Here is a 144179-nt window from a genome sequence, read left to right on the forward strand (position 1 = left end):
AAATAGTTTTAGACTGTGAAGATACAGACTATGACCAATTCTTTGAGAGTGTTACAATAACCTTCAGTAATTAGAAAATGTTGTGTCTTTCGGCTTTTCCCGGTTAGGGGTTGCCACAGCGGAACTCCGGTCCGCTAATTATTGGCAGTTGATTTTTACATGCTGAGTTGCCAGCCCTAACGCACAACCTTCAATGAAGGTACGCCCATTCACGCATGTCTCCACACAGAAGACGCTCTAGCTGAGAGTCGAACCGGACAGCGTCTTACTGTGAGGCGACAGCGCTACCAGAAAATAAATATCATTAATAAAAGTGTGAGTTAAAATTATAGTTAAAGGAAGCTGATCTGTTGGTACAAGTGATAGAACCCAGTGACTCTGATGCTGTAGGATTGTGTAGTGACCTGTGCACAAGAGGAGTCAGTAAAGAAAGGTCAGAATGAGTGACAATTGCTAGATATTCACTCACTGTGAAGAAGGGGATGCCCCTCTCCAGTTTTAATGAATGGATAATGCCCACTTGCCAATCTTAGTGGAATTTTTTGTCTAATATAATTGTGGCAGTTTATGAGTCCTGACTTCACTCTTCAGTTTGACTGCTTTGAATGGAAGTCATCCCTTTCTGTCTGAAAAATTGCTTCTGCCTATGTTATCCTTGCATTTTTATATTAGATTGCTCTTTCTGGTAAGGACTAATCTCCTTAAGCCATTAACTACAGTAACATCAATATTCAGTCTAAGACCACGCAAATTACCTCCTTTATTTATTTGTGAACTTTCTGCTTGTAACTTATTTGAAAGTTATTCAACGGTTCATAGGTAGTTGGTAGGCTAATAATCCCATGGGGTCTTTTTAAGCCTAAAAGAGGTGAGAATCAAATCTTATACTCTGGGTCTGTAAGGTAAACATTTTGACCATTATGCCAACCCGCACCCCCTTCATATTTAATTTACTCTGTTGTAAATCTACAACTGTGGATTCAGTACTGTATTATTTTTGATATTAAAAGGCTTGATGACAGTAACTTGTACATTTTCTTTTCCACATGCTTCACCTCAATATTTGCTCACCTTGGTGTTATTGTCCATTTATTTATTACTACCAAAAATTCACAAAACAGAAAAAAAAACAAGTGTCATGGCTGGTTTTATGTGCCAGTATAAAAACTATAATATTTGGTGACTTTAATCTGTCCTGACCAACCCCCCCCCCCCATGAAAACATCAATGATTACATTATGGTATGTTCTCAAGAGCTAATAATGCCTACTAGATATGACAAATCAAGAGGACCTGACAATATTTTATGCCAGATCCTTTAAGGTACCCATACCACTTCACAGGAACAAAAGATGTCCTTCCATATCACTGTAGCAGTATTCTGTGCATAAGGGATCTCCTTTCAAGGATAGCCCAAGGATAGCCCATTGTCTGGCCAGTATGCCAAAGCCTTTACATTTTAAAGGTGCTGGATGGTACACTTTTGTTCCTCATGTAAGGCATAGGACACAAAGGTGATGCACAGATGCAAACACTCAGAACTTCTTTGCCACTAGTCTGAATTCCATTGTTGAACATCAGTCTGAACACTTATCTGCTGTGCTGGTTACCAAGCTGTTTTCAGATAAGTCCCTCATTGGGGTTTCTTTTCTACCTTTTTTCTTTTGTGTATTTGTGTTCATGTCATCCAAGAAGGGAAAATGTCAGAGTGGGAGGCAGATTCCCCATAAAGACTGTCATGACCAGTGTCTTTTTTGCTTAGGCACTTCCCACAATCCTACGCAGTGCTTCACCTGGCAAGTGTTTGTCCCTGTAAAGGATCCCCAACATGAATGTCAGGATTTTACTCAGGGTCTGCTCAGTGCATTAATGGCCTTGAAACCTCCTCAAGAGGTGTAAATCCCTGCTTTCCACTGGTCTTCCACCCCTGTTAAGAGGCCTAGGGAACTGGATTCTTCAGATGAGGACTTGGACTCTGGGGAGGAATTCCTAGCTTACTTCTCTCAAATTCCTTCCCCTCAAGACTATGGTTCTGAGAAGAGGACTCTGAGTAGAAATTCCATTTTGGAAGAGTTATCATTTGGGGATACTAGTGCTCATATGATGGAGTACTTCAAATGGGATTGTTCCCAGGTCTCTGATATTCAAAAAAGGTATTATGAGCTTTTACAAATGGAGTCTGCTAAGCCATCTGCTGTTCTTCCTGACTTGGCAGCTCTTTTGGACACCTTTTCAGCTGCCACTGTGGCTCCTAAGTTCCTTCCCTCAGATAAGGAAAGTCAAACTATGGAATGGTTAGGCAAAAAGGTATATGCTGCTGATGCCTTATCTTTTAGTGCTATTAATTGCCAAACCCACATGACCAGGTATATGTTGGTCCTTCTCTCTCAGGAAGCTTTGGTGGTCTCTGACCATCCTGATTCTGGTGGGAAAGATTCAGCTCCTTCCCTTCTTGAATTCACTTCCCAGGTTGACTGACACTTCATAAAAGGAAGCTATGATGCAGCTGATACCTCTTCCAGGCTGCTGTTTTGGATCTGTAATGAGGAGTTATTCTTGGTTATGTCTGCAGGCTTTACCAGATGATATTAAAACCAAGCTTTTGGATGCCCATCTGAATAATGAAAATCTTTTTAGGACAGCTCCTGCTGATCTGTTTAAGTCCTATTTGAAACCTTGCAGGAACTCAAACCTATTTTTGTTTCAACTATCGCCAAATTCCAGAGGAATTGCCCTTCTAAGTCCACGTTTGTCTGCAGGCAGACTTGCCCATCTCCCAAGAGTAAGGAGTCTAAGCATATTCTCCCTGCTAAATCCACTCAGACTTCTTAATCTCAGAAGCCTTCTTTTCAGGACAAGTCTGTCTCCATTTGACCTTTGGCTTCCTTTTTTCTCTCAGCCAGGTCCCCCTGTCTCTCTGCCTTTCCCTATCTCTTCCAAATTGATATTAGATCATCTTGGACTCCTGGGTACTGTCTATCACTCATCAGTAGTATTTCATAGCTTGAAAATTCCTCCCCTCCCTTTTTACACATTCCACAACCTCCTCATGAACAGCTTCCCAATTTTCCACAGATTTGCCATCCTTTTTGGATCAGGGCACAATTCAGCCTGTTCCATCCTTCCAAGTGGGAATGGTGTTTTACTCCAGAATGCTTTTGGTTCCTCAGAAGGAGGGCACTTGGAAACCAATTCTGGATTTTTCTCTGTTCAACATCTATCTCAAGATTCCCTTTTCTGTATGCTGTCTCTTCAGACCTTGTTTCCTATTCTTCCTCTCCAGGCCTTCTTGGTTTCTCTAGATCTTAAGAATGTATAACTTTACATCCCTATTAACCCTCTGTTCAGGGCATTTTTATAGTTCTCTGTTTCTTCCTTTCATTTTCAGTTCTCTGGTTTGCCCTTTGGCCTGTTGACTTCTCACTCCTGTCACTGCCTTCTGCAGAATTTGAGGGATACAGATTTCCCTACCTGGATGACCTGCTTATTGCGACTCCTTCTCCCAGCAGTCTGTTGTGGAATCTCTGCTTTACCACTTGCAAAGTCTTGGGTTCACCATACATCTCAAGAAATCTGTTCTGATGCCCTCCTTGGATCATTTTTTCTAGAGTGCAGGCTTTAGACTCTTTCCATGAGGGCTTCTCTTCCTGTTCCAAAGGTTTTGACCCTAATAAGCTTTTTCCCATCTCTCCTTCCTCTGTCCTCTCTTTCAGCCAGGGGCTTTCTCAGGTTTCTGGGGTTTATTATTCTCATGCCCCGCTCACAAGGATCAATATGAGGAAGCTACAATGGTACCTCAGATCAGTGTGGCTTCAGCATTGCCTCCAGCTGGAGTCACTTGTTCCTTTTCTTCCTCGTCTCAAACTCGAGCTTCATTAGTGGATTCAACAACTAGCTCTCAGTCTGTGGCTTCTCTTTCAGGCTCCAGTTGCATCACAGATATTGTTAATGGATACCTCAAACTTGGTGTGGGGTGGCCTGTCATGGCCCTCTAAATGTCCAGGGTCTTTGGCCTCTTTATCAGAAATAAGATCAGATCAACATAAAAGATTAGAGCTCTGCTTTCAGCTCTGAAGATTTTCATTTCCTTTTTTACCCTGTTGCTCTTTATTTTGGTACATCACCAAGTGGGGGGGGGGTGCACGAGGTCCTACTTCCTTTGCATAGGATGGTATCTAGCTATTAAGTATCAAATGACTCTTCAGGAAGTTCACATTCCTTCAGAGTAGAATCTAGTGGTAGACTAATTGAGCAGGTCCACAGCACAAAGTCACAAATGGATTCTTCACAAAGACATATTTCTAGACACAAATCATTGGTAGAATATTCCACAGGTAGATCTTTTTGCTTCCCCTCTGAACAGACAACTTCCTCTATTCTGTTCCAGAGTACCCTGTCATCTGACTTGGAAAGTGGAAGCCCTGTATTTACCTTGGAAGGGAATGTTTCTTTATGCCTTCCTTCCTTTATCTGTTGCCACAACTTCTGCACAAAATCAAGCAGGACTCTCCCAGAAGTTTGATGGTTACTCCCTTTTGGCCAAGGCAGCATTGGTTCCCCCTTCTTTATCATTTGACCAGGGGCATTCACCACAACTAACCTTACCAGGTGGATCTTCTCACACAAGACAAGGGATATCTTATTCATCCTCACCTATCAACTCTTCAGATGACACCATGGGTGATAGGGTTTTGATTCCTTTTAGGCACCTCTTTTCTGAGGATGTGCTTTTGGTTTTGAAGGTCAAATAATCCACTACCAGAAAATCATACATATCCAAATGGAAGAGATTTTCTGTCTGGTGCCACCCTTGCCATCAGGATCTCCTATTGGTGGGTGTTTCTCTGATTCTCTCTTATTTGTGTGATTTGCTCCATGCTTTGTTGGTATAGTCATCAATTAAAACTCACCTTTCAGCAATTTCTGCTTATCTGGCCTTTGGCATCTCGGGTTAAGGTCAAGCAATTGCTTAAAGGATTCCTTCATATCAGGTCTCCCAGAAACATTTTCCCACCTTCTTAGGACCTCAATTTTGTGCTTTAAAAATTGACTGAGGCTGTTTTTGAACCTATTAACCTACTAGTTCAGCTGCCTTGCAGTATTGTACTTGGAAGACTGTTCTTCTCTTGGCTCTTACTTCAGCCAAAGAGAGTGCCTGAACTTCAGGCTCCCATAAATATTCCTCTTTTTTTAGTTTTTCACAGAGACAGGCTGTCTCTTCAAACCCATCCCTCTTCTATACTCAAAGTGGTTAATGCAGTGTCTCTTGATCAGTTTATTCACCTTTCTTCCTTTTGTCTTCTCCACAGTCTGATAATGAGGTTCTTCACACATTGGATCTGAATAGACAGCTCTGGTATTATTTGGTTAAAACTAAGGCAATACACACATCTGATCAACTTTTTGTTTCTTTTCATCTAATGACCTTGGGTTTGGCTGTTTCCAAACAAACCATCTCATGCTGTATTTCTAAAATCATTTCTTTTGTTACTGTTTCCATGGCAAATGTCTTTCTCCATTTGTAAAGACACTTTCTACTAGGGAGGTTGTTTCCTCAGGTGCCTTTTTCAAGGGTATGGACACCAATTCCATCCTTGATGCTGGTACTTGGTCCTCTGTTCACTGAATGCTGTTTCTAGGGCCAGGGAAGATTTTGGCAGAGCCATTCTGCATGGGTTTGTAAAGGGCTCTTTAGTGCCTTCATCTTCCCAACCTTCTTCTTAGCTCTTGTACTATCCCTTATGTGCAGAATACTGCAACAGTGATATGGGAGAACATATTACCATTGTGTAAAATTGTTCCATAACAGCAGATGACCTTCTTTTCACTGTTGCGGTTTTTGGTCCCTCCCTACCTCTATCCCCCTCTTTCCTAACTCTTGTTCCTTTGTCTTTTTTGCCCTCCTGGAAGAGAGGACCATTTTCCCTCTTTCTTTTGTCTTTTTTCTTTCTGGATAGACATGTTCTCTTTTCTCCCTGAAAGTATTCTTTTTCTGCTGGGACAAATCAGTTCTGAGTGTTTGCATCTGTATGTCACCTTTATGCCCTACAACTTATGCAGGGATCATATGTGAGACATACAGCTGCTATAAAATCTAAAGGCATTGGCATCGTGGCTGGACTATGAGCTATCCTTGACAAGAGATCCCTTATGCACAGAATACTGCAAAAGTGAAGAGATGGACATCTATTTTTATGGTAAGATTTTACACAACTGTACTTTTTATTTCCTTTTAAGTGGCCATATTTGCATGTATTGTATATAGATCCATACCACTGTTATGTCTCTTGTAAGTTCATAGGTAAGTAATAGGCTAGCTGCTGTTGCAGGTCATTTTAAGCCTAACAAATGTCTCTTTCAATGCTTGAATTAAACTATTCCATATGGTTAGAGATTGACTTTACCTATCCCATGTAGTTAATTACATGTCACCCCTAATGATAATAACTGGGTTCATACCACAGGTAATTTGAGAAGGCCCATGCATTGGATAAAACATTTAGGAGCTGCCTCTGTCCATTAATAGGATAGAGGTAGTCCTGGGATAAATTTTCTGCTTTTCATACATATATCTAAGTTGCACTTGAATTTGGACAGGGATGAGCTTTGTTTTATAAGGATGGGGAGTCTGTTCCAGAGCACTGGTATCCTCTGTGAGCTATCCCTTTTTTTAATTTCTCCAAATGTTTTGGGTTTCTAATACCATGATGGAAATGGACCCCATTCTTAAGTCAAAGTATGATTAAAGTTCATGAAATTAGTATTGTTTCAGTCTTTGATGTCAGCCAGAAGTGCTCTTCGCAGCACCAACAATTTGCCCAGTAATGACTCCTTCTGCAGTTCGTATGGAGTTACATGTATTGGTAGCATATCTAAATAAGGTTTTAGACTCTTTTTTATAAAACCCATTGCTGCTACTACTATTGGAACTATTTGGTTATCTTTCTTCCACATTACTCTCATTTCTGCTTGCAGATCCTGATATTTTATAACTTTATTTCTCTCTGTGCGCAGGACACTGTAGTCACTGGATGTGGCAATTTCAATGATCAATGCTACTCTTGTCTCCTTTTCCTGGACCGCTATATCCATTTTTCTAGCATCTGTCTTTTGAATTGCTGGTAATGGATGATCCCATGTGATGTAGATTTCATTTTCTATGATGCTTGCGGATCATGTTTCCAGTGCTTTTCAGCCACTTCAAAACCATAATGTTTGCACATTCCCCACTGCAATAGTCTTGCCACATTATTGTGCCTTTCAGTATACAGTCCTTCCACCATTAGTATGTCACAACCAGAAACAAGGTGTGCAACTTTCCAGTTTGGGTTTACAAAAACCTACATTTGTCTGTTTCTCTCACATGTTCAATGGACTTTGTAAACCAATGCATATGTAGCCCACTATCTTGAGCCGCCAATATTAACCTTTCATCTCTTGGTTTGAATTCACCTGTCCTTAACCATTCCTGCATTCATTCCTGATCAACATGAAGTTCTTCATCTTATATTTTTTTTTTTTTGCTTTTTGGCACACTGAGTTGCTGCCTGATTTTTATCTACCACTGGCTTGATTTCCATTCCTGCTTGACACTGATATGCTTCTGCTACATTAAGCAGGGAAATCATCTTAGATTTATTCTCCTCATATTTCAAAATTTTAACTATGTTTGGGTCTCATGAGGTCAACAGCTATGTGGGGAGTCCCATGATTGCAGATCTGTATATGTAATCACTTTCAAGGATGCCCATCCTTCCTTCATAACAGGGAATATATCATTTTGGTATGCACTGATTTTTATAGATCATTTGGTGAGCATGAAACATCCTTCTTGTTTTAATATCTAATCTATCCAAAACGTTTTGGAGCCAATCAATCACTCCCAAACTATAAGTTAGAACAGGAAGAGCAAATCGTTTTTTAAGCACTCTTTTGTCCATGAATGTGGGATGCTATCAAATGCTTTTTTGTAGTCAATCCATGCCATACTTCAATTATTTCCCTTTTTACATTTCTCCACTATGACTTTATTTAACAACAAATGATCCTTTGTTCCATATGACTTTCTTTTATTGCCCTTCTGTTCTACTGCCATAATTGAGTTTTCTTCTAAATGACTATAAACTCTGTCAGCATCAATTCCCATGTATATTTTATACATTGTCAGATGGCAGGTTATTGGTATATAATTTTTGGGGTAGCTTGCAGGTTCAATCTTAAGTAGGAGCATTGTTTCACCTGTTGTTAGCCAGATTGGTGTCTGTTTGGGGTGTGCATATAAATAGTTCTTACTCATGGCTAGGTCTTCATGCAAAAATGTTAATACTTTTAACCAAAAGTTAGGCACTGCATCTGGGCCTGGGGTGTTCCAGTCAGAGACTTTTCGTAACTTTGTTTCAATCTCTCTGGCTGCTACTTCATCCCATTTCATATCCTGTACATTTAAACTTCTTATTCTTTCTTTTACTTTTTTATCAATTTAGCATCTTTTTTGTGTTCCACAGGATCTTCATAGATAATTCTCCAAAATGCATCTATTTCTTCTTTTTTTTTGGTGGTCTTTTAATTCCTTTTACTTTGTTTCCCAATTTTCTATAAAACTTTTTTGGGTCATCACTAAATTGCCTATTTTGTACTTTTCCTTTATATTTATCTGTGTATTTTTTAAGTTTTTCCGCCTGTGCTGAAATTTTTAATTTATTATTTACGATAGTGCATGATAGATCCTAGTCTGTTCTAATACCATGCACTGCTTTTATGACATCTATCTTTCTTATTATATTTGTTGATCTATCCCTCTTCTATAGTCTTCTAACAGTGACACTTCTTGTCTTAATTACTTTATATTTTTCTCTGTTCGATATTTCCATGATGGTATTCGATTTCTCCCCTTCCTTTGCCTCACTACCCTGTGCTCTTGTGGTCAGTTGTTAATTTAGCTGCACACTAACATATCCTGTTTACTTCTGTTATATTGCATGGATCTCTATGGACAGTCCTAATTACTGTGTTCATTTGTTTTATCAGGCTTCTTACTTTTGGGGTTTTATTGACCTTCTGCAGTCTATTTCTTTCATTGATTTTAATCTATCTATGTCCATTATATCAAGCAACTCTTATATTGCTTGGATCTCTATGGACAGTCCTAATTACTGTGTTCATTTGTTTTATCAGGCTTCTTGCTTTTGGGGTTTTATTGACCTTCTGCAGTCTATTTCTTTCATTGATTTTAATCTATCTATGTCCATTATATCAAGCAACTCTTCCCTTAGTTCATTTTCCTTCCAGACTGAGGGCACATTCTTTGTTTTCCACTTCTGGTGGGCATTCTATAGAAAGTTCTATAGCATCTTCCTGTGGCACCTTGTCTTCAATTTCATCCTGTGCCATCCGTTGCTTTGTCATATTGGACTTCACTGGCCTATAACTCCTCAACATTGACTGCATCAGTGTTTCTGCAGTCTTCTGTTCCTTCCCTTGCTCTCTAGCTTCAAGTGAACATTTACAGTGGTTTCCTGTGGGAGGCTCCAAAATATCTTGATATGGCACCTGACCAATTGATTCCTGTTCCACTGGTTTCCCCTTAATTTGGATATCCATTGCTCTATCCTGTTGCAGTGCTTTCTGCATTAGATTTTTTACACTGAATCTTTCACTTTCCAGGTGCTCCATTACCTCAATTTCTATTTCTTTAACTTCTCCATTAGTGATCTCCTTTTCAACTTTTTCTCTTTGTCTTCTTATTTTTTTATATAGTAAGGTTTTCCATATCTGGATTACTTTGCCTGTATTTCTCTTCAAATATCTTTGATGCTGCTCTTTCTTTATTGGTTAGCTTTGCTTTCTCTTTGGTATAAATATTCTTCTTCTTTTTTCGGCTTTTCCTGGTTAGGGGTCACCACAGCGGATCACCTGTCCGCTCATGGTTGGCAGTGGAGTTTTACAGTGTCGAGTTGCCAGCCTGGCACCCAACCTTCCAGAGAAGGCACACACATGCACATACATACACCTAGGGCCAATTTAGAGTGTCCAATCCACCTACTGCATGTCTTTGGGATGTGGGAGGAAACTGGAGCACCCGGAGGAAACCCACGCGACCACAGGGAGGACATGCAGACTCCGCACAGAAGGCACCCCAGCAGAGAATCGAACCGGAGAACCTCTTGCTTTGAAGCAGCAACACTAACCACTGTACCACTGTGGCCGCCCCCTTTGGTATAAATATTACACCATATTAAATCTCTTTTTATTTCCCATGTCCATATTTCTTCTTCAGATGTATCCTGATCTTCCTGCTTCTCCTTACTTTGGGGACTCACTCCATCATGCTTTGATGCAGTCTGTGTTAGACTTTCTACATTAAATCCTTCACTCCACAGCCACACCATAACTTCAACTTCCATTTATTTATCTTCTGTTTTACTAATCTTCTTTTCCACATTCTATCTCTGTGATATTAATTTTTTATTATAACATTTTCCATATCTGGATGTCTTTGCATGTATTTCTCTTCGAATATCTTTGTGACTGCTTTCTCTATATTAGTTAACTTGGTTTCTCCTTTGCATAAATATTGCACCATATCAAATCTCTCTTTCTTTTCCATGTCAATATTTCTTTTTTATACTTTTCAAAACTGTCTAGGTTTTGTTGTTTACATTTTCAAACTTCCTCAGATGCTTCTTTTTCCAAACAGATCAAAGTTTCTTTATCTATATACTGTTTTTCAAAAATGTGTTATATTAATGAATGCAAATTTTTATTTGAAGCTTCTGACAGTTTTTCTTGGGAAAGTATTTTTCTTTCCTCTAATTTATCTCTTAATCTCTTTGTATATCCTCTGTCTGGTAATTCTGGGATTTTGGCATAATAGTAACAATACATAATTTATTTCTTATCGTCAATAGTCTGCTATATCATCTGTATGGCTCTTATTTGGCCTATCAGTTTTAGTGATTTTTGTGGACTGCTACTTCTTTCTACAATGGGGGGAGGGAGGCATCCTCCCCTTGGGTCTGGCTTAGCCCCATTCTAGGAATATTTCTGGATTTTGAGGATTCTACACTGTCATTTTTTTCCAGTCCTGGCACCAGTGTGCCTGCCAGGATTGGGTAGTTTTTATCCTGGGACTTGTGCACCCAGCTATCTTTTTTTGTTTTTTGATATCCCTCCAAGCAGTTGCATTGATGTAGTAGAAGAGGTTTAAATTGCTAGAACAAATACAAGTTGGTATTGGCTTTTACTTCAGAGAAGTGCAAGAACATAAATGCAATCAATCATAGCCAAGTAAGTCATTTTCATTAATTGGACATAATTAAAGCCATTACTCATGACATGATATTGCAATGTTTTTTAGTAATAATCTATTTCATATTCTGAAAGAACATTCTTTTTGAATGGAACTATACATCAATGTAAAAGCTCTGCCTTACAATACTATGATCACCTGGTAGACAGTTTTCTACCAGAAAGAATCAAAATCAGAACCAGAATCACATTTATTGGCCAAGTATGTGCACATACAAGGAGTTGGTTTCAATGACTCTCCAAGTATATATTATATAAACGACATAAGACAAGACAAAAAACGTGAACATACATATACATATTTGTACAAATTGCAAAGTACGACTCAGTGCAAGAAATACTGAAATACTGAATAATGAAGAGACAAATTGTTGGAAATAAATAAAAAAAGATGTTGATAAAATATATCTATATCTATAGCTACATTTATATATATATATATATATATATATATATGTCTATATCTGTATGTCTATCTATTTATGTACAGATAGAGTAAAAAACAGATTATAGTGATCTATAAAATAGGAATCCAAAGTATGTTGTCACATTGTGGTAAAGCATAAGTGACTTTTTACTCAAACAAAATCAATGCATTACCATTCATTATTCTCTAGCCTTGCAGAAAAGCTCACAAAATATCTACAAATTCTGGTTGTCTCTCCCATAAAGGTAACAGATTTACCACTTTTTAACTTTACAACTCCAGTAGCAAATGTAAAATAAATGTTGCTACAGATTAAAGGATATGCACAAAAACATATAAGCATGCAGCAAACTGAAAAATGAAACTCAAACCGAAGGCTGTAGATTGAATGAAGGAGCAAACATAATTCTTTAGTACTTTCGTTCAAATTTATTCTTCATGCACTTCTTCACAAACAAAAAAAGATTACAGTTTTCTATTCCTGGGGATATAATAAAATCTGTGTAGGAATAGTGGAAGGTCTACATGGAAGGTATCGTGGCTGTGTATGTGGATCCCCCACAGTAGCACATCTCGCATATTAATGAAGGCGCATTACTGAGGGAGAGCCATGTAACACGGTTAGTGAATCAGTGTAGGGAGTGTGTTACTGTGCCCAGAGATGAGTAACACACCCACCTGCACTATCAAAGGGCCAGAAGCAATGCATGTATATGTAATAAAAAAGTTAATTTTTTGTGTGTGTTTGCAAAGCACGGCATGTGCTTAGCAAAGGACATGTGCCATACATCTAAAAATAGAAATTGGTTACATTTAATTATTTAGGAAACTTCAAGTTTAAGCATAGCTGAGCAGGTTTGCATGTTGTGCCACGGTGCTTTGCGTTGCTTAAACATAGTGGAGAGATATATGTAAAAGTATAACAGCATTCCACATGGCCATGTAGCTGAATGGTTAGAGTGACAGCCTTATGTGCAGTAGGTGCAGGGTTATAACACACACACACACACACACACACACACACACACACACACACACACACACACACACACACACACACACACACACACACACACACACACACACACACACACACACACACACACACACACACACACAGAGGTTATTTTGTAAATACACAGCATGACAGATCTTTTAAATCCTAATTAAATTTGTTTGATTACAAAGACAGGTTATTAAGTTTAGTTTGCAAATACATGTTTATGAGAAGTACTATTAAACCTTGACTGAATTTTGTATGAATACACAGATAGGGTGTGAAGCATTTATGTTTCATTACACAATTACGAGAAGTATATGTAAACCCTTGATGAAATAATGTATGTATGCACAGACATGTTATTAAACATTTTAGTTTGCAATTACAGAATTATAAAATGTATTAGTAAATCCTGCATTGCTGCACTTAGCTAAGCTCCACTAAGTAAAACCACACCTAGCCAAGCACTGCTTAAACAATGAATGTTTTAGCAGTGCTTAACTGGTTTGCACATTGCTAAGTGGTGCGAATCACCACTAAGGAATGCCCATTTAAGCATTGGTCAGCTCAGCTAAGCTGGTCTGCACACTGCTAAGCATTGCCAGTTTAAGCATTGCTCAGCTGGGCTCAGCATTTTTGCATGGTGCTAAGCAAAATTCCACATTTTTAGAAATGGCCCAGTGGTGGTAAAGGTGGGAAAACAGGCTTATTTAAGTGCAACAGGAGGGAATACAGCCATAACCTGTTGCAGTTTGATCTTGGCAAGATTAGCAGGAGTTGGAGAGGTTGCATACTTCCTGGGCACAGCAATGGGGCATTCTGCAGTCCAGGGTCATGTTTGGACTCCTTGTAAAATGCCATGACATCCATCTGCTGTAGGGCCAGTACCAGGGGTCAGTGTACAAATCAGAGGCCTGGGACTGGTTGGCACATGATCTCACTAGTGCAACTAGTATCCCCCGCATAGGTGAGCAGGTGCATCATCATTATGATGACCTGAAATGTCATAAGGGGGATCTCTTGTCCACCTGGTTCCAAGATGCTAGGAACAAGAATGTTCCACCAGTTTGTAAGTATTGTAATCATTGCTTTACCAAACTCTACTCTGAATGTGTGATAGACAGGTACTCATAATGGTGTGTTCCTTCATACCTCTGAACTGTACAGATTTTAGCAGAATGTCCAGATTTTTTGCCTCATATTTTTGGTGTGTTCTTCCAAAAATCTGTACCTTTCTGGCAAATAGCTGAGGATTGAAGTCATTAAATAATGACAAACATTTAAGTTTAAGACTCCACATCCTTCAGAAAAGTCATGATAATGCAAAACCTATTATTCTATCAATTTTCTAAGTTTGTAAGAACAATATTTAAAATCTGTCCCTATTTGTCCCCCATCATTTTAGGCTTTGTCCAGATTGTTTGCTCTGTGAGGTTGACAGGTACTTTCTCTCCCCACAGCTGCAGAGGAGAGAGCTCCTAATCTGGAGGCCAGTACAGGGTGCCTGGCCAGGTTGTGCCGTGAGTGTGGTGAGTACAGATGTATCTTGCTGTCTATAGTCATAGAAACAAGAAAGAGTAAATTAGTAACTGCCAGTATGTATATTCAGTTCTGATTGTACTGCAAAGAATGTGGTCATAGACCTGGACTGATATAAGTGAGTAATGCCAGGTACAGTTCAGTAAAGATGAAAGCATGAAACCTGATAATGTTAAGGAAATAAAGTTTCTACTGAACTGATAATGTTAACAAATAAAGTTTCTCTGCATTAATTGTAGAATTACAGCTTTATTGCAACACCTGCATTATTTGAACTGTTCATCAATAAAGGCTGTAGACATATACCAATCACTGCATGAAGTCACCCCTGTCTTGTGTGTGGATGTTGTAGTCTGCATGTGTGTTGTGCATAGGATCAGAAATAAGATGTGGTATATGTACTGCAGTTGTAGCACCTCACCTATGTGTGTGTGTGTGTGTGTGTGTGTGTGTGTGTGTGTGTGTGTGTGTGTGTGTGTGTGTATGTGTATCACCATACATAATAGTGCAGGTAGCAATGTACGTATTTTGTCTTCCTCCACACAGGTGACCATGGGGGTTGGGGTTTGTCCCCCTCACAACCTGATGTAAATGTCTCATCAGACTCTGATGATGATGGTAGCCATAGTGAGGCAGAGGTGGGTTTGTTGAGGACTGAATCTGTCCCATGGGTTGACATCCCACTTCCTCCCCCTTTGTCCCCACACATAGTCAGTATGTCCACAAATACCCAGTCCCCTGCACCCACAGATATTGGACAGTCAGAGTGTGGCAGCATCGAACAGGAAAGTGCGATGACAATGGCATCAGTGAGTGGAGACCCTGGCTAACCCCAGAGAGCTGGTAAAGTCCCACACATGCAGATTGACAGGGGTGCGTGAAGGAGGACAGTTGCCCATCCACCACCTGTCACAAGTGTCACATCACGAGTCACCCAACGCATGTTTTTGTCCATCATGGAGGCACAGATATATTATGAATGCAACACGAGACAGATGCTCAGACTCACGGATGCATGACTGTCTGACATCTGTAACTCCCTCCATCACATTGGTGATGTCATGCACCATTACAGTGATGTAGTGGACAGACAGTGTGCTGAGATGTGGTCAGTCCTTGACAGCACATTGTGCTAGAACATGTGGTGAAAATAGGGTGTTGGACACATGACTGTACATCAGCAACAACATCCGCTGAGAGTCCATGTGGCCATGGACACTCATGCTTCTGTAGTGGCAGTACCTCCAGCAGTGCAGAAAGTAGGGTGCTGTCCTGACCACAACACTGCAGGCCATGGGCATGTGGTCATGGGCTGTCCCATGAGGGACATGGGCCCAGCACACACCAGTCACCATCAGTGACTAGTACTGCATCTGACCCTGGGCATGGTGGTGCCAGTGTCACTACTGGCAGAGCCAGTTTTTCTGTTTGTGGATGGAGATGGTAAACTGTCCATTCTGCCATGTATGATCCACAGCTGTCCAACATACTCACTTATAAGGCTAGTACATGGCTTGACTGTGTATGCACATGCAGTCATATATCACTGTCACCTGCAGGTCACCAACAGACACACCAATGGCACCTCTCCATGGCCCAGCTGACCAGCACTGCTTTCTGACTCACACACACAATGTCAACAGTTTGGCACAGCCTAGGCCTATGACAGCCCCACAGCACACCCTGTGGATGTAATGATACCTGTGCCACATCCCTGCCATCCATACCATCAATGCAGTGACATGCAAATATGTGTCTGATGCACAGGGTGTCTATAGTACAGTACATGAACATGTGCGGTTGTGTTATGCCATGACAGGTGCTGTATGCTGGGGTGCATCATGAGTACATGTCAAAGTGTTTGCATCATTGTTGCATGATGTTAGGTTGGCAGTGTTGTTGCAGACTGACAGGTATCTCTCAGGAAATTGTATGTTTCTGTGTCTATGCTGTGGAGACTTGCTGGTCAGAATGGCATAGTTGCAAAGCAGAAATATGACATCAGCAAGGAACGGTTGTATATGTGCATGGTTACCTAGGTGCGTATGTGTAGAACAGCATGTCAGGGGCAATGGAGGCAACAGCGTAATCCTGCATGCATACCCTGTGATTATGCATCCTTCCTTTGCTATGTGTCACCTGGGTATGCCATACTTACAAATTTACAGGAGGTGATGGCAGATAGCATTTCTGCATACTTAGATGTGGACTATTTATGACCAGCAGCTACACACAGGGCCTTAAAATGTATAACCAATACACACACACATAGAAAAGACAGATACATTGTTGCACAGGGGTATATTTACACACACACACACATGCACACACACACACACACACACACACACACACACACACACACACACAGGTGCCCTTTATGTTATTAGAACCCCTATCTACCTAGTTGTATATACTATAGTACTACATACTTATTGCATGTGCCACGGAGCTTATGTATTCTTAGAGCATCCACCAGTGCTGTTAAGGTGGATGACGTCAGCAGGCCCTATAAGGGAGGGCAATGGGGGTTGACAACGCCTGAAAATGTAAAACCATTGCACACTGCTGCAAGGGAGTATATTTACACACACTCACACACACACTCACACACACACGCACACACACGCACACACACGCATACACATGCACACACACACACACACACACACACACACACACACACACACACACACACACACACACATGGTTGCCTTTATGGGAGTAATACCCCTACCTATCAAGTAGTATATATAGCACTACGTATTTATTGCACGGTCCATGAAGCTTATGTGTTCTGAGAGTCTCTGCCAGTGTTGTTAAGGTGGATGACATCAGCAGGCCTGTAAAGGAGGGCAATGGGGGAGTTGACAAGGCCTGAAAATCTGAAAATGTATAACCATTGCACACAGATAGTTGAGACAGACACACGGCTTTAAGGGGTATATTTACACACACACACACACACATATACACACACACACACACACACACACACACACACACACACACACACACACACACACACACACACACACACACACACACACACACACACACACACACACACACACACACACACACACACACACACACACACACACACACACACACAGTTGCCCTTTTTGAAGATTAGAACCCCTAACTATCTAGTAGTACATACTATTGTACTACATACTTAGCACATGCACCATGGAGCTTATGTTTCTTGGCAGTGTCTGCCACTACTGTTAAGGTGGATGACATCAGCAGCTGTTGATAGGGAGGCCACTGTTGTGGTGGACACTAGTCTGAGGCCCATAAAATGATTGACCACTGCACAGACATATAGGGATGTCTGTACTGCTGTATGGGAAATATGTACATATATACATATATATATATATATATATATATATATATATATATATATATATATATATGCATACATACACACAAGGTAGGTGATGTGAAATTAGAACCCCTGTCTACCTACTAGTACACCCTACAGGTCATAGTACTACTTGCACATGCCACTGGTTATATTTGGTGCACAAGTGGCTGTAGCACTACATCATTGTACACCTTCATGTGGCTATATATGCATGTTACCTCTATATATATATATATATATATATATATATATATATATATATATATATATATATATATATGTGTGTGTGTATATATATATATATATATATACATATATATATATATATATACATATATATATATATATATATATATATATATATATATATATATATATATATATATGTGCCACATACTGATAGATAAGGGTAATCATGTCTGAGTGGGATAGGGAGAGACAGATACATATACATACCTGTCTGTATGCACAGTGATATATTCACATCTTAGTTCTTTAGGCATATGAGCCATCAGGCATGGACCAAAATTAGCTAAGTGCAGGAGCATGCCCAGTGTGACTGTTAGTCCTTACAAGGTGACTCCAGGGCAGACCTACCTGTACTTCAGTCCAGGATTTTGTGTGTTACAGCCAGTTGGCTGCTGCACCAGATTCAACAGTCCAGCACCTCCCTGATATTATGTCCAAGGGATTCCCAGGCTGTGTGCTGCACACAATATCTGAGTTATAGCTAGGGTGTGTACAGATTGTAATAGACTGTACAGGGTTTCACATCATATGTCTAGAACATTTTGCATAGCATTGTGATTTTCTGGTACATCAGTGGCAAATCATTATAGATTGATGTTAGGAACCGATGACAGACAGTTGATTTACTGACTCCATCCACAGCAGGTAAGCCATGCTACTGGATGACCTGTTATTCTCTTCACTGTATAAATTTGTGTGGCCACTAGCCATTCCTTTATTTTATATGTGGGCCTTTGCCCCACTTCTGTTCATGGTTTTGTCCATATTTCCTGCTCTAAGTAGTTGTAGGTATGCTGTGACTGGGCTACATGCTGTAACACCTCACACAGGGTTACAGACTTCTCACATCTGACTGTACGTGTTTCGCAAGATGTCCAGCATTCTGCCCTATATATCTGCTGTTCTCCTCAGACAGTTGTGTTGTTTTGGTAATATGCAACTACATGGTGCCCACTGACTGGTTGTAGGTACTAACAAAGTTACATACTGGCCTGTACATCCTGCTGCTACTCTAACTTGTTACAACCTGCTGTTATACTAGCCACCTTCTAGGTTGCTCAGTGCATGTGTAATGTCCATAGCTGTGACCCCTGTCCCTCCATTCTCTCTGGTGTTATCCAGCTTTCTTGCAGTAACAAATAGTGACATATTTTATAAGTCTGTGGGACTCCTACCATAGGACTACCTTGCATGCAAACATGTAAGTGCAGCCAGCTTAGAACCATGAATACCATCTACCATGCTAATGTACTTAGCCCACTAAGCCACACCAGCTACCAGAAAGTTAAGTTAAATTCCTCACACTATCAACAGCAGACAGATATAAATTTGACCACTGCATTTTGACGGAATAGGACAAGTCACCAGGTTGTTTGGGACAGCCCTGGGACTATGTAGTCTGCTGCTATGACCTTGCTAACATATTGCTACTGCAGCTGTATGGGAACATGGCTGTGTTGGGGATAGGGGACTTCAGGGTCTATGTCAGATAAATGAAAATGCAATCTGTCAAACACTCATATGAGCGAATAATTATACCATCAAAATGTTATTACACCCCCCACTAAATTTATATTTCCACTCCAAGGTCACACTACAGTTAGGAAAGGGCAAATATCCCACTCTTCACTGTACTGCATTCCCAAAATACCATGTCCAATGTTATGATTATTTGCTCATATGAGCATTCGAGAGATTGCGTTTTCATTTATCTAAAGTAGACCCGGACTCTAGCGTTGACAGTCATGCATCTGTCCTATGGCCCCACTGTTTGGCATTTCCCTCACACAGTGCAGTGGGTTTTGCTGCCTTGTGGCCTACTGCATATTATGGGACAGCCAGTATTGGGCAGAGAGTACTTGTTGTCCCACATAGCAGTAGCACACTCTATTCCCTTGTATACATCCACCAGGTCCATAATGCACAATTTTTCCCAAACATAACATGCAAAATGGAGGACATACCATATAAATCCCAACAGTGAACAGTATTTGCACCTACCATCTGTGATGCTGTAGTCTCCACAGCTCAGTGATGTCCTTCTCAAAGCCTAGGAAAGGGACCAAGGCCAACACGAAGACCTTAAATATTGCACTGTTGTGCCATGTCATTGGCTAAAGAAATTGTAACCCAGCTTTTCTGGATGCAATTAACAAGTCTGAGCCACTGATTATTTCACAGACAATCACCTGTTTTTGAGCAATACATACAAAAGTCAAGCAGCTGCCTATGGTAAATAGGTCTGTACCTTGCTTTACCAAGCCAGACTGAATTTTCAGATTAATTGTTTTCAGGATTTCTGTGTACAGCACTCTACCAGGTATGTAATGCAAGTCCCCATCTAATGGAATGCAGATGGGAGAATGCAGTTATGGGGAATAGGGATTCCAGCAGTAGGCCTGCAGTATATCTCTGGGAATGGCATGCTGCTGATAGTCTGCTGTCCAAAAGCTATAGCCACGCCTTACAACTCTGCCTGGTGTGACTTAGATAACAGCTGTGGCCCTCTCATTTCCTCCTACAATGGTAGGCTCCTTTACAAATGCCACCAGATTGTGTATTAGATATAATGACAGTGAGTAATGGTGGACACAGATGGCATATCACATGATGTATTGTCATTTAGCTCCTCTCAGTCTGTGAATGTCAAACAAGACTAGCCCAGGCATTGTACTGGTGTCCCTGACTGTCCCTGATGTACTAAGGCTGGGTCTCTGTGTTGTCGACATTTGTATCTCATCGTTTGATAGCTATGGCTATGATACCTGGCAACCCTGTACATCAGGACTGCAGGTCATTGTCATTAGTAGTGGGGGGAAACAGTCCCAACCTCAGCAACAGAGTGTACATAATGATCATGCAACATACAGGTGTAAATACAGGAACAGATATTAATGTAGGATAAATTGTTTTTTGAGGGTTCTGGTGTGTGACAGCCAGATTCTCCATAGTCTAAGAACAACCAACAATTATTGCCCATCTGTTTGCTAGACATCCACATGTTTCTGGCAAAGGGACCACATATATCAGACACACATACACATTCTGCATACATCTGTGTACTGGAGAAGTAGGATATCTACAGGAGAGATACCCTACAGCACATTTGCATTGCTGTCTGTCATTGTAGAACACGACTGTTTTTGGACTATCCCTATATACTTGTAATAACACACACCTATTTGCCAAACAGTGGCTGTCTGACATGGTACTGGGATGTTCGCCATAGGAGACACAACACAGTAGATGCCATTGATGGGACTGTAGACATTCAGCACACTCCATCATGGCACACATGGACATAACTGGTATTGCTACTATACTGCTGGTGCTAATAGCCACACACAGACTGTGTTGATAGATGGTGGGGTATGATGTGGGAGGCAGCTGTACATAGTGTAGGCCAATGTGGATGTGCAGGGTGTGTACATAGTGGAGAGCAATGTATATGGTCCTGTGATGTGTTCCCCTATTGTTGTCTTTCAGACAGCATGTATAGATGGAAGCAGCTGCCATTTACAGCTGCAGAAAATTATGTGATCTTGGATGACCTAAGACTGCATCATGCCATTCTGCTCTCCAGGACTCACCACAATTGTGAGCAATGATCTGCAATGTGGGCTGACCTTGTCACAGCAGTGAATCATGTAGGGCTACAGGACAAGCTATGAGCAGGTCAATCACAGGGCGAAGGACATGGTAAATGCTTCATGGCAAAGGGCCGCTGCTGTGGCCAGGGACTGTGCTGCCACTTGTGGGGGGCCTGCATCACTAGAACCACTCTTGTCCACAGAGGAATTCCTGGTGAACCTGGGGTTAACCATCAGCACCCAAGCATCCATCACCCCATAAATTGTAGAGGTAGGTGCTACAGCCTCCACAGCAGAGGACTATCTGGGTAAGCCTCCTGTGTGCATCACTGTAATACTGTATCAATCACTGTGGCAGTCTCTGCATTCCAATACATGGATGCCAGGTCAATCTTCATGGGAAGGATTGTTTGTAATGCACACCTGTGCACACATACTCAGAATGTCAGCAATGTAGGCAGTATCACAGTACCTACTGTACATGTAGCTATACACACATATTATCCTGTAACAATGCCACACTTGCTATTGCAGGAAATACCTCTCTCTCACCTTTCCATAGGTCTGTCAGTTGTGGCCAAAGACCAATACCCTGTACCCAGCGAGTGTGATAATGATTTTGTATGGCTCATATATACCCAAACAATGTTAAGGGCTGCCATGTAGCTGTATACACAACTGATATGCTTAGCCAGAGTGCACTACTTGTATGTTTAGTCTCAGAGAGGTTAACTGTAGTGCATTGTATCAGTAATCACAGTAGTGTATGGGTAGGATCTGTAACATATTTGCACTTATTTATGTGAAGGTCCATGCAGTCTGCTATGAGGGCAATAGTATGCTGAAGACAGGTGCACTGTGTTTTAGGTGTAGATCTATCACATACGTTGACAAATTGATCAGAAATAAGATGGGGTATGTGTAATGCAGTTGTAGCACCTCACTTATGTGTGTGTGTGTGTGTGTGTCTGTGTGTGTGTGTGTGTGTGTGTGTGTGTGTGTGTGTGTGTGTGTGTGTGTGTGTGTGTGTGTGTGTGTGTGTATGTAGTGCAGGTAGTAATGTATGTATTTTGACTTCCTCCACACAGGTGACCATGGGGGTTGGGGTTTGTCCCCCTCACAGCCTGATGTCAGTGTTTCATCAGACTCTGATGATGATGGTGGCCATAGTGAGGCAGAGGTATGCTAAAGTCAGGTGCACTGTGTTTTAGGTGTAGAGTCTATCACATACGCTGACATATTGCTAATCTCACAGGTGTAATGTAGTGGCAACATTAACCGGATGTAGCTGCCGTGCATGTGGTTTACTTGGCCTGTCTTGTGTGTGGATGTTGTAGTCTGCATGTGTGTTGTGCATAGGATCAGAAATAAGATGTGGTATGTGTACTGCAGTTGTAGCACCTCACCTATGTGTGTGTGTGTGTGTGTGTGTGTGTGTGTGTGTGTGTGTGTGTGTGTGTGTGTGTATCACCATTCATACTAATGCAGGTAGTAATGTACGTATTTTGTCTTCCTCCACACAGGTGACCATGGGGGTTGGGGTTTGTCCCCCTCACAACCTGATGTAAATGTCTCATCAGACTCTGATGATGATGGTAGCCATAGTGAGGCAGAGGTGGGTTTGTTGGGGGCTGAATCTGTCCCATGGGTTGACATCCCACTTCCTCCCCCTTTGTCCCCAAACATAGTCAGTATGTCCACAAATACCCAGTCCCCTGCACCCACAGATATTTGGACAGTCAGAGTGTGGAAGCATTGAACAGGAGAGTGCGATGACAATGGCATCAGTGGCTAACCCCAGAGAGCTGGTAAAGTCCCACACATGCAGGTTGACAGGGGTGCGTGAAGGAGGATGGTTGCCCATCCACCACCTGTCACAAGTGTCACATCACGAGTCACCCAACGCATGTTTTGGTCCATCATGGAGGCACAGATATATTATGAATGCAACACGAGACAGATGCTCAGACTCATGGATGCATGACTGTCTGACATCCGTGACTCCCTCCATTACATTGGTGATGTCATGCATCATTACACTGATGTAGTGGATAGACAGTGTGCTGAGATATTGTCAGTCCTTGACAGCACATTGTGCTAGAACATGTGGTGAAAATAGGGTGTTGGACACATGACTGTACATCAGCAACAACATCAGCTGAGAGTCCATGTGGCCATGGGCACTCATGCTTCTGTAGTGGCAGTACCTCCAGCAGTACAGAAAGGAGGGTGCTGTCCTGACCACAACATGGCAGGCCATGGGCATGTGGTCATGGGCTGTCCCGTGAGGGACATGGGCCCAGCACACACCAGTCAACATCAGTGACTAGTACTGCATCTGACCCTGGGCATGGTGGTGCCAGTGTCACTCCTGGCAGAACCAGCTCCTCTGTTTGTGGATGAAGATGGTAAACTGCCCATTCTGCCATGTATGATCCACAGCTGTCCAAAATACCCACTTATAGGGCTAGTACATGGCTTGACTGTGTATGCGCATGCACTCATATATCACTGTCACCTGTATGTCACCAACAGACACACCAATGGCACCTCTCCATGGCCCAGCTGACCAGCACTGCTTTCTGACTCACACACACAGTGTCAACAGTTTGGCACAGCCTAGGCCTATGACACCCCCACAGCACACAATGTGGATGTAATGATACCTGTGCCACATCCCTGCCATCCGTACCATCAATGCAGTGACATGCAAATATGTGTCTGATGAACAGGGTGTCTATAGTACAGTACATGAACATGACATGTTGTAGTGTGGTTGTGTTATGCCATGACAGGTGCTGTATGCTGGGGTGCATCATGAGTACATGTCAAAGTGTTTGCACCATTGTTGCATGATGTTAGGTTGGCAGTGTTGTTACAGATTGACAGGTGTCTCTCAGAAAATTGTATGTTTCTGTGGCTATGCTGTGGAGACTTGCTGGTCAGAATGGCATAGTTGCAAAGCAGAAATATGACGTCAGCAAGGAACGGTTGTATATGTGCATGGTTACCTAGGTGGGTATGTGTAGAACAGCATGTCAGAGGCAATGGAGGCAAACAGCATAATCCTGCATGCATACCCTGTGATTATGCATCCTTCCTTTGCTATGTGTCACCTGGGTATGCCATACTTATAAATTTACAGGAGGTGGTGGCAGATAGCATTTCTGCATACTTAGATGTGGGCTATTTATGACTAGCAGCTACACACAGGGCCTTAAAATGTATAACCATTACACACACATAGAAAAGACAGATACATTGTTGCATGGGGGTATATTTACACATACACACACACACACACACACACACACACACACACACACACACACACACACACACACACACACACACACACACAGAGGTGCCCTTTATGTTATTAGAACCCCTATCTACCTAGTTGTATATACTATAGTACTACATACTTATTGCATGTGCCACGGAGCTTATGTATTCTTAGAGCATCCACCAGTGCTGTTAAGGTGGATGACATCAGCAGGCCCTATAAGGGAGGGCAATGGGGGCTGACAAGGCCTGAAAATGTAAAACCATTGCACACTGCTGCAAGGGAGTATATTTACACACACTCACACTCACACACACACACACACACACACACACACACACACACACACACACGCACTCACACGCACACACATGCACACACACACACACATGGTTGCCTTTATGGGAGTAATACCCCTACCTATCAAGTAGTATATATAGCACTATGTATTTATTGCATGGTCCATGAAGCTTATGTGTTCTGAGAGTCTCTGCCAGTGTTGTTAAGGTGGATGACATCAGCAGGCCTGTAAAGGAGGGCAATGGGGGAGTTGACAAGGCCTGAAAATGTATAACCATTGCACACAGATAGGTGAGACAGACACACGGCTTTAAGGGGGTATATTTACACACACACACACACACACACACACACACACACACACACACACACACACACACACACACACACACACACACACACACACACACACACACACACACACACACACACACACACACACACACACACACACACACACAGACACACACACACACACACACACAGTTGCCCTTTTTGAAGATTAGAACCCCTAACTATCTAGTAGTACATACTATTGTACTACATACTTAGCACATGCACCATGGAGCTTATGTGTCTTGGCAGTGTCTGCCACTACTGTTAAGGTGGATGACATCAGCAGCTGTTGATAGGGAGGCCACTGTTGTGGTGGACTCTAGTCTGAGGCCCACAAAATGATTGACCACTGCACAGACATATACAGATGTCTGTACTGCTGTATGGGAAATATGTATATATATATATATATATATATATATATATATATATATATATATATATATATATATATACATACACAAGGTAGGTGATGTGAAATTAGAACCCCTGTCTACCTACTAGTACACCCTACAGGTCATAGTACTACTTGCACATGCCACTGGTTACATTTGGTGCACAAGTGGCTGTAGCACTACATCACTGTACACCTTCATGTATATATATATATATGTTATATATATATATATATATATATATATATATATATATATATATATATATATATATATATGCCACATACTGATAGATAAGGGTAATCATGTCTGAGTGGGATAGGGAGAGACAGATACATATACATACCTGTCTATATGCACAGTGATATATTCACATCTCAGTTCTTTAGGCATATGAGCCATCAGGCATGGGCCAAAATTAGCTAAGTGCAGGAGCATGCCCAGTGTGACTGTTAGTCCTTACAAGGTGACTCCAGGCCAGACCTACCTGTACTTCAGTCCAGGATTTTGTGTGTTACAGCCAATTGGCTGCTGCACCAGATTCAATAGTACAGTACCTCCCTGATATTATGTCCAAGGGATTCCCAGGCTGTCTGCTGCACACAATATCTGAGTTATAGCTAGGGTGTGTACAGATTGTAATAGACTGTACAGGGTTTCGCATCATATGTCTAGAACATTTTGCATAGCATTGTGATTTTCTGGTACATCAGTGGCAAATCATTATAGATTGATGTTAGGAACCGATGACAGACAGTTGATTTACTGACTCCATCCACAGCAGGTAAGCCATGCTACTGGATGACCTGTTATTCTCTTCACTGTATATATTTTTGTGGCCACTAGCCATTCCTTTATTGTATATGTGGACCTTTGCCCCACTTCTGTTCATGGTTTTGTCCATATTTCCTGCTCTAAGTAGTTGTAGGTATGCTGTGACTGGTCTACATGCTGTAACACCTCACACAGGGTTACAGACTTCTCACCTCTGACTGTACATGTTTCGCAAGATGTCCAGCATTCTGCCCTATATATCTGCTGTTCTCCTCAGACAGTTGTGTTGTTTTGGTAATATGCAACTACATGGTGCCCACTGACTGGTTGTAGGTACTAACAAAGTTACATACTGGCCTGTACATCCTGCTGCTACTCTAACTTGTTACAACCTGCTGTTATACTAGCCACCTTCTAGGTTGCTCAGTGCATGTGTAATGTCCATAGCTGTGACCCCTGTCCCTCCATTCTCTCTGGTGTTATCCAGCTTTCTTGCAGTAACAAATAGTGACATATTTTATAAGTCTGTGGGACTCCTACCATAGGACTACCTTGCATGCAAATATGTAAGTGCAGCCAGCTTAGAACCATGAATACCATCTACCATGCTAATGTACTTAGCCCACTAAGCCACACCAGCTACCAGAAAGTTAAGTTAAATTCCTCACACTATCAACAGCAGACAGATATAAATTTGACCACTGCATTTTGACGGAATAGGACAAGTCACCAGGTTGTTTGGGACAGCCCTGGGAATATGTGGTCTGCTGCTATGACCTTGCTAACATATTGCTACTGCAGCTGTATGGGAACACGGCTGTGTTGGGGATAGGGGACTTCAGGGTCTATGTCAGATAAATGAAAATGCAATCTGTCAAACACTCATATGAGCGAATAATTATACCATCAAAATTTTATTACACCCCCCACTAAATTTATATTTCCACTCCAAGGTCGCACTACAGTTAGGAAAGGGCAAATATCCCACTCTTCACTGTACTGCATTCCCAAAATATCATGTCCAATGTTATGATTATTTGCTCATATGAGCATTCAAGAGATTGCGTTTTCGTTTATCTAAAGTAGACCCGGACTCTAGCGTTGACAGCCATGCATCTGTCCTATGGCCCCACTGTTTGGCATTTCCCTCACACAGTGCAGTGGGTTTTGCTGCCTTGTGGCCTACTGCATATTATGGGACAGCCAGTATTGGGCAGAGAGTACTTGTTGTCCCACATAGCAGTAGCACACTCTATTCCCTTGTATACATGCAGCAGGTCCATACATATGCAGCCATAGTTTGGTACCCCTTATATTTGTTGTAAAGAACAGTGGCTTATCTTATGCCTGCAGCAGTTAAGATAACAGTGCTTCAGGACTGACTCTGTCAGATGCATTGCAGTATGCAGCCAAAACATGGTAATGTTCAGGTTGTGTCGTGTGGGTGACATCCATTTTACTATGCATGTAAATAGGAGTGATGTGTCTGTCCCTAGGACCCTAGGTTGTCAGTGCATGTGCTATGCATTGCCTCTTTGCCAAGGCCAGGGCATACTAAGCATGCCTACATTTGCCTACAGGGACAGGCTTGGGGGGTTCCTTCTCTGAGTCCCCCTATGGCTGTGGCTGTGGGGACCTTGTCACTGGTGCAGGGCTGTGTGTCCCTTCCCTGAGATATTGCTGCCACAGCTGTTTCCACAGGATCATATTTTGTAGCCTGGCACATACTGTGAACATCTGTGCACATGTGGCTGGAGAATACTGCAGGGCTTCTCCGTTTATATTGAGGCAGTGGAACCGTGACTTGAGCAGCTCAAACACATGCTCTATGATATTCATAGTTTGTGTGTGACTCATTATGACATTCTTTGGTAGGTGTGTGTGCATTTCTGATGGGTGTCATTATCCACTGTTCCAGTGCATAGCCAGCATCCCCCAGTAGATGGCTGTATGGTTTGTACCTCCTGGCAAATGTCTGGTACAGCTGTGATGCATGTCAGATATGGGAGTTGTGATAACTGCCAGGGCTGCCGGCACACACACTCATGATAATGCCCTGGGCATTGCACTTGACCTGGCAGCTAATGGAGTGATACCCCTCGTGGTTGATATAGACTCTACTCTCCTCACCGGGTGGTGCTTTGATGTGTATGAGTACAGTCTATGGCACCCAGTACCTCAGGGTAGTGTGTTACATGATGGAAGAGACACATACTGCTGTCCCTCTCCTCAGAGGTGCAGGATAAATAAATGTGCTCACTGGCATGTGTTTGCATGGTAGCTAAGTACTGCTGGAGTACCCTGGATGCCGATGCCTGTGAGCCCCCCCCATCATGTTCCCAGTTGGTCTTTGAAAAGTATCTGTAGCTAATATTCTAAGGGCTACACATACCTTTGTTTCCACTGGGATGGGTTCCCCTCTGTTGATGCTGGGTCTGAGTTGAGGGTGGCAAATGGCAAAACTCAGTGAGTTCTTGTAGTATGTCTCTGTCCACCCTGTAGCTATTTACAGTCTCCAGCTCATGTAGTCCCTAGAAGGTTACCCTGGGCCTGAACACTCTTCTCATTCTCAGTCTAGGATAACTGTCAGCAGCAACATCAGCACTGCCCTCAGCCTTTAACACATATAGACGTAGCAGAGCAGCATAGCCCCCAGGATTCTGTCAGTTAAAATTCCCAAGTGTGTACTCCAGTGGTACAGAGTTTGTGGGAAAAATCAGATGGTAGGGTGTATGCATACTTTATAGTGGTGTGCTGCAGATGCAGCCAGTGTGATTGGCTAACTATGATGCATTCCACCTGTCAGGTATATCACTGAGGGGTTTGAATGACCCAGTGTCTCTGGAACAGGGCTTAACAGTAATTTATACATGACTGGCTTTCCCAGGCTATTATTTATTTATTTATTTTTTTAAATACCTTCCTTGCTAAGCACTGCGGCATGGCATGCAAACCTGTGCTGCTAGTATAAACAATGCTTAGCAGCACTGGACACACCCCTCTGCTTAGCTGAGTGGCACGCAAACAGGTGCTGCCGAGCTCCAATTTGCTTAAACATAATGCATCATACACCCTTTTGATGTCAGCTACCTCTTCTGTGGACACCAACATGGTTCAGGGGCTACATCAATTTTACTTGAAGACACAGTATCCCATTTTTGCTATTCAGTAACCCCAGCTCATTTGCATACTGACCCGTGCACAGAACCTGGATACTTCAGTATTCCAGGACCTACCTCCTTAGCAACCACTGATATCTGCCATTGTACATACTGCTTGCAGGGCCCTACAATGCATTATTTTTACATATGCCTTGTTTTTGGATTTTACAGTTTTTAATATTTTTTTTTTTTGCATAACAGCATGTTGAAGCTGTGCTCAGATGTGATATGGCTATTAAAAAAGTTATTTTTTATTATTTTGCATAATGTTTTACACATGCAGGGCATTGTTTTGCATATATCTGCCCCTAATAAGTATTCCCTGACCTTCTAAATGGGCTTTTACAGCCCCTGTTCAATTTTTGATTTCTTGTACAAGGAAATTTTCCGTGTACACTTTGAACACCAACACGGGGTCTGCACAATTACCTGTCTGCTTGCTGGATCACTCCACCACCCTCATTTCACCTCATTTGCTTGAAATTCACCTCCTGATGAGGTGATTTACATTCCATGGACCCTTCTGTGTCTGCACACTCGTGTATGCCCCTCAGCTCTGTTTACTAGATCGTACGGCTGCCGGTTTCCAAGTTGGGACCATGCCACTATGCCTACTTGGAAAATCACTCCATGTAGGCTTTATTGAATTCTCATGTTTGTCTACACAGGGAATATTTTTATCAGATTGCAGGGTCTGTTTTTAATTACTTCACTCATATAAAATAAGACACAGTCACATGGCTAATTTACAGCTTTGCCTTACTCCTTTTATATCTTAAATGTCTTGATAAAATTGTCCTTTGTGGAGATACAGACTGCCATCCGGTATTAGTAATATAATATTTATATCACATTTACCAAAATTGGCTTATAACATTATTTGTCAAAATTATATTCTCTTTAAATTGTCAAATGCTGCTCTTCATTTTGCAACTTTAGCCAGAAGTCTGGAGAGTTTCTGTCGAAATCCAAAGAATCCACTGCTGTAAACTGAAAAATAAGTAGTATTTACACTTCCATTGCACCTTGTTGACTGTATTTCATTCAGTTGTTGCCTCATTTCTGATATTTTTATTTGTGTTTTCTGCACTTTTATTATTGTTACTGTTGCTTTAATTAGCTGGTTACATAGTATGGACAAGATTCAGATCTGCTGAATCTAGATTGTTATACCAGACATCTTACATTAAGGGCTTTTCCTGCACCCTTGTGGCAGAAATGTGTAGATCAACCCCCATTAGAGTTGGGGATTGTTGGAGGAAGGTTAATTGTGTGCATTCCTATTGGTAGCTAGACTAAATAGCATTTATTATGGCTTATATTTAAGCCTCGTGTTTGCATGTTGCTGTACTTTGCATAGTGGGAGTTAGCAGTGCCCTGTATAGATGAAAACGCCTTGAAGCTCAGTTTCTTAACTGTCAGTGTAACCCTTCCAAGCTTTTCTGCTACACTAGGAGCCACTCATTTGTACACTGAGTAGCATTCCCTTATTAATCAGCCTTATGCCTACACAAGTATAGGGCCCTCTGGTAGTCTTAGAACTACCAGCAAAATCCTAATAAACTAGCCCATTCCCCTCCCTAATAAAATATACAGTAAACCTGCTATCATGGATGGGCAGTTCCCCATCATCTCTCTGGTCAGCCTGATGGATATGAACAGTCTATGGCAAAGTAGCAATTGGCTCATGTATACTTACAGCCACTTACTCCTGAAACAAGCAAATACTTTATGTGAGAGATGTAGTTACACTATGAAATTGGAGGCAAGACTCTCACGTAAGACAATTGAATGCCAAATAGGTTGTAAGCACACACATCACTTCCTATACTAAATAAGGACATGACACATAAACCTACATATGCGAAGACACTCACCAGAAACCTACCAAAAGATCAGAAGCCTACCCAATGGAAACCACTTATTCTTGCAATAATGCAAAGAACAACCACAGCACTTAATAGCTCATACACAAGTGTCTCTACAAATAAGCCCATAAGGTGTAACATCACAAAACCTAAGGTGTTGATCATAAGAGACTCCATAATGAAATACATGGATGTTATCCTCACCAAGTTGGATAAGGAGAGGGTTACTGTTAGCTGTCTGTCAGGTGCCAGGATCCAACAAGTCACTCAAGCACTCAAGTCACTCAACCATAAGTACCAGTATGACTCTGTCATATTCCATGTTGGGGTGAATGGCTTAAGACATACCTCTGTGGACTACATGAAGAGAGACATGACAGAGCTCTCAGATTATGTATCACAGGCAGGTATGAACCTAGCCTTAAGCAGCATACTACCTGCTGCAAGGATGATGCTACAATACAAACAAAATTGATTGACTTTAACAATTAACTTAGCTTCTGGTGTCAGTCCGAGGGTATCCAATATCTGTCAGACTGGGAAGACATGGTTGACAGGCCAAACTGCTTTGCCGGAGGTGGTCTGCACCTGTCTCCTATGGGATTTTGGACACTGGCAAAGGCATTAGCACCCCTATTGTACCTTTTTAGGCAGTGTCAAAATAACCAACCTCCCGATGTAACAAGATCTTCTCTAGATAAATTCAAGGTTCTGGTGCTTAATGCTAGGAGTCCAAACTGGAAAGTACACTCACTGGAAGCATTTCTCACCTTGGAACATGCTGACATCTGTGCAGTCATTGAGACATGGTCCAAAGCTGCAGAAATCACCCCAGCTGTGTAGGGCTACAACTCCTTCCATAGGTTCAGACCACAAACTGAGCATGAAAGAACCAAAAGAGGAGGTGTATTCATCTTCCTTAAGGACAAGTACAACTCGAGACTGGTCAAACATTATGACTCTCTCAAGCTACTCCATGTCCAATTAACTATAGGCAAAACCCCATACCACATCATTACTACCTATAGGTGCCCCACCATGAACCAAAAAAGCATACTGTATACCTGAACTTACTGGAGTAGCTTGTCATACAGCCCTGATTTTAACTATCTTTCCATCAACTGGGAAATGTACACAACCATAAACATGCTGGCTCAGAGATTCTTGGATGTTGTCAATGCAAATGCTCTGGAACAGCTAGTCAGCACTCCCAAAAGGGGTTCAAATGTCCTGGACACAATACTCACTAAAATGGTGAAGCACTGCACCCCCCAGTGTGATGACATCCCTAGTAAGATTGGACCATAATCAGTCTCGTGTAATGTAATTATAAGGCCGGATATCCTCATCAAGCTCAAAAATGCTTAAAAATTTCCAAGACAAATTACCTCCTATTGAACAATGGTATAAGAAGTTTCAAAGCCTCTCAAACAAAGATAACATGGACACCTATGCAGGGGTGTACATCAATGCCTTGTACATACATACAAACATACATACATATATACATACATATGTACAAATATTTCAAACATCTAGCCTGCCAATATACCAAAACACTTGCTCCCATAATAAGTATCCAGGCTGTTATTAAAAATGTCTAAACTAGTACTTACTTTAATGTAATGGGTAATCCATTGCATGCATCAGCTGCTCTCTCAGAGAACCAATTAGTACACTTCTCATTCCTACAGAATCTAATGCATCTGATGATTCTCTACTTTTTGATAACCCCAAATATTCCCAGCGGTAGTTGTCTCTAAATGCCCTAGTTCCCTGAATAAGCTCTCCTCTTACATATCTATAAGAGACACTGTTCACGTTCAGATAGTTTAATCTTTCATAATAACTTAAATTTTCACATCCATGGATGCCTTTGGTATATTTCCACTGTACTCTTTCCAGTTTATTCATGCTTGTTTTTTGTAAGGTGTCCATATTGATATTTCATACTCAAGTTTGGATCTAATGTAACTAACAAACAATGATTTCATCATTGCTGGTGTCTTAGATTTCATAAATCTATTTATACAACCTATAGTTCTATAACTATCATTAACCAATTGGTTGATATGATTATTAAAACCCAAAGCTGGATCTGCGCATATTCCCAGGTTCTTAATAAAGCTACAGTTTCAATCACTGAGTGCTGTATTAAATATTCACCTTTCAATTTATGTCTCCCAAATCTCATATGCTTAGTTAGATTTGATGTATTTATCAGCATATTATTCTCCTGTGCCCAAATGGTCAATTTAGTCAAGTTCATTTTACAGACATGCTTTATCTGTAACACATGTAATCAGTTTACCCAATTTCATAAGTGTTTTGTGTATGACCCTGTCATATGCTGAAGTTAAATCTATATAAATTATATCACAGCACGTTTTCAACCATAGCAGTAAGTACATTGTTATAGAACATTTTGTTACAGGTGGCAATAGATCTAGTTTCAACATATGCGTGCTGATATATGATTTCAAGTCCCAACCTATCCAGTTCTGACAATAACTTACCCAATATAATCTTCTCCATTATTTTTCCACAACAAGAAAGTAGACCTAAGGGACAATATGACTCTGGGTTTGTCCTACTCCCTTTTCCCTTAAAGACAGGTTTAATAAACACGTCTCCAGTCTTGAGGAATATCCCCATATTTATATGACCTAGTAAATACTAGGTATAATGGCACTGTAAGTTCTTGCTGAAGTTTTCTCGGGCATTATTACTAATTTCAACTCCTCCCTGTGCTTTGTTTGGATCCAGTTTGCACAGTTCTTTTTCAATATAATCTCATTTGATTCCAGTATCTCAAGTTACATGGATGTCACTAGGCCAACTTTTCACCCCCTTTTGTGGAGTCAAACTGTTGTGCATAAGATTTTGTAAATATGTCTATAATTTGTTGTGTCTGAGAATAAATTGTAGAATCTACACACAGTTTATCAGTTTGTACATCTTTGCTCCTTCCGCATCTTATGTATCTATAAAAAGGTTTCCTACTATGTTCAAAATCTTTATACAAAATTTCTTCGAAATGTTCTTGATTTTGTCTCACACTATGCTTAATTTGTTTGTCCAGCGTGTTTATTTCAATTTTCAGAGTTGCAGTTTGACCTCTCTTCCATTTCTTATATATTCTGCCTCTCACTCTGTGTAGTTATCTTGTATCCCCCTGATGTTGTGTGCCTAGATCCTGGTGTTAAATATTTTTTTTTTATTTTTGCTCTTAAGCAATTTCTCTTTCAGAACTTTTCACATTCCATCTGCATTTTTTTCCACTGAACACATCACTCCAGTTAGTTTTACATAGTGACTGTTTTGCTTCCATATAATCTGTAATTAATCTTCTGTGCATTGGTTTAGATTTTAGGTTGGCAGAATTATCAAGCAACAAATTAACCTTTTTAACCCCGTGATCACTGCACATCAACGGTGGTAAAACTTGACTTGAAGTTAGAGTAATTTTTTTAGGAACACAAACAATGTCTAGTATGTTTCATTCCCTGGTAGTTTTTTTACAATCTGAAGCAATTGTTGTTCCTGAACATGAACCAATATTATTCCAGTCTGTTTCTGGTAAATTTAAGTCCCCATCTAATATTATTTTTCCTCCTGTGTTTCGTGCAAGAAATGCATGAATTCCTCTAGGTCATCAGCACTTGACTTTGGTGGTTTATATACTCCAACAATTGTTATATGTTCCAGGGTTGTCTTTACTGTCACAGTTACACAATCTATAGTATGTGTGTTATCATTGAACATGTAATAATTACAGGTCTCCTATCTTTAATCACTATCATAACATCCCCTCCTGATTTTTTGTTAGAATGTCTGTTACAGAAAAACATTTATACCCTGACAGAACTGGTTTCCAGTCATTTTTTAACCATGTTTCACAAACAATAACAACATCAATCTTGTGGGAAAATAGGAAATTTTCCAATAAAAAAACTTTATTATTAATGCTCCTAGCATTAACAAACATCAGAGATGCATCAGATGTTGCTATCTGTGAACTGTTAAATTTTCGACCTGATAAAAATCCTGCCTAGTATTTGTCAAATATTGCAAACTATCTGCAGCACAAATTCTCTTTCATGATCTTGACAAATGCCATCATGTCTGAACATGTGTGCTCAAAACTAGGCTTGGGTGCTCTAAACATTTCCATTTTTTAAACCAGGGCATTTTCCCATGTACGTATTTACCCAGAAAATCTTTTCATTCATGGAGACCCAACTATTCTTCCTGTATGTGACTTGTGAAAAAGTCGTCCTAACATCAGTACAAGCTATACTATCTAAGAAGGCTGTAAGATCCCTACTAACAGAGTCCTTGCAGATTAGACCATTTGTACTGACATGAAAAAAAACAGATCCCTGCTTCTTTACATTAAAGCATTCCAAGACTTATCTCACATCTTCTATTTTTGCTCCTGACAAGCATAACACTATTTGGCATTCATTATATTCCCTGCAAATGTAAGCATCAATTCCTCTAATAACTGAATCTCAAATTACAAGAATATCTTTTCTGACTAGATCTGAAAAATCTTCAGTTTGTAATTCAATAATATCTGCTCTATCAATTGTTACAAAGAAATGATCTTCATCACCATTAGTATTATTAATCCCACTGTTTTCATTGCGCATTACATTTGTAAGCATGCAGTTCACATCCAGCTGGCTTTGTACATCCACAGCTTGAGCCATGTAGTCAACATCCATCTTTCTCAGCTTTTTTCTTACAGTAATGTTCTTCAGTCCTTCCACATTTCATTTTGATTTCTTCATATTCACCTGCCCCTTGCCTCTTTTCTATCTTCTCTTTTGGAAACATGATTCTTTTTTCTGTAGACTGAAGATTTTCTGATAGAAAAATGTTATCATTCCCTGTACTCTGTGTGTTACATAACAAAACAGTGTCTTTTTTAGTGTGTATTCTCTTCACTTTACAGTAATTTATCAGTTTATTTTTCTTCCTTGTTATTTGTTGTGAACTTATTCCTTTCATTCTTTTTTGTTTCCTTCTAAACACTCTGAATCCTTAGATTGAAAAGTAGTTGCAACCAGAAGTCCAGACTTGTCAGGGGCATCATCTTGTTTCATAAGGGTTGAATGATCTTTGGGGACAATAGATACATCGTTTTCTACATGTGTTTTATTTACTCTTGTAACAGCAGTTCTCCAAGCTGTGCCACTTGCACAAGTGCAATCGTCATCAGTAAGTTTGGATTTACTGCTAATAATGGTAAACAAATCATCCAACTTTTGACATGAGGAAACAGATCACCAGTGTTATCAGGTGTTACCTTTAAATATGCATAGCTTTAATTATACTGTACAAGATACTTATTTGTGCTTTAACAAATCATTAGTGGCATACTCATTTAAGGAATCCATATTCAGCTTCAAATGAATAAAAAGTTGTAAAAGAAAAGAATAATCAAAAACAGTTACCACAGAATTCAGAGAACTTAAATCAAATTCTATGAGAAAAATCACACAAGAAATACACAACTAAATACTAAAGTAAGTACATTAAAGTTGTGCTCTGACTGTACAAGTTGTGAAAGACAGACAAAAGCTGTAATTCCTTTACATCATGTGTGAATACGTGCAGTAGCTTTTGCTCAATATCGCTCACAGTCGCACTTCTTTTAATAGTAAAGATCAATAAATCACAAACCAAGATACGATTGTTTATATAAGCTCTGGATTGTCCTATACTGTCTGTCTGAATTTATAGCTGACTAGGCCTCTTGGGATGGCTAGAGCTTGCATCTCTAAAACTTATCCCTGACTAAGAACCAACAGTGAAAATTAAAAGTGAAACAACAAAATATAAATCAAAGTAAATCTTCTTGTCCTCAAGAAATCCCTTTCTTCTTATAAACAGTGAAAAACACTGGTAAAAAATAAAATATAAATTCAAATAAAACTTCTTTTACCAGTTAATTTCACAGCAAGATACACAAACCAAGATAGGATTGTTTAGATAAGCTCTGCACTTGAGCAGTTGTATAGAATCGGTTGTACTTGACTGAATTAAAACCAGGTCTGACAAAAATACAAGCCACCCCAGTAGACCCCTAGAACAAACAGGCTATAGAACAAGAGAAAGAAACTAATGTCAAAGAACAAGAGGGAACTGACTCAGCAGAGGAAGAAATTCCTCTATAGCTTAAACAAGCAAATTAGAGATTTCGTCAAGTCTTCCAAAGCTAATTATGAAGCAAAAATAACCTCCCTAGCTAAGGATAATTACAAGGCCTTCTTTAACTATGTCCAGAATCTAAAAGGGAATATCCAACTTTGTGCTGAACTGGTTGAGGATGACACAACCAATACTCAACCAAAGGTAATAGCCATACAGCTAGCTGACAGATTTAAAGCAAACTTTACCCCTCTGTCCACACTCGTCATCTCCCAAAGTATCTCTGTCACCATTCCAGTCATCTCTGCGCTCTCTGAGGTCAAAAACACAGCATCAGTGGGAGTAGACAACATACTAGGTTGTCTTTAAAACAACTTAAGACATTACCTAGCAGACCTACATGAATCCCTGTTTAACCACAGCCTGCAAACTGGCTATGTTCTGGGGGAATGGAGGACAGCAACAATAATCCCTCTGCACAAAGGGGGGCCATCAACCAACCCTGGGAATTATAGACCCATAAGCTTAACTGTCCTCATCTGCAAGGCCATGCAAAAGATCATTATGGACTTTATTAAAAAGGACTTAGATTAGATCATGCCAGTTAAACCTGGTTGACTTTTTCAAAAAACTCACCAAGGCCCTGGATGAGGGAAAGACAGTGAATACCACCTTCCTGGACCTAGGCAACACATTTGATGCAATCCCTCATTCAGGTATTATAGAGAAGCTCTCCCAATTGGGAGATAACCCTTACATTACTAGATGGGTAGCCATTTGGCTCACTGATAGGACACATACTGTCAAAGTAGGTGACTTCACCTCTAGCAAAAGAACAGCCACTAGTGGCATACCACAGGGTTCTGTGCTGGGCCCTTTACTGTTCAGAATTTATTTCTCAGACGTCCAGGCAAACATGTATGGCATGTGGCTAACCAAGTTCCCCGATGATTGCCAATTGGAAGCAATCACTGAGTTCCCCAATGATGTTAATATACTGCAGAAAAGGTTAACACAGAAAAATGATTGGTGCCAAAGCCATGGATTAAAGTTAAATGTAGAAAAATGCATTATTATTCCCATTTGGGAAAGCTGACATCCCTGCTAATTACATTATAGACAGCACCCCCTAAGTGTAGACCCAGTGGTACTTGATCTGGGTACTCAGGTTGATAGCAATCTGAACTTTGACAGCCAAGTAACCACAGTGTTGAGGAAATACTTCTATGTAGTACATCTCACAAGTTAAGGCATCACATCTAGATCTAAGGATGTTATAATTCCATTTTACTAGGTCCTCATCAGACCAATAATTGAGTACAATGCTCCCTTTTATATGTACCTTACTAGACACCTGCAACAGCTGTGGAAACCACAGAGGTTTCTCACCAGAAAATACAGGGTACACAAAACAAGCCATACACAGAAAGAGTGAAAGCCCTGTCACTGTATTCTGTCTAATACAGGTTGTTAAGGGGTGACCTGTGACTGGCTTACATGGCAGTCTCTGACCCACCCCCGATGGAAATGTTACACAGTTTTAATCAAATTGCATGAGGGTCAAGGAATCTTAACCTAAACTCTGACATGAACAGATCATGCTGGAGAGATAGATACATCTCTCAGAGATTGCCAATTCTTTAAAAATAAATTACATTTCATGTGAAACTGATCTCCTCCTGGACCCTCTTCAAACGCAACCTGGATCAATGGATGGATGACCACAAATTCACTCCAGGAGTAATGCCCATGTCCCTCATAGACAGGGGCTATTGGCATTAACTCATTCCCTCCAGTACAGCCTTTTTTAAGTGTGTGCTGTTAACTACTAGTGGGTGTGGCTTGAACCTTTAAAAAATGAAGTAGTCACTTTACAGTTCAAGCAAATATTCATATCTCTGGAACCATAAGTGTTACTAGATGTTTTAAACTGGATTTTATAAGCCAAAATAAAGGCAGTGAATACTGATTTTGTAATGTTGTGTAAACAAGTAATGATATCTCAGCAACCATTCAAGCAAGACACATACTGCCAGCAGTATTTTTTTTATACAGTCTGTGACCTTTCATATGAGGCTATGCAGTTCTGTCTGTGTTGCCTGAATGTTCAGATATTTAGAGAAATATGAAAATTATTACAATACAAATAAACAGTATTCAAATAATATTCAATATCTCGCATTAGACAGAAGTCAAATATCAATACAATTGTGTTTGCCATCATGTATGCTTTAAGATGAAAAACTCTGATACATTGTATGTAGTATGGCTTTGGAATTATTAATACAAACATGAACAAGCAATATCTGACACCTAGAGGCAACAGTAGGAGTTAACTGCAGAAACACCTATATGTGCACTTGTCTGTGTTAATTATCATAGACTCTTATCTCTGTGAACTTTGCTCACCAAACCACTAACAATTAAGGCAACTTGGGGTAAGAAGGTTTGTGGTCTACACTCTAGTGGGAGGAGAGGGTAGATTTTGCCCTTCTGAGCTGGGAATTGCTGGTTGAAGGCTTATTGTGCCTACTTATTTAAACTGTTTCTATCTGAAATTGGTGTGCCTTATTTACTGTAGCATAGACTTGATTCAGACGTGCTGAATCTAGCTCTGTTTGTATAACTTGAGCACTAATCCTGCCCATCTTTTTTGGAGAGGGCTCCCCTGCACCCAAGTGGCGGAGTATGCAGTTAGAACTTGTCGGATTGTCTGATTGAATACTGCTGGAACAGGGCTCAGTTTTGAGCTTTTTATTGGTTAATGGGTTAATTTGTTTAAATCAGTTTGCTCTTGTTTGATACTGTTATATTTAATTGTGTATCTGTTCTCCTGTATTAAACTGACCAAAACAGAGTTAAATATCTAGTCTGATTACAGTTTTGCTGCATCCAGATCTGTTTGTGTGATTCCTGCATTTCCTGCTTTGCCATCTTATGTTGGTCAGGGCCTGCCTACACTAAGAGGGAGTAAGTGAACTGGTTGGAACTGGTCAGGTATAGGGTGTTGAGTTAAGAGCTCAGGGACAAGGTTTGATTAGCCAATTTTAGTGTTTCTATTTTACTTTCACTTTAGTGGTATTTAAACCCAGCATTTGTATGGGTTTGTGCTTGTTTGCCCATTGCACGCTGCCGCTGTGCTGTTTTAACCCTTTGCAAGGTATCTCAGTCACATTTATTCCTTACCAGCACTCCTGTGTAAGTGAGGCCCTCAGCTGCAGCTACTGTATTGATTTTATCCAGCCCTACTCACACCTATAGGTACTCTCCTCAGATAGTACCTATTGTACTATCCCTGACCTGTTTTTCACTGATTCAGATGTCCATGGACGGACAATTTCCTATGATTTCTCCTGCTAGTCTGGTTGATATGGGCATTCTGAGACAGTGTAGCAATACACAGACAATCATCTACTAATACCACCTAAGAACATAATATGTGAGAGATACAATTACATTAAGAACTTAGAATCCTTGCTGTCCTCAGTCACAAGCCAGTACATCTGGCACTGCGAAGGTTGTCTGCACAAACACTATGAAAACCACACCTCTAACACCACCCACATCTGTATAACACACTCCTACATTTGCGGCTGTTCTCAACAAAAATATAGCTAAACAAAAGACACCTCCGGAGCAAAAACACACATACCAATCACAACCCACAGCACCAAGCATCACACATAGTACATACGTCTGTGTCTCACAGCCTCTAAGGCCCAGCCACAAGCCCAACATACTACTCATAACAGACTCTATCGTGAGACACACAGATGTGCCCCTCACCAGGCTAGACAAGGAGAAAGTCACGGTAAGTTGCTTGTCAGATGCTAGAATCTGCCATATCATGCACACACTTAAGTCTCTTAACAACAGGTACTGTTATGACTCTGTCATAGTCTATGTTGGTGTGAATGACTTGAGGTGTACCTCTCCAGACTATATGAAGAGAGACATGATTGGACTAGCTGAATATGTGTCCCAGGCAGGTATGTCCCTAGCCTTAAACAGCATCCTACCATCACCCAGAATTATGCCTCAATACAAACAGAAAATGATTGACTTTAACAATTGGCTTAGTTTCTGGTGTCATTCCAAGGAGATCCAGTACCTGACAGCCTGGGAGGACATGATTGACAGACCACAATGCTTTGCCAGAGATGGCCTTCATCTGTCTCCCCTGGGCTTCAGGCTACTGGGAAGGCTCTTGCCCCCCCCCCCATAGTGCCTTTTTTAGGCAAAGTCAAGATCACAAAATTACCAACATGAACAATTCTTCTAAATGAAATTTAGAGGTCTTGCTGCTAAACATTAAAAGTCTTAGCATGAAACTGCACTCCTTGCAAGTATTCCTTGCCCTGGAGGATGCTGACATTTGTACAGTCACTGAAACCTGGTTCAAAGTTGGGGAGAGCACCCCAGCCTTACTAGGTTACTCATCTTACCATACTTTAAGACCCCAAATGGAGGGCTACAAAGCCAAAGGAGGTAGAGTTTCAACATTTATCAAAGACATGCATACCTCCAGGCTGGTCAAAAGGTATGATGCACAGGAGACACTCCAAGTGCAGTTAACTGTTGACAAAACATCTATTCAAATCATAGCTAGCTAATGACCCCCCAACCATTACTCAGGATGCCCACTCCACCTATCTGGACTTACTTAACTCCATCAAGATTCAATCCTCTACCCTGCTCCTCGGTGACTTTAACTACCCAACCACAGAATGGAAGACCTATTCTAGCCCAAACATGAATGCCAGAGATTCCTCAATTTTGTCAATGGCAGTGCATTGGATTAGCTGGTGGACACCCCTACGAGAGGTGAAAATATTCTGGACTTGGTCATAACCAACATAAGTAACCACTGTAGCACCCCTATAGTGTCATCCTCCTCGGTAAGATCCAACCATAAAGCAATCACTTTTGAAGTCAGCATCTCCCCTGCCCCCCCCCCCCCCCCTGTCAGGGTCAAACAAAAAAACTTTTCCAAAGTTGACTACACTCTCTTCAGAGCAGGTATAAGCAACTTCACAGCCACTGTCACTTCAGTTGAAACTAGCACTAATGTCCAAGCCTACACCAAAAAAACTATATGAGCACCTACATAGCTGTATGGACTCAGCAATACCTGAAAGGACTAAATCATCTTCCTGAAGGAAGAGTAAGCCTGTCTGGTGGACAGCAGCAATAAACAAACTCTATAATAAAAGGAAAAGGACCAAGAAGGAGCAGGTGCCAAGTTGGAAGTAATCTCTCCTTTATCTGGACAAGCAAATAAGGTCACTGGGTGAAATCCTCTAAGGCTAACTTCATGTTCAAATTGGCCACATCCACTAAGGACAATCACAAGGCCTTCTTCACATATGTCCGCAGTCAAAAATGTAACACCCAAATCTGCTCTGAATTGGTGGTCAATAACATGGCATACATGAATGCCATAGATATAGCCAACCTGCTGGCAGACAGGTTCAGTGAAAACTTCACCCCCGTCCCCACCGTCAGTAAACCAGGACATCCCCAGCACTTGCACCCCTCTCCTCATTACCAGGGAGTGTGTCTTTAATGCCCTCTCAAAGGCAAAATATACAGTCTCCATGGGACCCGATAACATCCCTGGTTGTATCCTACATGAACTCAGGCATGAGCTCTGAGCTCCATTAGGCACCCTATTCAACTGAAGCCTGAGCACTGGCTTTGTCCCAGCTGAATGGAGGACAGCCACTGTCATCCCTCTGCACAACGGTGGAGCATCCACTGACCCAGACAATTATAGGCCCATCAGCCTAACTAGCCTGATCTGCAAGGCCATGGAATACATTATCATGGACCTTATAAACAAGGACATTGGCAACCTCCAAATGCTTGACCCCACACAATTTGGTTTTGTCAAAAGGAGACCATGCCTGTTAAAGTTGGTTGACTTGTTCAAAACATTCACCATAGTGAAAGGTAAGATGGTGTACACCTCTTATCATGACCTAGCCAAAGCCTTTGACACTATTCCCCACTTGGGCATAATAGATAAACTCTCCCAGCTAGGCATCATCCCATATGTTACCAGATGGGTAGCTAACTGGCTCACTGATAGAACCCACTCAGTCAAAGTAAGGGAAGCCACCTCTAGTAGTAGACCCGTAATGAGCGGTGTACCCCAAGGATCGGTCTTGGGGCCTCTACTGTTTGGGATATACTCTTCTGAGGTGCAAGCCAAAACTATTGGTCTGTGGCTGACCAAGTTTGCAGATGACTGCAAGCTGAGTGTTGTCTTAAATTCCCCTAGTGATGTGAACATCCTCCAAGAGGGCCTTACCCAAACTGATGACTGGTGCCAGAATTATTTCCTCAAACAGAATGGGATGAAATGCATCATTATCCCCTTTAGGAAAAATGGCATCCCCACTAATTATCACATTAATAACAATGTACTAAGCATGCAATCAGACATGAGGGACTTGGGCACCCAAGTTGATAGCAATTTGACTTTTGACCACCATGTTGCATCCATTGTACAGAAGACTTTCTACATGGCCCACCTCATAAATAAGGGTATTTCATCCAGAAACAAGGAGGTCATAACATCCTTGTACTCCTCCCTTATCAGACCCATTATCGAGTACAATACCCCCTTCAGCATGTACCTTGCCAAGCACATGTAGCAGCTGGAGAGACCACAGAGGTACCTGACCAGGAAAATCCAGGGTTTCACATGCCTATCCTATACAGATAGGCTAAAAGCCCTGACCCTCTACTCAGTCTCATACAGACTGCTCAGAGGTGACCTGTGTCTGACATACAAGGCCATCTCAGACCCAACCTTGATGGAGTTGCTGCATATCCATAAGTCAAACTCCACTTGCACAACCCAAATGCTAAATGCAAGGCATTAACCTGGTCTGTGACATTAATAGAACTTGGCGGACTAGATTTATGTCCCAAAGACTCCCCCATTTGTGGAATAGACTCCCTCTCCATGTCAAGCAAAATACCTCTCTAGCCCTCTTTAAAAGGAACCTGGATGACTGGATGGGAAACAGAAAATACACCCCTGGGATCCCACCTGTGCACCTGCTGGTCAGGGGGAACAGGTGCTGACTTTGAGGGAACATGAAAAAACTCTTAGCTAGGCTTATAAGGGCCTCCAGGCCAATAGCCTAATATCATTCTATGAACTTATGAGCCTATAAATATGGCTAAGCTTGCAAGCTTGCAAGGGCTCTAGGGATATTAGCCTAGTAACCTTCTATGAACCTATGAACCTGTAAATAACAATCTCCTGGGTGAAGAAGCATAAAAGCAACTGAAACCCCAGAAAACTCTTCTCAAAATGGAAAACGGACTGTTTAATTGTTAAGCATGTCTATCCAAAATATATTTTCTCATCAAAAGGAGCTATTCCTCTTATGGCAACATTATTTCACTCTCGCAGTTATTCGGGTCTATTAAAATTATGAATCACTATATTATTCAACAACTATTACCTTCATAATTTTTATGGAAATTGGACAATATTAGCACTTTAAAAGAAATACCTTATTCTTGTTGTGTCTTTTGGCTTTTCCCGGTTAGGGGTCACCACATAGGAACTCCGGTCCGCTAATGATTGGCAGTAGATTTTTATGTGCCGAGTTGCCGGCCCTGATGCACAACCTTCAACAAAGGTACACCCATTCACGCATGTGTCTACACAGAAGACGCTCTAGCTGATAATCGAACAGGACAGTGTATTACTGTGAGGTGACAACGCTACCGCAAAATACCTTATTCTGATGTGTGGAAAACTATGTTGAATAAAAGTACTAAACTTTTATTAAACAATGTTATATCTTTCCATCTCAAGCAGTCCAGACTGTAAAACTCTAGCCTTAGACCACTCCTGTAGCTTCACCTCTGGCTCCACCCCCCCCTCCAGCTCCAGTTGCAGCACCTAAAGTAATTAGTGCCTAACAATCAGCAAATCCACTGTCACATCATATGTCTCTTCTGCTGCACAGTGCACTGTGCTATATATAGTAAATAGCAATTGTATTTTTAATAGCATTTACATTTTGAGGAGATTTGTAGCTGTGCTACAACTTGGAATGTGCTACTATTACTGCTAAGTGTGCAGTTGTCACAGTTGCTTTGACTTTTAAGTGATGATAGCTGACTTCAAACATTTTAAAACAATAATGATAACTTAGTTTACATTACTGACTACTGTAAAAAGCCTTAACAATAATAAAAGCTTGAAATTGTTTCTGCCTTTTCAGTGTTGCTAAGCTTGCAACTCTCACTCTCTACAGGATATTACATCACCAAAAGATACTCTGTGTAAAGTATCTTATATCTTATGCTGTCCATGGTAAATAATAATTGTTTGGGCTTCAGTTTATTTTGCTCAAATGTAGCACTTTTGCTTCAATAATTGCTGTTAATTTTTATCATCTAAAGCACTGACTACGTGTAATCAAAATGGCATCTATGGCATCAGGGTCCGACAAATCAGAATTTCTGAATGAAGAGACTAAAGCTAATCACAATGCAGTGAAATCTTTGTCTGGCATAATGCAAATATATATGCAAATGACACCTCTGTGTTTTAAAAATATGTCCATACAATCAACTTATGCTGTACTGACAAGGTCAGAAAAAGTATGTGATATAGCATGTCTACAGCTAGTAAGGTTTGACATTATTGGCCTGAATGCACCAGAAAAAACTTAAATGCAAAAAGTCACGTGAATTCAGACGTCATGTAGCTGAAACACTGGTATGTTCTTAAGGCGTCATTTGCATATAGCCCCTGGGTCTTTGGTTATTACACAGTGAAAATGCTAGTTTGGCTTCATCTTTCATGTGGCTTTTGTTATATTTCATAATATGATTTGTTTGTTAATATTAATCAAACACTGATATCAGAGTTACTTATTATTATTTATCTGCTGAGCAATCCAATGAAGGGTCTTTAATCTGACCATAAATTTATGCAACTAGTTAATATGATCCAAAATATTCAGAAATATTGTACTAAAGCATTGTTCAGGATTATCAGTAAGATGAGAAGCAGAGTCCAATGAACTGATCCAAGAACTTGCATAAATGTTCCAGGCTCATACCTTATTTATATTTCCAATGTAACAGAACCTTTCCACTTTATGAATGTTTTCATGACCCTATATCATAAATGTGAGTAGATGGTTGCTTATTGAACCATCTATGCATTCTAGTGCACACTGATGTCATGATCCCATGCACTGCTCTTGTCAAGGCTCTGTGATGACGTGATGTCATTCATGTGCAGAAGATTTGGTAAATGAGAGTGATTATACAGTAATAAACTTGCTGTGACTATAATCACTTTGCTCTTGCTTCTAGTCAATATGTAGTGCGCCTTACACAGTTAACTCAGTCTTTTGTTGTAGACAGCAGCAAATATATTCTTCCTTTACCCTCTTTTAGATTAGCACTGCTGGAACATAGATACAGATGATATGGATCCCTTTAACAACATTATCTTTATTTGCACTGTCACAGGATCCCTGCCTTCAGTATACAGAATGTGCTCATCAGACAGATAACGGGACAATTTATTTCAACATTTAATTGCCATCCCTTCTACACCCTTATGCTTTCTGTCAGTATAGGTTGCCATACCCTGGATCTGATATTACAGAGTCTTCTCTCACATCATTAAGCCTTCTTTCAGAAATGTGTATAATAGTACAATTTGTCTTGACTATGACATATGAGTTTGTTTGAGGTTTGCATTCATTTGGATGGGCAGTTTTAAGGATATGCAATTTAGGTTGTATACCTTCAGCCTATTTAGCATCTCTGATCAATGAGAGACAATGTCAAAAGGTTGCTGTTTCCTTTCCTAATGCACGTTTCTTATGGTTAGAAATGGTTTTGAAACTGTAGTTAATGAATAACTGCATATAAAGAAATGTATGATTTCATTATGCATGTAGGTTCTTTTTTTTCAAGTTTTCAAAAAGTGGAAAAATGATGAGCCCTTCTTTAAGTTTCAACCTAAAGACTGTGGAATCCCCATTCGTAAGTGAAGGAGCACTGATACAGAACATTGTTTCATTGCCAGTAGCTGTGTATGTTTTTTAGCATACAACGGGTCTATATTACATCATCAAAAGATCAGACCATCCAACCCCCTTCATGTGGATGGCTGCACCCACACAATCCCTGCTAATTATATATACCAACTCTGAGATACAGTACAGTGGGGAAACGTCAAATTTACTGATCCTACCAAAATGTGATCTCAGTCAGAATGGTTCAATGAACGGCATGTTTGATAAAATGCTGTTTGATGATCTGATCTTTCAATGAAATAATAGGGACCCATGTACAACTGACCATGCTGCATAAAGCTTTGGCTCACAGCAATATAGTAAAATAGCCTAGCTTAAGGAGGGAGACAACTGGTATAAATCAAGACCAAAACATTCAGGAATTGTTATGCTGGTATGGTTGCCCAAATTTTTTTTTTCTAAATCAGTAGTTGGAACTAGATAGTATGCATGGTCTCAAGAAATATGGTTTGTAATGTTTAGTGGGATGCATGCTACTGGAAGTGAGAGGAATAGCAGCCAATATGGAAGAGATACTCTTAGCTAGAGACATACAGAATTTATAGCAACCTATGCAGAGTACACATGGGTGAGGCAAAATTAGCTGTGGGCTGAAGTCTGTTGATGAAATCAAGTAGGACTGTCTGGAGTAAGTCACAAGTGAATGTCATAACAAAGTGATTTGTATCCTTTCCTTGGCCACTCTCTGGGATACTCTATCCAGTAGCTATACTGAGGTGAAATAAAGTACAAAATTAATACACAGTGATATATTGGACATAGTATATAAATTTAATAGCAGGTATTAATTCCTTTATGTAAATCACATGTTTAAGGTTTTTATGAATACCTTACAAAAGTAATGAATCAGTTATGTCTTTAAATGAAAGGGGGAAAGTAAAGTTAAACATCAGATAAGCTGAATGTGAAGTGAAATTTGCAGTAAAATTAAAACTAAAACTGTTTAAGGAATTTGTTAAGACCAGACAAGGTGATGATTGCACTAGATGTAAGTGTTATTCTAATTTGTATAAATTACTTTGTAAAAGAAAGTGAAGAATATTGTTTAAGGAAGTTAACAGATGCTAATGCATCTAAAATCTTGAGCATTTGGAAGGCTTTATCAGATATAGAGTAAATTAATTTCTCATCTTAACAGAAATGGATAATGGCAAGAATTATAATTTCTAGAGCACAGCTTCTGAAAATAATGGATATTTTAATAATCATTCTGCTTGTCTCCTGGAACTAAATTTAGAATTTAACACTAGAGAAGCAATTTTCTTTTACATTTTTAACTGCTGGTTAAGCATATTTTGCTTCTTTCAAGTAAAGCCCATCATATATTACTACCAATTAGCCCAATATACATGTTAAGTTTTGACTTCTTAGCCTGACATAGAAATATTTTATTTAGTTCATCTATACGGCAATATATAATTGCTAGTGCATGGAAAACAGAAGTTTCAGTGCCTAAATTCAAACAAGGATACATGAATAAATGTGAGAATTTATAGGCCTATAGCTTTACTCTCTCTTTAATCTAAGATACTAAAGTAATTTAGAGCAAATAATTTAAAGAGTATTTAGAGAGGCCTTCATTTCTGAATGATGCTCAGTAAGGATTCAATATGGCTTCAGTATAATTTAAATTTATGAAACATATGAAAACTGTAAAAGTGCAGAAAAATGTTTGATCTGGTTAGACACAGTGATGGGATGACTTCCTTATATGATTTGAAGCGAGCCTAGATGTTATCAACTGGGTACCTGATGGCAGAGCAATTGTCAGTGAAAAGGTGTCTGCTCACTTTGGTAACAAAATAAATAAATAAAAACTCAGAAGTACTCAGGAAGTTACTTTTGGACTTTTTTTTATTTATTATTAAGAATTCCTTGAAGTGAGTGATTCTGATGTTACATGATTATTTATACAGAAATCATACCCAGGGATCCAGGAAATGCCAAGTCTATGATTGTGACCAAGCCAGTACTATTTGCATTTTGCACATGATGTGCCCCTACACTTATTAGGCATAAATACTGATAGGCCATTGGATGCGACGAGCAGCTCCTCATCATGGCCACAGTATGAATCTGAGATCAGATCATGTTAAGCTACCTCATGGTCAAAATAAAGTACGAGCAGCTGAGGTAAACATTAAACATGCATGGGCACTTCTGGTAGTCATCACAAGTCTGAGGGCATAGACAAAAAGCTACATCTATAATGTATTGATAACATTTACAGTAATATATATGTTCTATAAAAAAAGAAAATGTCAGGGATGGCTACGAGTGGAGTGTAGAAATTTTACTATAGCTACAAAAGATACGGACGCAGACAAAACATTGCAAAGGGATCTGCTCATTGAACCAGGGCTGCAAAATACAGTAGAGAAAGGGTATAACAATTCTTGAAAACATTTCAGGGGAATTTAGCAGAGTTACAGACTAATAGCAACAAATAAAAAATAAGCCTTAAGGGATTTGATTTATTAAAGAGAGACACAAAATAACTTATCCTGTAGAGGTCTGAAAATATATATTTCAGGGACTGTAACAGATTTGCAGACTGCTAGCAAGATAGCCCTCAAGGGATTTGACCCCATGTCTTTGTTAGTGATTTTCTTAATACCAGTGTATTAGCAATGTGAACCACATAAACACTTATACTGAGTGGGTCAGAAAACACACATTTCTATGGAATATTTGCAGACTGAAAGCAGAACCTACAAACCAATACACAGCCCAGATGAGGAGTTCTACCCTCTACCCAGTGCATTGTAACTATACAATGACATCATTATTACACTGAGCCATGGAAGCAGTTAGACTAAAAGCATTAGCTTAACTTTATTTCAGATCTTTGTGGTAGCTTGCATTAGTGCTGAGCTAATTTGCATGACCAATGGCAATATCCATAGCACATGTCATGGACTGGTCTTAATTTCTGACATAGGATGAGGATTACAATTTCTTGTTGGTTATATATGGGCATTGGCATTGCTCTCTGTATCCTGTTGTGCAATATATGACCACGCATGGATGATTTTGTTTTATAAGCCCTTTTTTGGCATGCATATAGCATGTTTAGCTATTTTTTAACCAGATTAAAGGTTGGAACTGTGAGTGTAGAACAGAAATGAAAAGAATAACAAGCAGTTAGTAGAAGACAAGGTGAGCCAATATGGAATAAGCAGGATAGAGGTGGGGTAGGATCATATAAATCAACTTATTAGCTTAGTAATCCTGGATAAAACCAAACTTGCATTTTTTTCAGAAAGTGCCCAAATTTGTCACAGATTTTACATATCGATTATATTAATTTTGTACTGATTTTATTGTAATATTATTTTATTAATATTTTATTTAAATACTGCTTTTGATACTAATATAATCCAAATATGTGGGAAGTTGAATGGTATTGATGGGAGTCTTTTTTGTGGGACATGTGCCCTTTTATTTTTATAGAGAAGGCAAAGTCAGGAAAGGAAGTCAGGGAGCTAAGAGGTGGATAAGTGGGGGAAGATAGGAAGCAGGGAGAAACAGACAGGGCTGACAAGCTGTGGAGTAACATAAGGAGGGAGAAGGAATATAACAATGAATGAGATACCAGACAAACAGATGAAAGACAATGGTGAGGGGAGAATTTTACTACGCAAAGAGGTGGGCATGGACATAAAAAGGTGGGAAACACCAGTCTGGGTGATAGAACTTGATGTTCACAGATGCAGTCTCTGTTAGCCTAGACCCAGAGGGAGATTACACCTCACTCTTGTGTATTATCACCCCTGATCCTGCCTCAGAATGCGAACTTAGCTCTAGGCAAGAATGTAACTCGAGTCACTTCAGCATGTTCTCTATGTGGCCAGTCAAGCATCCAATCTGCTATTATCTCCAACGCAAGATCTGCCAGCTGCTGACAAGTGACAAATGTGCCATCTCAACTTGCACTGCTACTGGTGAGTACCACTGTATCACCCACTGGTGCAGGGCTCCCTGATGCAGGTGATACAGGTATCTCAGGAGTTGTGGAGACTACTGTGGTACTTTGGGACCCAAGTGTGCTGGGTGTCTCTGATGATGGTAGTAGTGGTGGTGGCATTATAGCTACTTCCAGCTCTAGGGGGATAATAGTCCTTAAAGTGGGATAGGTTCAGGTTGCTGTGCTGCTGAATATAATAATAAATGAAATGGAGAGAAACAAAAAAATGAACTCAATAAATGTGTATAATAGAAAAGATAAAGACAACAAGGATGGGGATAAAGAAATATAAGCACAATAACTACAACAAAAGGAGGAAGCTACTACAAGATAGAGCAAAATCCTTAAAAGGTAAGACACCCTTGATCACTATAAGTAAAAAACTAAGAACTCTCATAAAATCATCCAAAGCAAATTTTGAGAGAAAAATAGCTAAAGACTCAAAAGACAATCATAAGGCCTTCTTTAGCTATGTTAGAAACCTGGGAGGAAACTCCCAGATATGCTCAGAACTAGTTCAAAATGATGTGAAGATTACTGATCCTACAGACATTGCCAACATACTGGCTGACAGGTTCAGTGCAAACTTCTCCCCCAACAGGAGAGATATCTATACCAGGCGATTGCAGCCCCAAACATCTCCAACACCCAAGTGAGAACTGCTCTCTCCAAAGCAAAAAACACAGCATCCATGGGACCTGATGGTGTCCCCGGCTGTGTGCTCCCTCAACGAGGGAATTAAACCCACAGCTAGGACAGCTGTTTAATCATAGTCTACTGCAACTGTGGTCCCACTTCACAAAGGGCGTGCTTCCACCACCCTGGAAATTACCGCCCATTAGCTTGACAAGCCTTATCTGCAAAGCCATGGAGAGGATCATAATGGACCTCATAAATAAAGACATAGGGAATTTGCAGACTTTGGATCCATCCCAGTTTGGCTTTGTCAAAGGCAGATCATGCCTTCTAAACTTGGTTGACTTTTTCAAACAGTCACCAAAGCCATTGATGAGGGAAAGGCAGTCCATAAAGCCTACCTCGATCTGGCGAGGCCTTTGATACAATACCCCACTCGGTATCATTGAAAAACTCATCAGCTTAAATGTTAACCCATACATCACAAGATGGGTTGCAAACTGGCTGAGTGACAGAACCCACAGGGTCAGAGTTGCTGGCGCCATGTCAGACTCAAAGCCTGTCACAAGTGGTGTACCACAGGGCTCAGTCCTGGGCCCACTCTTGTTTGGCATCTACTTTTCCAAGTACAAGAAAACACAGGAGGGTTATGGCTGACAAAGTTTGCAGATGACTGCAAACTGGGCCATAGTAGAAAACACATCTGACACAGATATCCTTCAGAAGGGTCTCACAGAAACGGATAACTGGTGCCAGAGCCATGGCCTAAAGTTAAATGCCAAAAATGCATAGTCATACCCTTCGGGAAAAACAAGGTTACCCCTAGCTACCAAATAGGTGGCAATCCACTGAGTACAGAAGAAGTTATCAGGACCTGGGGACCCAGGTTGATAGTAGTCTGTCATTCGACACCCATGTAGCTAAAGTAGTTAGGAAGACCTTCTACATTGCCCACCTTATCATGAAGGGATTCTCATCTAGATCAAGGGAGGTCATAGTCTCCCTATACTCATCACTCATCGGACCAATGATTGAGTACAATGCCCCATTCGGAATGTATCTGACCCGACACTTGCAGCAGCTGGAGAGGCCACAAAAGTTCCTCACCAAAAGGATAAAGGGTCTCAAACATCTGTCCTATGCTGCCCGACTGAAAGAACTCCAGCTCTATTCAGTTCAGAGGTGACCTTTGCCTAACATACAAGGCCATGTCAAACCCAGATTTGATGAATATGCTTCACCTCAAAAATCTAGATCCGTCAGAGCCACAAGGGCGGAGACTTAAACCTCGACACGGCTATTAATAGGACGTGCTGGAGGGATAGATTCATCACCCAAAGACTCCCTATGCTGTGGAATAAAATCCCGGTATATGTGAGGCAGAGCACCTCGCTGGCCTTGTTCAAGAGAAATCTTGACCAATGGATGGGAGATGCATATGGCCCCAGGGATTACCTCAGTGTCACTGCTCAACAGAGGCACAGCAAAATAATGGGTATAGTTCCCCATACTAAAGGGGTGGCGTAAGCCACAAAACTATGGGCTAGGCTTGTAAATGCCCTCGGGCAGATAGCCTAGTATGAACCTATGAACCTATGAACTATTGCATTATTAATTATGTTTATAATAACACTGCAGTGCATGGAGCACGGTGATTACATTCCAGTATCACAAAAAAGACAAACAAGTTAAGCTCTTCTATAGCATGAGACCTGATCTTAACAACTATTAAAGACGCTTACTTCACTTGATAAGGGCAGGTATCATACTAGGTAGTTAAGTCTGGCAGTACTGGCCAGCAAGTGATGGTGGTAGAATTTAAAACAAATTTCCTTCTATCTGCTCTTTGTACCAGTAATCTGTCCCTGATTTTCTTTAAAGTAAGACAATGTGATACCCTGTCTTTCTGACACTGCTGGCAAAGCCATGTTGTACTGTCTTTCTGAAAGCACCTTGTGCTTTACGTCTTTGAAAGCCAGCAAAATACTTAGTGCTTTTTTCTTTAGTAACTAGTAGTACATGGAGCAGATACAGCTTTATGGTTACATTCAGGCCTATAAAGTCAATGTAAGCATAAAGACTTAAAAAGTAAAAAAGTCATGAACATTCAGAAGCTATGTAGCTGAAACATGATGTCTTTGAGGCATCATTGGCATATATCTCAAGGGGCTCAATTACAGGAGGTTTAAGGTGTAAGACTGTGAAAACTCTAGCTTGGCTGGATTTTTCTTGCAGTTTTTACTGAATGGTTTCTCTGTGTGACTTTTTAACCCTTTGGTTTGGATACTGATTTCTACATTAAGCTAATAGACATACTTTAAGTCATAGTACTTAGAAAACAATTTCATCAGCCTGGTTATCTGAATATGAGATATGAACAAGGACCTGAGCCTAAGGTCATCTTCATATGCAATCTAACATAATAGAATATCAATGGTGAGTCCTATTTATCAAGGCACCAAATTTGTGCTTGTGGCTTGTGTTGCATTTTGAGATTTGGCAAAAATAATAATAAAGTACACATAAAAATAAAACATTGTCCTCTACATAATGCCTTTTTCAGGCAATGCCAAACTGAAAGTACTTCATACATAGCAAATTACATCCAAGAAAATCTAAAAGTGTTACTGATAAATGCTAGGAGTCTAAACAAAAACCTTCACTCCCTACAAGCTCTCATCATCCTAGAGAATGCTGATCACTCTGTGGTCATTGAAACACAGTTTAAAGCTGTGGAGAGCACAGTAGCAGTGCAAAGTTATAATGTCTTCCACACATTTAGACCAGCTATGACATAGACATGGAGTAAGGGTGGAGGTGTCTCACTTTACATCAAAAATAAATATACTTCAAGGCTGGTCAAACTCCTCACATCATTTCTGTGCTCTTTATGAAGTACTACCTTCACCTTCTGCAGCTATAAAGTCCCATTCAAAGAATTCATGAAAAATGGGAGAGAAATGTTACTCAAAACAATTCTGGCATTTATTGCCATCTGTGCAATGATGGGCATTGATGGGCATTTCATTTGCACAATTGATGGCAAACTATAAAAATACAGTTACTGAATTATTATGTCTCCAACAGAAGTTTAAGGTGTGAAACATGACAGTCTTCATTCATTCTGTATACTGATGAGAATACATGCTCAAATGAGTCTCCGTCTATAGAAGATTTATGATGGAATGATAATTCTCCACACCCTAATATAATTGGCTTCATACATGTGCATGGAGCTGCTAGCATGTTCCCTAACATTGGTTTAAAATCTCTGTGATGTTTACCCAATTTAATTGTTGTGCAAACTGTGAGTAATTCAAAAACAATAATTTCATGAGTCATAATTATCATAATTATTGTCTCCAGATCGGTGAGTCTACATGACAACATTCATAGAGCCTCATCACATTGATGAAGAAGCTTTAGAGCTTAGACTTGTAACAAGTGCACTTCCTGGTAAAGCCAGCAATGCTCCACACCAGTGCAGAAATGATAACTATGCATTGCTTATTATACTTTCTTAATTGGTTTGCCAATGGATATGCCTGGTGATCATTTTCCACACACTGACATTATTTCTGTATATATTATTTTATACATATTATTTTTGCAGATATATTTTATATATAGATATATTTTATGGAGTATTTAGGTTGGGACATGACACGCCATCAGGCAAAGCTGCAATCAGAGGCACCTGAAGATATTCATATCTTCAGTGGCTGTAGAAACTTCAAGAACAGTTGCACAATGTACTCCTTCTGCTGCATGGCATTCAGACAGTTCTGAAATTCTCCACCATCTCATGTTATCTTATTATCATATGTGGCATATAACATGGTCAACCACATTATTTGGCCCAGCCACATTGTGGAGCTGGGTTTTCTGAATTGCAACCACCCTGAATTTGTCTGCTCATCACTTAAATCTGCTTAGTACATTGAGGGAAAGTTTTCTAAATCCAGCCCTTTAAAGTATTGTTCATTAGGCTTTTCAATAAACTGAAAGGCAACACAATCCCCCGCATTCTGCAAGCCTTGCATGGCATGCAGCATCAGTGCAGGAGCTTTGGCAGGCAATATGTCTGCCATGCGATCCAGGAATAGCCTGCAAAGGCATGCATGAGCGCTCCTGCATGGACTAAGCCCCTGTATGCAAACCACCCCATTTTCAGGAGAAATCCATGCAAATGAGGTGAATTTGTGATCCAGGAAGCTTAAAACTGGCCATGCAGGACTAGTGTAATCGGCAGAAATGTACTCGGTTAGTAACCGAGTACATTTCTGCAAAATACAAAATTGAGCCATGACAGCCACAAATAAAGGCTGCATATCACTCAGGAAGCATGCCAACAGCCAAGTATAAGGCCATTGGCATTGAAAACAGCTTAAAAAATAAAAAAAATCAACTTTTATTTTTTTTTAGCCAATCTCGGTTATTTAAGCATAGGGCAGCGGCACGCAAACGGGATTGGGGGAAATAACAAAATAAACCTAAAATAAGCATTCTAACTAAAATCACTATTCTGCCATGAAAGTCAATGGCAGGCAGAAGACAACATGGCAAGTGAGTTGTGGTTGCTAAAGGGGGAGGCTCAGTGTGAGACATGTAACTAAGCATTAGCAGGCAATCCTATGCAAATGAGGGGAATGATAGTGAATCACAGATTTTCCTAGCATGCTAGTCAGGTCCCAACAGTGTAAGAGTAGAATTAGCTTGGTGCAAGGCTAGGAGTTAGCTGACATCATAGGGGTGTGTGTCAAGCATACTGTAAGTGGATTGGAGCCTGTGGCTCGGGTTTGCTCCTAGCTTAGCAGAACTAAGCAAGGGGGTGTGTCTGAGGTTGCCTAGCACTCTTTACATTGCCTAAGCAGATGTGCGCACAGCACACCGGGTTTTAAAGGGAAAAAAAAGTAAACCAAGAAATAGCAGCTCTGTGCACATTTGAGCACTGTGTTTGTGTGGCACACCCCTGGGCTTAAACAGGAAGGCAATGGGAAGGGAAAACAGCAGTAGGAAGGTAATCAAGGAGAACTAGCATAGCTTGCAGGTGAAATGTGTCAGAATCAGCCAATTACACAGGCAGCAGACCAGCCCAGCCCAAAACACTACTATAAACTTTGGAAATACCTTCCTCTCTGCTTTCTCCCATGCTGTACACCACCGGTGTATACAAGTGGGGAACATTTAACAAACAAAACTACAAAATGATAGGGGCTGCAGCAGGCAAAATAGAACAACATTTGCAAGAGGCTGAAGGTGCTGAGGATGTGAATGCTGTCAATCAACCCACAGTGAGGAGATGGAGAAGAGTGTACAGACCCAGGGCAACCTACCATTGGCTATATGAGCTGGAGAATGTGGAGCTCTATAGGGTGGACAGGGACCGCCTACAACAAAGTATTGAGCTGTGCCGGGTACACATGACACACCAAACTGACGAACCCATCCCAGTGGATACCAAGGTATATGCAGGCCTAGGAATACTAGCCACAGGTACCTCCCAGAGCTCAACTGAGGATATCATAGGGACCTCACAGGCTTTAGCATCTAGAGTATCCCACCAGTTCCTGGATGCTATGTCAGCACATGCCAGTGAGCACATATATTTTCTCAACACCCGTGAGGTGTTAGCCAGCAATATGCATCTCTTCCACCAAATAGCAGAATACCCTGAGGTAGTGGGTGCTATAGACTGCATGCACATATGCATCAAAGCACCATTCGGTGATCAGGGTAGGGCCTACATCAACCGCAGGGGACTCCCCTCCATCAACGCCCAAGGCATTGTAATGAATGTTTGTGCTGACTGCCCTGGAAGCTATCACGATTCCCCTATTTGACATCTGATGCAGCTGTACCAGAGATTTGCCAATGGGGACATCCCCTATGGTCACCTAGTGGGTGATGCTGCTTACACACTGGAGCCATAGCTGATGATTCCCATCAGAAATGCACACACACCCAAACAAAAACATCCTAATGAGGCATACGCACAGACCAGACTCATAATAGAGCATGTGTTTGGTATGCTCAAGTCACGGTTCTGGTATCTGGACACATCCAGTGGAGCCTTGCAGTACTCCCCAGCTACATGTACTCAAATTGTTATAGTATGTGTCATGATACACAATATGATCCTGCGGAAACAGCTGCAGTGGGAACAGCATGGGGCAGGGAAATATAGCTCCCCACCAATGCCAAGGCCTGCACAGGGGAAGAGGAACACACTGAGTCTGCCCCAGTAGGGAGATGGAAGTGTGCCCAGTATGCACTGGCCTTGGCAAAGAGGCAGCACATAGCACATACACTGACACTGTAGGGACTCAGGGAATGACACTTCTCTCTGACTGACACATACAGTAAAAGGGATGCAAAACATTACACCAGTGGTGGCTCGTGATATCTAACTGCAGCCCCCCCAGGTGTGAACCACAATGGTACAATCCAATAACTTACTTCCTCACATTAGAAAGTGAATCCAGACTGCTGCCTTACCATTCCGGATTCAGGAAGAAGGCAGCAGACTGCTGATGCCCCAGAAATCTATGTAGTGCTAAATGCATAGACTGGAAGAGGATCAGCAAGGTTAGCAGTCTTGGAACATTCACAAACAGGAACCTGGAAAACCAGCAGTGTGCATTCCAGTGCACATAAGGATGAATTAAGCTGTTTGGAGTTTATCATTACAAGTACATTATCAAAGGCAGCTTTGGGTTTTATCATTGCAGGTACATTATCAAAGCTGTTTGGATTTATTGTGCAACAGCTGTGTGTGTGAGTGTGTGTGTGTGCGTGTGTGTGTGTGTGTGTGTGTGTGTGTGTGTGTGTGTGTGTGTGTGTGTGTGTGTAATACCCCTGTTGATTTATACTGGTGGCTATAGAGAGAACTCAGGATACCTGCTGGTGGTGGTTAGAGAATACCACAGGCATGAACCCTGTATCTTGGGTTCAGGTAACAAGAGCCTGAATTCCCTACCCACTACCAACTGTGAAACATTTGCAGATTTTTGCCTCATATTTTGTACTGTTCTGTTCATCATAAAATCTGTGGTCTCTAATTTTTTAATTCATTAGATAGTTAGTGGTGCAGTGGTAGCACTGTTGCCACACAGCTAAAGGTTCTCTGGTTTGATTCTTGACTACGGTGCCTTCTGTGTGGAGTCTGCATGTCCTCCTTGTGTTTGTGTATGGTTTTCTCTGGTGTCCTCCCATGTTACAAAGACATGTGTAAGCAGTATTTCTCCCTGTGCCTCTGCTGAAAATTGGCTTTTGTTCCAAGTCAGACTTTCATGGTTAACAAATGTTAAATAAATAAATCTGACAGACATTTTAATTTCAGACTTCATATTCTTCAGAAAGTACATAGTAACCCAAAACCATTTATTCTAGCAATTTTCTAAGTTTATAAGATGAATATTTGAAAATTTTCCCTATTTTTGGGACTGTATTCCCCCATTATTGGCTTCATCCAGGTTTTTTGTGCTAAAGTTGAGAGGCATGATAAGAACTGAATTCACTGAATATGTTTGAGGGCTGTATTCCCCCATCACTGGCTTTGTCCAGGTGTTTTGTGATAAGAGGTTGACAGCTATGGTGAGAACTGAATTCACTAAATGTAGCCATTTAAGTTTCAGTCTTCCTCACTTTCATAAAACAGCTGATTTGGCATAGTGGTATGTTGCTCTGACTGTTTTGCACAGGGTCCTGAGTTCAAGGCTTGGCAGTAAAATGTATGGTGGTAACACAGCATTTTATATTAGCAACTTTCCAAGATTATACAAGTAATGTGTATAGGTTCATAGGTTTATATGTAGGTACTAGGCTATTGGCCCTAGGGCCTATACAAGCCTAGCCAAAAAGGTATCCTGGCTTTTGCCACCCAAGAAAATTATTTTCCTGTGCTCCTGTCAAGCAAAGCCAAAGAAATGATCCCCGGGGTGAATTTCCTATTACCATCCAATCATCAAGAGTTTTCTTGAAGAGTGTTAATGAGGTGCTCTGTTTGACATAGATAGGTAATCTGTTCCAGAGTATGGGAAGTCTTTGGGACAGGAATCTATCCCTCCAGCATGTTCTGTTTATTGTGGTGACAAGGATTAGGTCCCTAGAGCATGTAGCTCAGAGGGATTGGGATTTCTTTAAGTGGAGCATGTCCAACAGCTTTGGGTTTGACATAGCTTTGTATGTTAGGCAGATATCGCCTCTGAGTAGGCGATATGTCATGGAGTAAAGCTGGACTTTTTTGAGATGGTCTGCATAGGGCATCTGTTTGAGGCCTTTCCAGTTGTTGTATATGTCTTGTGTGGTACATACCAAAAGGGGCATTGTACTCTATAATGGGTCTAATGAGTGATGAGTAGAGGAGAACAATGACCTCTTTTTTTCTGGATGAGAAACCTTTTGTGATGCGGTGTGCCACTTAGAAGGATTTCCTGACCACTGTGACAATGTGATTATCAAAGGAGAGACTACTGTTCACCTGTGTCCCAGGGTCTCTTATCACACTTTCAGTGTTAAGTAGACTACTGCCTATGTGGTAGTTCATGGGTACAGAGTTTTTACCAAAGGGGATGACAATGCACTTTTTGGCATTGAGCTTTAGGCCATGGCTTTGAAACCAGGCATCTGTCTCAGTGAGGCCCTTTTGTTGGATGTCCACATCAGTAGGAGTTTCAATTATGGGTCCTAGTTTGCAGTCATCTGTAAACGTTGTTAGCCAAAGACCTTCTGTGTTAGCCTGTACTTCAGAGAAGAAGATACCAAACAGGAGAGAACCTGGGACTGAACCCTGTGGTACACCACTTGTCACTGGTCTGATGTCTGATTTGGAGTCTGCTACTTTCACAGTGTGGGTTCTGTCGGTACGCCAGTTGGCAACCTATCTTGTGACATTGGGATTTATACCTAGTTTAGTGAGTTTATCTATAATTCCAGAGTGGGGGAGGTGTTGAATGCCTTGGTGAGATCTAGATAGGCTGTGTGAACCACCTTGCCCTTATCCATGGCTTTGGTGACTGCTTCAAAGAAGTCTATCAGGTTTAGGAGACATGATCTGCCTTTTACAAACCCGAACTGTGTGGGGTCCAGAGTTTGAAGATCGCCAATGTCTTTGTTTATGAGTTCCATGATGATATGTTCCATGGCCTTGCAGACCAGGCTCGTCAGGCTAATGAGGTGGTAGTTCCTGGGGTCTGTCGTGGCTCCCCCTTTGTGGAGTGGGATAACCATCATGGTGCACCATTCTATTGGCATAAAGCCTGAGGTGAGGCTATGACTGAACATGGTACTTAGGTGGGGTGCCAGTTCATTCTGTAGTTTGTGTAGAAGGCAGCCTGGGATGTTGTCAAGTCCCATGGATGCTGTGTTCTTGGCTTTGGAGATTGAGGTTTTTATCTGTACAACCATGATTACAGGAACTTTGCATTCTTCCGGTATAGAGATGTGCCCTTTAGGGGGTGAGATGGGGGTAAAGTTAGCACTGAACCTATCTACTAGGATATTGGCAATATCAGTTGGTTCTGTATATTTAGTGCTATTGTGCTGTAACTCAGAGCAGATCTGAGTGTTGCCATTGAGATTCTTGACATAGCTATAGAATGCTTTGTGGTTGTCTTTAGAATCAGTGGCAATTTTGTTTTCATAACTAGCTTTGGAGGATTTTATGAGGGATCTCAGCTTCTTACTGAGGCTGATCAGGGAGTTCATCCAATCATGGGATTTTACTCCTTTTTGCAACAGTTTCTTTCTTCTGTTGTAGAGTTTGTGTATAGCAGAAGATCATCAGATTGGCTTCCTTTTTTTGGAGGATAGCATCTTGCAATGTGCCCTGGTTTTTGGGCTTTCCCCACCCCCCCCCACCAATAAATGTTGGCTTTTTCCAGATTTCTTGTGCTGCGAAGTTGAGAGATACAGTTGAGTGTAGAGTAAATTTTACAAGGAGCTGAGAGCTGCAGAGAAAGAGAAGTTTAGTGCTGCTTAGGCCAAATCTGCTTTCATTGTTAATAGCACAACAGGTAGTGTACTTGCTTTTGATGCAGAAGGCTGTGGGTTCTATCCCACTGGAGATGAATGCTGCCGTGCTAAGAATGTCCTTTTTGGCGAAGATACAGGCACTTTATTTATAGATGAAATTACAGATCTGTTTAATGTGGAATTTTATAGATGACTTTTACTTCTGCAGAAATTGTGCATATTTACTGATACTGGTGGATTGTAGAAGTTTGAGTAGACTTTTATGATGGAAATGTTCTCAACTGGACAGTTTTTTCATTATTGCTGCATGCATTTTTTTTCATTGTTTACTGGAAAAATGTTCAAAACAATACATTTAAAACACCCTCTAACAACTATACTGTATTATACAAGGAATATAATTTAATACAATCAGGAAGGTGTATCACACAACACATGTATGTCTTGTGTGCAAGGGGCCTATCATTTGAAAACAGCCCAAAGTTAATCTTTATACTAGCTGAATGTATTTTCTTTGTATGTGGATTTCAATGCTGTTTCAATGAATGTGAGTTTCAAGGGCAGAGAAGTTTTAATGCTAAGCCTATTTTTCATTTTGAGACTGCATTGCATTGTTTAGCATATGTCAGTGTTTGTGCTGTAAAATGCAAAATAATACTTTCAAATGAAATCCAAATCATCGTAGAAGTAAAGCAGTATGCGCATTACAGTGTTTATGGTAAATGCAGTGAAATAGCCAAGTAATGGGACATTGGAATAGCTGCAGGGGGGAGGCTCCATTTGACCATGATCTTGTGATGGGGAAGGGCGGCAAACTCAAAGACAGCCCCGGCTGAACTATACCTCTCAAATGTCCAGATTTTCACAGAATGAATAGATTTTTACTTCTTATTTTTGTTTTTTTTTCTCATACAATTTGTGGTTTTCTGGCAAATCATTTAGGAATTAAGTCACTAAATAATGACAGACATTGAGTTTCCATAACATTCAGAAAAATGCAAGCTAAAGCAAGACCTGTTATTCTATCAACTATGTTTATACAAGAGCAATATTTAGTATTGTTTGTATGTTCCCCTAATATATTTGGCCTTGTCTAGATTTCCTGTGTTAACAGGTTGAGAGGTATGTGCAAATAAATTGCTTTATAGAATTAGGCATATCCAAACCTCTCAACTGTCCCTGATTTTGGCTCAAAATGTTGCTCTCCCTCTAATAATCCCTCCACAAAAGGGCAATTTTGGAAGAAAGTGTGGAGGGTTTACAATTAATAAATAACTGTAATAATCAGAATTATAGATTACTTTTATTTCAGAAATGCATGTAAATTCATTTATTTTGTCAGAAAGGACACTAATATATTTTTAAAAAGTGTCCTTTCTTTGACAGGTTTCCAGCTGTATAGTGTGGCTACTTTATATTTTTCCATCACATTTTTGGTCCATTTTTCATTAAATTGTGGTTTTCTGGAAAATTAGAGGCAATAATTAAAGACTGAAGTTAGAAAATAATGACATTTGAGTTTCAAATTTCATACCCTTCAGAAATTTCATACTAATGAAAGTTTATACGAGTAATATTTAAATATTGTCATTATTTTTGGGCCTTTGTCCCACTTCTATGTATGGCTTTGTCCAGATTTCTTGCTCTGGGGTTGAGAGGCATGACAAATGTGTCATGGCCATCACAGTCAGCCAGAGACATTTCAAATTGTGACATACTTGTTGCACCCCACTCCCCATGTAGTGACTCTGGAAGTGTCCAAGCAAGGCAAGGAGCGGTTATGCAGTGTAAGTGTGCAGAGTATCCTGACATCCTAGGTAGACACAAGTACTACAGTGGCTTTTCATCTGCCCTTGCTTGATTTTGCAGAATGTTCTGGTTTTCTGTCATATATTTTTATACTGTTGATTTATGCTTCTTATTATTCGGAAAGTGCCTGTTGCTCTGTGTTTAAGTAGCAATGCTTCCATGACCATCAGGTAAGTTTGATTGAGCTTGTAAGATGCAAGTAAGCTTTAATAAGTATACTGTTAAAGAATTACCAACATTGAAAGCCATTTTGTTTTTCTTATACTTGACTTTGACTGGCATTCCAGTAATGTATTTAAAAAGTATTTTTTTTATGTCTTGCAACCGTTTTGCTACCATCTAGATATTAAGTAAGCTGTCATGCACCCAATGCATTGAAATATATATTTTTCTTCTACACTTCATTTTATCTTGATTGAATTCTGATAATGATGGTTTGGCACCAGGGCAGCGTATTTAATTAAACTTCCAGTTTTTGTGGTTTTGAGTATAGCTCCTCCCCTTTCTAATTGGCCACACCCCCTCCCATTGGTCCCACCCATTCAGCTGTCTCCTGCAGCACCCCTTTGATTTGACATCAACAGCCACCACTGCATTGCACTACCTGAGCTCAACCATGTATAGGGAGTGTACTATGTGCATCCATCATAGGCAGCTCTCCAGCACCCTCCTCAATCCTGGCACACCCACAAGGTAAGTCAATCAACCTACCAATTACCAAATGGAGTAGAATGTGTCACTACCTGTATCTATGGTATGGATATGAGCATGCAAGGGAATTGGGTGGCTGAATGTTATAGCAGCAGATAGTAGACTCCCATAGTGGCAACATGGCATCTGTAACACATACTGGAGTCACCATAGTAGCCAGTACTACACAGGATGAAAAACAGCATTGCAAGAAATGTGCTGGTTGACATGTGTGTCCATATGACTCACACATGCCAGTCAGGGAGGTTCACATACCCAACAACAGTCTCAGCGAGCAGGACAGGTGTAGACAAACCCAAACAGACCCTGTGCTATGGCCTCTGAATGACACCTATGGGTAACCTCCCCCCGCAGGCCTACGCTGTCAAACTACAGCAAATCAGGCATTGGGATTTAGTTGTGAAGGGTAGGAAGTCATACACTAATACGTAGGGCAACCAAAGCTAAGACCTGTAGTACACTGATATGCCTCTAGTCAATATGATAGGTTAGAATACAAAATGAAATGGAGTACCTGACATACCAGTACAATCACAGCAAATGTGTGCAAGTGCCAGGTGTGCCCCCCCCATCCTATATAGACAGGTAGAAAAAGTAAGGTGTGCCCCCCAATCATGTGTGGAAATGTAGACACAGTCAGGTGTGCACCCCAATCCTATGTAGAAATATAGTAACAGTCAGGTGTGCCCCCCCAATCCTGTGTAGAAATGTAAAAACAGTCAGGTGTGTTCCCCCACAACCCTATGTAGAAATCTAGTAACATTCAGGTGTGACCCCCATCCTGTGTAGAAATGTAAAAACAGTCAGGTGTGCCCCCCATCCAGTGTCGAAATGTAGTGGCACTCAGGTGTGCCCCCCACTCCTGTGTAGAAATATAGTAACATGTATGAGTAGGTATAATATGAGTGGAGCACTAATGCCCAGAGGTGGCCAAGGTAGCAGGATAGGTTGTAGCATTTGCACAATATGCAGGTCTATGTGTGTTAAGATGGTTTGTGTTTCATAATGTGTGAGAGTGGGCAGTATGTATGCATGTTGAGGTAAAACCTGGTTTGTGTTTCGTAATGTGTGAGAGTGGGCAGTATGTATGCATGTTGAGGTAAAACCTGGTGGCCATTGCCCACTACTGCTGATAACAGTGACAATCCCTCATGACTGCAGTGACAAAGACAGTCCCCATCAGTATAACACATGCTAGCAGTAAACCATTGTAAATATATGGTGGTAATATGTGTTACCATCTGAAAGAGTGACATGGCATAGCTGTTGGGCTAGATATACAAGCAATACACAGGGGGAAGTACCCCACACATACGGTATATATTGTGTCACTGTGAAATGGACACACCCTTGGAATAGTACATTCAGATATGCATCACATTATCTGGTCCTATAGTAGGAGATACCGGTGTTGTCTGCCCAAACACTCACAGATCACAAATGAGGTAGGAGTGGTATATTGGGAACCAGCTGATGTACCTGCACATGCAAGCATAACTGGAATGCCCAATGCATATCTGTGTGTCAGATGCCAGTAGTGTCCATAGCACACATGCACCCAGGTCACGCAAACACCACCCACAGGTACCTCCCTGGTTGTACCCCTGCTGTGGAGAATGGGTACAATATGACCCCACCTGTATATCGCAATAGCGATAGAATGCAGCATGCCGTGCAGGTGTCCCATGCAAGTGTGTCACTAACTGTAGGTAGCATCCTGCCAGCATCCACTCCACCTGATCAAGACTGATAGAAGGTATTGGTATGAACACCTAGCACACATACCCTGTCACCCCAGGGGAATAAACTGTATGGTGGTCTGAGACTGTAGGACTGACAGAATGCTATGTCCTACCACAAAGGCCTGTGTCTCACATGAACGGCCAATTCATGTTATGTCATGGACACCCAAATAACAACACAACACATTCCACATAAGCCATATGCAAGGCCAAGTGGATAAACCACAGTAACATGTCCATCATGTCCCACTGCATGAACTGTGGACCAACACCAACACACAGCTATGATGGGATGATAAGCATACAGAAAGTATCAGAGAATGCATGCATAATGTAAGGAAGATGATAGAATAACAGAGGGGGGTGGGAGTGTGGGCAGCATGGAATGTGCAAGGTCCGACACAAAGCTGTGTGCACACAATATCCCTGGCTGTAAACACATAAATGGGTGGCTACATACCTGCCCGTACACCACAATAGACTCATGGTCCCTGGCTCTGCGTAACCTGTGTGAATCTGTACAGCTGTGAGGTATTGCCATAGCAATATAAGGCCATACTGACATGTTGATGGATGTACATGTATGGGATCCTCTGCCGGGACTGTACCAAGGTGCTGAACCAGATACACAGACCCAGCTGCAAGTGTCTGTAGCTCCTCCACCAGGATGCCATAACCTACCATGAATATGTAGGCATCTGCCCACAATACTGCACACAGCTGCAGTTACCCTTGTCCCCCAAGACATCACTGTGAGCAGGAATGTCCACCTAACAGTACATGAGGACAGAAAACATCATAGTGTAGAACAGCACACATATCTGAATATCTCTGCTAACAGCATTACCATGTAGCTGAAGCAGCACAGACACAATCACCTACAGTATACACTATCCCCTGCACACTTTGTCCCCCTATTGCCAAATGATCGATGGATACCCTGCTGAAACTGTTTGCTACCTGTAGGTGTAAAACACAAAGGTGTGCACTGGAGTACAAACTACCTGAAATCATTCCACGCATGCAATACAGAAGGCCATACTGGGCATGCTCATGCACAAACAAATGAAGCCAATGTCTGCAAACAACAGTGGGCCAGACATATCTGGCAGTTGCAGATATTAGTGTAGACACTCCTCGGTATGCACCACTCATGCTTTGCACATACAGTGGATAGGAATACAGACATCTATCCAAGGACAACACACTATAATAAGCCATAAGTAGACATACATAGATGTGTGGAAGAGAGTGACTGTGACAAGGAGCCATCCATTATGAGGCCTGTACCACCCAGCACAAAGCCAAATGGCTACAACCACATGAGGTTCAGATGTCACTCACTGTATATACTAGCCACCAGTATCTGTCAGCATTACAGACCATGTGGTGCTAGTGCTAGTTGTGCAACGTGACTGCACAGGGAAGTACTCATCTCACGGCTGTATACATGTACCTGTGGAATATAACCCTGTGTGTGCCCGCATGTGGTGTGTCAACCTCTAGATGCATGGTTTATGGCCCATGCACGTACACTGCCCTCCCCATAGCCCTACTATGACAAGGCTGCTTAGGTCATCCAGTCTGAAATACACCTGTGAGAAAGTTGTCATCCAGTAAACTCCGTGGCATGTCCTGGAACTGCATACTGCTGTAGTGTGATAAACTAGTTAGGTAAGAGTTCTAATTCCAGACATGGCAACTGTGTGTGTGTGTGTGTGTGTGTGTGTGTGTGTGTGTGTGTGTGTGTGTGTGTGTGTGTGTGTGTAATGCTTTTTTGTCTAGTCACACTCAGTACAATTCAAATGCCCTACTTTGGCAAGGCTGCTGATGTCATCCACTGTGAAATACACCTTTCAGAAACCTGTAGCCCAATAATCTCCATGGCATGTCCTATAACTACATACTGCTGTAGTGTGAAAACTACTTAAGTAGGAATTCTAATCCCAGACGTGGCAACTGTGTGTGTGTCTATCTGTGTAGAGAGCTAGAGAGCAATGCTTTTTAGGCTAGTCACATGCACTACAATTCAATTGCCCTACTTTGGCAAGGCTGCTGATGTCATCCACTGTGAAATACACCTTTCGGAAAGCTGTAGCCCAGTAATCGCCATGGCATGTCCTATAACTGCGTACAGCTGCAATGCAATAAACTCGTTAGGTAGGAGTTCTAATGTCAGACATGGCAACTGTGTGTGTGTCTGTCTGTGTAGAAAAAAATGCTTTTTCGGCTAGTCACACTTATTACAATTCAAATGCCCTACTTTGGCAAGGCTGCTGATGTCATCCACTGTGAAATACACCTTTTGGAAAGCTGGAGCCCAGTAATTTCCATGGTGTGTCCTATAACTGCATACTACTGTAGTATGCTAAACTAGTTAGGTAGGAGTTCTAATCCCAGACATGGCAGCTGTGTGTGTGCGTGTGTTTGTGTGTGTGTGTCTCTGTCTGTCTAAAGAACAATGCATTTTTGGCTAGTCACAGTATAATTCAAATACCCTACTTTAGAAATCCTGCTGATGTCATTCACTGTGAAATACACCTTTGGGGAAGAGACACTCCAGCAATCCCTGTGGTGCATCCTATAACAGCATCATGCTGTAGTGTGATATAGACCTCTAGTATGGGCTCTATTCCCACACATGGCAGTTGTGGATGCTTTGTGTGTGTCTCTATGTCTGTGCAGGGAGCAATGCATTTTAGGCTAGTCACACTCAGTACAATTCAAATGCCCTACTTTGGCAGTCCTGCTGATGTCAATCACTGTGAAATACACCTCGGGGGAAGGAGTACTCCAGTAATCACCATGGCACGTCCTATAGCTGCATAGTGCTGTAATGTAATATGCTACTTAGGTGGGAGTTCTACTCCCAGACATGGCAGGTATGTGTGTATGTCTGTGTTTGTCATTTGTATCCTGTGTGGAGGTGGGTGTGAGTGTGTAACAACTGGACTCAAAGTGGAGTGGGTTTTGCAAACTTCTTATATGGTGGCCCTAGTATATATCAGAATGTCCACCATACAGGGATAATGGATGTGAAATAGCCAAAAGGCTGGGGTGCAAATCCATACCTCTACATCTGACATAAATGCCAGCTGAACTACATTATCAACCCTTGCATTACCCATGGAACACTCTCACCCCATGTCTCATACGCACACATGCTTGCCTTGGTAACACCTGCTATGTTGGTATTACCCTGCATATTGCCCACTGATAGTAACCATGGTGTGATTGCAGTGGGCTACAGAGGGCATGGCACTCTGTCCATCAGTCCAATAGGCACATACATGCCGACAGTGCACCTCTCCCCCTGTTCCTCACTGAACAACTGAAACACCTGTGGTGCCAGCATATATGACCCACAAACGACATACCATGCCTGAAACACAAGCCCTGTATGAACAGATACCAGTGACACCAGGGGATACCAGTATCATGCTATCAATGTAGGTGCAGGGTCAACCTGCTGTCCATTAACAGTTCCCGCCACATGAGGCCAGGACTGGCACATCTGATGATAACGATCTGTGTACATGACATGGGCCAGACACCCAAGGTACATTTCCACATGTCACTGTACATGCATGTGGGAGGTGTACACATCCCAGACACTGTCCATGTCATGGATTAAGGAACACATACATGGCAAGCAGTGCACAGCATTGGCCACATGCAACAGTCACCAAGGTGACTGGATGGTGAATACAATACCCACTTGTGTGGGCAAATCCTGACACTACACCCCTGCCCCACAATGCAGACCATTGTCATGTTGCCTGATGCCAAGGTATACCCATCACCTAGCCTTGTATAGCCAACTGGCAACATCAACCACTACACACTCGTGAAGCAATGCACCCATGCATGTCAGTACTGGCATCCATGTCTGTGTGTGTGTTGTATGATGTGTATGACAACATTCACAGTCACTACAACCCCCATTGGCATACTGAAGCATGCTGTATGATGTCAGACACCTCCACATACCCTTTGCCCATATAACCTCTGTATGACCCCTTTGATGCATGTGATACCTGCACAGTAGTGTGTTGTGGCAATCTCACTAGTGATGTGTTGTATTTCTGGCCCTACCATGCATGTCAATGTGTGTGCATCCCTGTGAGACTGTTGCAATGTTGATGCTGACACCTGTTCATGTGGACAGGTACTTGTACTACGCCTACCTCAGAGCTACCATATCCCTGTTGCAGATGTGACTCACCATCACATATACATTCTGAGGGCTCCTCAACATGTAACCTATGTGGTGCATCCAATAACTGCATGGATGTGTGATAGCACTACATAGTCATCAGGGGTTTGATATCCTGCACTGGTAGGTGTGTGAAACAAACATGCTTAAGTTTTACTCTCCCACCCCTCCCTGAGTTTTCTTTGCCTCTGTCTGCCTCTCTCACTCCCTCTCTGGTGGATATGGAGACATACACCTGCTTTGCTTAGGCAGCAGCATGTGTATTTTAAGTGATGCTCATGATCAGCTGATGGCCTCTGCATGAATTGCAGCCCTCCTCTAGCTGATTGCATGTGGAACAGCTGTGGTAACACTCCCATAGCCAATTGCATGGAAACACACTCCAATATCTAGGAACATCTTGTTGGTGTTGGGCCTTTCATTCACTGTGAGCAGGAACTTGATCTGTTGTTTGGCAAACAGCATCTCAGATGGATTATGGATTTACCTCTAACAACATACACTGTGGAAACAGGCCAACACACAGGAGGGGGATGTGCCTGCCTGACTACAGACTGTAAGTGCTGCTATACTGCATTTGGAGTAATGTTGGTTTAACAGGGTGTGTGTGGATATGGCTGTCCTACATGTTTTAATATCTGCCATGCCAGTGTTATGTTTATGAGGGAACCCCCATCTGTAGGGCCATCTGCAGACTGGGCAGTGTGTGGTGCTTTATGTTTCATGTGGTACCCACAGAGCACCTATCTGTGAACTGCAGAAGGTAGTGTGAGGATTGCAGTCTGTAGATGGTGAGGGCCGTGAGAGTTACTGACTTCATATTCCTCATAGGACATATGTTGTAACAAACCCTGTTACAAAAGTACATGTATGAGGTTATCACAGCGACATGTCAATACTGGTCCTTTGTATGTGCTTCCAGCCCCAACCCTGTCAACCTTTGTACATATGTCATACAGTAAGGGATGCATATGTGCTGTACACCATAATTAGTGACATCATATCTGATAACAAGCCAGTGAGATATCAGACTTCTACACATGTTATGTATAGTAGGGGTTATATTTGATGACATAACCTGGACATTGTGTGATTGTGTGTACAGTACTGAGGTCTGTGTACTTATGGTGATTGTTGACAGTGTGGGTATTGTTTAAATGTACCTTGACCTGTGTACAGACTGTGGTAGATGTCATTGTTCTTGGTCCTGTTCTATCTGATGTTACATGCTGCTCCACTGTATGTTACACTATCAGCTTACATGTTTGTAGGGCCATAAACGCACATGTCCCATACCACAGACAGGCATCGGACCACACTGTGTAGTGGCACAGTATATGTAGGGTTAGTGTGTGAGTGGAACATATGAGGCTGGTGTCGAACAGATAGTCCACTTACTGTAATATTACACTAGCGTACCATATGTGGCTGTGGCTCTGTTCACATTGTCTGTGGTTAAGCAGTGTCACAAAGGTGTATGTAACCCTGTGTTGTGGCATGCCTGTATAGCCTGCTATATATGCAGGTACATGTGCACGACCCCATAGAAAATTTAAGCCAGTGTTGAGCCAGTCTGCCTGTACCCTGCATAATGCTTTGTTACATGTCTAGCAATTTAGTGTACTTACTCAGTGAGATGTAATGTCCAGATACTTGCCAGATGTACTGCTGCTGGGCCACCATAACAGTCATGTATGTCAGACAGAGCAGTGGGATGCTGTACAGATGTATGTCCATATCTAGTGGGTAGTATGTGGCCATGGCACCTCTATACCAGCAGTTATTATGTGGCAGGACAGACAGGGGTGTGTGAATGCATAACCTATGGGGCAAATGTATACCAGTAGTTACATGTTATACCCATCTATATGGCTGTTAACATCCACATTTTCAGGATTGGTCCACATGTCTTGCACTAAGGGGTTATGTGTATACCTCTGGACTGCCCAGAGTGTGTCAGACTGTCCGCATATATTGGCCAATATCTCTGCTGTTGTCCACAGTAGCATTACATGCTAGCAGTGGTACCGTACTATGATGTCCTTAGGATGTCTGTAAGTAGCCAATGGTGCACGTTAAAAGCAGATGTGACCTCCCACACACACCATGTCTGTGAAGACACTCCCTATTACAGTAGCAACAGTCTACAAATATACCTGCTATATATACCTGACAACCCCTTGCACTACGATGTTGGGACTATAGGAACTGAGGTAGGGCTACACTCCATGTTCAGGACATATGGTGAAGATATATGTATATATAATTATCCAGATATCTGTATAGATGCATGCACATATACATATCAACATACATAGATGGATATGAATTTGTGCATAGATATACATATAAACACCCAGATATACACATATACAGAGCAATATATGTCTACACATATACAGATAGAGATACATATGCACATATACGTATGAATATCTACATATATATTGACAGTAGTAGGTATATATGAATAGATATGTATGCACATATAGTTATTGATATTTACATATATACCAACATAACTAGGCATATCTCTACACATAGGATGTGCATACATATATAGCTATATATACATATATCTATACATATATAAATATATACGTATATCTATATAAACATATAACTATATCTACATATATGTATATGGGAGTGCTACAGAATCCTGAAAGCCCAAAATCCTGAAAGTTAATAATCTGGAACACTCAAACACCTGAAAACTCAACATCCTTCAAACACAGGATACCAGCATGTATTATATTCCAGCACAATTACATACAGAAACAAATAACACACAATCCATATAACTCGTCTCCAAGTACAACTAGGGGGCCATGCCCCCTTGCACCCTCCATTTGGGAGGCTGCGCCTCCCAAAATGCCCTGCTAATTAAATATATCAACTCTGATATTGCACTTAGTGTACTAGAGTGCAATCTCGGTGTTGTTATATTTGAGCAGTAGGGGGTGTGGGGGGTGCAGCCCCCCATGTGAGGGGTACATGGGGGCTTGGCCACCTGCATATAGTTGAAGGGTCATATATTTCTGTATGTAAAACACAAATAGAAATATCCACAGGGTACAAAACTGATAAAAACAAAAAATAACCATGTCCAAATCACTAGGCAGAGAATTTATTCCAAAACGACTTCACTTACTAAGCGCTTTCACCATTACACATGGCATCATCAGAGTAAGTAAAAAACAACCACATCAAACATTAAATACACAGCCAATCACATCAACATCCAATAAGAAACAATGAAAATATACATTAATTTGAATAAATAAATATTAAACATTAAACGTGTCCACGCACAGTAACATTTAAAACCATGTTGCCAAAACCTATATTGTTAGGGATACCTTGTCTCAAAAATAAATATAATTATAAAATGTGTATATATATATATATATATATATATATATATATATATATATATATATATAAAACATCCACATAAACAGGAACACAGAAACATAAAAATAAAAAAATAAAAATAAAATACAATATACACCACTGTTTACATTATATTCTATTAGCCATGTCTTTTAAAATGGATTTTAAAGAAACATATTCATTCAAACCCGGTGGGGTTGTAGCATCCAAAATTATTTGCCATTTGTATTCTAATAGTTCTTCCTTCAACCTTTCATCTCCACCCATCTCACAGTGTATCATCCTGTCAATAACAAAAATATATTTTTTAAAATCAACACAGTGTGTGCTATGCATATATAATGCATTGTGTGTGTCCTTATTTTTTATGGCCCACAGGTGTTCCGCAATCCGTTTTTTAACCTATGAACAGTTTTGCCATGTAGAATGCGTTGCAACTAACACAAGTGGCAATATATACCAACTGTTGTGTATTGCAACAGCACCTGCCTGGGCACCTCAAAGTCTTCATATAATTGGAAACAAACACATAAGGTCCATGAACCTAGAAAATTTACAGGTTCCACATTTCTACATCCTGGAACACTTATAAGTAGTTCTGTGTCCCTCCAAAATTTCTTTAATGTTTCTTACCCTAGAATATACTATTTGGGGAACATTCCCCAAATCATGTTTCATAGTTTCGTTAAATACTGTATCTCATACTTTTTTCACTACATCAAAAACACCTATAGTTTAACTATTGTATTTCAATACTAGTGCCTTTCCATCCAAGGTGTTTGCCTTTTGAGGTATATCAGCGTCATTGCCCCTTAAAATAGGTTTATATATACTCCGTCTTTTCTCCAAGACGTAATTCCTGATTTTTAACAGCATCTTTAGGGGATATCCCCTGTCTAAAAAGAAACCAGTCAAAGTGATTTACCACTAAGCCATGTCAGATACACATAACCCTGATGTTTTCACAAACATATCATTCAGCCCAGTCATACAACAGTGCAGGGAATGTATTCCAATGTGTAGATGTATGCGTGTGTGTATATAAATATCTACACAGATATAACATATCTATATATGTAGATATATATATATATATATATATATATATACATATATTTATAAATATAAACATATAGACATACAAATGCATACATCTATAGATATATATGTCTACAGCTATATGTCTAATTATATACAGCAAGTTTTATATATATATATATATATATATATATATATATATATATATATATCTACATGTACATACACATGTATACTCACACATATGTCTGTATACACATCTGTATAGTGCTACATATATATGGCCATGTGTACATCTGTCCGTATGTACACACATATATATATATATATATATATATATATATATATATATATATATATATAGGGTCTATATTAAATAAACGAATGCTTAAAATGTTGAGTACAACATGCTCTACACAATTTAAGCGAACGTTTATTTAACTGAAAAAAAACATAATCGAAAATCATATTATCGAAAAGTTTTGTTTGGCCACCACCTTCCCCCAAGAGACTAGAACGTAGTAAACAGAAATAAACTCTTAAACTAACTCCCCAAATTAAACCTGTATTTACTATCTAACAAGCTATAATACTGATATGCACGTGAAACACCTATTGTGCAAACAAACTATATATAAATTATAGAGAAACAAAGCATTAAATCATCCCCGAGAGGTTTCCTTCAATTTATCAGAGGCAATGTATTTCTCAACTTCACAAACATCAGAGGCATAGTGATGCCCTGTACATTTTAATAATAGTTCACCATAGATTTCTTATGTAGTCACTGCACAGCCTTTAGAGCATTCCTTTAGTTTACCTTTACAACACCAGTACTTCTGTTCTTTCAATACCTTTTCTAGACTTTATAAATAACCATCTATATTGAGCATATCTTTCCCTTTCTGAGACTTGCCACACTCGTCACAGTCTCCTACAACACCTGGTGCGAAACATTTTCTGTTAGCCATTATGTAATGCTGTTGGAAAACACCATGTTAAGTGATTTGGTGTACTTCATTTTATACTGACTATGCACTAACTACATAATTTATTGCAATTAAGTATATTGCACTTGTATGCTTAGTGGAACATCTACTTTCAGTTACAAAAGTACCCTTTCACCTTAATTTTAATTAACGTAACTACACGGGTACAGGTTTCATTTGTATTTTCTATGTTTTACGAACTTACGTCAGACGTAGCATGGTTTCGTCTTGGCCAAACATAACCTTTCGAAACTCCTATTTTAGATTATTTGAGCTCTCAATTAAATAAGCCTTCATTTAAATTGTGTTGAGCATAATGTACTTGACAATTTAAGCATTCATTTATTTAATATGGACCCTATATATATATATATATATATATATATATATATATATATATATATATATATATATACATATATATATATGAGTGCTACAGACTCCTGAAAGCCCAACATCCTGAAGACCAAATTCCTGAGACCAAAATCCTGAAAATCCAAACACCTGAATGCTCTGAAACTTGGAACCTTAAAACCCTGTAAACACACAGGATATAAACACGTACTATATTCCAGCACAAGTACATACAGAAATAAAAACAAAAAAGAACCACGTCAAAAGCAATAGGCAGAGAATTTATTCCAAAACGACTTCACTTACAAAGCGCTTTCACCATTACACATGGCATCATCAGAGTAAGTAAAATTAACCACATCAAACATTAAATACACAGCTAATCACATCAACTTCCAATAATAAACAATGAAAATATACATTAATTTGAATAAATAAATATTAAACATTAAACGTGTCCACACACAGTAACATTTAAAACCATGTTGGCAAAACTTGTATTGTGAGGGATACCTTGTCTCAAAAATAAATATAATTATAAAATGTGTATGTATATATATATATATATATATATATATATATATATATATATATATATATATATATATATAACATCCACATAAACAGGCACATAGAAAAATAAAAAATAAAATACAATATACAGCACTGTTTACATTATAATCTATTAGCCCTGTCTTTTAAAACGGGTTTTAAAGAAATATATTCATTAAAACTCGGTGGGGTTGTAGCATCCAACATTATTTGCCATTTGCATTCTAATAGTTCTACCTTCAACCTTTCATCTCCACCCCTCTCACAGTGTATCACCCTTTCAATAACAAAGAAAATATATATTTTTTTAAATCAACACAGTGTGTGCTATGCATATATAAACATTGTGTGTGTCCTTATTTTTTTTGCCCCTTAGGTGTACTGAAATCCTGTCTTTTAACCTACAAACAGTTTTGACCACGTAGAATGCTTTGCAACTAACACAAGTGGCAATATATACCAACTGTTGTGTATTGCAACTGCACCTACCTGGGCACCTCAAAGTCTTAATATAATTGGACACCAACACATAAGGTGCATCATTGATGAACCTACAAAGTTTACAGGTTCCACATTTGTACATCCTGGAACACTTATAAGTAGTTCTGTGTCTCTCCAAAATTTCTTTAATGTTTCTTCCCCTAGAATATACTATTTTGGGAACATTCCCTAAATCATGTTTCATAGTTTCTTTAAATACTGTATCCCATACTTTTTTCACTACATCAACAACACCAATAGTTTGACTTTTGTATTTCAATACTAGTGCCTTTCCATCCAAGGTGTTGGTCTTTTGAGGTATATCAGTGTAATTGCCCCTTAAAATAGGTTTATATATACTCCGTCTTTTCTCCAAGAGATTTTTAACAGCATCTTTAGTGGATATCCCCTCTCTGAAAAAAAAACAATAAGGGTATAAACTTCTTTAATACAAATGTCATAATTTCTTACAAGTCTTAAGAGTCTTACCATCTGATCCTTCACTATTCCTCGTTTTTGATGTGGGGAGTGGCAACTATTATAATATAACAAATAATTACTGTGAGATGTCTTCCTAAAAATATTTCTATGTAAAGTGTTAGCAAATTTAGTCAATTTAATGTCCAAAAAAATCTATCTATTTTCCGTCCCACTTGCTGGTGAATCTAAAAAAGGTGATGGTGCCATTTAAATATTCAACAAAGGACATAGCTTCATCCTCACTGCCCTTCCAAAGTATTAATATATCATCTAAAAAACGTTTATAAAGAGCAATCTTGTCATTGTATGGTGAATGAAATACAAACTCTTCCTCCCAATATAGAAGGACCAAATTGGCAAATACAAGGGCACACTTGGCCCCCATTGCCACACCTGAAATTTGCTGAAAAATTTCCCCTTCAAATGTCACAAAATTGTTCTTTAACAACATTACCATACATGATGTCATCATATTAATTTTAGCAGCATTTAATTTACCACTATTAACCAAACTTTGGGTGAAATATTCAACCCCTACATCTTGTGGAATTACTAGAAATAGATTAATGACATCTATAGTTAAAAAAGACAAATCAATAGTGACATTAGAAACCCTATCAAGTCTGTTGAGACAGTGCTAATAATCTTTCAAGATGTATGGAACCCCAGCCATTATCTTCTGGAGCCCTTCATCCACAAATGCAGCCAAGGGTTCAGTCTTAGAACCCCAAGAAGAAATTACAGCTCTAAAGGGGGAGTCTGTGGTACCTTTGTGAATTTTAGGGATACCAAAGATAACAGGTGTGACTGGGTGTTCCACATTTAAGAAATTAAATTCTGTTTCAGTCAATGCCCCCTGATATAGGACATTGAGTAAAAACAAATCAATTTTGCGATAAGCTATGTGCAATTCATTGATAGATACCCTGTGGTAGGTGGTGGGGTCACCCAATATTGCCTGCATCTTGGCTATGTAATCCAATTGGGACATAATAACCACACCACTGCCCTTGTCGACTTTCATAATTCTCAAGTCCTTACTGTTTGCTAACTCAAATAAAGCATCACTTTCCTGTTGGAACAAGTTTTTAACAAAATGTCCCCCACATTCAGTAATGACCGCATTCTTGATTCCCATCACGCATAATTTCTCAAACGTGGACACATCTTTGTTACTGGGGGGTACAAATGCACTCTTCCTTTTCAACAGCCCCATATTTTTTTAATCACATACAACACTATGGTTGCCCTTATGGTTACAACAAGTTACCAAGGGACTAAGGATTTGGAAACATCCAAATGGTAAAGACCAAGGGACACAAGCCTACAAAGAATTGATAGATCTGTTCAACAAGTAAGGTCTACAAATGTTAAATATTATTGTCAAGAATAATGAAAGAAAGATAGTTATTCTTGAGAAAGAAATTGCCAAACTCAATGAAAGTATTGTGGTGAATTTATTATTTTTTCAAAATGTACAAAACTATCGGGATGTTCTCAGAAACATTGACAAATATGTTGAGAAAAGTATACAAATGAAAATTTAAAAATTAGCCAGGGATATGGATGATTATAAAAACAATCAGGCTTATGGGTTTGCCAAACAGTCATGGGCAATATGATGAGAGTTGTGCAAACATCAGTGATGATTACGTTAATGGTGATGGAGTGCCGGACAATGGTGCGTCTACATCTGATGCATTTTTAGACCAATATCCGCCACTAAGGAGATCTACTCGATTACAGAACAGGAGGGAGGGGATACAAAACAACCAGCAGTATGTTCCGGACCCAAATTACCAGGGACAGCAAGGGGTGAACAACTATCGGAACAAACAATGGCACAACAGCTACAACAACAGGATGAGATACTAAACAACTTTGACATTGACTTTGACTGTGTTTTAGGGGAAATTTCATCCTCCACCACCCATGATGAAGAATTATATTTTAATGATGAGAACTTGTTGTCACAGTGCAAAATTTTCACCAAATCCAATTTTAATGTCTACAATTACAGTGCATTTAACATTAAAGAAGTTTATCATGATGTCTTGATTAAAGGCTTTTCATTTGTAACTAATTTTAGAACAAACATAGTGGATGTGCTTACAAGTGTTAAAATGTATGTCAGGCAGTTAAATTTGGCCCTTTACTTTAAGGACAACCATAGTGTTGTATGTGATGAAAACAAAATGTAGGGCTGTTAAAAAGGAAGAGTGCATCTGTACCCCCCAGTAACAAAGATGTGTCCACGTTTGAGAAATTATGCATGATAGGAATCAAGAATGTGGTCATTACTGAATGTGGGTGACATCTGGTCAAAAACTTGTCCCAACAGGAAAGCGATGCTTTATTTGAGTTAGCAAACAATAAGGACTTGAGAATTATGAAACCCGACAAGGCCAGTGGTGTGGTTATTATGCCCCAACTGGATTACATAGCCAAGATGCAGGCAATATTGGGTGACCATACCACCTACCACAGGGTATCTATCAATGAATTGCACATAGCTTATCGCAAAATTGATTTGTTTTTACTCAATGCCCTATATCAAGGGGCATTGATTGAAACAGAATTTAATTTCTTAAATGTGGAACACCCAGTGACACCTGTTATCTTTGGTATCCCTAAAATTCACAAAGGTACCAGAGACCCCCCCCTTTTATAGCTATAGTTTCTTCTTGGGGTTCTAAGACTGAACCCTTGGCTGTATTTGTGGACAAAGGGCTCCAGAAGGCAGTGGTTGGGGTTCCACACATCTCGAAAGATTCTTGGCACTGTCTCCACAGACATGATAGGGTTTCTAATGTCAGTATTGATTGGTCTTTTTTAACTATAGATGTCATTAATCTAGTTACAGTAGTTCCACAAGATGTAGGGGTTGAATATTTCACCCAAAGTTTGGTTAATAGTGGTAAATTAAATGCTACTAAAATTAATATGATGACATCATGTATGAAAAAGGTGTTAAAGAACAATTTTGTGACATTTGAATGGGAATTTTTTCAGCAAATTTCAGGCGTGGGAATGGGGGCCAAGTGTGTACCTGGATTTGTCAATTTGGTCCTTCTATATTGGGAGGAAAAGTTTGTATTTCATTCATCATACAATAACAAGACTGCTCCTTATAACCATTTTTTTAGATGATATATTAATACTTTGAAAGGGCGGTGAGGATGAAGCTATAGTCTTTGTTGAATATTTAAATGGCACCACCACCGTTTTTAGATTCACCAGCAAGGTGGATGAAAAAGAGATAGATTTTTTGGACATTAAATTGACTAAATCTGCTAACACTTTACATAGTAAAATTTTTAGGAAGACATCTCACAGTAATTCTTTGTTATATTATAATAGTTGCCACCTCTCACATCAAAAAAGAGGAATAGTGAAGGGTCAGATGGTAAGACTCTCAAGACTTGTAAGCGATGATGACACTTGTATTAAAGTAGTTTATACCCTTATTGGTTTCTTTTTAGACAAGGGATATCCCCTAAAGATGCTGTTAAAAATCAGGAATGAAGTCTTGGAGAAAAGAGGGAGTATATGTAAACCTATTTTAAGGGGCAATGACACTGATATACCTCAAAAGACCAACACCTTGGATGGAAAGGCACTAGTATTGAAATACAATAGTCAAACTATTGGTGCTGTTGATGTAGTGAAAAAGTATGGGATACAGTATTTAACGAAACTATGAAACATGATTTGGGGAATGTACCCAAAATAGTATATTCCAGGGGAAGAAACATTAAAGAAGTTTTGGAGGGACACAGAACTACTTCTAAGTGTTCCAGGATGTAGAAATGTGGAACCTGCAAATTTTGTAGGTTCATCAGTGATGGACCTTATGTGTTGGTGTTCAATTATATGAAGACTTTGAGGTGCACAGGTAGGTGCAGTTGCAATACACAATAGTTGGTATATATTGCCACTTGTGTTAGTTACAATGCATTCTACATGGGCAAAACCATTTGTAGGTTAAAAGACAGGACTGCAGAACACCTGAGGGGCAAAAAAAATAAGGACACACAATGCATTATATATGCATAGCACACACTGTGTTGATTTTTAAAAAAATATTTTCTTTGTTATTGAAAGGGTGATACACTGTGAGAGGGGTGGAGATGAAAGGTTGAAGGTAGAAGTATTAGAATACAAATGGCAAATAATTTTGGATGCTACAACCCCAATGGGTTTGAATGAATATATTTCTTTAAATCCCGTTTTAAAAGACAGGGATAATAGAATATAATGTAAACATTGGCGTATACTGTATTTTATTTTTTATTTTTTGTTTTTATTTTTCTATGTGCCTGTTTATGTGGATGTTTTATATATATATATATATATATATATATATATATATATATATATATATATATATACATTTTATAATTATATTTATTTTTGAGACAAGGTATCCCTCACAATGCAAGTTTTGACAACATGGTTTTAAATGTTACTGTGCATGGACACGTTTAATGTTTAATATTTATTTATTCAAATTAATATATATTTTCATTGTTTCTTATTGGATGCTGATGTGATTGGCTGTGTATTTAATGTTTAATGTGGTTGATTTTTACTTACTCTGATGATGATATGTGTAATGGTGAAAGCGCTTAGTAAGTGAAGTCGTTTTGGAATAAATTCTCTGCCTAGTGCTTTGGACGTGGTGCTTTTTTGTTTTTATTTCTTTATGTACTTGTGCTGGAATATAGTATGTGTTTATATCCTGTGTGTTTACAGGGTTTTGAGGTTCCAAGATTCAGAGCGTTCAGGTGTTTGGGCTTTCAGGATTTTGGTCTCAAGAGTTTCGTCTTTAGGATGTTGGGCTTTCAGGAGTCTGTAGCACTTCTATATATATATATATATATATATATATATATATATATATATATATATATATATATATATATATATATATATATATATATATATATGGTCTATATTAAATAAATGAACGCTTAAAATGTCGAGTACAGCATGCTCAACACAATTTAAACGAACATTTATTTAATCGAGAGCTCAAATAATCTAAAATAGGAGTTTCAAAAGGCTATGTTTGGCCAAGACGAAACCACATCTGATGTAAGTTCGTAAAACATAGAAAATAAAATGAATTCTGTACCCATGTAGTTACAGTAATTAAAATTAAGGTGAAAGGGTACATTTGTAACTGAAAGTAGATGTTTCACTAAGCATACAAGTGCAATATACTTAATTGCAATAAATTATGTAGTTAGTGCATAGTAAGTATAAAATGAAGTGCACTGAATCACTTAACATGGGGCTTTACAACAGCATTACATAATGGCTATCAGAAAATGTTTCTCACCAGGTGTTGTAGGAAACTATTACGAGTGTGTCAAATCTCAGGAAGGGAAAGATATGCTCAATATAGATGGTTATTTATATAGCCTAGAAAAGGTACTGAAAGATCGGAAGTACTGGTGGTGTAAAGGTAAACTAAAGGAATGCTGTAAAGGCTGTGCAGTGACTAAGAAATAAATCTATGTTGAACTATTATTAAAATGCTGATGTTTGTGAAGTTGAGAAATACATTGCCTGTGATAAATTGAAGGAAACTGCTCAGGGATGATTTAATGCTTTGTTTCTCTATAATTTATATATAGTTTGTTTTTACAATAGGTGTTTCACGTTTAGGGTGTGTATGTCAGTATTATAGCTTGTTAGTTAGTAAATAAAGGTTTAATTTGGGGAGTTAGTTTAAGGGTTTATTTCTGTTTACTACTTTCTAGTCTCTTACATCACTTGGGGGAAGGTGTTGGCCAAACAAAACTTTTCGATATTATTATTTTCAATTATGTTTTCTTTCAATTAAATAAACATTCACTTAAATTGTGTCGAGCATGTTGTACTCGACATTTTAAGTATTCATTCATTTAATATAGACTGTATATATACGAATATATATATACATATATATATATATATATATATATATATATATATATCTATATACACACATAAGGACAGATGTACACATGGCCATATATATGTAGCACTATACAGATGTGTATACAGACATATGTATGAGTATACATGTGTATGTACATGTAGACATATATAGACCTATTTTATATATATCTATATATATATATATATATACATACTCAAGGTTATACCTATATATATATATATATATATATATATATATATATATATATATATATATATATATATATATATATATATATATCTTTATATATAACTTGCTGTATATAATTAGACATATAGATGTAGACATATATATCTATAGATGTATGCATTTGTTTGTCTATATGTTTATATGTATAAATATATGTATGTATATATATCTATATATATATATATATATATATATATATATATATATATATATCTATGGGAACACTTCACATAATCGATTACTGAAATCAATTTCATATGGTGAGACCATATGATCGAGATTTCAGTAAATCGAATATGTGTAGTGTTTAAAAATAAGAGTTTACTTACCTTAATACATTGCGTGCACACAGAGGCAAGGATTCTTGTACGCTCTGTGTGTACGTAATGTTTTATTTTTTTTGCGTTGTTGACAGGAAATGAGAAATCTCCGTTACGCCCACAGTGCAAGACGGGAGATTTCCCATTCCCCCACAGTAGCGCGATCTTGGAGTTGGTATATTTAAGTAGGGGGGGGGTGCAGGAGGGCAAAGCCCACCTGCAAAAGTGAAGTTTGTCTTTTTTTTTTTTTTTTTTGGTTTCGCTTCAGAAGTTCGAGTTTATGAAACTCGATCTTTTGGTTTCAGTTATTTGCAGTTCGAGATTTTGTAAATTCGAGCTTCTGAAGTGAATCCATATATATATATATATATATATATATATATATATATATATATATATATATAATATATATATGGATATATATATTTATATATATAAATATATATATGCATATATATATATATATATATATATATATATATATATATATATATATATACATATATATAGATATGTTATATATGTGTAGATATTAATATATATACACACATGCATACATCTACATGTTGGAATACATTCCCTGTACTGTTGTATGACTGAACCGGATGATATGTTTGCGAAAACATCAGGGTTATGTATATCTGACATGGCTTAGTGTAAATCACTTTGCCGGGAGTGTACAGGGTCCTGCATTTAGCAGATGCTGTTTATTTTGTTGCTAGGCAGAACAAGAGCCAGTGGATACAATGTGATAAAGGCACTTTTAAGCAGTTGTAAGTCGGATTGCGCTGGTTTGTGTGGAGATAAGCACAGCTAACTTTCAGTTTCAGTTTCTTATACTCAGTTACTATCTTCTAAATTGCTTAACCTGTGGAGGCATTGCTTACCCCCATGCAAACAGGCTTAAACCCACTTACTGCTGTTTAAAAGTGCTTACTCATGCTTAACCCCATGCTAATTTCTTTAAAAGAAAAGAAAAGAGGGTTGACAAAAGGGGCACATAGAGGGAAAGACAGTAGCGAAAATATGTAGGGATGTGCAGGAAGGGTGTAGCGAAGGTCTATAGCTGCCCATTTCTTCCACAGCAACAGCTGTGCATAGACACTGAATTTGGAGGTAGATTTGGACACTCAAACCCCTGACAGAGGGGTGAGGACAACAATAATATGGTGTGATGCCAATTCGACCTGATTACATGTGTCCAGTGGACATGTGTGCGAAATGGACAGCTATGTATCGGGCGTGAGTTTTTTGTGGGAAAAGATTGCCCTTTTTTTTTTGTAAGATGAGAGTGGGATGTAGGGGAGCGGTAGTAGTTATACTTGGGGAGGTAGATTGGATAGGATAACAGACAAGACAAACAGTACACATACAGGGGTGGTATATGACTCATGTTGGGGGTAAACACCTTGATGGGGAGAAGCAGAACAGAAAACACAGTTGAAAAAGATGCAGGAAAATATACACCAAACAAATCGGTAAAAAACAAGTAGAGTCCAAGCACCGTAATCCAAGCAAAGGAAGCAGTGATAATATTATAAAACCAGACTTTTTAATATAAAAGGTAAGCACTTTAGCAACCTTTCCAGGTTGCTTCTTCAGACCAAATAAACAGAAAAACATGACATCCATATTTAAACATTTCTCATTTAAAAACAGCCTAACAGTGATTAGTATTCAAACAAACCTGATTTAAAAGCATATAAAAATATAAAAATATTAATACGTATAAAAATACATTTAAAAAGTTGCATAGCAAACAGAACACATCCATATATGAGACCACAGTGGTAATAACAACAGCATGCAGGTACATTGATGGTACCATGCCACCAATGTTGGAATAATTCAATATAGCACATGCATGGAAACAAACAAAAGTATTATTAACCAATATGGCATAATCAGAACATTGGAGATATTACATACCAGTTGGGGTGGGTATGTAGTTTATTGTTGGAGATATGGTGGGGTGGGGGTGTCAATTAACAACTAGTATATTCCTGTAGGCCACATTACTTTCCTAGTCAGTGCTGTTATCTGCACCTCACAAATATTACTACACTACCCTATAGCCTTAGTCTGGACAGTGATATGGCTGTTGTCATCGTTATACATGAACTGGTTTTACCTGCAGTATACACCTCTTACCGGTATACCTGTAGAGGAAATGTTTAACACTAACTGTTTCTACACATACTCCCAGATTCCAGGTTATGTTGTGCACATAGCTATCCAACCCTTCCTGCACAGACTCTGTTTTGACCACATGCAGGTGTACTGGGACATATCAAGACTATTGCCCGTTTCAACCTATATTTATATATATATATATATATATATATATATATATATATATATATATATATATATATATATATATATATATATATATATATATATATATATATATATATATATATATATATATATACTTGCTGTGTATAATTAGGCATATAGATGTAGACATATATATATATATATATCTGTAGATGTATGCATTTGTTTGTCTATATGTTTATATGTATAAATATATTTATATATATATATATATATATATATATATATATATATATATATATATCACACACACACACACACACACACACACACACACATATATATATATATATATATATATATATATATATATATATGTGTGTATATCTACATATATATAGATATGTTATATCTGTGTAGATATTAATATATATACACACATGCATACATCTACATGTTGGAATACATTCCCTGTGCTGTTGTATGACTGGACCAGATGATATGTTTGTGAAAACATCAGGGTTATGCATATATGACATGGCTTAGTGTAAATCACTTTGCCAGGAGTGTACAGGGTCCTGCATTCAAGCCTAACTTCCGGTTTCAGTTTCTTATACTCAGTTACTATCTTCTAAATTGCTTAACCTGTGTAGGCATTGCTTACCCCCACACAAACAGACTTAAACCCACTTACTGCTGCATAAAAGTGCTTACTCATGCTTACCCCCATGCTAATTTCTTTAAAAGAAAAGAAAAGAGGGTTGATAAAAGGGGCACAAAGAGGGAAAGGCAGTAGGAAAAATATCTAGGGATGTGCAGGAAGGGTGTAGGGAAGGTCCATAGCTGCCCATTTCTTCTACAGCAACAGCTGTGCATAGACACTGAATTTGGAGGTAGATTTGGACACTCAAACCCCTGACCGAGGGGTGAGGACAACAATAATATGGTGTGATGCCAATTAGACCTGATTACATGCGTCCAGTGGACATGTGTGCGAAATGGACAGCTATGTATCGGGCGTGATTTTTTTTTGGGAAGAGAGTGCCCTTTTTTTTTTTTTTTTTTGTAAGATGAGAGTGGGATGTTGTGGAGCAGTATACTTGGGGAGGTAGATTGGGTAGGTTAACAGACAAGACAAAAAATACACATACAGGGGTAGTATATGACTCATGTTGGGGGTAAACACCTTGATGGGGAGCAGCAGAACAGAAAACCCAGTTGAAAAAGATGCAGGAAAATATACACCAAACAAATCGGTAAAAAACAAGTAGATTCCAAGCACCATAATCCATGCAAAGGAAGCAGTGATAATATTATAAAACCAGACTTTTTAATATAAAAGGTAAGCACTTTCGCAACCTTTCCAGGTTGCTTCTTCAGACCAAATAAACAGAAGAACATGACATCCATATTTAAACATTTCTCATTTGAAAACAGCCTGTCAGTGATTAGTATTCAAACAAACCTGATTTAAAGGCATATAAAAATATAAAAATATCAATACGTATAAAAATACATTTAAAAAGTTGCATAGCGAGCAGAACACATGCTTATATGAGACCACAGTGGTAATAACAACAGCATGCAGGTACATTGATGGTACCATGCCACCAATGTTGGAATAATTCAATATAGCACATGCATGGAAACAAACAAAAGTATTATTAACCAATATGGCATAATCAGAACATTGGAGATATTACATACCAGTTGGGGTGGGTATGTAGTTTATTGTTGGAGATATGGTGGGGGGATGTCAATTAACAACTAGTATGTTCTTGTAGTCCACATTACTTTCCTAGTCAGTGCTGTTATCTGTACCTCACAAATATTACTACACTACCCAATAGCCTTAGTCTGGACAGTGATATGGCTGTTGTCATCGTTATACATGAACTGGTTTTACCTGCAGTATACACCTCTTACCTGGTATACCTGTAGAGGAAATGTTTGTTAACACTAACTGTTTCTACACATACTCCCAGATTCCAGGTTGATGTTGTGCACATAGCTATCCAACTCTTCCTGCACAGACTCTGCCCATGTTTTGACCACATGCAGGTGTACTGGGACATATCTAGACTATTGCCCTTTTTAACCTTTATTGACTTGACACACACATATACATGCTTTCCTACACAGTTATATTATGTAGCACAATGTGGGTGACTGTGATCAGTGATACCTTATTATTCAGAGAAACTGCAACACTCACTATTCCCTACAATACCAGAGTAAGCAGTACCAATACAGGGTATAAAGTATTTTATTACTCAGAACAGTGTTAGTATCCAACGTACCTGTGAGGGCAATGATTGTTAGCACTACCTGATTGTTGCTACACAAGGTTCCAGGTTACACATTAGTATTACGCACATACATCTCACTCTGTTACTATACACTCTCTGGTCACAGCTTGACTACATGGGGGTGTAGATAGGAAATACTTGGCTTATTACTCTCCTTACAGTTTCAGGAGTTGCTACAGTGACAGGTTTGTTCTCATAGATGTTTGACAATCACTTGCATTCCCTGTTTGCTGTCTAAACATCTGGAATCATCCCACAGACTTCCCAGGGGGACAGCGGGACAGGCAACAGATATGGGTCCATATACTGGACATCCTGGTCTTATCTGTACAGTTGTGGGGTATGATTCCATATGCAGCCTACTTCCACTCCCAGGATTCAGACCATGGCTGTGTCTGCTACAACTTAAAGACTGTCCATCAGAGTTGCGTGTGCTATATAGATATTGCTGTAGATCTCCTATCTGCTTTCTGTCTTATAATTCTCCTGTGCTTTGGCATTCTGACCTTGAATAACAACACTCTTATACAGATTTCCTAGACAGTTATATTTTGTAGGACAGTATGGCAACAGTGTTGACTAATACCTCATTATTTAGAGCAACTGCATCAGTCACAATGCCATACAATACCAATGTAAATAGTACCAGTACAGAGTAACATTCTTGTATTTCTAGGCACAGTGTTAGTATCCGACAGACCTGTGAGAGAAATGTTTGTTAGCACTACCTGAATGTTGCCACACACAGTATCAGATTACACATTACTATTATGCACATACATCTCACTCTGTTACTGTACCCACTCTGGCCACAGCCTGACAACATGGAGGTGTAAATGGGACATACATGGCTTCTTACTCTCATAAGAGTTTGGGGAGTTGCTAGTGTGCCAGCTTTGTTCTCATAGATGTGTGTCAATCAGTTGTATTTCCTGTTTGCTGCCTATATGTCTGGGATTATCCCAGTGATTTCACAGGGGGACAAGTTGACAGGCACCAGATATGGGCCACTTTACTGGACATTCTGGACATATATGTACAGTTGTGGGGTATGATTCCATATGCAGACTACTTCAACTGCCAGGATTCGATCCATGGCTGTGTGTGCTAAAAATACAACAGTTCACACCTCAGTTGCATGTGCTATTTGGATTTTGTTGTCTGCCTCTTCCCTTTTTTCTGTCCATGTGTCTCTCAGTTGTACTAAATGGCCTCTGGGGATTTCACTAGTCATATACAGGCATTCCTACACATTCTATTTATGGTGCACAGTGTGGGTAACAGTGCCTAATACAACAGTACTATTACGTGATTGCAAATCGACATTACCATATGATACCAGAGTATACACATGCATTCCAGCAGTTAGAACATTATTGTCACACTATTACACTTTATTTACATACAAACTATATGAGACTCTTCCTGCCATATTCTCCGGTGTATGTAGTACTTGCCTTGAACAATACAGGTTTTTATACAGGCAATTAATTTTATAATACTTTTACTTTTATTTCCTATGACAGTAAATGCATGAGTGTTACTGACCTGCCTCATGTCACAACCTTGCCAGGTGACTGACGTGGGCCTCCTGGTTTGCGGCCCACTCCATTGCAGCTGTGGGGGACATAAGGGAAATATTTAGCCATACCTATCCATGATATACATGAGCTGGCAATTATTACACACATAATGGGGTGATACTTACACACAGCTGGGGACATCCTCTGCTGCTCTAGCCTCTTGGATCCACTGCTCCAAGAAGTCCCTCATATGCCACTTCAGGTCGGCATAGTGGTGCCTGATCTGCTCACCAGTTCGGGGTGTGCTAGTGGCACTGGTGAGGTCATGGGCAAGATGGTCCCAGGCCTCCACCTTATATTTGGAGCCCTAGTACTGGCCCTGCAGCTGTCTCTGATCATGGTCTTTGACAAGGAGTCCTGCCATGACTTTGGACTCCTGGGTGCACCAGTGCTGCACCCAAAAGCGCACACCTTCTCCCCTTCCTGACATGCTGCCTGCAAAGGGAAGCTACAACCAGTTATGAGATGTATTCCCACCTATTGGGTTTAAGTAGAGCTGATTTCCCACACTTTTCTGTGATTGTCCGGTTTTGCAAAGACTAAGCTATGGGCAAACCTGCTTAACTAAGGTTGGCATTGATTAAAGGTGTATACCACTGGGCACACTGAGTTAGCTGGTCTACACATTGCTTACACCTCCTAAGCTGGCTTGTGCAATGCTTAGCATTGCTTACATTACACTTTGCATTATATTTTATTTTTGGCATCAGTTTCTTATTCATTACATCATATATGTATGCCTGGTATCCATAATGCATGTGTATGTATACTGTATGGGGTCCTTGTGTTTTATTGGGGACTTCAACACTCTGTTGCAATTACACCTGACTTCTGGGCTTACTGCTGTACTCCAGTTCATATATTTATGTTATGTAGTGGGCTAAGGCACATATGTCTGTATACTGATTCCTTTTACAGGTTAAGTTTGATTTTACTATGGTGAGGACATGATTGCTGATATCTCACTCTTTTCTACTTCTGTGATGGCTTGGTGGTTAAATACTGTGACTATAGTATATAGGGTCCTGGGTTCAAGCCCTGTGTGGCTGTTTATTTTGTTGATGGGCAGAACAAGGACCACTGGATACAGAGTGATTAAGGCACTTTTGAGCTGTTGTAAGTGGGTTTGCGTGGGTTTTCACAAGGGTAAGCAATGCTAACCTCTGGTTAAATATGCTTACAGAGAGTTAGCTTCAGATTTGCTTAACCTGTGTGCGCATTGCTTACCCCCATGTAAACGGGCTTAAACTCACTAACTAGTGTTTAAATAGACTTACTACTGCTTATTGGTGCTTACACTTGCTTACTACTGCTTACTTCCATTTACAATTGCACTGATTTAGAGAGTAATATCTAATGGTTCTTGGGAAGGTAGTGGATTTCGAAGCTGTATGGAGTTGTCATCCATTACACATTAGTATCCATGATTCCTGTGTGCATATACTGTATGGGGCACATGTGCTTATCTGGGGACTTTGCAACATTATGACACTGACACTTCACATGTGCATTTAATGCAGTACTCCATTTCACATTTACATGTTATTTAGTAGGTTATACAGCAAAAAAGTTCATAAACTGATTTCACATGAAAAATGGAATGTGTTGCAGTGGGACTCGAACTGGAAATGCTGGTTCATAAGGCAAGTGCACTGCCCACTACACTGTTGCTATACTGCTTCATTTACATATATCTTCCTTGTTATCCTCTTCAGCCATTTAAGCCGCATTAACCATAGCTAAGCGATGGGCACACTCACGCACCTACAGTTAGCTTTAATCGGATTTTAAAATAAAAAAGGGGTTTGCTGAATTTATTTCTATTTTCTTGTGTTGTACATGAGGGGGGAGGTTTCTAGGGATATGTGGACACCTATGAGTGGTCTCACTCATTTCCTAGGCCTTTCTGCTGTTCTGCATTGTGTGGGCATATATATTCTGAGAGCTCTGCTCTCAGACACGCCCCCTGCACTCTTACATGGTCTGTGTAAGATTAGGAAATCAGGCAGCGCACCTCATTAATATTCATGACGCGCTGCCATCCTGCTCCTAAACAGCCACCTCCATGCAGGACTAAGCTAGTCCTGCACAACGGAATAGTAAATCTGGGGGAATATCCTCAACAGATTTAAAGAGCTGTTTAAAAAGATGTTAAATACAAGTTAAGTTTTACTCTAAATGAAACAAAGTGTTTTGTGTTTTAAAGCAGTTGAAGTTATTTATTTATTTATCTATTTATGTATTTATTGTATAAAGCTAATGTCCATATGGCATGGATAGAAATAATTTATAATTTAAGAGTACAGACTGAATCTTATTTACAATTTCTAACTGTGTGATCCTTGTCAGTGAGAAGATATCTGAAAAACGTGGCAAAACCATACACTCTGAAAAGGTGTATATATATTTAAAAACTTTCAAAATCTGTAGACAAATGTATGTTACTAGACAAATCTATACTTCTGTATATTAATGATTAGAATTTACTAATTCTCTTTGGCTGTAGTCAAAGTGTGCTTGAGATATTACATATCGTCTATCATTCTATCCTCTGTTTTATGACAATCAGAAATCATATAACATATGATACACTTTTTGTTAATTATACAAAAAGTAATGAATTATCCTTGTATAAATAGGTTTTATACAACACTGGAATATTTCTTTATAAGTTGCCATGGATAAGAATATAAGATATTAAATGATGTATATGTTAGTACAAGTGTGGTGGAATGGACAGTCTCAGTTCTTAGAAGCAGAGCAAGTATTATTAAACTGCTACAACCAACCTAAAAAGTACCAAAAATATGTAAATTATGTAAAACCCAATTAAAATAAATGTTCAGTCTCATGTATAAAACTCTTGTCCTAAGATATTATACCACATGAACTTAGACACCAGGATTCACAAAGCTCCATGTTGGAATAGCATTATTCCGACATAGAGTGGTTTGTGACAGTGTAGAACAGCAGCACACCTTAAATATTAATGAAGGCATGCTGCTGTAGTCCAACACAGACAGGATCTTTGTGAATGAGCGCAGAGCTCTCACAATACACATGCCCCCCTACACTGCAGAATTGCCGTTCGGCAATTCAAAATGAGAGAGAATGCTTCTCAATCCTGTGGAGCACAAACACTGGCCAAATGAACATGTTGGGGGGGACAAACAGTGAAAAAATATAGCCCCAATAAAATTAGAAAGTGGCTAGAATAACAGGTGTCACATTAGCATGGATATTCAAAAGATGTGCAGACTGTTCGTCATATACACATCTGAAAATCGATGCTAATGCTAAACCTGTTGTCCCATTAAAATTAAACAAAAGTAAATGACAAATATTTACTCATTTTTTTTCAGGCTGCAATAACGTTTAAGCATAGCTGAGCGTGTGTGTACTTCGCGCACCTATGCTTAGCATAGCTTAAATATCCAAAGGAGTTAAATAGGAAAATATCAGCTACAGAAAAAAGCTGAAATAGTGTTGTGGAGAGAGCTGCAGCTTTGCATGTAATCATTCACGGTTTTTCGAACCCCACTGAAGTATTTTCACTTTTATATGTGAAAGTAGTTGTAAAAGTCATATGTTGTAATAAATGAGGTAGTAATTATTATTTATCACCCAGGGTAGTATAGCAGAACCCAAAATAAGTTGTCAGACTAGAAAAGGTGTGAAATCCCCAATATATCAGAAGTGACCCATACAGCATAGTAACACAAGAATAAATGTAATGGAAGCACATAGGGTGATGTCAGGGAAAGTAAACAAAAAAATCATAATATGTCAAAAATGATGAATCACCCTATAAATCTGATAACCTTTAAAATAAAACAGAAGCAATGCTAAGCATTGCACAGCTATTCTTAGCAGGTGTAAGCATTGCTTAAATATGAATCCTAAGCAATGAGTAGCCCAGCTAAGTAGATTTTTCCATTGGTAAGCAGTGCTGAACCTGTCCCTTTAAGCACTGCCAACCTTAGCTAAGCAGGTTTGCCCATAGCTTAGCTTAGCTCAGCATATTCAAAACCGCCCAATCATGGCAAAGTGTGGGAAATCAGCCATATTTAAACCTCACAGGCAGGAATACAGCGCATAACTAGTTGTACCTCCCCACTGTAGACACTATGGCTAGTATAGGAAAGGGTGTGCGCTTTTGTGCACACCACTGGGGCATCCAGGAGTCCAAGGTCATAGTAGGACTCCTTGTCAAAAAACATGATGTGAGACTGCTGCAGGACTAGTACCAGGGCTCCCAATACAAAGTGGAGCCCTGGGAAAGTCTCACCCAAAATCTCACCAGTTCCACTGGCATCCCTCGGACTGGTGAGCAGGTCCGGCACCACTATGCCGACTTGAAGCAGAGAAAGATGGAGCTGTTGTATGAGTGGGTCCAATAAGCCTGGCAGAAGGGTGATGTCCCAGCATTGTGTAAGTATTCATATCAATAAGTGTTTACCAAAGTTCAGCCTGTGTATGTGATGGATAGGAATGTATAAATGTTTTTCTATCTTCCGTACAGCTCCAGCTGAGTGGGCTGTGAACCAGGTAGCCCATGCAAGCAGGTGGCAAAGCCTGCATCATGAGGCTGGTGAGTGACAATCTAGCGTGTAGTATTCATACCAAATAAATATAAAGGAGTAGGATGTCACCTGGCAGTATTAAAAATTGGTATGGTTTGTACTGAATAAACCAGACAATGTTACAGTAATAGTCTCATATCGGTCATATATTAATAAAACTACAACTGCCTGTCAATAAAATGCAAAACCTTGTATGTGTTGTGTTTATTCTGGTATTGTATGAAGTGAAATATGTGCTGGTTATACACAGGAACTATAGCTCTGAAAGCATTAAACAGTCAAGTCTCATCTGACAAAGTTAGTGTCTCTGTGAGACACAAGATTTAACTGAGTTGACATTTGTCATACCCCAAGATCTGACACGTCATTAGAAATGTTGTGTTAATCACTGTTTTCCACACTGTGCTATGTGAAAAAGTATCATATAGGAATGTATGTATAAGAATGTTGTTATTATAAGGCCAGATTGCACAATCAAGAGAGAGTGAGACAGAAAACATTCATGGATGAAACAACAGTTTCTCAATAGATTGTTGTGATCAAACACAAATGTTTTGTATTTGTAGCAGAAACAGCCACAGTTCAAATCCTGGGAATGGTAGTAAGCTGCATGCATAATTTCAAGTAGGATTTTTTGATTATGTGTAGAAACAGTCAGGTAGTGTTAACATAAAATTCATCCACAGGTCTTCCGGGTAAGTGATGGTATAAAGTAGACATAAGAAGGTTGTAGTTATACTGTGTCCAACACCCATGCTCCAACCCCAAGGGTGCAAATGACAGCAAGATAAGTACATACACCAAGTGGTCTTCCCCAAGAAATGTTCAAAAGTATCATGCTGTTACAGCTACTGGTCCCTGTTGCCAACCAGGGTGACTTATAGAAATCAATGGAGACTATGGCAGCAGCACATGCACACACACACACACACACACACACACACACACACACACACACACACACACACACACACACACACACACACACACACACACACACACACACACACACACACACACACACACACACACACGCGCGTGCGCACATACATACACACACACACACACAAGTATGAGTGCAAATATTTAACCCTGTCTATGTGCATATGGGTAGAAAGAGTCAGGTAGTGTTAACAAAAATTCCCTCCACAAGTCATCCTGGTAAGAGAATGTATAAAGTAGCCATAAGAAGGCTGTGATTATACACTGTGTACAAACATACCACTGCCCAACCCAATGCCATAGGTTGTTGTAATACCTATAGAGTAATGATTAGAGCAATGATCATTAAAGCTGTGACCACTGCAAGAATCTAAATTTAATTGATAACTCTGTCTCTCTACCACCTTATCTTCTCCAATAATCTGAAATGAATGGGTATGTTTTCCACCAAGCCTATTGTTGGGACATGTGTCCTATTGTTTTACAAATGTTGAAATGCATTCAAATTAATGTTCCCTGTTCAAATACTATCATTGGTGGCCTGTTGCTATCAATGTCACCTGCATACCAATGTAATACCCACTGTGGTTCCATATATGCATGTGATCTGTTTGCTATACAAATGTTCCAGATCTGTTGTTTTTGTTTAATGGGAATACTCATGCATGCTGTTATAACTAATCCTGGAAAGTGTTTATCATTACTGACCAACATATGTTCTAAAAATGCAACACCATAGCATATCTGGGAAGGCTGATCCCAGCAGATTTGCCTCTCCTGCCTCATCTGGCTATGGCACCAGGCCCCAGCATATCTGGGACCCACCCTGGGGCCTCCTTGTCTGCTGGTCCTGCACCACCTTCAGGTTGAACTGCCTTAGGGGATGGGGCTCCCCCCCTGGGAGGGGGCGCAGACAGGACACTGTCACCTGTTCGCAGGTCCAGGGTCTGGTGCGTAGTGAGCTCCACAAGGCATTTGGAGACTAGCTAATACAGCTTGAGGGCCATGTGGTGTTTTTAGAGGGTCAGCCTGGCCCACCTGCTCAGCCCCCAGCACAGCCACCTTTGGGGCTGTGAAGTCCCACTGTATCCATTTAGGGGCTCGTGGGCTTTTGATTACCAAACTCCCTTCCCCATCCAAGATGTTTACTCCCACATGTCATACACCGTCCATGTCTGCTTTCTTGTCTGTCTTGTATGTATTCCTACCCAACCTACCTCTACAAATATATCTACTCTCCTTTCCCAACATCCCAATCTCACTTTAAAAAAGGGCAATCTGTTCCCACAAAAAAATTACGCCCCATACATAGCTGTCCATATCACAAATGTGTCCACTGGACACAAGTAATCTGGTCCAGTTGGCTTGGCAACACATTATTGTTGTCCTCAACCCTCTCTCTGGGGTTTGAGTGTCCAAATTTGCATCCAAATTTTGTAAAAGTGCACAGCTGTTGCTGTATAAGAAATGGACAGCTATGGATCTTCCCTACTCCCGTCCTGCACATCCCTAACTATCTTTCATCTTGTTTTTCCCTCTGCGTGCCTCTTTTTTCACCACTTTCCTATCAGTCCTTTTTCTTTTCTTTCAAAGAAATTAGCTCGGGGGTAAGTGGGAGTAAGCACTGCTAAGCGAAACTAAAACGTAGTAACAATATTTTAACACCACTTAGCATCATGCAAACCCACTTAAAGACACTTTAAGGTGCCTTAACCCCTAATATCCAACAGCTCTTGTTCTGCTCAGCAACAAAATAATCAGTGCTGTCATGAACCCAGGACCCTCTACACTATAATCAGTGAAAATGTCACTGCACCATCTGAGCTCTAAGACTTACTCTTGCTTTCTCATACTTATCATGCAGTCTGGTCATTTAACACTAATGAAAAAGCTGTGCTAGGTCTTAAACCCAGGACTCTGTACACTACAGTCAGAGACAATAGCACTATGCCATCAGAGCTGTATTAACAACACTTGTTTTTTCAAGCAAACATATCATTCAGTCTGCTAGGTCTTGAACCCAGGACACTGCAGACAGAGAACATAAAACTATACCACCTGAGCTGTATAAAATAAGCTTGTCATTAGTGTGATATCTACTAAAAAGGAAAAGTGAGCAATGGTTAGCAATGTGCAGCTGTGGTTAGCTTGCTTAAATATAGATGCTAAGTGTGTTTGTGCAAAGCTTACACAGTGTAAGCGCCTATATGTTTAACTGCATTTTAGCTCCACTTAGTGTCGCACAAACATGCCTAAAGCTGCTTTAAAGTGCCTTAATCACTCTGCCTACTTCTGCCCAAAAACAAAATAAACAGCCTTTGTTAGTTTTGAAGCCAGAACCCTGTACACTATACTCACAGCAGTTAAACACTAAGCCATCTGAGCTGTATGATACTGGGATGATTTCTCTAACATATGCATAACATTCAGTATATATGTATCTGTATGTATATATATATATATATATATATATATATATATATATATATATATATATAGAGAGAGAGAGAGAGAGAGAGAGAGTGCACAGAAAATCAAACAGCTAGTAATCCTAGAGTTGCCACCTTTTCAAATGGCCAGAGTGTGATTCTTTTCTGGAAATGAGAATTATTGCATTAAAACATATACCCACACTCAATGCAAAGGACATAACACCACACTTTTTGCATAAATATAAATAAATGTGTGCAGCTACTGTTTGCTGCATTGCCATGGCACTGATATGGGTACTACAGTAGGCATGATTATCAGGTAGTAATCAGAGAAGTGTACAAATGTGTTATGAGCCACTGTCCATGCCTACCACTAACAACTATATCAACACCCATATACACTGGATATCCAAAGTGTACACACCCCTGTTAGAATGCCAGGTTTGTGTGCTGTATGCCAATGAGACCACAGAAAATCATTTCAGAATGTTTTTCACCTCAACTGTGACCCATAACCTGTACAATTCTATTGAAAAAGAAACAAAGCTGTTTCAGGGAAGGTGAGCAACCATTGCCAAGTGAAGATGTGTCATGATGTTAATCATTGATGCTGTAATCATCATAGTAGGTGTTTACACAACATATCAGTTTAAGAGTGTTCACACATTCAACTGGCTTACTGTACTGAGTATTATTTCCCATATGTTTTCACAGAACAGATTGTTCTGTTTTCAATTGAATTGAGCAGGTTATAGGTCACATTACAGGTGGGGATTGTGTTGAAATGAGTTTTTGTGGAGTCATGTTTCAATTGCACAAATAGTCCAAAACACAAAATACGCTGAGAAAATATCACCTTTATATTCAGCAAAGCTTTCGGGTTACAAGCCCTTTCTCAATACTAATACAGGTTTCATTAAAAAACATTCATTTTAAATAGGAGCCAGAAAATCACATGTGCTCACAACTCCATCACACACTACAGTCAAACACAGGCTTGCCACCATCCACACACCATCCACATGGAAGATGGCCACTGTCATCCCTCTATACAGAAATGAATGGAGAATAGAGTATTATGCAATTAAGTGTCCAACACTGGGGGAACTAGACAGATCAGGGCTAGGAGTGTAATGCAAGATGCCAAAATCATGATAGCTTACATGTTATGGTATAGTCTGGATTATTTGCAAGTAATTTCCACTGCTGATGTGCAAGTAGACAACCGTATGCGGTCCTGTGACCTTTTTTCCTTTGTATGTCTTCCAGATAATATGTAACGTCTGCAGCTGCCAGCATTCAGCAACACAGAGAATGACACTATAATACAGTATGTGATAAAGCATTATGCCATATTATTCAGCCGCAGAGCCCAGGATCTGCAGGAGAGGACCGCCCTGTGGAACGAGCTCATCCACACAGTAAACAATGTCAGCCTGCACAGCAGAAATTATGAGCAGGTGCGGCATCATTGAACTGACCTCATCCACCATGCCTGTCAGTGGGTTGCTGTCATTGCGAAGGACCAGCTAGCCACAGGTGGGGGTTAAGCCATCCAGCCTCCACTGACACGCTGAGGAGCTCCTCATCAGTCTTGGGGCACCCACCCACCTGACAAGCCATGAAGCTGAAGACAGCATTGTGGAGGTGGGTGCCACCCACACAATGGATGAGGAGTGTGCAGGTAAGGTCCCAGCACACATTACTAGAACACTGTTGCTTATTCATTTTTATCTGCATACTATTTACATACATATGTCAGATAAGATAGTCTGTTGCTGAAGTTTAATAATACACAGATGTGCACATCTATGTTGATGACTTGCATAACCCTTAGTACTGGGGTTTGTACTGTTGATGTGCTGAGATGCTGCTTCCACCCTGTACCAATGCCACAGGAGTGGCTACTGACATTACTTCTCTCCCACAGCTATCTAGACCCCTCTGGTATACAACTGGGACAGCTGTCTGTAGCCAGTGAGTATGGAGTTGCTTTGTTCAGGTTTGCCAATGCACCAGCCTTGTTAAGGCCATGCTATTTGCCATGCACACATTTAACACACCTACCCATAATGCATGCTGTACATGTTCAGTATTGTTGGTGTTAACTACACTGCATCACAGTGGTCACCATGGTGGCATATCTGAAGGGTAGATAAGATTCCTGCAGTATACCTCACAACCTGTCATTGCAAGATGTGTGGACAGAGATAAACAAAATGGTGGGGCAAATGGCCTACAGTAGGGACATGTATGAAACATTACCCTTATACAGTGGATACAACAGTGTATACACCACTATTATGATGGCAACTGTTCCTGATATATACAACAGCAAACCACAATAACACATTCCACACCTTTTACAACCTGTAATGTGATCCTAACATGAACAATAAATGTGTAATATAGATTCCTATGTTAGGACAACAAATATGGGGTATACAAACCTTACACAACACAGGAAGCATATGTGTGCACACACTCCAAATAACATATTGTGGAGGCAGCTTGTGATGTACTGACAGCATTCACTCTTCTTGAGTACACACCTGCCATCAAGTACAGGGCTTCAATGTCACACCAAGTAATGGTCTGCTGTCCAAGAAGTATGTTCATGACATTAGCTCAGTTGCCTGTAACAGAGGCAGGCATGGCTTGCATATGACTTACAAAGTATGAAATGGATCCCATATCTGAAAGCTAGCAGTCAGGATTGGGAAAAGTAACATTACCTCGCCATTGCATATACCATGGTAAGCAGTGCAGACTATGATCTAGAGGTGTATTAAATATGGGACAACAGTGATGTAGAAAAGAAACAGATTCCCATCCAAAACCAATGACAAAACATGTTGCAAACTGGTCAGGGAGGCTGCCCAGAGACATGCAGCAACACTGAGGGAGTTGCAGGAATGTCTAGCAAGTACTGCCTGTGTAGTACCTGTGTCAACAATCACCTGGATTCTGCATAAGTGTGGCCTATGGGTTAAGGTAATTAGACGGAAGATTTGCCCACATGGAACATCATCCAGGGCTCTGTACAGGTAGCAAAAGCATAACATCAAGTCTCCCAAAGGCATGTGTTGCAATGTGTAATAGTGTCATGAGAATAAGGCTCAAACCTACAGACAGTATTCATAAAGATACATGTGGTGCACAAGCAACACCTCACTTCACCTCAGGGTCACCATCCCCAACTTTTAGCTTGCTGTTGCCAGTGTACACCTTTAGGGTTGCTGTTCTTTAGCTGGAACTAGGCATGTAGAAATCATGGGGAGAATTTGGAACAATGCAAAATAACACTCGTGTGGCCCACAGTCGTCAAGCATCTGCAGTAAGGCTGAGGATGGGGAGGGGTGTCAGCTTCAAACACAACAGTGAACTGAAGCGTACATCCAAAGCTAGCTAAGAATGGCTATATCTGAACACATTCAAGGTTATGAATTGTGCTAGACATAACCCAGACTCTACAGCAATGCTGAACCACTGTGTGACCTCCAAGGGCTGTGCACATGAGCTGACCTTGCAATCTGGCAGAGTTGGGGTAACTTTGTAGGGCAGACAGACCAACTAATGCCAAGTAAAGATGGGTCATGCTAGTATACCCTTTCCAGGAATACTGATTGCTGTAGTTCACTTAACAAGTGCTTCAACAAACCATTGTTTTAAGGGTGTGCACACGTATGCCACCCACATATTGTATGCATCTCATTCAGCATCTCCCTGACTAACACTTTTTTTGATACCACATTGGATTGCACCAGTCATATGTCACATATCAGGTGTGTGTAATGTTATCAATGCAGTAGTATGGCCTCATTGCATATCATAGAAGAGGCTGGCATGTCAACAGTAGTGTGTACACTCCCCATATCCACATTAAGCTTTGAAGTTTGTTGGTGTAACCAGATTTTAATGCATAGAAGTGCATTGCTGACTATGAGATCTGCAAATCAAAGGTCAGGCATTAATTATTGACATCAGTCCTCATATCCCAGTTATGTGTGATGCAAACACATAGGGGCTGTGAGCCACAGAGCAAACATAACTGCCAGACATCTATACATTCAGCAGTGATTTGTACATTTGCGAGGTATGTTGCACAGTACATGCCAGTGTGCTGTACAGGTGCACAGCAATAATGTGTACACGGGTGCAGTGTGTTCCAGGGGAAAGGGCATCACATATTAACACTACTCATGCATCACAGAGATGTATATTGTTGGTAACAAGTATTAAGAATGGCTGCAGTGCATGCTGTTGAGTGCCATATGTCATATATGTCAACTGTTGGGTAATGAGAGGTCTGTGTGCCACCTCACCTGTAAGTGTGTTTGTGTGTGTGTGTGTGTGTGTGTGTGTGTGTGTGTGTGTGTGTGTGTGTGTGTGTGTGTGTGTGTGTGTGTGTGTAGACATAAACCATAATGTACAGGTCTTAATTTAAATTTATTGTCTGCCTCAATGTGGGTCAGGGTCCCTCCTGCAGGCAAACTGATGTTGGTGTCCATACAGACTCTAACAATGATGATAGGCATAGTGAGGCACAAGCAGGGTTGTCAGGGGCTCAATCTGTGCCATTGGTTACCATCCCACTTTTATCCACCCCATGCCCACGCACAGTCACAATGTCCACACATACCCCATCACTTGTGGCCATAGATGAGGGACAGTTGGCAGGTGGTGGCATAGGACAAAAATGTGTGGTGACTATGGCAGGTGTGTCTGTACACAGCAGCCATAGCCAGATAACAGGTAAGGTCCCACCCTGTCAAACGGACAGGGGTACTCGTAGGAGGGTGCTGGCTATCATGCCCCTGGCAGAAGTGCCAGATGCATGTTTTGGCCATCATGGAGACACAGACATGTATTGAATGTTACACCAGAGATAGTCTGAGGCTCCAGAGAGCTACTCTTCCTGCTGTATGTGACTACATCTGTGATCTTGCAGATGCCCACCGTTATTTTGCAGAGGTCAGGGATAGATGGTTGGGTGAGATGATGAGAATCCTTGACCGTGTGGTGCCTGTGGTAGAGCATGTTTTGGGAGTAGGGTGTCAGCCACTTGGACCTAGGTCAGCAACACCAACAGGTGATGGTCTACGTGGATGTGCAACATTTTGCTTCCGCTTCCATAGTGGCAGTACAAGCAGCACCACTGCAGGGGTGGTGTTGTCTACACCCCATCACAGCAGGCCACGTGCATGTGGTCCTGGCCATTCCCAACAGGGCCGCGGATCCAGCAGACAAATGTCATCATCAAGGGAGAGTACCACATCTGGGATTCTGGCTAGTGGTGCCCATGAAACCCCTGGCAGGGCCAGTCCCTGTGCCCATGGCCAGACACCATGATCTGTACACCCTGCAATGTACGTTTTGCAGCTGTCCAATATACCCCTGGTAGGGCAGCCACATGGCAGAACTGTGTGCATCCATCTACACACACATCACCATCACAGCTAGGGAACCTCCAGACTTACACACACCACTTCTGCACATGCCATTTAATAAACAACCCCCTAACCCACACACACAATGTCACCCAAATGGTTCAGCCTAGGCCTCTGGCAAACCCACACCACACACTATGCATATGATGATACCTGTGCCACATTCCTGTCATCCATACCATCGATGCAGGGACATGCTAATATGGTTCTGATCCACAGGGTGAATGTACTACAGTTTAGCAATTTAATGCTGTTTAAAGTATTGTCAGCTGGAATGTTTAATGCTTACATGTCAGGGTGTGTAGCTTTCCTGCCATGATGCATTATTGCTGTTATTAACACTGACTGAATGTGGTCTCCATAATAGAGTCTCTTTGTGTTCTAGGTGTCTGTGTGTCAGAAGGATGTTGGTCTGCTGTCCTTTCCTACAAGTGGTGTGGCACTGTGTTAACACATTGGCTGTATCATATCCTGGGTACAGCTGAACACAAGTAACAGGTCTGTTTAACAGTTATTGCATGTGCCATATGGCTGATAGATCTGAGGGGTGTATACAGTCGAGTGCATGGTGGCTGATGTCAGCAGCTCTTTTACAGTGGAGAACGGTAAGTGTACTGGGTGGCATACACCAAATGTTTATGAATAGCACACACACAGAGGCGTTTGTGTTGATGCAACACACAGAGAATACTGTTCACATGGATGTACTTCATTTTGTAGAGAACTCATTTTGGCCTATGTAATTCCACCAAGACCAAATTGTCAAAACATCACATCACTAAATAAACAGTCTGCCAAATTTCATTTCAATGAAAATAGTACTGGCAGGGTATATGTACTTTTCCCCAATGTAGTGCAATCCTGGAGTTAGTATAAATAGTTGTACTGGTGTGGGGGGCACAGCCCCCTGCTTTGGAGGATATGGGGTGCTGTAGAACCACACATAGTATGATTAACAACAACTTAACCTCTTAACATAAACTGGACAGTATAACAGCACACTAAGCAGGGGGATACGCACAACAACACTCTCAATGTAGGTGGCTGTGCCCACAACAACCACCCCCAATTATATATACTAACTCCAGTATTGCTGTACAGCTGTACAGTGGGAAAATGGCATGTACAAATCAAATACTAGTTTTGATGGAATGAATTTCCACAAGATGATTGCTTTGCAATGTTACCTTTTGCCAGTTAGTTCTCGGACAAATGATCTCCTGGGAAATATTTTTTCTGCAAACTGAAGTAGATCCCTTCACATACACACACACTCTTACTTGGTAACACTGAGATTAGAACCCCTACCTAGGTACTTATTGCTACTAATGTGTTTGTCCTTAATTGCACACACTGCAGACCTTGTAGGGTGAGGTGTGTCCCGAGCTTCTTGTAAAGTGAGCAACATCACCAGGCCTTGTAATGGGGGATGTACTGGGTGTTAATGGACACTATATAGTATAACATACTGACATATGCACATTGTCAAACACATCATAGACACATTTGACAGACCTGAATTTAGCAGGGCTAACTACATTGTCAGTGAGTCCATACTGTTACTGAGTTTTTGCACACAGCACATGCATTATTGGGATGAAGAGTGTCATCAGTTACCTGTATGGTTGATAGTGACAGCGGTCCTCATACAGTGGACCTTGGGACATGTACTGGATGTACCATGGTGTAAAGACAGTATACCCAGCACCCCCACCCCACATTGGATATAGTACTCGCTGAAACCCATGATAAAGCTCTGACATACCCACAATCACACATTTACTAGGACTGCAATACAAACCCTTGTCTATCTAATTATTGCTACTACAGGGATATTCATTTATTGCACATGCAACAGGGATAGTAGGGTGATGGTTTTGTCATGGCTCTCCTAATGTGAGCAACATCACCATCCCTTATAATGTATGGCAATTTTAGTGTATTTGGAGAATGAGGCCTCGGAATGCTGTCTCCTACAAATATGCACACTCACCCACACTTGCACACACACACACACACACACACACACACACACACACACACACACACACACACACACACACACACACACACACACACACATACTCATATTTGCCAGGACTCAGAGGGTAACCCATGCCTATCTACCCATTTGTAGAACAGTGTTATGCTAGTACTGCAAGCTCCAGGTAGCCCATAGGGTTAGGAGTGGCACAAGGTAAATTTAATGTGAATTACAGCAGCATGCCTTTCTAAGTATAGCAATGGGGGTGCAGTGGGTATGAAGGCCCTCAGAGTATTTTCAATTACAAGTTTACAAACACACAAACATTGTTCTATTCAGTAATGCACACAGACACATTTGTCAGTACTGAGGTCCATAGATGCAGATGTTCCTAGGTGTGTACCAGGCTAATGTCCATGGAGAGATGAGAAGAGTAGGGCATGTGAGTACACTGGTATCATGCCACCTGACATTTTTCAGCAGGCCATATATCAGCTACTGCCACTTGAGTAATCCCCAAGGTGAAAGTTAAATTTGACATCCACTCATCTGTTTTTTTTCTTGAAGAGGGCCAGTGAGGTGCTCCAATTAAGATGTATACAACATATATTGCATAACATGGCTAGTGTCCGGGTTAGGGACCTGTACCCAAACATGTCCTGTTGACTGTGGTAGTCTGGTTGAGGTATCCATGCCATGTGGTGCATACAGAGTGGAGTTTCCTAGCTGTGGGATTGGTAACACAGCTGGGCAGACATGTCAGTGTCAGTCAATCAAAGATTGCCTGCAAGCAGGCAAGATGTGACCAGAAACACTTGGAGGTTCAGGTCTCTGTCCATATAGGTCAGTTGTGTGATGGCTAGGTTTTTGTAGTTGTCCAGTGAGTTTCATGGCAAATGGACCATTGTACCCACTGGTTGACCTACTGAGCGGGGTGTAGAGGGAGACATTGACCTCTCCATTCCTCGATGACACACACTTACTTATGCAATGTGCCACATGGAAGGACTTTCTGTCCACAGTGCAATGTGGTGGTCAGAAGAGAGGTTGCTGTCAAGCTGTGTTCACAGACCTCCTATAAGGAGATATGTGCCCACTGGACTACCACCAATGTGGTTATTTGTGGAAAACACATTGATTCAACAGGGATTGGGTTGGGACACATTTCTTGACAATGAGACTAAGGCCAGTGTTCTGACAACAGTCGGAGGTGTCAATGGTAATTTTTTGCAGGATGTGTACATATTCTGGGGATGTGAATATAGCCCCTGGGTCTATGTTACATAGTGTAAGTTCCATAACTTCGACTACCATATGTACGACATACCTCTCAACTGTACAGATTTTCGTAGAATGTCCAGATTTGTGGCTCATGTTTTTGGCCTGTTCCTCTTTTTTCCTGGCAAATTACTGGGATGATCTTAGGATTTAAGTCACTAAATGATAACATACATTTGGGTTTCAGACTTCAAATCCTTCAGAAAATGTATATTAAAACAAATCCTGTTACTCTAGCAACTTTCTATGTTTATAAGAGGAATATTTAAAATATGTCCTTATTTGTACCCCCATTTTGTCAAGCTTTGTCCAGATTTTTTGCATTAAGAGGGTGAGAGGTATGATGTACGAATACATATGTCCGAAGTTACGGAACTTCGACAACATTTAAAAACATAAAAAAAAGGTAAAAGAAAATGAAAGGTGATATGCAGCCCCTGCACTTCACCACTCTTTAAATATATCAATTCCGAGGTCACGCTACAGCGCAGTAAAAGGAAAATTTCCTTTACTGCATGTAGCGTGACTTAGGAGCTGGTATATTTAAAGAGCAGGGGATGCGGGGGTGCAGGGGGGCTTGCCCCCCCCACATATACCCTTTTATTTTCTTTTTGCTTTCTTTCTTTATGCATACTTGAAGTTCCGTGACTTCGGACATATGTGTTTGCACATATGTTAATCAAAGTTACGGAATTTTGACTATGTAATATAGACCCTAGCCCCCAATCAGCAATGTCTGCATACATTGCTAACCACAGTTTATTCATGTTTGGCTGGATGGTAGAGCCACACATAACAAACAAGAGTTAACCCAGGACAAGAACCTGTCGTACTCCACTCATGACTGGCAGGCTGTCACTACTTATGACTGTTTGGCAGTCTGACATGGGGTCTGCTCTTTCACAGTGTGGGTACCATCCCTGAGCTGGGTTGCAGACCACTTAGTGGCACAGGAATTAATGAATAGGTGAGTGTGTTTGCCTATGATTCCTGAGTGTGCAATTGTATCCCAGGACTACAAGGGCCACATATGTTGTTTTGTACTCCATATTGTTCTATAGTTATTTCACATGACAAACAGATTGTAAGACTGCAGAGTATCCAAAGGTACCACAAAATTGGGCCCAATACAGTGGACATTTGGTAGTGTACTGTGTGGACCACACAAAAGTATAGCATTCCCCCTCAATGTATATGGATCTCAATGTTAACAACACAAACACAACCAGACACACAGACACTTGCCAGGAATGAGATTCAACCCCCTACCTATTTAGTTATTGCTACTACAGTATTACACATTTATCAAAAGTGGCACAGAGCTTACATACTTGACAGTTCTCCAAAGGTATCTTTAAAGGTGAGTGACATCCGCAGCAGTGCTAAAGGAGGGAAAGGGAAATGTAGTAAGTAGGAATGGCCTCAAAGTCATATCTCTACAAACACAGACACTCTCATACAAACAGACACACTTTTACATCTGCCTGGACTGAGATTAGAATGCCTACCTAACAAGTATACTGCACTACAGTATTACACAGTTATCAAACGTGCCACAAAACTTACGCATTTGAGAGCTCTCCAAAGGTATCTTTAAAGGTGAGTGACATCAGCAGCAGTGCTAAAGGAGGGGAAAGAGAAATGTAGTATGTGGGAATGGCTTCAAAATCATGTCTCTACAAACACAGACACTCTCATACAAACAGACACACTTTTACATTTGACAGGACTGACATTAGAACTGCTACATAAATAGTTAGTGGTATTCTAGTGTTACACAGTTACCACAAGCACCACACAGCATATAGGGCTGAGGGCTAACAATAGGAATCTGCACATTGACTGAATGCGGCACATCTTGTGATATTGGGCAATGGGATGTGTACTGGGTGGGGATGGAGTAAAACAGTGATTTCTATCTACACACACACACACACACACACACACACACACACACACACACACACTTGCCAGGACTGAGATACAGACCCCTACCTATCTACTTATTTGCTCTAGAAAGTTACACATTTATTGCATGTGCTATTGAGCTCACAGATCTGAGGCTCATCCAAAGGTATATCTTAGGTGACATACATTAAGAGATACTGTGGAGTGGGACTATGGTATATATACTGGGTGGGAGAGGCTTCATAATCGGATTGCCTCTCTCACTGTCTGTTTATCTCTCTCTTCCCCATTTCTATGTGTGTGTATGTTTGAATAATTGTAGTATGTTGGCCTTAGATATGTATGTGTGTATCACACAAACCAGATGAAGATTTACCACATATCTGCCACCTACAGCTGACTGTGGGTTTCTCTGACCAATGTGTGTGTGTGTGTGAAGACTATGCAGTTTGCATTTTGGTGTGTGGGCACAGATATCTGCAGATAACAAATATCCATAGTCCACTGTGTTGTCAGACATGGGCTTTATTTCTCTAAGTGTAGGAGCATGCTCAATATGACCTTCTATATTGATTGTGGGAATCCATTCCAGTGAGAGTTGTAATCCAGTCCAGCATTTTCTATGCTACAGCTACACATAGCAACCTGTTTTTGTAGGATATCTGTACATAGGTTGCCAATATGGACACACAATGAGCCAAACATGGGGGATACTGTGTGTAACTATGTTTGTTATTACAGTCTGTGTTGCTTGTGTGACATGTTCTGTTTTAGCATAGATGTTTGGACATATGTACTGTTTTACACTGTAATGTATTCTGTCATCAACTACTGACAGATATCTCATTGGTTGCTCATAGTTGTTTACCAGGGAAATACAAGAGGAGTGCAGCAGAGACCAATATTTGAGGCAAAGGCTAGACATTCTGGTAGACTCCTACCATTGTGGAGGGGTGGCTACAGACAACTGAGTGATGGGTCTGTATAAATGGTACAGCACCTTGGTGGTATGTTTGCTGGGTATCCACTTCTTGTGTATTTCTCAACTTAACTGAATAGCCACATCCTGCTGTGGGCATGCCTCTCAGCTGTACAGATTTGCCCAGGTTATACAAAGCCAGGAATCATATACCTGGTCAGTTTCCCTTCACATTGTGGTTTACAAGCAGGTTTGTTTTGATTCATTCATGAGTTTGCAGTCAGAGGTAAGTATGGGAAGACATTAGAGTTTCAGACTTCACACACTTCATGACATCTGCACTTCTAGCCCCCTCCTGTTATTCTATCATCTTCCCAACATTATGGGGGCGATATTTCAGAGTATCTCTATAGTTGGACCTTTATCACTGCAGTATTTATGTCTTAGTCCACAATTCTTGCACTACAACATGGAGAGGCATGCTACTGGCATTTGGCAGCTTGAATTTGCATTCATTTTCTGTTTATTGTGTTAGGTTGTTAGTTAGGACCCCATGACATCCCCTATGGTGGCACTATGAGTGAGGCATTGGAGTTTGCCAGAGGCCTGTAGGCCATGTGAAAGTAATGCAGGCCATCTGTATCAGACCAGGGCATGCTGTCAATCATACACTCCAGGCTGCAGGCTGGTGGATTCCCCTGGGGTGACAGTGGTAAGTGGGTGAGGTGTTCCTGGCAATCCTTCCTATTCATAGTGACCTATCAGTCTGGATGTAGGCAGGGTGCTGCTTATGGCTAGAGACACACCTGCATGGGACACCTATTCAGCACACTGAGTTATGTGTGTTTTGCCATAGTCAGTGGGGTCATTCTGTAATCTTTCCAACAGCAAGGATCTCACCTCTGAGAAACTGTGGGTGTTGGGGGTGATCTGAGTGCATGCGTGATATGGTAGCTTAGGGCACCTGCCTTACAGGTATAAGTGGGACATTATCCATATCCCAACTTGTGTATGGCCATTGGCAATCTGGCATTAGTGTGTAGCAGTGCTTTGGTGGTGGGGCAGTGATTGGATAGACAACCAGTCTTCCATAGTGGAGGGACAACTAATGTTATGCTAACCTCTAGATATATAATTCCACAGTTGTGTGCAGCTGAGAGTTATTGTAGGAACTGCATATGGTACTTCCATTTGTGTAGTGTTATCATGTAGGGCCCCCTGCTCATGGCCTGTCCAGCTTTCCACCGTTCACTACTATTGACATCTGGACAGTATACAACCAGTAACATGGGTGTCACTGAGAAGCACATTTGTTGGCGCTGCAGTTATTGGGACATGGCCCTGTCAAGCACAGTACTGAAGCTAGGCCACTGAGACACAACATGCAGATCTACATGCTGACCACTTCTACACAATATTAAACACACAGAAACCTAGCGCACTGACTGACCCCTGCATATTGTAGACATGCACTAATTTATCATGTTGATTGGGATATCTCTGGCACTCTGTGCTCCACTGATATTACTCCACAAACTTACATGTTACTGCATTTCTATATGGGATTGTTGGGGAGGCACACCTGATGACTTTACACAGTTGCAATGACTGTAGTGGTATTTCATTTACTCTGTTTACTTCCATTTAGTATTGTATTGTGACCTATCTTGCACAAAGGAGGCATCTCAGTAGAATACACATGTTAGATTGTATTTGCATACATTTCAGTTTCAGACTTCGTGCCCTTCAGAACTATGATGAAACTGCCAGACCTGTTGTACTATGTCTGTGTAGGTCTATAGGGGGGCTGTTCACCACTGCCAGCATTTGAGGGCCTTAGCCCGACCTTTCTCTATGGTCATCTACACCTGTCCTGCTGGGTGATGCTGGTGGTGGGTATCCTAACCCTCATTGAGAGCCATGTGTGTGGACACCCAGTTATTTGGGCCACCATATATACTGTGGTGGGTGTTGTCACCTTGTGTACTACTGCCTAGAATATTGACACCAGTATTTGTTATGGATTTCCTGCTGTTCCATATAGCTGTCAGCTGTCTGATGATATCCCATTCGGTCACACAATTCACTTGGATGCTTGCATCCATGCCATAGCTATCAGTATCAGAGCATACTGCTACTGTAGTCACTAACTGATAGGGGGAGTGACTTACCTTGTGCCTGGGCCAATACTGCATATGGTGCTGGAGGGCTAACTATGTCGGATGCACGTAGTACACTGCCTATACATGGTAAGGCACAGGTAGTGTCATATTTAGCATCCCTTTTACTGTATGTGTGAGTCAGAGAGAGGTGTCATTCCCTGGGTCCCTACCATATCAGTGTATGTGCTATGCCTTGCCTCTTTTCCAAGGCCTGGGCATACTGGGCATGCCTCCTTCTGCTACAGGGGCAGGCTCAGGTAGTTCCTCCTTTGAGTCACTCTGTGCCTGTGATGGCCTTGGCAATGGTGGGGGGGCTGTGTGGCCCTGCCCCATGCTGTTTTTGCTGGAGCTGTTTCCACAGGATCATATTGTGTAGCATGGCACATACTATGAACATTATGTACATGTAGCTGGAGAGTACTCCAAGGCTTCACCGGATATGTCAAGGCAGCAGAACCATGACTTGAGCATCCCAAACACACACTCTATAATGATTCTGGTTTGTGTGTGTGCCTCCTTATGGAGTTTTAGTTCAGGTGTGTGTGCATTTCTGAACGGTGTCATCATTCATGACTCCAGTGTGTAGTCAGCATCCCTACTAGGTAGCCATATGGGATGTCCCCACTGGCAAATAACTGGTGCAACTGTCATATGGCAGATGTGGGAGTCATGATAGCTTCCAGGGCTGCCAGCACACACATTTGTGATAATGCCCTGGGCATCACACATGACCTGGCAGTTAATGGAGGGGGAGCCTTTGCGGTTTATGTAGACCTACCCCGCTCACCAGGTGGTGCTTTGATGTGTATGTGAGTGCAGTCTATAGCACCCACTACCTCAGGGTATTCTGATATATGGTGGAAGAGACATATATTGCTGGTCAATGCCTCGCAGGTATTGAGAAAATATATGTGCTCACTGCAAGTACTGACATGGCATCCAGGATCTGGTGGAGTACTCTAGATGCTGATGCATATGGGATCCCCATGATATCCCCAGTTGGCCTTTGGAAGGTACCTGTGGCTAGTATTCTTAAGCCTACACATACCTAGGTATGCACTGGGATAGGTTCCCCTCTGTTGGTTCTGTATATGAGGTGGAGCTGGCACAGCTCAACAATTTGCTGTAGAATGTCCCTGCCCACCCTATAGTGCTAAACCATCTCCAGCTTATGTAGCCCCTGGTAGGTTACCCCAGGTCTCTTGCACATATTGATGTATGAGAGTGACAGCAGCCCCTAACAGTTTGTTAGTTTTGTCAGGTAAAATTTCCCCATCTGTGTACATCTGTGGTGTAGAGTTTGTGGGAAAAAACAGACTGAAAGGTGTTTGCATAGTTTATAGTAGTGTGCTGGGCTGATGCCTGTGTAATTGGCTGATTCTGATACATTTCACCTGCCAGCTATGCTAGTTATCCTTGATTGCCTTCCTTCTGCTGTTTTCCCTTCCCATTTCCTCCCCGTTTAAGCCCCAAAGTGTGCCGCGAATACTCAGTGCTCAGATGTGAACAGTGCTGCTATTTCCTGTTTTTTTTTTTTTTAAACCCGGTGCATGCCGCGCACACCCATTTAAGCAAGGAAAACAGTGCTCAACAATGTGAGACACACCCCCTTCCTTAGCTGTGTTTAGCTAAGGGCAAACACAGGCCACAGAGCTCCAATAAGCTTACAGCATGCATGACACACTCCCTTATGAGGTCATCCACCTCCTCTTCTTATACAATGGTGTTGCTGCACCTGCACGGTTGGGTGCAAGCTAACACTTAGAGGAAATCTGTGATTCAGTATCAATCCCCTCATTTGCATAAACCAGAATGCTAATTCATAGTTACTACACTCACACTGAGCCTTCCCCCTTAGCAACCACTATTCCCTGGTATTGTTGTCTTATGCATGCCACTGACTATTATGGCAAAATGCAGATTTGGGTATAAAAGCTTATTTCCCCCTTTTTTTTTATTTTCGTGACGATCCAGTTTGTGTACCACTGCCCTACGCTTAAATGGCCAAGATCGGCCAAAAAAAAACAAAACTTGTTTTTTTATAAAATTTCAGCTATTTTTCATGTCAATAGCAATATATTTGGCCATTGGCATGCCTACTACATAGAATACATGCTTCTTTCAAGCTGTCATGCCTCCGTTTTGTAATTTGCAGAAATGTATTCAGTTAGTAACCAAATACATTTCTGCAGATTATACTATCCCTGGCACAGATGCCTCCCTGCTTTCTGGATTGCTAATTCACCTCATTTGCATGTTTTTCACCAGCAAATGAAGTAATTATCATATGGCAGTTTTGTCCATGCAGGAATAGTGTAGGGGTGTTCGTTCACGTCTCTGGGGCTCAATCCTGGATCGCTCGTCTGCCATATTGCATGCAGCAGCTCTGGCATTATTCAGGCACTCCATGCAAAGCTTGCTGAATCCTGGGGATAATTGTGATTTATACTTAACACTTCTTTTTGAAAGAATAAATAAATAAATAAATACATTTCCACGATGATGGACCAGTTGTTGTCATGCAACAAGAAGAAATGAAGACAGGAAAGAATAACACATGATATTTAAGAGACTGTAGTGCCCCCTGAATCATTATTGATGATAGCATTAAACTTTCACTTGGCCCACAATGAAGATAGCCATTACTAAGAAAACATTATAGCAGGTAAATGACATACAGAATTTGACTAACCAAATAGTATCCTTCTCACAGGATTTTCTGTGTATGCACATTAATCTTTGCCCTACTTATTATGCTGCTAATGAATGCAACTAAAGGCAGACATCTGCATTATAATGACGTATGTTTTTCAATACTTGTATTAATGCAAGTATGACCTTGTGATGGCAAGATTATGACTGAAAAGATTCCTTCAGAACAGATTATCTACACAGTAAATACACAGATAAATCACTAAATAAATGACACTAAACAGCACAGTATTTCTTTATTTTTCTTTTTTCTTTTTTTTTCAAATTCAAATAAAGCTTGCTTTATATTTGATACATGTATGCATGTTATATAAGTAGGTGTCTCTGGTGATGAGGCATGTTCTTCAGACAACATGTATTACATGTGAGTGACTGTCTTCCTGCCACCAATAACTATTTTTTCTGTCTTCGTTGATTGTTATAAGACATATAACATCACAAAGAAAAAGAAAAACAGATGAAGACTCAACAGTATATGAAAGGTATTTATTTATAAATATGAATCCTCACATCTAAATTGCAGCATTCCAATGAAGGAGAGTAAAAATAGAATCCCATGCTAGTTCCATTGAGTAACCAACACTTTCATTGGTGTATCTGGTTTCATTTGGAATTACCAAATAAGTACATTAAGTGTTTTATCTACATGGCTTCTGACTGCTCATGATTTTTTACTTCCTACGTTTTTATGGATACATTCAATCCAATAAAATCAAACTCTACTAGCTGTGAACATGCATGTTGGGCCTTCTTATTGACCTCATGTCCTTAAGGGGTCATTTGCATGTATCCTATGAATCTGTAATGCAGGAGTTTTAAGGTATCACACAACAAAAACTCAAGCTTGGTTGGGTTTTTATTACAGTTTTTATTGAATGGTTTGTATGTGTGACCTTTTTACCCTTTGATTTGAATGTTAGTTGGAATATTTTCCAGGCACCTTAATGGTTATGGATATTAGCTGGGTTTAAAGATCCTGTTTTTCTAAATTTAAGCCAAACAATTCACTTATGATGTGCTAATGAGATCAATAAGAAAGCTGAAATATGCAAGTCCACGACTTAACAAATAAAAAGTCATGGATATTCAGAAACCATGCAGATGAAACACTTACTGTTCTAAAGGGGTAATTTAAGCAATACCCGATGATGTTGGTGTAGTATATTTAAGATTTACCCATAGTTGGTGTGGTTTAATCAAGAGGGCAAAGCCCAAGTGATTAAATAAAGCCAACTGTGAGTAGATCTCCAATATACCACACCACAAAGTCAGTTATTGCTATTATACGATGACATTATTTAAAAAAAAAATATTTTTTTGAAATAATGTCTTTGTATAATGCCTCCGTGGTGGCCTTCAGCATTTCAGTATTCTGGAGCTTTTTCTGATGTACTGCGCTTGCATATGGGACTTGTGTTCCCATGCTTATGCAGTATATTAGTACTGTGCAAAGGTAGCAATGGAGGAAGGAAGATCTCCGTTGCCTTTTTTTTTTAATTGAAAAGAAAAAAAAAGGGAAACTTTTAATATTCAGGAGATACAGAACAGACAAAATAAAAGGATAATCAGGTAAGTTTCTTTAGTTTTGCAGAATGTACCTGCTTATCCTCTTATTTTTCTCTGCACCATCTCTCTAGTTTACTTGCGGTCTTCCATTTTTTTTTAATTTGATTTAAAAAAGAAAGAAAAGTAAAAAAATTGAGATATTCTAATGGAAAAAAGTCTGGGTGACCAGACCTTTTTCCGTTGGTATATTATCAGATGTACAGTGGGCATGCTGGTTGGCCTGACCAATCAGCATTTTCATTTTTGAATATTAATGGTCAATCATTGTAGAATTGCATATATTCCATGGGCCTCTATTTCATAAAGTTGTGAAAACTCTAGCTTGGCTGTATTTTTCTTGCAGTTTTTAGCAAATGGTTTGTCTATGTAATCTTTTTTACCTTTCGGTTTGGAAGTTAATTGGCATATTTTTAGGCACCTTAATGTTTGTAGATGTTAGCTAGATTAAAAGACCTCATGTTTCTAAAGTATAACTAAACAATTAACTTATGCTGTGTTGATAAGGTCAATGTAAAGGCTGAAACATGCATAGCAATAACTAGTAAGGTCTGGGCTTATTGCACTCAGTGTATCCCTATAGACTTAAGAAGTAAAAAGTCAAGGCAATATTTATATAATGCATTTATGGGGAATACTGCCAAATCAACATGTCAATATATCAAAGCCACTGCACTAAATACTACACACATTTCCAAAAACATTGAAAAAATGCTTCTGTAAGGGGAGGCAAGCCCCATGCACCCACTCCATACTAATTAATATCCTAACTGAGATCACACAGCAGTGGGGAATAAGGAAATCTCCTTATACCACTGCTAGCAAACTTGCATTAACAGCCAGCAATGCACTTGGAACCCAAATCATACACAGATGTATTCAAACACATGCACACATTCATATATTCACACACATTCAAATGCACACAGAGAAGATCCATTTTCTCTTTATTCTACAAACACCGGGCAAATAAGTTTGATGTAATGCAGAATAAAGCAAATACCAACCATCTACATTTCTGTCACACAAATAACACCCTATATATAATATCTATAGATATATATACATACATACTCTATATATATATACATATACATAGAGTTCAGTTTATCTTTCCTTCTCTCTCCCTCTTTCTCTCTCTCTCTCTCTCTCTCTCTCTATATATATATATATATATATATGTGTGTGTGTGTGTGTGTGTGTGTGTGTGTGTGTGTGTGTGTGTGTGCCTGCACGTGTCTGGGGGTCCCCTTTAGATTTAGAAACCCAAAATTTCACTTACCCAAAATCCAAAAGCGAGTGAAGATCCTGACATCCAGGAAGACCGACCGTCCAGAACACTGACAAATCATTACCAATAAGTAAGCACTTGGCCGACATGCTGACCTTTGCTCCTTACCTCCACAGTAGTGCGATCTCGGAGTTGGTATATTTAGTTGAGGGTGCAGGGGGCTTCAACCCCCCCCCCCATATGAGTGGGTGTTTTTGCGTTTTGGCGTTAGTGTGTTTGCTGATTGGGCAATCGGTTACTTACATTTAATGTAAAACACTTGTAGAGTCCAAAAAATGGCAGGTAGTTCCAGTGTAAAAAACTCTTCTTTATTCAACCACAGATGTATAAGCTCTTTCACAGATAACTTCTGCTTCTTCAGATACAAATGCATGCTGTCTACTATGTATCTTATATACCTTGAACCAACTAATTAAGTCACAATCATCTTAAAGAAACACCCTTCAATCAGTAAAAATATTCAGTCTTTCACTGTGAAAACATGATTCTAAAAATATAATGCATAACAAACACATAAAGAACTCATGTGTAAAAAAATACATATATAAAAAATGCACATATAAATATACAAACATAAAAATATGCTCAAATATAAACATATACTGTTAAAAATCTCTAATGCTTGATGTAAGTAAGCATGTCATAAAATGACTTAACATCTCATTTATTCAATGGTCTTGCTTTAAGTTTTGGTCTTATAGGTATCCTGTCATTTAACCCATGCCCAGAATCTGCTTTCAGTCTTATAATCCATTTTGCCTCAAGCTGTTCTGTCCTGTTTCTAATGTCCCCCATTCTGATTTTATCATATATTTTACCTATAACTAAAAAAGTAAAATTATGTGTTGCCATTCACTTTAATGTGTTTAGATAATGCACTAACATTATTTTTTTTCTGTATCTGGTACGTGTTCCTTGATATGATATCTAAGGGCTCTATCCATTTTTCCCACATAGAAACAGAAACACACTGAACATTGGGCTAAATAAAAAATGTGTTCTGAAGCACATGTAGCTGAAATATTAAATACATATTCCCTGCCTGTGTCAGGGTGTAAAGACTTATTACTGTTGCTTATATATTTACACACGGAACATCTCCCACATGGACAAGTCCGTCCATCCCTTTTCCTTATGTTTTCATTCTTAAAATAACAAAGTCTTCTAAAGTGTGCATGTTCTTATGTGCAAAACTTGGTCTAGGTTCCAGTAAGGAACTAATTTCTTTATCAGCCATCAAAATTTCCCAGTGCTTCTCAATTATATTTTTATACAGCCTCACATCAGTGGAATAAAACAGGGGAAATCTTATTTTATTTTCTGTCTTCTTTTTATATGTTGTCTGTACTGACATATTCTTTTTAGAAAAATATGTAGTTGTGTTTTCCCTCATTCCAACCACCATATCTCTAGTTTTATTAATTTCATCCTTATGGTGACCTATCTCTACAAAATGTTGACTCATTTTTTCAACTTGTTGTTCAAAGTCCTCTGTTCTTGCATTAGTAACTGGTTATGTGCTAAACTCTTAAATATATGTGGAGGGTGCCTACTAGTTCTGTGCACAAAACTGTCACAGTGACATTTTTTCTTATATAAATTTGTATATGTCCTCCCTTCCACATCTTTTTTAATGTTAACATCTAAGGAGTGAACCTCTTCTAATGACATATCCACTGAAACGTTTAAGTAATTTGTAGAGTTATTAATGTAGTCAAAAAAATCTGTAAACTGTACCTGTGTCCCTCCCCATAACAAAAAAAGGTCATCCACAAACCTACAATAATATAAAATATGTTGTCTGTATCTCCCTCTTAAAATAAAATCATCTTTCCAAATGGGTAGTACAGCATTGGCTTAGCTATTGGCACACAAAGTGCCCATAGCTACACCATGCCTCTGCCAATAAATAGTTTCATTGAACATAAATATGTTATTTTCCAAGACTGTCTTTAACAACTTGATAATAATTTCCATGTTCCCTTCATTAAATTCTTTAGATGACTTACAAAACAGCCCTATGCTACTTATTCCTTCTCTGTTAGGGATCATAGTAAACAATGATGTAATATCCATAGTTACTAAATACACATCTTCACGGTTCTTATAATTATCACAAAAATGAAACAAGTCATTCAAAAAATGTTTTGTGTCTTTTAATATATGCCCTATGTTATTCAAATGTGGGCGGAGGGTTTTCTCTATATAGATGCTGGCTCTGTTGACCATTCTTGTCCAGCCACTATAGGTCTTAATGGTGGACATATGGGGTCTTTGTGAAGTTTAGGTAACCCTTCGATCACAGGTAGTAGTGGATGCTGTACTGTTAAGTAGTCATAAAAACTTTTGTCAAACTTACCATTTCTAAAAAGTTCAGTATAAACTGCATTAATATGTCTTATGACACTGAACTCTAACATTATTTATGACAGAATAAAAATGAGCATCTGACATGATATCTTTCAACATCATATATCACTAAAGGGCCTCCCTTGTCTGTTGGTCTTATTATTATGCTATGATTAGCTTCTAGGTTTCTAAGTGCCAGATATTCATTTTTGTCAAGTTGTACCTCTATATTTTAATAGTTCTATCACTTTCATTAATTTTATGTATGTCATTTATGCATAATCTTTCAAAAGCATTAATCACTGGATTAAGTACTGGTACATATGTAGTTGGTTTTCTAAACATTTCTACACTGTCAACACTTTCATTACTTTTATAATTCAGTTTTAAAATCAAATTTCTAGTAAACAACTTTAAATCAAAAATTACCTCAGTAAAATCCATCTTTTGACTTGGAATAAAAGATTGTCCTTTCTTTAAAACATAAGTCTCTTCTGTTGTAAGTATATGGGATGACAGATTCCAAATCATTGTTTCTTCTGGATTCCTCAGGCCTTTTTTATTGTTGGTGTCCCTGTTACTTCTTCCAGTTTCCTTTTTACTCGTCTCCTGCTTCTTGACCTCATTCTCATCCCCTTCTCTCCTGTTTCCTTGATGGGAAGGGGAAAAAACAACTTGGTGTTAAAAATAGTTGGTACATTATGTTGTTTTCTCTCTGGTTCAACAGTCTCTTGTGCTCTGTTGGTTAAAGTAGTTACATTTCCTCTATCTCCATCAACTCTATGTACTTGTGCCACTGTTTGAATTGTTTTTTCCTGACGACCTGCTCTTCAGCTGTTGTCGTTGCCATTGTTTCCCCATTCATGGTACTGATGGCTTCCAACTGTTGAATTTCAGTGCTACAACATGCCTCCCTCCACTCTGAGACATTCGGTTGGTCGACACACTGTCAATCATATTGCCTTTCATTTATTTCTTTGGTTCTCTATGAGAATTACTATCAGTACGTGGCCAGGTAAAAACATTACCTGAACCAAAGTCTCCATGGTCTCTCACAATTTTCCTTTGCTTTATTTTACATACTTTACACTCATATACTGTTAAAGAGTTTGTAAGTTCATTGAGACATCTGTCTGTATAATCTTCCTAGATGTCGAGTTTTTCATCTCGGTCTTTTGGATTTTTGGTAAGTGGGATTTCGAGTACTTATATGTGTGTGTGTGTGTGTGTGTGTGTGTGTGTGTGTGTGTGTGTGTGTGTGTGTGTGTGTGTGTGTGTGTGTGTGTGTGTGTGTGTGTGTGTGTGTGTGTGTGTGTGTGTGTGTGTGTGTGTGTGTGTGTGTGTGTGTGTGTGTGTGTGTGTGTGTGTGTGTGTGTGTGTGTGTGTGTGTGTGTGTGTATATATATATATATATATATATATATATATATATATAGATAGCTATATCTGCATGCATGTGTATATATATATATATATATATATATATATATATATATATATATATATATATATATATATATATATATATATAGTATATCTGGCCTATGTCATTTGATGAAATGTTAATTTTTCTGAATCACAAATGGTGATATCCATTTGACTGAAAACTCATTTGACTGAAAACTCATTAGACTAAACCACAACTGACAGAAAAGTGTACAAGTCTATAGACAGTCGATGATGGTATCATGTCGGATGATAGGAGTTATTAGGGATATAATTGTGGAAGAGTATGTGTAAATTGGAAATGGCCACTGTCATGTTGTAACCCAAGATCTGTAGATTTATTTTGAGTGTGTGTCTGTATGTGTGTGTGTGTGTGTGTGTGTGTGTGTGTGTGTGTGTGTGTGTGTGTGTGTGTGTGTGTGTGTGTGTGTGTGTGTGGGTCTATATTAGATCATCAAAGTCTCAGAACTTCGAATGTTCTAATGTTGAACCCAATTCAGCGAATGCTGACAACATCGAACATTCAGTACAGCAAATATTTTCCTAGTGAAACACATACACACAACACAAGCACACCAAACAAACAGCAATCCACACACATACACCTAAAATCTTACATCCAACCCTACACTAAACTGTACATACACCACTAACTATCCACTTACCTTAGCACAAACCCTAACCCTAAGGTCCGTCACTATCGCAAACTAACCTCACCCGCGCCCTAACCCTAACTCACTTACCCCGCCCTAACCCTCACGTTCACACAATCGCACACTTACCTGACCCGCACCCTAACCCTAACTCACCTAACCCGCCCTAACCCTCACATCCACACAATTGCACACTTTCCTGAACCCGACCCGTAATGTTCCATCACAGCAATGAAAAATAGCAAAGCGACAGAAACAAAGAACTGAATTCTTTCCCTGGGAAAAAATGTGGTTTTCTACAGCTTTGCTATTTTCAGCGTTCACTGAATAGGGTTCGATATTAGAACATTAGATGTTCTGAAACATCGATGTTCTAATATAGACCCGTGTGTGTGTGTGTGTGTGTGTGTGTGTGTGTGTGTGTGTGTGTGTGTGTGTGTGTGTGTGTGTGTGTGAGAGAGAGTGTGTGTGTGTGTGTGAGAGTGTGTGCCTGTTCTGATTCACAGCATGTGACATTTTTTTTCTTTTTGTGCCAGCTTGGATTAACAGTGTGTGGCATTTTTGTCTTTTCCTTTTCTTTTTTCTTAAGTTTTGTGATCTTGGAGTTGTATGCATTAGCAAGGGAGGAGTGGAGGTCTTACCCCCTTGCAAAAATATTTTTTACAGTATATCAGTCGATTTCTTGTTTAGAATGTTTTCCATCAATTGTGATGAATTTTCTATAAATTGTGTTTATTGATTTGTGATTCAGTCAAATCAGCGTTCAATTTATAAATCATCATTATCAACCCTCTTTTTTCTACTTTTCTACATGGGGTAAAGGTGTCACATCAGCTGTTGCCACCTCTCTCAGTTCATTGCTACTATCATACCTTCTTTGATCACCATGCCTGATGGTCTTAATTCTCTTGCAGAATTGATCCATCTCTCGGCTGGATGCCATCACCTCCTCTTATCTTCATCCTGCCTCGCTCAAATCTGCTTTTCTAAAGTGCTTTCTGCTTTCCTCCACATACAACCAAACTACCGTAATTTGTTGTTCTTGACCTTCTTTTTGCAACTAGGACTGTTTTGGCTTCTGCCACTATGATATCACTTCCTCATATATACCACAGTATGCATCCTCTCACCCAACTCATACACTTCATCCCCATCACCTTGAGCTTCTTCATATGCTCTGGCTTCACTGTCCAGGTTTTTAAGTTGCATATTGTTGCACTGGTCACACTGTTGTTTTGTACAGCCTACTTTTCAGCTTTGCTGGCATTATTTTGTCATATACTATTCCTAGCACTCAGCACTAGTTGACTGCAACACCTCTGGTTCTAGCTTTGAACTCCTTATTCAGACTTCTCTTTTCCTCCACTGCCCCTCCAGACACTTCAAGATCATAGGATCATATTAACTTATATGCTAATGGCTCTAGAGTTTCTTTAAGCCTAGCTATTCATGTCCCAATTTTCCTAATTATCAATGCTCACAGGCTAGAATGGTTTTAGTATATTCCTATGCCTTAGAGCATCTACAAACTGCCCCTGCCCATAAAGGCCACAGGCAACTGGCCAGGGATAAATTTGCAATTTCCCATCCATTGTGTTTGAATAGGCTTGGGGAAAAGCTCTGTTTCACATGAATGGGGAGTCTATTACAGAGAAGAGTTAATCTCTGAGACACATACTGTACCTGTCCCTCCATCATGTTTTGTTTATGTCACAGAGGAAGTTTAGATCCTTAGATCAGATAATTCTAGTGCTGTTTGTTTTACAAATGTGTATCAGATCCATCAGGCCTGGATTGGGGAATATATCGTAGGTTAGGCATAGATTGCCCCTCAGTAATCTGAAGGAGACTGAGTACAGGAACAGGGCTTTGAGGTAGCCTGCTTAGGACATATTACTTACACCTTGTGTTCATTTAGTGAGGAACCTCTGTGACCACTCCAGTTGTTGGAAATGCTCAGTCAGATAGATGTTGAAGGGTGCATTGCACTCACCTACTAGTCTAATGAGGACTGTGTTTAGTGGGGCTATCATCTCCTTAGACCTGGATGCCATGTCCTTACTTATATGTTGTGCAATGTGGAATGATTCTCTCACTACCATGGATATAGTGATCAAGTTACTGTCAACCTTAGTTCCCAAGTCCCTTACCACTGTGCCTACTCTTAGGGGAGTGTTATCATTGTTGTAAATTGCAGGGTGGTTGTTTTGCCAGTGGGTATGGTTATGCATTTTTTGCAATGAGTTTTAGCCATTGTTCTGGCACCAGTTATTTCTATATGTTAGACTTTCCTAGAGGATATCTACATATTTGTGTGACTTAATGATTGCACCCAACTTGCAGTTATCAGCAGATTTGGTTAGACAAAGACCCTCTACATTTGCCTTGACTTCAGGGGAGTATATTCCAAAGAAGAGATTTCCCAATACTGTGCCCTCTGGAACAACATTAGTAATAGTCCTCCTGGTGGAGGTGAATTCCCCCTCCCTGGCTTCATGTGTCCTATCTGTGAACCATTCAGCTATCCTTTGGGTGACATGGGAATTTAAGTCTACATTTGTGAGTTTGTATATAATACTCAAGTTAGGTATTGTGTCAAATTTCTTTGCCAGGTCAAAGTAGGCAATATGTACCATTTTGCCCTCATCCATGTCTCTAGTAACCTTCTCAAAGAAGTACGCCAAGTGCCTTAGGCATGTCTTGCCCTTGGTGAAACTGAACTGGGATGGGTCCAGTGCTAAATATTTCCCATGTCTTTGCTTATCAGGTCCGTAATAATTTTTTCCATGGCCTTGCATGTAAGACTTGTCAAACTTATGGATCTGTAGTTCCCTAGCTTAGTTGATCATCTACCTTTATGCAGAGGGATGACAGTTACAGTCCTCCATCCTCAAGGGATGAGGCCTGTCTGGAGGCTGTTGTTGAACAGATATTCTAGTGAGCCTGATAGGTCATGTTTCAATTACCTGTATTGAATTATCACTTGTGGAATCGGCAAATTTACACCTATTTAGGAGGTATGCTGAGATAATATCAGGACCCATTAATGTAGTGTTTTTTGCTCTGGTGAGTGCAGTGAGGACCAGCACTTTAGTGATTTTTGGTGGAGAAACAGTAGAGGGCATTTCCTGAGGGGAAATTGGTGGTGATAGGGGGGTTACATTGGAAGTAATTTATTAGCCAGCAGGTTTGCTGTATTCCCCAGTTTGATATAAGAAGTTCCATTTATTAACAGTTTAGCACACTGGTGGGTGTTCACTTTAAGGTTGTGTACATAACTGAAAAATAACATGGATATCCTCAGCCGGGGAGGCTATTTTTTGCATCAAAGTTGATTTTGGTGGACTTGCTTACTCCCCTGAGCTGCTTGCTGAGACTAATGAGGGAGTTTTTTGTCTTTTGGGCATAGCCCTTCCCATTTTTGAACAGGATTTTCTTTCATTTGCTGTACAACCTATTTATACAGAGGGTCCACCAAGGAGATTTGTTTTTGGAGTTTGTTCTAAGTTTATTTGGTTTGGTACTGCTGTTTCTATACAGTTATTTACATGCTTGTACAATGTTTTGGTAAATGCTTCCACATAGGCCACAGTGTTCTTTGGGTTTGGGTGGGGGCTTTGAATGTATCTATTCCTTTACTTAATAGGACATTGTTAGCCTTGAAAAAGTTCTTAAAGTTTCTGGGGATTGCTGGGAGTTCAGAATTTATATTTATTTCAAGGTTACTGTTTTATATCTGATCTGACCAGAGAGAACACTACACTAGGAGGATGCAATGTTCCCTCATATTTGTGGGTACCAGATTGAGGAAATTTGCACCCCTAGTAGGTGTTCAGTCTAGGTATTCCAGGGTATTTGCACTGACAAATCCAGAAATCTTTGAGCCTGCAGGTTAGTGGCTGCATGTGTTCTGCAGTTTATAATGGGATAGTTGAACTCATCCATGAATATGGTGTTGGGCTGAATTGTGAGTGATTCCAGTGCATTCAAGAATGTGGTATGTTTATCCTGGGTCATAAATAAGGATGCATAGCTAGCAAGAAAATACAATTGGACTTTACTTAAGGTTAGTTTGACATGCGGAGCTCAAGCATGTATTATTGTTTTACCAATCTTGAGGTGTGCTTACGTTTTATGTAGACTGATACACTTCCATCTCTTGTCCCTTCTTGTGCAGCATCTGGTCTAAATGTGTAAGACATTATAGCCATGTAGTGCCGGTTGCCTCCCATCCATTAAACCCTGTCTTAGTCATTGCACAGATGTCAATACCTTTCAGAGTGAGCAGTACTTCCAGATAGTGGAGCTTCTTGTTGAGAATCCTAACATTGAGCCGGAACATCTTTAATTTATCTTGTGTAAAATTTACTATGTTGGAAGGTTAGTCAGATTGGCATTGCCTAAAAAGGCACTATAAAGGTGGATAATGTTTAGGATAATATCTTAAGGCCTAGTGAGACAACTGCAGACTATCCCTAGTGAAGCAGCATGGTCTGTTGATCATGCCTGCTCAAGATGAAAAACATTGGACCCCCTTAGAATGACACCAGTAACTATGCTAATTGTTAAAGTCACGCATACTCTGCTTATATTGAGGTATCATCCTTAGAGAAGGTAGAATGTTCCTCAGTGTTAGGCTCCTACCTGCCTGGGACACATAATCTCAGCAGACAAACTAGCTGCTCTACACTCAGTTAGATACTTGACAAAATAGCAAGGAAGCTTTATATAGAATGTTGTTGTGTCTTTCGGCTTTTCCCGGTTAGGGGTCGCCACAGCGGAACTCCAGTCCGCTAATGATTGGCAGTAGATTTTTACGTGCCGAGTTGCCAGCTCTGACACATAACCTTCAATGAAGGTACGCCCATTCATGCATGTCTCCACGCAGAAGACGCTGTAGCTGAGAATCGAACCGGACAGCGTCTTACTATGAGGCGACAATGCTACCACAGCACCTCCACCGCAGTTATATTACAACTCTAAGTTCCTTCTTCTATACAGGGCACTGCAAACCACTGCTGATCAGCTCTGCACAGGTTACAGGAGATACATTAGAGAGAAATCCAATCAGTAAGCAATACAAATGCAGGATAATTCTATATATAAGGCCCAGATCCTGCAGCAATTCACAATTCACTACTTTGAGGGGTACTACAAAACTAAAGTTCCATACCAAGTTAAAATTCCAATAGGTGACTTTGGTTAAAACAAGGGAACATGCAGAAAAAAAACAATACACAATTCAAATTAACACTTTGAGTACTGCAGTGTGCACTTGTTGAAATGGAATTAAAAGAAACAGAGTCTAACTCTGGCTTTAAGAGCCTAATGAGAGTGCCTTACCAGGTTTAGCTACTAATATCTAGCAGAAATACACTGGGAAGGGCTTGTAAATTCTAATTTACAGTAGAGACAGACAGCTTAAAAGGCACCATGTTTATAAGCACAAGAGTTGCGTAGGTGGTAAAAAAATAAAAAAAATGAATGCAGTGAAACAGCAGTTTTAAACTCAGAGCTCTTATAGCTGAATGGTAATGTAGGTAAATTCCTTAAAGAAGAAAACTGTTTCTCAGCCCCTCCCACCAGTTAGCTTGATCTAATTCTTATTCAATCAATGAATGCAAAATGAATGTTTCCTAACTAACCATAGTCAACAACTATTATGACGTCATAAAAAGAAGACCACATATATAACGGTGATATTGAAGTGTATTAACCCACCCGATGCGCAGTAGCAAGCCACACCCAAACCCTGCCTGTGACAGTGATGTTAATACAACATCCACCTTTTGATTGAAAAAAGAAATCACCAGAGAACAATTTAACTTAAAAACGAAATTAGAAAGAAAAACGCTCACGATTGCAGATGTGAAATCAAATCATTACTTTATTTACCGAAGTTAATCGGCACAAATGTCCAAAGCCTTCCTTTCATCTGTAGTGTAGAGAAAAGACAAAATGTTGCACTGCAACGTATTTAAAGTTTTTATTCCCTTTAGAGTAGCATGCCACAAACAACCCTACATAACATAATTAGAAATAAATGAGCCATGCTGGACAGGGAAATATTTATTAACCAGCACAGTGGGTCAGCTTTTCTAACTCAGCTGCCTGACTATGGTACATTTACAAGTACTTTGCAAGCTGTCAGATACAGTAAGCACTTCTTGGATGGTGGTAAGTTGGCATGTCTGTACAAATGCACCCATTGGGGGTGATTAACTGTTCCCCTAGTTTATGAGACTAATAACCAAATATTTACTTTTTGTGAGGTTGCTCTTCCCTCTCCTCTTTCATCGGTATGAAAGCTGTTAAACAGATTCTAAACCTCTCAAGTGACCATATTTTTGCAGAATATCCAGGTTTTTGCCTCATATTATTTGTCTGTTCTTCATAAAATCTATGACTTTCTGGCAAATAATTGAGAATTGAAGTCACAAAATAATGACACACATTTGAGTGCTTGACTTCATATCTGTCAGAAAATACATGCTAATTAAAAAAAAATGTTATTGTAGCGAATTCTAATTACATGACACGGAATTACAGAGTGCATTCCGTGTCAATCACAGCAAATTACCGTTCTTAATTGCCGCCCTCCGGAATGTCAATCACTGCGGCCACGCCCATTCCTGCGCAAACTAACTTGTGGGTTAATACACTTTAATATCGCCTATATAACCACAAACTTTAAAATTCAACAAACTATAATATAATAATCCAGAATCAAAAAGTAATGGAAATTTCCAAACCTTAAATGCAGAAAAATCTAAAAATCAATGTAGTAAAACAGCAACTATTAACCTGTTCCATTAATTTTCCTTCTATCACAATTTTCAGGTTTTTCTACTTATTTGCACCATTTGCTGCCATGATAACTATTTTTTTTTGTATGTTGCTTCATCCAAAGTGCCTTCAGTTTTGAATTTCAGTTCCCTATTATTGGCTAAAGCTCTCAATCAATGTCTGTTTGTAGTGCCACATCATCTGCATACACCAGCCTTGTTCTGTTCCCTCTGACCTGCTTACTAATGTAGTCCATCAGCAATATGAACAGTAGCAGGCTCCAAACTGAAGCTTGATGCATACCCATTCCCACAGGAAACTCCTGTTCTATTCTGAACAATGTTCATGCTTACATAATTTTGTTCTTATACTTGTCTGAAGTAATTCCACCTATATTTCCTGGACTTGGACTGCATAACACCAACAAAGCACAGCTGTAGTTATTGCTTACCATTTGTAGTGTCAGGGCTGCAACAGGTAGCACACTCACCTTAGGTGCAGAAGGCTGTGGGTTTTATTCCCACAAAGGATAGATTTATTGATGACATTGCAGTGCAGCATAACGGGGGGTCCTACACTTCTGTGTGCCTTCTTTCAAATGAGACATTAAACTAACGTCTCATCTCCTTGAGTTGGTGGCAGCACAGGTGGAAGCAAAAGATCCTATGGCACCTATTAAAAAGAGTAGGGGTCATTTATTTAACATAACATAACAAACACGATTTACATATTTAAATATTTAAAAATTTTACATATTTACAGGCACAAATGTGCACATTTCTATTTTCCTTAATATTTATCACTTTGCTTATAACATCCTCACTGTTATTCTTCCATAATTGACCTAGAATTGACCCCTACTCCTTCTTCCACGACCATAATCTGATTTTTTCTACTATATCTGCCAAAATCCACTTCCCATTAAAACTTACTATTTCATTCCATTTAGCCCATATTACACAAAATAAGTTCTTATCTACTTTTCTCACATAATCTTTCTTCTTGCTGTTATAATATCCATACATAAACATATTCATATCTATATTGTTTTTGTCATTAATATTATCAAAAAACTTTCTTCATGCAACTTTTTCCAGAGATTCACTATTCTTTTACATCACAAAAAAATACATGCTCTGTTAACTCTGCCCCACCCTCCAGATAAACACACTCTTTCAACTTTCTTATATGGCATAGTCCACTTTGCCAGTAACTTATTTATTACCAATCTCCATAGGAAATCTTGACATTCCACTATCTCAGTACACTACTTTGTCCTTATTTTAATGGCTTCAATCACTTCCTCTGGTACATTTTCATGGAGTTACATAGCAATATTCTTTCTTCACATTATTATACCACATCTTCCTGTCTTTGTCTAGATCATAAATTTGTATTTTCCATGTTGGTATGTTTATTGATAAGTTTTAATTTCCTTGTTTGCATATTCTTTTTCTCTTTTTCTTATTCTCATCATCTCGAAGAACTTTCTGTACTTATATTTAAAGATTATTCCTATTAATTTCACATTCTCTTCCATTACCCACTTTAACACTGTATACAAGTTTAAAGAAGCAGAATAAACAACTAGATTTAGTTACCCCAATCCCCCTCCATCTTAACTCATATACAACACACTTCTTTTTGTTGGGTTTTGTTTTTGAACCCATGTGAAAGAAAACAATTGTACAATTTTCTTTTCATATTTTTCTTGGATTATACAAACATTTGATGTTTTCTCATTTAAACAGAATTTTCCAGATAAAACTTTTTCCTGAATGCTAATGCTAATGTATATGTCATCCACATAAGCCATTTTTCTTTTGTTCATTTATTAAACACTCCCATTGCATCATAACTACATAATTTTCCCCAAATTTTATCCCAGGCATAGACACTTCATTTATTGAAAAATACAGGTCTACCTGATAATGTCGAAACTGTAAAATGCCAATGACAGGAACACTGACACTGGAAGATCGACAAACGAGATGATCGACAGTTGAAAATCCCGATGCTGAGAACACTGACATGTTAAGGTAAGTGTGGTGTTACGGTTAGGGGCAGATTAAATGAGTTAGGGTTAGGGCGCAGGTCAGGTAAGTGTGCGATAGTGACAGACTGTAGGGTTAGGAGCAGGTTAAGTGAGTTAGGGATAGAGCGCAGGTTAGGTGAGTGTGCGATAGTGGCAGTCATTAGGATTAGGGTTTGGGTTAAGGTTAGTGCATAGATAGTTGTGTATGTAAGGTTTAGTGTAGGTGTGTAAGGTTTTTGGTGTGCTTGTGTTGTGTGTGTGCTTTTTGGACAGGTTTTGTTTTGTTTGTTGATTGTTGGGATTGTGGTTTGTCGGGCATGTTAAGTTTCGTGTTTTTGAACTTTCGGTTTTGTGGTGTCGGTGATTTTGTTGTCTGTGTTTTCGCATGTCGGTGTTATCAGGTAGACCCAAAAATACACATTTCATTTTTCACCACATCACCCAAACCCTTATCTTTATCTTTATTCAAGGGCTTTCCAATGTCATTCCAACAGCCATTCAGACAAACCAACACATTCCTCACCCATATTTTGTTCTTAGCAACTTCAACTATATCATCTGCATATATCAAAACTGTCAGAATCACTACATCCCTTGCATCACATATCTAGTATATTTAATTTGATAAGCTACTTTACTCACTTTCACATTCATTAATTATATAAAAAATATTCCACTCATGGGAAATCCTTGTCTTGTACCACATTTCAGGCATATTTCTTTACTCAGAAACTCATTCACTAACACTTTCACTCTATTACTTTGATATGCTGACATACACTCTCTTATAATGTTATTACCTATTCCATACTTCTCTATAACATCCTATAAAGCATCATGTCCTACTGTTTAAAATGCCTTGATAATATCACCTACCATAAGTTTCACATACTCCCTTTTACTTATGTCATCCACAATTTCTCTCACAACCAATAACAATTCTTGACATCCCTTCCCCTTTTATACAATGTATCCTTTCTTTCATAATATCCCACATCTTTCCTTCCATTCCCCTCTGTATTATTCTCATACATTTTTGTCTAATTCTTCTCCTCATCCTTCCATATACATTTTAATATCCTACTATATAATTCTTCATAAACAAACCCTTCCTTCAACCATTCATTCAGTACATCTACAAAATACTGTTTTGCCAATCCATTAATTTCTCAGACATTCCATACCATATACCATCTGGGCCTGGTACTGAATCAGTATTTATTTTCCTAAGTACTTCATCCAACTCTCTAATAATCATTTCTTTTTTTCTTTTTTTTCCTCAACTCATTCTGGAATTTTTTCTTTTTACTTTTCATTTTCTTTTATTTTCCTTCTTCTTCCTCATGTAGATATTTTCCACATGCTATACTACAATACTCATAATTTGATCTTGTGTTCTTTTTACCTCTCCTTTTACATTTTGTCATTCACCTCATTGTAATAATATCATCCTTTACTTCTTCTTCTGGCTTTTCCCGATTAGGGGTCGCCACAGTGGATCACATGTCCGCTCATGATTGGCAGTGGAGTTTTACAGTGTCGAGTTGCCAGCCTGGCACCCAACCTTCCACAAAAGGCACACATGCACTCACACCTAGGGCCAGTTTAGAGTGTCGAATCCACCTACAGCATGTCTTTGGGATGTGGGAGGAAACCAGAGCACCCGGAGGAAACCCACGCAACCACAGAGAGGACATGCAGACTCCGCACAGAAGGCACCCCAGCTGAGGATTGAACCAGGGAACCTCTTGCTGTGAGGTGACAACACTAACCGCTGCACCACCGTGGCCGCCCTAATAATATCATCCTTTACTAATTTACTTAAATATACAGGAGTCTTCTCCCTTGTAAATAATATATCTGCTTAAACAGTAATGCCTTAAGTTTCCCTTGATTGTTTTTATATATTTCTTTTTCTTTACCATAATACTCTTTTGAATTATTCTCTAAATGCTCTGGTATATTTTTATACATTTTCCATATTTCACTTTCTCCCCTTTTTTACATCATCCTGCCAATGAAATAAACACTTTTTATACCTATTTTTTAAATTCATTTCACCATTCAGATTGCGGTGGTGGTACTGCGGTAGTGCTGTTGCCTCACAGTAAGACGTTGTCCCATTCGATTCTCAAGTAGAGCATCTTCTGTCTGGGGACATGCATGAATGGGCATACCTTCCTTGAAGGTTGTGCGTCAGGGCTGGCAAGTCGGCACGTAAAAATCTACTGCCAATCATTAGCGGACCGGAGTTCCGCTGTGGCGACCCCTAACCAGGAAAAGTTGAAAGACACAACAACAACAACAACAGCTTCATGGTTATATGATCATTCCATAACTGCACTCTCCAATTTCATCCCATAATTTCTCCTTTGTTCTTTTTTTCCTTTTCTGTTTTAATATACCTCCTTTCTTCCATCAATTCCATTCACATTGCTAAATGGTCTAAAAAAAACTGTCACAACTGTGTTACCATTTGCTACCCCCAATCCTTCCAATAATATAAAATAATCAGTTTCAGATCCAAATGACCCCCCCTTCTATAAGTCTATTGACTTTTGTTCCACACAGCAGATTTACCACATTTTATCACTTGCTGTATTTTTTGCATCTTTCCTTTCTTTTCATATTTCCCCTTAAATCACATTTAAAATCAATCTTTTGCAATTATAATTTCCTTGTTAAAAACCATGTAGTGTAATATTTGATGAAACAGATTCTCTCTTTCCTTGTTAGTTATATATGTACATAATGCTATAATTCTATAAACATAGTCCACCTCAGATCCACAGCAGTTAACCTTCCCATCTGTATAAATGTTACACCTAGTATTTTCACTGCTTTTTATACAACACAGCCACTTGAGAATAATATTCACTTCCGAAACGTTACATATTATATTTTGACACCCCATTTTTTCTATTTGCAGTCTTTTTTGACCTGTTGGGAATCTTATATCCTTTAACACAATGACAGCCACATCACAATTAGCACACAATTACAGTATCCTTATCCTTCTTATAGTGTTAATAATGCTGTTCACATTTACCGAAAGTGTTCTAAAATTGTGTTCCTTCTTTTTAAATTTAGGGGAAATATTTTTAAATTTTTGTTTTCTTATTTTTCCTTTTCCCCAAATGTAATACTTTTCCTATGTTTATGCACAAATAATCCTGGATCCTCAGAATTAGATTTTTCACTGGGTAGAACTTCAAAAACTAATAGTATTAATCCCTTCTCTTGACCTCTCTTCCTGCATGCATTCTCTCTCTCTCCTTATTTTCCCATCTCAATTTTTATTTCTTTGACAGTTTCTTTTTCACATAGTTCTTCCTGTCTACAGCCTCTTATTGCCCTTCCTCTTACATGTTTTCTTTCTGTTCCCCTTCTTTTTCATTATTTACTGTTTCCGCTTGACAAGCCATCCAAAAGTGCCCCCTTTTAACACAACCTGCATTCAGGTGCACACCTTCTTGCTATTTCTCCTTTCTCCCAACACTGGTTACATTGCACCCTGTCACAGCCATTAATTAAATGAGAAAAGTCCCAACAAAAGAATGATTTAGGCTGGCCAGCATATCATAATGTTCCTTTATGATCAGTCACAAAAATAACACTTGGTTAGTATTTCACCATGTTTTTTTTTCCATACTTCAAAAAATCTTCCAACCTCGATCCCCCCATTTCATGAGTTTCTCTCCTCTTTTCACAATATTATCAACACTTTCACATAGACTCTACATGCATTTTTAAAATGATCTTCTTCCAGTTCATCAGTTCTAAACTGCAAATGAATATATATTTTTTATTTAAGTTACTGCCAGAAAATAAATAATTGTTCTAAGGATAAATGTCCTTCATTTTGTCACAGTTCCAGAAATGTTATCATCAGTCAGTTTGAAATGTTAAGTCACAGAAATTCTCTGCCTCAATATGTAGGAAAGACCAAGTTTCTTGATATTTTTCTTCAGATTTAAAAGCCAAAACAGTTGCCAAATTATCCCATACATTATATCTGTCAATTGCAGTGTCATGTTTTTGGTCTTATTCTCACAGTTGCTCTCCTCTTCTTTTTAAAAACAGTTGCTGTCCTTTTTCACCTTCTGTTACTGCTATATATGTTTTAGTTACTGCATTATCAGCTGCTACAAAACCAGATATTTTCTGAGTTTGTTGCTGCTTTCTCTGTTTACGTTCTGTCATTCTCTGGTACCACATCACCCTGTTCCTTTTCCACATTACTATTCAGAGCACTTCCAAAAGAGTTACCTGTCACCTCACCCAATAAAACAGCAAAGCTATCACCTGAATTATCTTACTCAAATATTTGTAACAGAATATCATCTGCAAGCCCTGCCCTCCTGATGCCAGTTCTGTTAACTGCACCACTTCATCAGACTCACTTACTTCCTTCTCCATGAAGACAGCTAAACACTGCTCATTTCTAACATCTAACCCAACAGGAATCTTTGTTTACACTCTGACATTCCTTATAGAAAATTTATTTTTCTAAATTCTCACTTTCTACCTTCAAACTTCCCATAGATTTTTCTTTCCTCCACCATTCTGATGATTCCCTTAAACAACTTTCTTGCTACTGTAGGAGCCCTCCAGTCCCATCAATCACTCCAAAGAGTAGGGGAAGTTCCCAATGTCTTGGCCAAATTTACCCCAGTACTATAAATACAATCTTCAGTCTCCCATGAAAATAGCCTAGTGGAAATGATAAGTCAGCAAGCAAAGAGAGTAGTATTGCTGAAACTGAATTCATCCTCAAGTCTTGATGAGTACCTTCACAAGGTGGACCCTGTTTTTCACACAATCTCACCAAGACAATACTGATATATAGACAGTATTTATATAGCATATATCATGGGCAAACGTAGGTTAAAATTTAAAAAACGATAGCTGGGTGCACAAGACCCAGGATAAAAAAGTGCCCAGTCCTGGTAGGCACACTGATGTGAAGAGTGGAAAAGATGATAGTGTAGAATCCTCAAAATACTGAAACATTCCTACAATGGGGTCAGGCCAGGCCCAGGGGAAGGATGGCCTCCCTGTTGTAGAAGGAAGTAGTAGTCCACAAAATTCACAAAAACTGATAGGCCAAACAAGAGCTATAAAGACAATAAAATGGATTATTGACGATAAGAAATAAATTATGTATTGTTAATATTATGCAAAAAGCCCAGAATTTCCAGACACAAGATATATAAACTGATTAAAAAAAATTAGAGGAAAGAAAAATACTTCCTCAAGAAAAAATAGTATATAGATCAAGAAACATTGGGTCTATATCAGAACATCAAAGTTTTAAAACTTTGAATGTTCTAATATCGACCCGTTTTGAGCGAACACTAAAAATAGCAAAGCTGCAGAAAACCAAATTCTTTCCTAGGGAAAGAATTTGGTTGGCCGGTTCTGTGGCTTCACTATTTTCAGCGCTGTGGTGGAAAGTTACGGGTCGGGTTCAGGTAAGTGTGCGATTGTGTGGTCATTAGGGTTAGGGCACAGGTTAGGTGAATTAGGGTTAGGGCAAAGGTTAGGTGAGTGTGCGATAATGATGGACCTCAGGGTTAGGGTTTGGGTTAAGGTAGTGGATAGATAGTAGTGTATGTACAGTTTAGTGTAGGGTTAGTTGCAGGATTATAAGTGTATGTGTGTGGATTGATGCTTTTTAGATGTGCTTGTGTTGTGTGTATGTGTGTCGGAATAGCGAATTTTTTCCCAAGGAAAAAAATTGCTGTTCTGAATGTTCGATATTATGTGGTTTAGATATTTTAGGTTCAATGAAATAGCATTTGCTATTTTCATCTTTCGATAGCGTGATATAAACGCGAAACATTGATCTGTTTGGAAAAAGAAGCATCTGAGGAAGTGAGAAAATATAAACAACAAAACCTAGGGATTTTTGAAAAGCACAAAAAAGAAATATGGACATGTGAAAGAAAGAGAGATTTGATATGGTGCAATATTTATGCAAAGTAGAAAGTTAATTTAATCAATAGAAAGAAGGCAGCCCCAAAGGTATGTAAAGAGGAATACAGGCAATGGGATCCAGATATGGAAAATTTCACAAGAAAGAAAATAATATCACAAAGAGGGAATGTAAAAAAGAAGATTAGTAAAGCAGAAGTTAAAAAATAGAAGCTGAAGTTATGGACTACCTGCAAAGTGAAGGATTTGGTGTATTAGATCTAACACAGGTTACATCATAGCAAGATGGAGTGAGTCCACAAAGTAAGGAGAAGCAGGACAGTCAGGAGACATCTGAAGAAGAAATATGGACATGTGAAAGAAAAAAAGATTTAATATGGTGTAATATTTATGTAAAGGAGATAGCAAAACTAACCAATACAAAAAGAGCAGCACCAAAGATATTTGAAGAGAAATACAGGCAAAGGGATCCAGATATGGAAAACTTTTAAATATAAAAAAAAATAAGACAAAAAGGAAAAGTAGAAAAGGAGATGAACAATGGAGAAGTTAAAGAAATAGAAACTGATGTTACGGAGTACTTGTGAAGTAAAGGATATAGTGTGAAAAATCCTAATTCAGAAAGCACCACAACAGGATAGAGCAATGGATATCACAATTAAAGGGAAACCAGTGGAAAAGGAAACAATTTGTTAGGTGCCATATAAAAATATTTTGGAGCCTTCCACAGAGAACCAGTATAAACATTTACTTGAAGCTGGACAGCAAGGCAAGAAACAGGAAACTGTTGAAACTCTGACAAAGTCAATGTTGAGGAGTGATAAGCCCGTAGGTTCCCATATGACAGAGCAATGGATGGCACAGGATGAAATTGAAGAGAATGTGCCACAGGAAGATGCTATAGAACTTTCTATAGACTGCTCACAGGAAATGGAAAATAAAAAATGTGCCTTCAGTTTAGAAGAAAATGAGCTAAGAGAAAAGTTGCTTGATTTAATAGAAATAGATAGATATGTCAAGATCAATGAAAGAAATAGACTGCAGAAGGTCAATAAAACCCAAAAAGTCAGAAGTCTGATAAAACAAATGAACACATTAATTAGGACTGTCCATAGAGATCCATGCAATATAACAGAAGTAAACAGGATATATTACTGTGCAGCTAATTTATTAACTGATAAAGTTCTACCACAAAAACACAGGGTAGTGAAGGAAAGGAAGGGGAGAAATCGAATACCATCATGGAAGTATCGAATAGAGAAAACTATAAAGCAATTAAGACAAGAAGTGTCACTGTTAGGAGGATACAGAAGAGGTAACAGATCAACAAAAATACTAAGAAAGACAGACATAATAAAAGCAATGCACAGTATTAGAATAGACCAGGATCTATCATGCACTATCGGAAATAACTAAAAATCTCAGCACAGCCAGAAAAACTTGGAAGACACGTAGATAAATATAAAGGAAAATTACAAAATAAGCAATTTATTTATGACCCAAAAAGGTTTTATACAGAATTGCGAAATAAGGTAAAAGGAATTGAAATACTGCCAGAAAAAAGCAGAAATAGATACATTTTGGAGAAGTATCTATGAAGATCCTGTGTAACATAACAAAGATGCTAAATGAATAGAAGTAGTAAAAGAAAGAATAAGAAGTTTAAAGATACAGGATATGAAATGAGATGAAGTAAAGCCAAAGAGACTGAGACAACATTATAGAAAATACTCTAATTGGAAAACCCCAGGCCAGATGCAGTACCTAAATTTGGGCTAAAAGTATTAACATCTTTGCATGAAGATTTAGCCACAAGTAAGAGCTATTTATATGCACACCCCAAGCAGACGCCAATCTACCACCAGAAAAAACAATAATCCTACTTAAAAGTGATCGAGCAAGCTACCCGTGAAATTATAGACCAATAACTTGCCTTCTGACAATGTATAAACTATACTTGGGAATTGAAGTCAACAGAGTTTATAGTCATTTAGAAGAAAACTCAATTATGGCAGTAGAAAAAAAGGGCAATAAAAGAAAGTCATATGGAACAACAAAGGGTCAATTGTGAAATAAAGTCATAGTGGAAGTGTAAAAAAGGGAAGAATCTAAGTATGGCATGAATTGACTAGAAAAAAGTATTTGATAGTATTCCACATTCATGGATAAAACAGTGCTTAAAAATGTATAACATAAACCCTACACTAATTACATTACAGTGACCATGAAACAGTGACAGACCACTTTGCAATTAAGTCATGATAAAGGAAAAATTATTATTTCAGGGATAAAAATTCAAAGGGGGATATTCTAGAGTGACTCTCTGTCACCGCTGCTATTCTGCCTTGCCCTTAACCCATTAAGCTGCCATCTTAATAGCTTAGGACGTGGCTATAATTTGGCTCCTTGAAGACAGCAAAGTGTAAAGACTTATCATCTTCTCTTTGCCAATGATTTAAAACTGCATAGCTCATCAGATGAGGAACTGAAAGCACAACTACAAGTTGTCAAAACTTTTTCAGATGATATAAGAATGTCATTTGGTCTTGATAAATGTGCAATGGCAACCTTTAAAGCAGGAAAACTGCAGCACCAGGAAAACATCAGTTTGGGACAAGAATGTGATATAAAAGAACTTGAGCAAGAGGGAGTGCATACATATTTGGGAATTGATGAAGGATCAACAATAAAACATGAACAAATGTGAATAAAACCTAGTAAGGAACACTTTAGAAGACTTCAATTAATTCTGCAAACAGTGTTGACATCTAGGAACAAAAGCCAAGACATGAACCAGTTTGCTCTTCCCATCCTAATGTACAGTTTTGAAGTGACTGATTGGCCCCAAAATGTGTTGGCTAGATTAGACAGGAAAACAAGAATGATGCTTCATGTCCACCAAATGATTTATAAAAATCAGTGTATACCAAGAAAATATATTCCCCATTCTGAAGGAGGAATGGGCCTCCTTGAAATGTATTACATGTATAGATCTGCAGTCGTGGGACTCCACACATATCTGCTAACCTCACAAGACTCAAACATAGTGAAAGTTTCGAAAATGAGGAAAATAAATATAAGATGGCTTTTCTGCTTAATCTAGCATATTGGTGTCAAGCAGGAATGGAATTCAAACCAGAAGTAGATAAAAATCAGGCAGCAAATTAATGTCCCCCAAAAAAAAAGAAAGAATATAAGGTGAAGGACCAGATGAGAAAGCAAGAAATGTGGAAAATGCATAAATATAGTTGCAAGTATAGAAAACTTCTGGAAGAACTTCATGTTGATCAGGAACAAATACAGGAATGATTAAGGAGAGGCAAATTCAAACCAAGAGATGAAAGGTTAATATTGGTGGCTCAAGATAGTGGGTTACATACACGCTGGTTTACAAAGTCCATTGAACATGTGGGGGAAACAGAAAAATGTAGGTTTTGCAAAACAGAATTGGAAACCATTGCACACCTTGTTGCTGGGTGTGATATATTAATGGCAGAAGGACTGTATACTGAAAGGCATAATAATGTGGCAATACTGTTGCACTGGGGATTGTGCAAACATTATGGTATTGAAGTGGCTAAAACAAACTGGAAACATGAGCCACAAAGCATCATAGAAAATGATGAAGTTTATATCACATGGGATCACCCATTACCAACAGTTCAGAGGATAGATGCTAGAAAACAGGATATAGTGATCCATGATAAGAAGAAAAAAGTAGCATTGATATTGAAATTGCCACACCCAGTGACTACAGTGTCTCATGTACAGAGAGACACAAGGTCATAAAATATCAGGATCTGCAGTTAGAAACGAGACCAATGTGGAAGTAAAATAACCAGACAGCTCCAATAGTAGTAGGAGCAATGGGTTTTGTAAAAAAGAATCTATAGTCCTACTTAGATATGTTACCAATGCATGCAACCCCATACGAATTGCAGAAGGAGTCATTACTGGTCACATTGTGGGTGATGCGAAGAGCACTTTTGGCTGAAATCAAAGATTGAAACAATAATAATTTCATGAACTTTAATCGTACTTTGACTTAGGAATGGGGTCCATTCCTGTCATCATATTAGAAACACAAAAGACTTGGAGAAATTAAAAAAATAGGGGAAGTTCCCAATGTCTTGGCCAAATTTCCTCCAGTAGTATAAATATCACCTTCAGTTTCCCATGAAAAGAGGCTAGTAGGAGTAACTCAGTCAACAAAAGGATAAATAAATAAAATAAATAAAGTCAATAGATCAGGCACAGAGCAATATGTATCACAGATGATGCGAACAGAGGTTATTGAGAGTTTTAAGATGCAGAACCAGGTGATGGCAGAGGATTTAGAGATTGTAGTAATTATTGCAAAGGAAGAAACCATTTTGCTGCAAGAGAGAAATAATGTAATTAGACTTTGTTGCAATGGATATCAGGAGTCACCACCACTTTTGACTGTTATGTGACAATAATTGGTATGACAATTTTCATTTTCAGTGGAAGGTTATGGCTCCATGTGTGTGTGTGTGTGTGTGTGTGTGTGTGTGTGTGTGTGTGTGTGTGTGTGTGTGTATATATATATATATATATATATATATATATATATATATACATTTATATATATATAATAAAATAACTTAAAACACCCTGACTATGAGAAACGAACCTCAAACTCTAAAAAAAATAAATAAAACACATAGGATGAACTAGTGTTTTAGCGCTTTCATCTTTTATTGATGGATAAGACTTCTTCAGAAACAAATACATAAATGCAGTGTAATCAGTTGTACACACTTGATATTCTGTAATTCAAAAATACTAACCTGTCATAAAGAGATAGAATGTCAAAGGGCCAATCATAAGACTCAGCAATAAAATAACCCAACCCATAAAAAATGCTGTGATTAACAAGAGATGTCAGCATTAAAAGGTACATTATCATCGTGACTTAATTAACTAATCAAATTAAATAAATAAATAAATAAATAAACAAATAAAGGACAATAATAATTTAAGATATTCAGAAATAACAGTATACAGGAATCACTGAAACCAAAGTAGTTGGCTGAAATCCAATATTTAAACTGCCAAAGCAACCCGGGAAATCTCTAGAAGTCCACAACTCAGTGTGTCATTCATCTAGCAAAACCCCTGTTCCCCTTTATTTATTCATTCAATTTAATTTAATTTGATTAGTTAATTAAGTCATGATGACAATGTACCTTTTAATGTTGACATATCTTGTTAATCACAGCATTTTTTATGGGTTGGGTTATTTTATTGCACAGTCTTATGATTGGCCCTTTGACATTCTGTCTCTTTATGACAGGTTAGTATTTTTTTGAATTACAGAATGTCAAGTGTGCACAACTGATTACACTGCATTTATGTATTTGTTTCTGAAGAAGTCTTATCCATCAATAAAAGATGAAAGCGCTAAAACACTAGTTTATCCTACGTGTTTTATTTTTTTGTTTTATAGTTCGATGTTCGTTTCTCGTAGTTAGGGTATTTTAAGTTATTTTATTATAGCTTATCTTCTTAGTCTCGCAAGTTGTTGGTTATTTAATGTATATATATATATATATATATATATATATATATATATATATGTGTGTGTGTGTGTGTGTGTGTATATATATATATATATATATATATATATATATATGTGTGTGTGTGTGTGTGTGTGTGTGTGTGTGTGTGTGTGTGTGTGTGTAATAGCTATGATTAAATTCACCGAGTGTCGACTGGCAAAATGTTGATGTCAATACATCGAAAATGCTGATGTCAACATACCAGTATGCATGAGATGAGAAACAAATCTAGCACATGCAAAATTTAAAATATGAACAAGTAAAAACATATTTTTTTTGCAGAGCAAGCCCCTCTACACCCCCCATAGCCCCTAATAATTATATACACTAATTCCCAGATTGCACAAATATGGGGTCAGGGCATGTTCCCCAACAAGAGGAATTGTGCGCACACCTTTTGATCAGCTGTTTAGTCAATCATATGTGGGTGACTAAACAGCTGTCAACAAAACAATCACTCCACATACTGCAGGCACCCATATGTCTATATCTAACTATATGTGTATCTGCACAGACACACACACACACACACACACACACACACACACACACACACACACACACACACACACACACACATACCTACTGCCTCACTCAATCATACCTTACTAAATAAAATGTTTTTTTTTTCTCAGCAGACACTGTTTGCATTCTGTGAATCATAATTTTTTTCTCTTTTCTGCAAGATCATTTCTTCTTGAATCACCACTAGAAATGAGCTTTGCCCAGTAGGGCTAATTCAGTTAAAAAAGTATAACTAAAACATAAATAAATAAATAAACTGTAACATTCTAAAATATACATCTGTGGTAGCCTATCAGCAAAATCTATTTTTTTGTTTGTTTTTGAAATTTAATTTCTGACATCAGTCAGTTTACTACAGCAGCCTAAAACTGGGACACAGAAAAAAAGGCAATTGGAGACTTCTTGGGGGTCAGTTGATTTATCAGGCACAGATGTAGATTTGTTTTGTCTAGTGAGTTGGAGAGAAGAAATGAGCACAAAAGGCATAGACAGATTCCTGATGTGTTGTAAGGGCAGAATATGGTTAGTTATCTGTGGATTATTATTACTTTAGCCTTTGCAGAATTTTGGCAGGAATGCAGAATTTTATAGACTCTCATTTCTTCCAGCCTTATTTGCTTTTAGTGTCATAGGTCATCTAACTGTAAGCCTTTTACAAGCAATTATGACCTTCTAATTCACTGTAGGACATCCCTGTCTGACATTAGCTTCCTAAGAGAACAGTGTAAGCAGGTCAATGTATTGGCTTGGTTCTGCTAGTTCTTCTTGAGGG

Source organism: Protopterus annectens, chromosome 11.part0 (genome assembly GCF_019279795.1).
Source record: "Protopterus annectens isolate FY-2018-M chromosome 11.part0, PAN1.0, whole genome shotgun sequence".
Classification (NCBI taxonomy): domain Eukaryota; kingdom Metazoa; phylum Chordata; order Ceratodontiformes; family Protopteridae; genus Protopterus; species Protopterus annectens.